The following is a 115,114-nucleotide window of genomic DNA, read 5'->3' as shown; positions in this document are numbered from 1 at the left end:
GTCCCCGGCCTTCCCCACCCTCTGACAGGGGTCACAGGATCGGCAATACTGCCGGACCGTGGTAAAGACCCCGGGCCAGTAACAGTTCTGTAGCAACCTCTGCCGGGTGCGCCGGATTCCCTGGTGCCCTGCGAGGGGGATGTCATGGGCCAGGGACAGGAGCTTGCGACGATACTTCTGGGGGGCCACCAGCTGCCTCCTGAACCCACAGGACTCCACTTCCCCTGGGGGAGCCCATTCTCGGTACAGGAACCCCTTCTCCCACAGGAACCTCTCCTGGCAGCCTCTCCTCATGGTCCGTCCCACCCTGAGGTCGGCCAGGTCCCTGAGCTTCCGCAAGGAGGGATCTTTCCTCAACTCGGCCTGGAACTCAGCAGCTGGGGAAGGGATGGGGCCCGGTTCCCCCTCAGTGGCCGGGTCTGAGGCCACAGCCTCTCTGAGCTGTGACCCGCGACGCTCCCTCCCCACCAGAGTAGGGTCCTGCACCTCCGGTGTGGTACCCACCCCAAGGTCGGGGCGCAGTGCCCCTCGCAGGCTCTGGCTATGGGTCACAACCAGGGCGGTCTGGGGCTTGCTTGGCCAGTCCTCTAGGTCTCCCCCCATCAAAACCTCAGTGGGCAAATGGTGGTGTACCCCCACATCTTTGGAGCCCTCCTTGGCCCCCCATTTCCAGTGTACCCTTGCCACGGGCACCTTAAATGGCGTCCCGCCCACCCCTGTCAGGGTCAGATAAGTGTTGGACACCACCCGATCTGGGGCCACCACCTCCGGCCAGGCCAGCGTCACCTCTGCACCCATATCCCAGTATCCATTGACCTTCCTCCCATCCACCTCCAGGGGAACAAGGCACTTTCTCCAGAGGGACAGCCCCGCGCCCACCCTGTAAACCGAGCACCCTGAGTCCAGAGCCTCCAGCCCTGTGGCGGGGCTGGCCGGGGGTACTCCTCCCTCCTGAGCAGGGGATAAGCTGCCAGCCCCCCTTGTCTGGGAAGCCTGCCCCTCATCTGGATGGGTCCCTACTCAGTTAACCCTGTGTGGGTTCAGTCTGCTCAGTCTGTCCCTGAGCCTGGGGCACTGGGTCCGTACGTGGCCTCTCTGGCCACAGTGATAGCAGCTCAGGTCACGTTGGTCCCCTCAAGCGGGTCGGAGAGGCCCGACGCCAGGCGTTCCCCTTTGAAGGGGGTTCTCCCTATTTCCCCGCTGGGAGGCCCCCTGGTGACTCTCTCTCTGCATCGGGGGGGGCTGTTCTTTTGGGACTCCTCCCGGCTACCCCCTGACCGACTGTTCACAGACTCATCGGCCAGCTACCCTGCGTGCTGGGGGTTCTCGAGCTTTTTGTCCACCAACCACAGCCTCAGGTCGGATGGGCACTGTTCATACAGTTGCTCCAGTATGATTAGGTCAAGCAGGTCCTCTTTAGCTTGGGCCCCAGCTGTCCACTTGTGGGCATATCCCTGCATCCGGTTGACCAGTTGTAGGTAGGTGACCTCAGGCGTTTTACGCTGACTCTGGAACCTTCTCCGGTACATCTTGGGGTACAAACTCACAGAGCAGGGCCTGTTTGAACAGTTCATAGTCCCCTGCCTCCGGCCCTTTCATTCGGCTGTACACCTCCACGGCTTTGGGGTCCAGTAACGGGGTGAGAAACTGGAGCCTGTCTGCAGGGTCAACCCTATGCAGCTTGCAGGCATTCTCAAAGGCCGTCAGGAAGCTATCTATGTCCTCCCCCTCCTTACGCTGGGCCAGGAAGCACTTATCCAAGCTCCTTGCAGTCTTGGGTCCCCCCTCACTCAGCGCAGCCAGGGCCCCACTGCTCCTTAGCCTGGCCAGCTCCAGCGCATGCTGTCTCTGCTTCTCTTCATGCTGCCTCTGTTTCTCCTTCTCCTCCAGCTCATGCTGACATTGCTTTTTGTGATCCTCCAGCTCCATCATTTTCATCTCCCTCTCCCATTCCAGCCGCCTCCGCTCCAGGGATGGGGAGCTCCGCTGGGAGGATCCCCTGCTGGCTGCTGGGGTCAGGGTGCCCTCGGTATTCGCTGGGCTTCCCCCAACCCCTCCCCCAGGCATAGGTAGGAAGGGTCTCGGGATGTCCTCGGCAGCAGTCTGACCCCTCCCAGCCCGGTCAGGACCCAGGACCCACACTGCGTGCGCCGAGCAGCTTCCCTCAGGGGCAGGGATCGGGTCATCCAAGCGATCCCTCTCCTCCAACTGGGCAATCAGCTGTTTCTTGGTGGACCTCCCAATGCACAGCCCCCTCTGCCTGCACAGCTCCACCAGGTCGCTCTTAAGGCGTTTAGCGTACATCTCCTGCTGGCCACTCGCAGGCCTGGGCAGCTTTCTACGGTTTCCAGGAAAAACCCCTAGTGTGCCAGTCCTTCTTGAGGTCACCACCTCTTTGCCAGGGTCGAGCTGCAGACTCCTCCACCCCTGGGACCGCTCGCTGCAATCCCCCGGGGGACCCTGTTACTGCAAAAGTCCTTCTCTCTGGTCACACACTCCCAGGGGTTAACCATCCCCTCAAACCATCTCTCTCTGAATCTTCAGCACGCCTGGTCCCTGTCAATCCCCCTTTGTTTTACTGCTCCCCAGTCACTTACTGCTGGAAGCACCGTCTACAGGGTGCAGTAGATCTCACTGCTACCACCAGTTGTCACAGAGTGCGGGGGAGTCTGGGGCCTGCACCCCTCTTCCTGGGATTCACAGTGACTCTCAGCCAGTCAGTAAAACAGAAGGTTTATTGGACAACAGGAACACAGTCTAAAACAGAGCTTGTGGGTACAACCAGGACCCCTCAGTCAACTCCTTCTGGGGGCAGGGAGCTTAGACCCCAGCCTTGAGGTTCCCTGCATTTCACCACCCAGCCCAAAACTGAAACCAAAACCCTCCCAGCAGGGTTCCTCCTGCAGCCTTTGTCCAGTTTCCCAGGCAGAGGTGTTACCTACCCCTCCCCCTCCTGGCTCAGGTGACAGGCTCTCAGGTCTCCCATCCCCAGTGAAACTCCCCTGCCACATTCCCAGGTCAACACTCCCCACTCCCTGCTGCGTCACACCAGGCAGAGGAAAAGACAGGCTAGTGAAGGAGAAACAGAGCTCCAGAACAGGTTTGCAGAGTTGGAAAATGAAGAAGGGGTACGGCAGGTGGACACTGAAGGTGAGAAGGGCAAGGAAGAAGAGAAGAGTGGCTAGTCCTATAGGAAAAGGGGAAGAGTCAATGGAGACAACACCAAATATGAGCCCCAGGAGGATACAGGATGGGTTGAAGAGGATTACAAGAAATAGGAATCGAGAGGACTTGCAGCCAGAGGGAACAGGGGATAGACTGGAGAATAGCATCATCACCAGGGAAAGGCAGGGCTACGTGATCCGGGGACTCCTTACTGAGAAGAATAGACAGGCCTGTAACATCCAGAGAACAGAACGGTGTGCTGTATGCCGGGTGCTAAGATACAGGATGTGGACCTGAGGCTGAATAAGATCCTAAGGGGAGCAGGAAAGAATCCATTGATTATCCTTCATGTGGGAACAAATGATACGGCTAGATTCTCACTGGAACGTATCAAGGGCGACTATGCCAGGCTGGGGAAGACGCTTAAGGAAGTCGAGGCTCAGGTGACCTTCAATGGATTTTGCCTGTTCCTAGAGAAGGGCAACAAAGGTGTGACAAGATTATGATGCTCAACGGATGGCTCAGGCAGTGGTGCTAGAAGGAGGGCTTTGGGATGTGTGGCCACTGGGAGGCATTCCTGGACAGAGGACTGTCCTCTCCGGACGGACTTCACCTGAGTGAGGAGGGAAATAGACTTCTAGGATGGAGGCTGGCACAACTGATTAAAAGAGCTTTAAACTAGGAATCTGGGGGAGACGGCTGGGAGACGTCCAGGTAATCTCCTTGTTAGATTTTAACATTGAGAGGAAAGAAAACGAAATAAGAAAGGATACAGCCGTAGGTAGGAGAATGGACATAAGGAGGAAGGGCAGTGAGGATACCAGTCAAATAGGTGATACTGGCTGTAGAATGGCAGTGCCGAATCAGGTACAGAACGTGAGTGAAGCCAAACAGCAAAAATGAAGATGTTTGTACACCAATGCGAGGAGCCGAGGTAACAAAATGGAGGAACCAGAGCTACTGGTGCAGGAAGTGAAACCAGATATTCTAGGGAGAACAGAAACAGGGTGGAATAGTCGTCATGACTGGACTACGGGTATTGAAGGGTATGTGCTGTTTAGGAAAGACCGAAATAAAGGCAAAGGGGGTGGAGTAGCACTGTAGATCAATGAGGAGGTCGACTGTAAAGAAATAAGAAGTGATGGAATGGATAAGACAGAGTCTGTCTGGGCAAAAATCACATTGGGGAAGAAAACTACTAGAGCCTGCCCTGGGATAGTGCTTGGGGTGTGCTATAGACCGCCGGGAACCGATGTGGATATGGATCGAGCCCTCTTTAATGTTTTTAATAAAGTAAATACTAATGGAAACTGCGTGATCATGGGAGACTTTAACTTCCCAGATATAGACTGGAGGACAAGTGCTAGTAATAACAATAGGGCTCAGATTTTCCTGGCTGCGATAGCTGATGGATTCCTTCATCAAGTAGTTACTGAACCGACTAGAGGGGATGACATTTTAGATTTGGTTTTGGTGAGTAGTGAGGACCTCCTAAAAGAAATGGTTGTAGGGGACAACCTTGGTTCGAGTGATCATGAGCTAATTCAGTTCAAACTGAATGGAAGGATAAACAAAAATAAATCTGGGACTAGGGTTTTTGATTTCAAAAGGGCTAACTTTCAAAAATTAAGGACATTAGTTAGGGAAGTGGATTGGACTGAAGAATTTATGGATCTAAAGGTAGAGGAGGCCTGGGATTACTTTAAATCAAAGCTGCAGAAGCTATCGGAAGCCTGCATCCCAAGAAAGGGGAAAAATTCATAGGCAGGAGTTGTAGACCAAGCTGGATGAGCAAGCATCTCAGAGAGGTGATTAAGAAAAAGCAGAAAGCCTACAGGGAGTGGAAGATGGGAGGGATCAGCAAGGAAAGCTGCCTTATGGAGGTCAGAACATGTAGGGATAAAGTGAGACAGGCTAAAAGTCATGTAGAGTTGGACCTTGCAAAGGGAATTAAAACCAATAGTAAAAGGTTCTATAGCCATATAAATAAGAAAAAAAGGAAAGAAGAAGTGGGACCGCTAAACACTGAGGATGGAGTGGAGGTCAAGGATAATCTAGGCATGGCCCAATATCTAAACAAATACTTTGCCTCAGTCTTTAATAAGGCTAATGAGGATCTTAGGGATAATGGTAGCATGACAAATGGGAATGAGGATCTGGAGGTAGATATTACCATATCTGAGGTGGAAGCCAAACTCGAACAGCTTAATGGGACTAAATCAGGGGGCCCAGATCATCTTCATCCAAGAATATTAAAGGAATTGGCACATGAAATTGCAAGCCCATGAGCAAGAATTTTTAATGAATCTGTAAACTCAGGGGTTGTACCGTATGATTGGAGAATTGCTGACATAGTTCCTATTTTTAAGAAAGGTGGTTAGGGACTATTTAGAAAAGCTGGACGTGCACAAGTCCATGGGGCTGGACGAGTTGCATCCGAGAGTGCTAAAGGAACTGGTGGCTGTGATTGCAGAGCCATTGGCCATTATCTTTGAAAACTCGTGGCGAACGGGGGAAGTCCCGGATGACTGGAAAAAGGCTAATGTAGTGCCAATCTTTAAAAAAGGGAAGAAGGAGGATCCTGGGAACTACAGGCCAGTCAGCCTCACCTCAGTCCCCGGAAAAATCATGGAGCAGGTCCTCAAAGAATCAATCCTGAAGCACTTACATGAGAGGAAAGTGATCAGGAAGAGTCAGCATGGATTCACCAAGGGAAGGTCATGCCTGACTAATCTAATCGCCTTCTATGATGAGATTACTGGTTCTGTGGATGAAGGGAAAGCAGTGGATGTATTGTTTCTTGACTTTAGCAAAGCTTTTGACACTGTCTCCCACAGTAGTCTTGTCAGCAAGTTAAAGAAGTATGGGCTGGATGAATGCACTATAAGGTGGGTAGAAAGTTGGCTAGATTGTCGGGCTCAACGGGTAGTGATCAATGGCTCCATGTCTAGTTGGCAGCCGGTGTCAAGTGGAGTGCCCCAGGGGTCGGTCCTGGGGCCGGTTTTGTTCAATATCTTCATAAATGATCTGGAGGATGGTGTGGATTGCACTCTCAGCAAATTTGCGGATGATACTAAACTGGGAGGAGTGGTAGATACGCTGGAGGGGAGGGATAGGATACAGAAGGACCTAGACAAATTGGAGGATTGGGCCAAAAGAAATCTGATGAGGTTCAATAAGGATAAGTGCAGGGTCCTGCACTTAGGACGGAAGAACCCAATGCACCGCTACAGACTAGGGACCGAATGGCTAGGCAGCAGTTCTGCAGAAAAGGACCTAGGGGTGACAGTGGACGAGAAGCTGGATATGAGTCAGCAGTGTGCCCTTGTTGCCAAGAAGGCCAATGGCATTTTGGGATGTATAAGTAGGGGAATTGCCAGCAGATCGAGGGACGTGATCGTCCCCCTCTATTCGACATTGGTGAGGCCTCATCTGGAGTACTGTGTCCAGTTTTGGGCCCCACACTACAAGAAGGATGTGGATAAATTGGAAAGAGTCCAGCGGAGGGCAACAAAAATGATTAGGGGTCTGGAACACATGACTTATGAGGAGAGGCTGAGGGAACTGGGATTGTTTAGTCTGCGGAAGAGAAGAATGAGGGGGGATTTGATAGCTGCTTTCAACTACCTGAGGGGTGGTTCCAGAGAGGATGGTTCTAGACTATTCTCAGTGGTGGATGAGGACAGGACAAGGAGTAATGGTCTCAAGTTGCAGTGGGGGAGGTTTAGGTTGGATATTAGGAAAAACTTTTTCACTAGGAGAGTGGTGAAACACTGGAATGCGTTGCCTAGGGAGGTGGTGGAATCTCCTTCCTTAGAAGTTTTTAAGGTCAGGCTTGACAAAGCCCTGGCTGGGATGATTTAGTTGGGGATGGGTCCTGCTTTTGAGCAGGGGGTTGGACTAGATGACCTACTGAGGTCCCTTCCAACCCTGATATTCTATGATTCTATGCTTCTAAGGGAAAAAAAGTGATCCAGGTAACTACAGGCCTGTTAGTTCAACATCTGTAGTATGCAAGGTCTTGGAAAAAATTTTGAAGGAGAAAGTAGTTAAGGACATTGAGGTCAATGGTAAATGGGACAAAATACAACATGGTTTTACAAAAGGTAGATCATGCCAAACCAACCTGATCTCCTTCTTCAAGAAAGTAACAGATTTTTTAGACAAAGGAAACACAGTGGATCTAATTTACCTCGATTTCAGTAAGGCATTTGATACGGTGCCACATGGGGAATTAGCTAAATTGGAAAAGATGGGGCTCAATACGAAAATTGAAAGGTGGATAAGGAACTGGTTAAAGGGGAGACTACAGTGGGTCACACTGAAAGGTGAACTGTCAGGCTGGAGGGAGGTTACCAGTGGAGTTCCCCAGGGATCAGTTTTGGGACCAATCTTATTTAATCTTTTTATTATTGACCTCGGCACAAAAAGTGGGAGTTTGCGGATGATACAAAGCTGGGAGGTATTGCCAATTTAGAGAAGGACCGGGATATCATACAGGAAGATCTGGATGACCTTGTAAACTGGAGTAATAGCAATAGGATGAAATTTAACAGTGAGAAGTGTAAGGTTATGCATTTAGGGATTAATAACAAGAATTTTAGCTATAAGCAGGGGACGCATCAATTGGAAGTAACAGAGGAGGAGAAGGACCTTGGAGTATTGGTTGATCACGGGATGACTATGAGCCGTCAATGTGAAATGACCGTGAAAAAAGTTAATGCGGTCTTGGGATGCATCAGGCGAGGTATTTCCGGTAGAGATAAGGAGGTGTTAGTGCCGTTATACAAGGCACTGGTGAGACCTCACCTGGAATACTGTGTGCAGTTCTGGTCTCCCATGTTTAAGAAGGATGAATTCAAACTGGAACAGGTATAGAGAAGGGCTACTAGGATGATCCGAGGAATGGAAAACCTGTCTCATGAAAGGAGACTCAAGGAGCTTGGCTTGTTTAGCCTAACCAAAAGAAGGCTATGGGGAGATAGAATTGCTCTCTATAAATATATCAGAGGGATAAATACCACAGAGGGAGAAGAATTATTTAAGCTCAATACCAATGTGGACACAAGAACAAATGGATATAAATTGGCCATCGGGAAGTTTAGACTTGAAATTAGACGAAGGTTTCTAACCATCAGAGGAGTGAAGTTCTGGAGCAGCCTTCCAAGGGAAGCAGTGGGGGCAAAAGACCTATCTGGCTTCAAGATTACGCTTGATAAATTCATGGAGGAGATGATATGATGGGATAACATGATTTTGGCAATTAATTGATCTTGGACTATTAGTGGTAAATAGGTCCAATGGCCTGTGATGGGATGTTAGATGGGGTGGGATCTGAGTTACTACAGAGAATTCTTTCCTGGGTGTCTGGCTATTGAGTCTTGCCCACATGCTCAGGGTTCAGCTGATCACCATATTTGGGGTCGGGAAGGAATTTATCTCCAGGGAAGATTGGCAGAGGCCCTCGGGGTTTTTCGCCTTTCCCTGCCGCGTGGGGCATGGGTCACTTGCTGGAGGAGTCTCTGCACCTTGAAGTCTTTAAACCATGATTTGTGGACTTCAATAGCTCAGACATAGGTGAGAGGTTTTTCGCAGGAGTGGGTGGGTGAGATTCTGTGGCCTGCGTTGTGCAGGAGGTCAGACTAGATGATCATAATGGTCCTTTCTGACCTTAAAGTCTATGAGAACATACTCCACCACTGACTCCCCATCGGGAGTGGCCTTCCCCTCCTATTTGTCTCTCATCAGGTCCAGGGGGCCCTTCACCCTCTTTCCATATAACAGTTCGAAAGGTGAAAATCGGGTAGACTCCTGGGGCACCTCCCTGTACGCGAACAACAGGTGAGGCAAGTACTTGTCCCAATCCTGCGGGTGCTGGTTCATAAAGGTTTTCAGCATCATCTTTAGCGTCCCATTGAACCTCTCCACCAGCCCATTGGACTGGGGGTGATAAGCTGAGGCCCAGTTGTGCCGGACCCCACATTTCTCCCACAAGCACCGGAGCAGGGCCGACATGCAGTTGGATCCTTGGTCTGTCAAGACTTCCTTGGGGAACCCCACTCGGCTGAAAATGGTCAGGAGCGCATCGGCCACGGTGTCTGCTTCAATGGAAGCTAAGGGCACTGCCTCGGGGTAGCAGGTGGCAAAATCTAGCACCACCAGAATGTATTTCTTCCCCGACTGGGTCGTCTTGCTGAGAGGCCCCACGATGTCCATGGCCACCTTCTGGAAAGGCTCCTCTATGATGGGCAAAGGTCTCAAAGCCGCTTTCCCCTTGTCCCGGGCCTTCCCCACCCTCTGACAGGGGTCACAGGATCGGCAATACTGCCGGACCGTGGTAAAGACCCCGGGCCAGTAAAAGTTCTGTAGCAACCTCTGCCGGGTGCGCCGGATTCCCTGGTGCCCTGCGAGGGGGATGTCATGGGCCAGGGACAGGAGCTTGCGGCGATACTTCTGGGGGACCACCAGCTGCCTCCGGATCCCACAGGACTCTACTTCCCTTGTGGGAGCCCATTCTCGGTCCAGGAACCCCTTCTCCCACAGGAACCTCTCCTGGCAGCCTCTCCTCATGGTCCGTACCACACTGAGGTCGGCCAGGTCCCTGAGCTTCCGCAAGGAGGGATCGGGGGGAGGGATAGCTCAGTGGTTTGAGCATTGGCCTGCTAAATGCAGGGTTGTGAGTTCAATCCTTGAGGGGGCCATTTAGGGATCTGGGGCAAAAATTGGGGTTTGGTCCTGCTTTGAGCAAGGGGTTGGACTAGATTATCTCCTTAGGTCCCTTCCAACCCTGATATTCTATGATTTCTGGAACTCAGCAGCTGGGGAAGGGATGGGGGCCTGCTCCTTCTCGCTGGCCGGGTCTGAGGCCGCAGCCTCTCTGAGCCTTGTCCCTGGGCGCTCCCTCCCCACTGAGGTGGGGTCCTGCACCTCTGGTAAGGTATCCTTCCCGAGGTCAGGGCGCAGTACCCCTTGGTAGCTCTGGCTACGGGTCACAACCAGGGCACCCTGGAGGTTGCTTTGCGAGTCCTCCAGGGTCACTCCCCATCAACACCTCAGTGGACAAATGGTGGTGCACCCCCATGTCCTTGGGGCCCTCCTTGGCCCCCCATTTCAGATGTACCCTCACCACAGGTTCTGCCATCAGGGTCAGGTAGGTGTCGGGCACCACCCGATCTGGGCCACCACCTCAGGCCGGGCCAGTGTCACCTCAGCGCCTGTGTCCCAGTGTCCCTGGACCTTCCTCCCATCCACCTCCAGGGGAACAAGGCACTCTCTCCGGAGGGAGAGCCCCGCGCCCACCCTGTAAACCGAGCACCCTGAGTCTGGAGCATCCAGCCCTCCAGAGGAGCTGGTCTGGGGCGCTCCTCCCTCCTGAGCAGGGGATAAGCTGCCAGCCCCCCTTGTCTGGGAAGCCTGCCCCTCATCTGGACTGGTCCCTACCCAGTTAACCCTGTGCAGGTTCAGTCTGCTCAGTCTGTCCCTGAGCCTGGGGCACTGGGTCCGTACGTGGCCTCTCTGGCCACAGTGATAGCAGCTCAGGTCACTTTGCTCCCCTCGAGCGGGTCGGATGGTCCTGATGCCAGATGTTCCCCTTGGGAAGGGGTTCTCCATATTCCCCCTTTGGGAGGCCCCATGGTGACTCTCTCTTTGCATCGTGGGGGGCCTGTTCTTTTGGGACTTCTGCCGGCTACCCCCTGACCGACTGTTCACAAACTCGTCGGCCAGCTGCCCTGCGTGCTGGGGGTTCTCTAGCTTTTTGTCCACCAACCACAGCCTCAGGTCGGAAGGGCACTGTTCATACAGTTGCTCCAGTATGATTAGGTCAAGCAGGTCCTCCTTCATCTGGGCCCCATCTGCTCACTTGAGGGCATATCCCTCCATGCGGGTGGCCAGTTGCAGATACGTGACCTCAGGGGTTTTATACTGACTCTGGAACCTTTCCCGGTACATCTCGGGAGTCAGCCCAAACTCGTGTAGCAGGGCCTTTTTGAATAGTTCATAGTCCCTTTTCTCTGCCCCTTCCATTTGGTTGTACATCGACACTGCTTGGGGTGCAGTAGGGGGGTGAGAAACCAGAGCCTGTCAGCAGGGGCAACCTGTGCAGCTTGCAGGCATTCTCAAAGGCCGTCAGGAAGTCATCTATGTCAGCGCTACTCAAAGTGGTGGTCTGCGGACCGGTGCCGGTCTGCGAGCCATCGGCTGCCAGTCTGTGCGCACATTGGGGAAAAAATGCCAGTCCCCCACATCAGATAGCTTGAGAAGCACTGATCTGTGTCCTCCTCCTCCTTACGCTGGGCCAGGACGCACTTATCAAAGCTCGGTGCAGTCTTGGTCCCCCCTCACTCACTGCAGCCGGAGGCTCGCTGCTCCTCAGCCTGGCCAGCTCCAGCTCTAGCTCATGCTGTTGCTGCTTTCGTGATCCTCTAGCTCTCTCAGTTTTATCTCCCTCTCCCATTCCAGCCCCCTCTGCTCCAAGGATGGGGAGCTCTGCTGGGAGGATCCCTGGCTGGCTGCCAGGATCTGGGTGCCCTCGGTATTCAGTGGGCTCCTCCCCAGGCATAGTTAGGAGGGGTCTCGGGTTGCCCTCGGCAGCCGTTTGACCCCTCCCAGCCAGGTCAGGCAGCGGGGCCCACGCTGCCTCTGCTGGGCTGCTTCTCTCAGAGACAGGGATCGGGTCATCCAAGCGATCCTCCTCCTCCAGCTGGGCAACCAGCTGCTCTTTGGTGAGCCTCCCAGTGTGCAGCCCCCTCCACCAGGTGGCTCATAAGGCACTTAGCGTACATCTCCCTGCTGGCCACTCGCAGGCCTGGGTGCTCTCAGCTCCCCACGGCTTCCAGGACCCCCCAGTGTGCCAGCCCTTCTCCAGGTCACCACTCCCTGGGGTTAACCGTAGCTCCTCCACCCCCCGAAACCGCTTCTCTCTGAAGCTTCAGCATGCCTGGTCCCTGTCAATCCCCCTTCGTTTACTGCTCCCCAGTCACTTACTGCAGGCAGCGCCGTAGATCCCACAGCTACCACCAGTTGTCATGGTGTGAGGGGGAGTCAGGGCCCTGCACCCCCACTTCCTGCGATTCACCGTGACTCTCAGCCAGCCAGGAGAACAGAAGGTTTATTAGAGACGACAGGAACACAATCCAACCCAGAGCTTGCAGGCATAAACAGGATCCCTTAGTCAGGCCCTTCTGGGGGGCAGGGAGATTAGACCCCAGCCTTGGGGCTCCCTCCTCTTCCCCAGCCAACTCCCCAAAACTGGAAACCCCTCCAGTCATCTCCCCCAGCCTCCCCCCAGCTTCTCCTCCTGCCTTTGTCCAGTTTCCTGGGCAGGTGTCACCTGGCCCCAACCCCCCTCCTGGCTCAGGTGTCTTCCCCCAACGGAAGGCTCCCCTCCCCAATGAAACTCCCCTGCAACATCCCCAGGTCAATCTGCCCCACTCCCTGCTGTGTCACAGGCCCTCACATAGCTGCACCCCCCCACTGCAAGGGCTGAGCCTGGCCCCCGCTGGGCTGGGGCCCTACAGTCACTCCACAGACAAGGGGTCACTGGCTGTGCCCCACAGAGCGGAAGGGGACTGTCCCACTGGGAGACATTGGCTCAGGTCTGCCCCAGGCCAGCCGAGCAGGGAGGGAAGCCAGACTGCCGCTGGGAACAAACCCCGGGAACCAACTGCCTCCCCCGGCAGTGGGAGCAGGGCTGGGGATGGTCGCTGCTGAGGCTGAAGCAGAGCTGGCCCAAGCTGGGACCCACAGCATCCCCCAGAGCCGGCTCCAGGAGGCGACAGCCCTGGGGAAAGGCCCGTGCTGGCCTTTCAGACTCCGAGCCCCTCCAGGCCCTGGGCATGGCTCTGGTTCCTGGCCTGGCCAGGGATTGGCTGGGCAGTGGCCCAGGCCCGGTGAGATTAATGAGCTGGGGGCACTACCCAGCCATGTGGGCCTGCCCCCTGGGGGTGTGTGGGGTGAGTCAGGGAAGGGGGTGTATCCCTGGCCCTTGGCAGCCATCGCAGCCAGTGACGGATTAGCCACTGGGCCATCAGGGCCCATGCCCAGGGGCCCCAGCCAATTGGGTGCCCCCACGCCCCGGCCCAGCCCCTGGCAGGAGTGCTGGGATGGGGGGCAGGAGGAGGACAGGGAGAACTGTAAGTGGAAGGGGTGGGGTGGGACCCCCACTTGCTCTGCCTAGGGCCCCACAAACGCCTAATCGGCTTCTGGTCACAGCAGAGGATGGATGAGACCAGGAGGCTGAGCTCCCCTCCCTGGCCAGCTGAGACGCGGAGAGCCAGCCCGATGCTGCCCCTACTCCAGAGCCAATTGCAGCAGCTGGTGTGGGGGGTGACTCCCCCCGGGCTTAACACGCTATAATCTGCCCTTTTCCATTGCCCAGACACTGGGGAGCAGTGCCACCGGCCCCCGACACTGCCTGGGGAGGCAGGGAGAGACCATGTGCTAGGACTGGGACACCAGATCCATGGGATTGGTGCCAGGGGCAGGCACACTGGCTGCCTCCAGGTCCCACATGCTCCATCCTCCCGCAGCGTGCTCCCGGGTCCAGGACTCCAGAGCCACTGCCAGGGACCCCATTAGCTGGGGCCCAGGGACTAGATGTGGTGTCACCCCCTAATGGAACCAGGGGGCACTGGGCAGGGACAGAGAACCCCCACCCCTGCTCCAGCAGCTCAGAGGCCTCAGCCAGCAACAGTGGGGGGCTGGGCTGCCGCGGGTGGAGAACCCTGAGGAAGAGCTCTGGCCCGGGCTTGGGGGGGCTCTGGCATGGCCCCAGGCCAAAGCTGGGCCCTGGCTACCATGCGTACACTGCCTGGGGCCACCCGTGCCAGCAGCTGCGGCTCTTGCCAGAAACCTGAAAGCCCGGGTGAGGGGCAGCAGCCGTCCTGGGGCAGAAGCCAGCACGGCCAAGAGCTGACAACAGCCTCACAGGGACCACGTTCTGCTCCACGCCCCAGCCTTGCTGCCACTGCGCAGAGTGCCTGCCGGGGGGGGGGGGGAGGGGGGGGCGGAGGGGGGTTGGGACTTCCCCCAGCCCGCCCCCCTCTGTGCTTGCTGCAAGCACTTGAAAAGGGGAGAGAAAGCACCAGCTTTGCCCAGGCTCCCAGCCATGTTTCCCAGTGGCTGTCACGGCAGTCTGGCTTTTGCTCCCCGGCCTTGAGGGGCTGCCGGGATGGGGTGGGTGCATGGCCCATGGGCCCTGCCTTCCAGTCAGTCCCATTCCCCCCAGCCAGCCCCCTTCCACACATTGCAATGGAGCCTGGAGCTCGAGCTCCCTGCCCAGCCTGATGGTGCCTCCCCTGGGGCATGGGCCTTGTGCCACTCACAGGGCAGGCAAGACATGGCAGTGGCTTCCCCACAGTCCGGGGAGAGGCTGGGGGTGGAGATGTGGGCATGGCAGAGGGGAGTTGTGGGGGAAACCAACAGCAGAGTCAGAAGGTGGCATCTGTCAAGGGCACCAGGGGACCAGCTGCTCCCCAGCACTGGGCCCAAAGCCACATGCTCAACCTGGCCAGCCAGGTGATGGGCAGGGCTGGGCTGGGCTGGCTGCCTGCATTGGCTCTGCAGGGAGGGCAGGGCAGCTGGCCTGGGGTACAGCAGAAAGCTCAGCCACCTCGGGAAGAGCACACACCCTGGGGAATTGGCAGCATCCCTCGGGCCAGCCATTCAGGGCAAACCCCAGCTCCAGCTTTTGGGGCAGGACAAACCCAGCTCACTTCAGTTGGATTCTCCCCTACAGAGGGCCCCGAATCGCTCCCTCTCCCTTGCCCACTGGTCATGCAGCCGGGCGGCTCCTGCCCTCTGCCCAGCAGTTCATTCCCTTTAGCCCTTGGTAAGGCCAGCATGGGCCACGCCTTCCTCCGGGTCACTTCCTGAGCACGGCTGGGCCTCGGGGCGAGGAGCCCCAGGGGCTGGGGCAGCAGTTCATTGGCCCAGCCCACACCTCTGAGCTTGGCAGGCTCCGCTGAATGTAGGGCGGGGAGCAGAGGTGTGCCTGCTGGCTGCTGTGCCAGTCTGTGCCCATCGGCTGCCATGCCAGTCAGTGTCTGTAAACCAGCAGAGTTCTCAGCACACACCTGATTCCCAGACAGCAGCCACTCCTGGGGCCATGCCTGTCCCAACCAGCACCCAGCTCCCTGGCTTACTGCCTCCGTACAGGATGCCTGAGCAGATGCCATGGGACTCGGGAGGGCTGGGCCAGCCACATCACACACCCTGCATTTCTGAAGCTCTGGCATTTCCTGGGCTTGGAGGGGCTCTCCCAGCTCCCCGCAGTCCCCACGGAGCCTGCAGGGCCTCCAGGAAGCACGCTGGGCTTTGGAGCAGGAGAGGATCAAAGGGCACCAGAGCCTCATGTAACAAGCAACTGGGTGCACAGCTAATGCCAGCGCCCCGGCACCCCCACCCCCGCCTCTGGAAACCCTCCTGCTTTCAGGAGAACCCAAAGCCATTGCTGGGATCCTCTGCTGGCCCCGTGCACAGCCCAGCCCCACGCTCGGCCAGGGTAGGGACAGCACTGTGTCCTGCGGGGCTGCTGTGTACAAGAGCCTTTGGGGTGGCCCCAGGCCAGCGCTGGGCACCAAGATTTCTAGTCACTGGGGCATCCCACGCTGCTCCTCCCTGCCCTGGCCCCAAAGAAAGACACCGAATGCTCCTCCGGGTCGCTGCCATTCCATAAACACACCCATAAATGTGTGTCAGTGTCTGGCTGGAGAGCGCCCCACAGCAAGTCTCCGCCCCACGGCTCCCAGTCTGGCCCACAAGCACGTCACACTGCCTGGCCGCAGGCAGGGGCTCTGCCCGGGGCTCTCACTGCACAAGGCCAGCAGAGGCTACGGCCCTGCTGCCCCTTCGCTGTGGGTCTCCCGAGGTCCCTTCTCCATGGCTCAAGCCTCAGAATTTCCTCCTCCTCCTCCGGCTGCCCTTGTTCTGCTGCTGGCTGCAGGCCACCTGCTGCTGGAAGCCCCCCGCGTAGCCTGCGGCTTCGGGAGCGGACACATAGGGTGGAATGGGCAAGTCACTGAAAGCCAGGTGTGGAAGGGGGCTCTCCCGGGCCAGGCTGCACCCAGCTTCCTCCTCAGCCCCCGACGGGGTGTGCCTGATGGAGATGAGGAGGGAATGAAGAGATAAATGCCAAGCCAGGCAAGAAGCCACCACCACTGAGCCGCATCTAGGCCCGGCCGCCAAGCCTCCCATTCACGCCGCAAGCTGCTCTGCCCGCCTCCTTTCCAGGCCCGAACACTGGCTGGTGTTGCTCCTGTCAGCAGCTGGAAAGGAGGAGCTGCCCGATGCGCCCCTGCACAGCTGGCCTGGGTGCTCACTGAAGGGCCCGGGATGAGCCCCAGAAGTGGGCTGGGCAGTCCTCTAGTCTAGCAGCCCAGGATATCCCCAAACCAAGCTCCCCCACCCCTGAACCAGCCACCACCTGCCCTTCCCCAAGTGGAGAACGACCCCTCTTCCTTGCAGGATTTGCCTGCCCAGCCTCCTGCCTGCTACACCCCGTCCCCAGCCCCACTCTGCCAGCTGGGCCGCCCTGCCCTCAAAGGGGCCAGGGAGCAGCTGCTCTGCAGCAAAGCCTCCAAACAGGTCAGCTGGCCACAGGCTCCAGCCAGCTTGTCCTCGGCCAGCACCGAGCCTGGCCAGCTGCAAGGGGCCCTGAGCATGACTCCCCAGGAGCCCCAGCTAAACTGCTGACAGCAGGAGATGACAAGCCTGGGCAAGGAGCTCTCAAGGGAGAGAAGCAAAGACCCCGGCTCCCACAGCAGCCTGGCATCCAGGAAGGAAGGGACAAGGTCTGGGGAATGAAGTGGGAAGCTGGCACTGATGCTGAGCCAGAGGCAAAGTGGCCTGTCCCAGTGGCTCATGAGGGGCTGGTGGAAGCAGGGCACCAAGAGGAGCCGCGAGAAGGGGGCTCAGGGCCCCAGCTCTGCTCTCTCTGCCCTGCTCATTCCGCGGGCTCTGCATTAACAGCACACAGTCACAGCCAGTGCCGGGCACCGCTGCCCAGAACGGCCAGCAACACCACGCTGCCAGGGCGGGGCAGAGCAGGGAGAAGAAAACCTGCAGTTCACAAAGCCCCGGCTGACCTCGGGTCTCCTCCTGCTGCCAGCATGGCCCCAGCATCAGCATCTGCAATGAGAACACAGCAGAGCCTCACATAGACGCAGCAGCTCTGTCTCTGGGGGCCAGCAGCACTGCTGACCGCGGCAACATGCCTGCATGTGGGGCAGGGGACCCTGACACCAGCCGACTGCACTTCGCTAGCAGGAGCAGCCCGGGCTGCAGGCAGGCTGCATCCCAGGGCATGCTTGGGAGACACACAGCCCTAGTGAATCTCACTCCCAGACGCCTGGTTGCGCCGTCCCCTGCACTGAGCAGCGATCCCGGGTTGCAGCGGGGCTGACTCTCGGAGCACAATGCTCACTAGCATGCCTAGGGACTGGGCCACGTCTGTTCTGGGGATCGGCCCCAGAGCCCAACATGGGGACAAGCCAGGAGCATGGAGCCCCCGCTTCACATCAGCAGCAGGGCTGGGGAGGCTTTTCCCACCCCAAGCGCTCCATCTGCTTAGGGATGAGCCTGGCCACTGCACCCCACAGACCCTAGGCTGGCTAGACAGCCTGCCCCCACCTCCAGCTGCCAGCTCTCTTCCACTCCAGGCCAGGAGCACGTTTCGGGTGACATGGGGCATGGGCGTACTGCAGGGCACAGCCAGCTCCAACAGAGCCTGCACACGGGTCCCTGGGAGCCTGCGCAGCAGGTGAAATCAGCCACTGCCCACTGGGTCAGGCTGAGGGGCCGAGACCTCTTGTTACCGATGGGCTCAGAGCTCCAGTAAGCACTTGGGTTGGGGACCCTCTGCCCCGCCTGCTCTGGTCCGTGGCCCCAGGCTCTGTCCGTGCTAAGAGAGGTGATGGGCTGTATGGGTCAGCAACTGCCTAGCAGAGGGGAGCCCCCTGCAGGAGCACTTGCCCTGAGATCAGTGGGGTTCCCAGAGCATATGGGGAGAGATACAGGCCCAGGCCTTTCCCCCATGGCTTGCCAACAGCCAGCTCCCCTTGGGGGGGATCAGAGCCAGCTGATACTGGGGCAGCGACGGGTTACTCCCCCGTGGCTAGCAACGCTGTGTCGAACAGCCCGGGCCCCACAGTGTGAGTGGGGGTGAGGGTGCGTGTGCTTTGGAGATGTGGTGGCCCCACCTGCAGACTTGCACTCGGACATCTCCAGCATGCTGAGGAGTCTGCCTTCACTCCGCCCAACGTCCTGTGACAAAGAAGAACACAGAGCCATCATGGGGCTGCCAGGGAGGGCCCCCCTCCGTTCCCAGCCTGCCCTGCCCAGCCTCTCCCAGGGACCGTGGCAGATGGCCTGGGCTCCCTTTCACAGTCCTGTCCCCCTGCCTATGCCTCCCTCCCAGCAATTCCACCTGTGGTCACCCAGGAACTGGCCTGATTGGGGTGCAGCAGGACAGGCCCAGCCCTCCCCCCACACTTGGAGTGCGCTGATGCTCTTGTAACAAGGCAATAGGTGACCCCGCCATGGGCAAAGCCAGATCCACCCAGCCAATCACATGCTCGCTCACGCTGGAGGCCAAGCAGCAAAGCCGATGCAGAACAAATCCCCCCGGGCCTTGGAATGAGGCTGGACTCCACCCTCACCTTGGCACTGCGCAGCCTCCGGTTTCCCTGAGCGTCCCTCGCAGTCTGCAGGCAGCTGTCCACATGCCTCGGATACTCTGCCAGCGGCACCCGGGCCTTACAAAGGTAGCACTTCTCACACCTGCCAGGCAAGGGAAGCAGAGCAGTGCATTACGATTCACTCTGCAGCTGGGCTGTCACTTACGCCCACCGTGGCGTTTTACTTCTCCAGGCCATTCCACTGATGAGGCACGTCTGTGGAGCAGCACTGGCTCAGTGGGATCGCCCATAAAGCCAGCCCGATGCCAGTCAAAACAACAGAGTGATCAGCCGTTTCCCCTGTCTGTTTCTCTGTCCCCTGCGGCTGCAGCAGTGGGATGGTAATGAAATCAGCTCAGCTGATGGCTCAGCCATAAAACACCCTGTCAAACTGCAGAAATGAAGAGTTCAGGGCATGCACAAGGGAGTTACATGTTGCTGGAGAAGCAAACCCAGCGTGTTAAAGCAGAGAGCCATGTTCCTCGGGCTGGCTGATCTTGTCTGATTAGCAGCCCAAGTCTCTCTTCCCTCTCCCTACTTCACAGTCCGCAGGACTGAGCACGCACTACTCTGGAGGCCTGTGCCAGTCAGCGGCCGTGCCCATCTGGGCTGGCAGGGGATAACTGGGGACAGAGCAGTGGAAACAGCAATCGCTGTTCAGCAGAGGTGTCTCGGTTACCCGAGGGAAGTGAGGGGCCCCACGCTCTCCAGTACGTGCAAGGAGAGCCCCCAGCACACTCTACGCAGTGGGTTCTTCTCTGATGCTTTCTTTCCAGGCAGTGCTGATTACCAGATGATGTGTCTAAACAGAAGCTGTCCTCTCTGTAATTAGCCTAATTCCATTCGTGATGTTGCCATCCACTGTTTGTAACGGTGGAATGGCTTCCCCGGCAGGGACGGCACTGTCAGACCCTCTCTTCGGAGTCTCTGTGTGGGAGGGAGGAGGTGGAGCTGCACAGGGAGAGATTCAGCAAAACCACTGCGACTCTGGAAGTCTAAGTGAATTAAGCTCATCAGTCCAGGTGCCATCCTGTCAGCCTTCCCATCTACCCTCTCCCTTCCACGGGGCTCCTGCACTCAGCACACTGCCTGCACTGGCCCACCTGATACCCCTCCACGCTTCCAAACGGCACAGCGAGCTGGCTGAAATCAACTGAATGGAATTGAGAGTATGAAAAGAAACAGATTTCTTTTGTGCTTGTCTGAGGACACCCAGATACCATCGAGGGGCTTAGATACCACAGTGATGAGCCCCAAGGGAAGAACACAGATTATGGGGAAGTTGCTGCAAGGAAACAGGCAGGAATAGAGACATGGGCTGGGGGACGGGCTGCACAGAAACAAGCTCTAAGAAGTCAGCATACCAACTTACTTGTCAACGTCTATGGGGGTCGGGACATCTCTGCCTCTGCCAGCTCTACTTCTTGTTTCTCTCTGTCGCTGAGTGAGCGCTTAAGACACAAACAGAAAGAGTTACCCAGTTGCTGGGTGGCTTCTCCCTTCCTGACAGCATTCAAGGGCTTGGAAAGCACCTGGGGTGGGACGTGTTTCAAACTCCAGTGCCGCCCGGCAGCAGCGGGATGGGAAAGACAAAAGGGGCACTGGGATGCCAATGGGCAGAGTCTTCCCTTCTGCAAAATCGGCAACTGGACAACTCAGACTGGTCCTGCCAGGGTCCTGGGAGTTTGCTACCCTTCCTGAACCCAACCAGTGGCCCCGTCAGGAGGCTTCCACCAGCCCCCTGGGAAGGGGCTTCGGGTCAAGTTTGTGGTTTAACTGAAGTTCCTGTGAAATGGAACAACGGCCTACGACCTGATAAAGCCAGCTGCTGCACTGCTCCCCTGTTTACCCACATCAAGGACCGGGTAGACAGAAGAGCTGACTGGTCAGAGGGTGGGTCCGGTGAGCCCCTCCCACCAGGGCTGTGACTCGCTTCCAAGAAAGTTCCAGTTCCCTCCCCTGGGTAAGAGCTGGGATGGCTGGGTCAGACTCCCTGACACACACAGTAAATCTCAAGTCACTGCCTCGCTCTGTGCCTCAGTTTCCCCATGTGTGAAATGTGGGAGGGGTACCGACCCCCACTGTCATATGCTGTGAGATCTCAGGGGAAAGCACTCTGTAGGCGCTGGGCAAAGGAAAGGGCTTCCCCCACCAGATTGCCAGTAGCTGCTGCAGTCATTCCAGACTAGCGTTCTGATGAGTGGAGCCAACAAGCAGCGCCGCAGACCTGCTCTCCAGGCATCTGTAGGAAGAATTTCGACAGGTTTGTCTCTGTTGGTTGAATTGCTCTCAGCAGATTCCTGCTGACATGCCACCCGCTAAGCTCCTCAGGGAGTGTTTCGATATCTCATCTGGCTCCGGTAGGGATGTTTGAGTTTCCAGCTCACAAACAGATGTTGCTGTAAGTACACCCGGGCAACCTGGCTACAGGACAAAGTGCATGAGAGCTGTTTAACAGCCTGGCATCGGAGCTTCTGGGATTAGCGAGGCTCCTGAGGAGAAAGGCCTGACTCCGGGATACAGGTACCGTCCACCTGTTACTGTTTGCTAATGTCTGTTATCACAGAGCTCCGTGCTTGTGCAGAATGGAGAGAACCCGCAGAATTGGTGGCTGGCCCAGGAGGCCAGTCAGTGACTAGAGCTAGCCACTGCCTTTCGCATCGCACAACATGCAGCCCGGCAGCCTCCTGGGAGTGGTGGAGAAATGAACCACTGGGCAACAGCCCACGAGCAGCCCCCAGCAGGGACTCCTTTGTTCACCCTTAGCCTGGACTGGGTGTGAACCAGTGGCCTAGCCGTGTCCTGGCACCGATTCCTGAGGCCTCCCAGAGACCTCCTGACTCAGGGGTGTTTGCAGCATGGCGAGAGCCGCTCTCTCCATGGGGGTGGTGCTGTTAATATTCCTTTAACGCCGTCTCAGGACGCCGTGTGCACTCGCTCAGGTGTTAATCAGTTCTATTTTTTCCAAAAGCAGAGAGCCCATCTGGCGCGACAGGCCTGTTAGAAATCTTTGGGCTCACACGGGAAGACCCAGCTGTGCTGCCGAGAGCAGCAGGAGTAATGGAGAAACATGGCCAGCATTGCTGATCGACTCCATCACACGCACACGAGCCCGCTTGCTAGCTACGGTTTCAAACGCTGAACAAGAGCGCCATTGCTCACCCCCTCCACCTCGATCCCTAGAGAGGCCTTTCAGAAGAGACCCTCAAGAAAGAGAGCACCTCTGGGGAACTGGGCTCACCCCAAAGACGGAGCCCTGCCCCAGCACACTAGGAGCCTCGTAATCTCTCCCAGGCCATGCCACTCTCTTGTGAAATCGGAAATGTTCTGCAATGCAGAGCACGCCTGAGAATGGACTTGTCTCCATCAGCTCCGTGTCAGGACAGCCGGGTACGGGTGTCTCCTGCCTGCGCGAGGCTCCAGTGCTCCCCTGGGAAACGATTCCACATTTGTCCTTTGTCCCCGTCCCCACTGGCATGGCTGTTGGCCCACCAGCCAAGGCAGGTCTTGCAGTCAGTGCACGGGAATGGGAGCCAGGACTTGCTGAGTGGCTTGGGGCAGGTCCCTTGCATGTTTGCCTGAGGGTCTATCTCACCATAGCATAGAGAGGCTCAATAACCGTACGCCGGACACTCGGCAGGTGCAAAGTGCCATCCGTGCATTACGACGCTGCCTGCCTTTCGCACGGGTCTGTTCAGGCTGCGTCTCCCCACCCCGAGCTGTCTAGTCCCATTACTAGCAGGCTGGTTTTGTGCAGATCCTATTAATGGAAAGATTCTCTAGCACGTTGGCCCCTCTGGGAAGTGATGAAGCTCTTCCCTGCCCCAGTTGTGTTCCTCTTTTTGCTGCATCAGTGCCACTTCTCTTGGCGTTGGGAGCTTTGCGCAGCATCAGCGCTCCGGCGGGTGCTCTGGGAACTGATGGCAGGGTGTCAGTTGCACGTGAAGTGAGGGAGGGGGTATGGCGTCTCCTGTCACTCACTGTGGAACAGGAAGGCTGGGACAGTGTGGACAGAATGGAATGGGCGGTTAGTCAACAGCCAGGGTATTTGGTAAAATACAAGGCTTTCTTCCCGAATACTGAGCTGGGTGTTTGTGGTAAGAGCAGCAAAGCACAGCAGAGGGCAGAGACCCAAGGCAGAACATGGGAACTGCTTTCGAGTCCTTCAGTTCTCATTCCAGACTCACGGGCCCTTTAGAGCTTGTGTCTGGGGGTGGAGGGCACAGACATTCACTAGGGATGAGCAGCCACCCCACGGGGGTCAGGAACGTTCATCACATCAGCAGCGAGGAGCCCACCTCTCCCCATCCTGGCACAATGTCTAGGGCTTAGAACAAACTCTTCAAGCCCTACTGAATTTACTCAGAAACAAGCCCCCAGGAAAGCAGAAGCAGGACTTTGGGAGCAGAGTCGGCATTCTGGAATACAGTCTCCTTTCGTCTGGAACAGAGTCCACACAGGGAACTGTTTCAGTCAACTGCCCCATGTAGACAAGCTCTAATGGGCTGTCTACACTGCAGTGTAAGCCCAGGGTTTGTAGAACCTGAGTTAGCAGACGCTGGGTTTGTTAACCTAGGGCTTGAGCGTCTACACTCATTTGTAACCTCAGGTCAGGAATTGTTGAACCCTGGGTCCCAACCTGGGACTCCAGCATCTACATTGCATGATGTGAGCCCAAGTCCAACCACCAGACTTCCTTGCGCCCTTCCAAAACGTGGCCACTCTAGCCCTTAGTTTGAGGTGCAATGTGGGAGAACGTGACAGTCCACCTAGCCTGACTGTCCACAAGACAAAAGAAGTTAGCCTGTGGGATTGTGGGATACTTTTGGCCAACTCACAGGGCACAAGGCCAGTGTGGCTGCATCTCCACCGCAAAGCAATAGGGCTTGAACGCAGGTCCCAGCTTGATTCAGGCTTGGACCCTCCACACCCATGGGTTTCTGGGACCCTGGGTCTGAACCCTGGGCTAGTGCGACTTGTGTGGAGATGGACGGCGGGTTAGGCTTACACTAAGGGTGAGTCTACACTGGAGTAAAAGCCCTGCGTCCCGGCCACAGCTGACCCAAGTCAGCTGACTGGAGCTCACAGGGCTTGGGCTGCAGGGCTAAAAATGGACGGACAGATGTTCAGGGTCTCAGAGCCTGGGCTCTAGCCTGAGCCCGAATGTCTACACTGGGAAGCAGTGACTCTGGCAAAGAATTGGGAGTCATGGTGGCTAATCAGACGGGCATGAGCTCCCAGTGTGACACGGTAGCCAAAAGACCTAATGCGATGTTGGGATCACAAGTAGGCGCAGAGAGGTGATTTTCCCTCTGTATTCAGCACTGACACACCCGCTTCTGGAATCCAGTGCCCAGTTCTGGTGCCCACAGTTCAAGAAGGATATTGGAAAAGTGGGGAGAGGTCAGAGAAGAGCCACAAAAATGACAGAAGGATTAGAAAACCTGCCTGATAGTGACAACCTTGAGGAGCTCCATCTATTTAACTTAGAGAGAAAGTTGCGGGGTGAGTTGATCCCAGTGATCTATCCATAGCTACATGGGGAACAAATACTTAATAATCATAGAATCATAGAATATCAGGGTTGGAAGGGACCTCAGGAGGTCATCTAGTCCAACCCCCTGCTCAAAGCAGGACCAATCCCCAATTAAATCATCCCAGCCAGGGCTTTGTCAAGCCTGACCTTAAAAACTTCTAATGGGCCCTTCCATCCCACAAAGAAAGGTCTGACCCGACCCAGTGGCTGGAAGCTGAAGCCAGATGAATTCAGACTGGAAATAAGACAAAAAAATTTGATAGTGAGGGAAACTAACCACTGGAACAACTTACCAGGGTGGTGGTGGATTCTCCATCCCTGGCAATTCTTAACTCCAGACGGACTGTTTGTCTAACAGCTCTGCCCTAGGGATTATTGTTGGGCAGGTCTCTAGCCTGTGTTACGCAGGAGGTCAGACTAGATGATGACAATGGTCTTGCCTGGCCTTGGGATCTATGAATAGTCCCTCTCGCTGAGTCAATCCTTTCTGCACAGCACTTGGCTCAGCAGCTCACTACGTGTTGGACTTGTCATGTGCTCAGTGCAGGCTGTGTGCTCCGTGCTGTGCCGCACACACACAATCCTGGCTCCCTCCTTCTCCCTGCTCCGTGGGCCTGGGATTTTCCTAGCTGAGGTGCATGGTATGGTCCTAGAGGGGTCCTGCACTGTGGGATTGCAGGAGACAGCCAGGGCTGGCCCCTGGAGCCATGTTCACAGTGGACTGCTAAGTAACATACTGACTACAAGGAAATTCTAAGACTTGGCAGTGCAATGAGTGCTGCAAAGCCACCAGGGTTCAGAGTGCCCTCCGGGGCAGGCGGGACCAGGCAGAGGGGAGGAGGCCTCTCTCACACACCTCTCAGTGGGCCTCAGCAAGAGAGTTGGAGAAGCGTTTGTGATTGCTACACTCTCTGTACCCAAGAGTCTGAGGCTTGCTGAGACTCTCAGCACACATGGCTGCTGGGGCAGGAGAGGGAACTCGCACACACTCACAGGACCAAGGTATGAGACCAAGTGCTTAGCAGACCTGGAACATCTTCATTTGCATCCTGCGCCACGATGCCGTTACAGTACATGGCGTGCAGCTCAATCTCAGTGGCTGGAAAGCCTCGATCACACAGCGGGCATGACACACTGTCATCAGCGGACGGGCTGCATTCAGATGCCGTGTTCCCAGCTTCTTCATCTCCAGCAGCCTGAGGAAGGGGACAAGAAATCAGCCAAACAGCTCTTGCTGTTCCATTCTTCACGCCTACCCGAAAGCGCCTTGCTGTCTTGCCGCTACTTACCCTCCCACAGCCACTGCATTTCTCGGGCATATTCATCCCACGACCCCCCCCAAGTCAGATCTAGTAACTGCACTGACTAGCGCCCTGCCTGAGCCAACACCACAGCACAGCTATCAAGCACGTCCTGCCGAGTCACCACGAGGCGTCCCCGGATCGCCGGCCAGTCCATTTAGGGCAAGGATCACCGGTGCTGCTGCCACGCATCGCTGGGTAACATGTAAAGCCTCCCTGCCCGAGACCCCGAGAGTGCCGGAAGCAAACCCAGCGAGACGCATGAAACACTCACGTAGCAAAGCAAGAGTTCACCACGAAACATGGACTCATCAGTCCCCAGCCATGGCCCAGCACAGCACAAGCCGCATGTCTGGGACACTGATGAAGGGGGGCTCCCACCCTCTTAGTGGGTGAGCTCAGAGCAATGGCCAGGTTCCTCCAGTCCGGGTCATGGGGGGCAGGGACAGAGGCAAAGGGGGAAAGATAAAGGTGATATGATTGACAATCTGTTACTAGAAGTTACCAATTGTGGCTTTTCTCTGGTACTGTGTGATCTAAAACCATCAGGCCGTCTGCGCGTCTGGCCTCACCTTCCCCAGCCTCTCAGCTCAGTGCTAGCAACTGTCGGGAATGCACACCGAGCCGTAACCGAGCAGAGCTTGGCAGAGGCGCCCGTGCTGCCTACAAAAGCTCTACCCACAGGCGGCCTCCTGAACCTTTGAGAAAAGGACAGAACCTGTTTTCCCCAGCCAGGACCAGTGTGTGTAAATATTAACTAGCTAGAAGGAACTTGCAGGAACAGAAGTGGCTCTAGCAAGCCAGCCAGTGACCCACACAGACAGCTGAGGAACCGATGTTACTTCCTTCTAAGGACACAATTCCAGGAAAACCGTAATTAGGGTCAGGCTGGCTGCTCAACCCCTGCTGCGCGTTCTGTCTTATGACTCAGTCTGTCGCTGAGTAAGAATCTGCACTGCCAGGAGCGAGCCCCATCCTGGACTCCCTTCCTGTGCTTACCGCACGAGCCCACCCACATCAGCGGAGCCGCCGTGTGCGTGCAAGTCTGCAGGACTGGGTTGTATCTCACAAGGCACCTCAGGAAACACCCTGGGATTGCTGGCTGACAGGCTCTCAGCAGAGAACGCTAGGGCAGTCAACCCTCGCAGGCAAACTCCACACAAAGCATCTTTCCAAGGAACCTGACTCCCAAGCGGGAGAGCTGGAGTGAGCGTGTCTCAGTTCTACTGTGGGAAGTTCAGCAACTTCACAGTTACTGCACCACCACTTCCACGCCATTTTCCATTCTATGGCTCCCTGCATCCTGTTAAGCTCCGTTACACTTTAGTGTGTCATGAGGACATGCCAATACAAAATCAGACATGCCAAATATGAACACTCCGATCAGATCGGTGTTACCCTAATCAGACAACACATGCAGATGTGAGGAGACAGCAGCAGGCACTGCTCCTTCTCATTTCCACTTGAAAAGCAATCGTAAAGATCACATCTTTTGCAAATACCAGGTGTCCAAACACACCACTTACACTCTCGCTGTAAATAACTCATTTTAAATGTAAATACAACAGCGTATAACAAAACCTGTCAGCCGGCTCCCGAAACAGCTTGTGCCGCACCTTACGAGAATGGCTTTTGGAACCCGTAACTGCACGCCGGCTGAGCCAGGCCTGGCCTGCTCTCGGGTAGGAGAGCGCCCAGCGCCAAGCAGCCCCACATGGAGGTCTCAAGTTCCAGGGCAGGCCCAGGCCAGGACACCAGCTGGGAGTAGGGTCTGGCTGTTCCACAGCTCATATGCTAACCCCTGAGCCAAGCGACAGGCATTTCTGCCTCTGGCCTAGAAGGCGGAAAGCTCAAAGCCTCCCCTGGTGTGGGCCTATGGCAGAGCAGTGCCCATGCCCAGGGAGGACCCCGCTCTAGCACTCGGTGCTCTGTCACTGACATCTGAGCCACTAGCTGTCGACACAGAAGCAGGAGACTCCCTGGGCACCATCTAAACGTTGTAAGGGACGAGCCCAGCGTCCTCGCCATGATCCCCTGACTCTGCCAAAGGCTCCATGAGCTCTGGTGTCCCGTGCACAGCACCCCTGAGATTACCAAAGTGCAAGTTCGGTCATAGCAGGGAGTCACAGATAGCCAGCAGGACTTTTCCTGCAGCACTGATACCCCTTGGCCTCTTCCCTCAGGGCTAGCAATTGGCTCTGCCCAACAGCTGGTTGACATCCTGCAGCCCAACAATGGGGATTAGCAGCAACCACTTCAACTGATCCTGGTGCTCCAAAGGCATGGGACCAGAGGCTGGGATTGGGGAATCAGGGCGGGGTGTTAGGGCCCTAGTGTCAGAGATGTACACCCTCCTCTGCTCTTGGGGAACCCACTAGAGTTTTCTGGTGGAGCATGAGGATTTCCAGTTTGATAGAGGCCTGGAGCCTGGTCTACACTTAAACTGAAGTCAACATAGGACGGCGCTCAAGGGGGTGAAAGGTGCCACCCCACCCCACCCCCCGAGTGTTGTAACTATGCCGACCTAACCTTTGGTCTAGACACAGCTCGGTGGATGGAAGAAAGCTTCCATGGACTTAGCTAGTGTTGCTCACGGAGGTGGAGAAAACCCTCTGTCTCTGCCGTCTGCATGTGCGCTAGGGGCTTACAGCGGCCTAGCCACGGCCCCGGAGCTGCATTGCTATAGCTCCCACTAGCGTAAACGTGGTCTGGAGCGGGGACACGTCTCTGGCTTTTCCCCTTCGGGGACTCTCTTACCTGCATAGGTGCGTCTTTGCTGGCTGAATGGAGCTCTTCTCTCTCCGGCTCAATGGCTTCCGATGGATTTGGCTGGGTCTCTGAAACAGAAGTCTGCCATGTCAGCGCAGGCTGCAGCCCCTAGAGCCTTTGCTATCTCTGGGAGCTTAGCCCATTCTCTTGACAGGGTTTTCACCGTTTCCAACCATGTCTCACAGATGCTGGCAGATGTGTAACACCACAGCTGGATGAGAGGTTACAAGTCAAAGCACAGGGTGGAAGGCCAAAGCTGCCGCAGCTTTACAGCTTCACGGGACGCACAGAGCACGTGCAGGGCGTCTGCTGGTGAACTGTGCAGTGCGAGAATGGAGTTCTCCAACCCAGCAGAGAGAGTCCCAGAATTCCCTCCTCTCCTCAGTCTCATCTGCCATCCCATGGTTTCAATATCACCAAAAGTCACATCCAGCCAGCTGCAAGGAACCTCTCGACCTCCCCAGGGAATGAGAACTGCTCCTACCACAGATTTCAGAGTGAAAAGCCAGAATCAGGACATCAGTGGCAGGACCAACGAGGAGAGACAGTCCTGGAGAAAGCAAACGATTCGGTTCCAATCAAGTTTGCTAATGAAATGTGAGATGAAAATTCCTTTTACCTCGATCCACTGGCGGTCGATTTAGCGGGTCTAGTGAAGATCCGCCATATCGACAGCAAATCGCTCTCCAGTCGACCTCTGTACTCTACCCCCGACGAGAAGAGTAAGGTAAGTCGACCCCGCAGTAACTCAACCTAAGGCGCGTCGACTCCAGCTACGTTATTGACGAACTGGAGCTGCGTAGTGTAGGTCAACTTACCGCGGTAGTGTAGACATAGCCATAGAGATGCAGGGCTGGGAGGGAGCTCCAGACGTCACCTAACCCGCCCTCTGCACTGAGGCAGGACCAAGTAACCCTAGACCAGCCCTGACAGAGATTTGTCCAACTGGTTCTGAAAAACCTCCAAGGACGGAGATTCCACAGCCCCCCATGGGAGCCTGTTCCAGAGATGAACCACCCTGAGAGTTAGAAAGATTTTCCTAATATCTAACCTCAATTTCCCTGGCTGCAGACGAAGCCCATTGCTTCTTGTCCTGCCTTCAGTGACATGGAGAACAACTCACCAGTGCCCTTTATACGAGCCCTTAATCTATTTGAAGACTTATCAGGTCCCCTCTTATTTTCCAGGACTAAACTTGGCCACTTTTTTTAACCTTTCCTCATAGGCCAGGGTTTTAAAACTTTTTATCGCTTTTGTTGCTCTCCACTGGACTCTCTCCAGTTGATCCACATCTGTCATGAAGGGTGGATCCAGCACCTCAGCTGGGGCATCCCCAGTGCTGAGTGGAGGGGGACGGTTACCTCCCATGTCTGACATACCACACCTCAGAATGATATTCGTGTGTTTCACAACCGCAGTCACTGTCATGGAGTCACACGCTCAGTGCTCTGGAACTGCTCTGAGTGACGTCAGGCAAGACTCTAGCATAGGGTTGCCAGATGTCCGGTTTTCGACCTGACGCCCTGTTGAAAAGGGACCCTGGCAGCTCTGGTTCGCACCGGTGACAGGGCCGGTAAAAGTCTGGTTGGCTCCCTACCTGGCTCTGCGTGGCTCCCCGGAAGCAGAGACATGTCCCTCGGCTCCTAGGTGGAGGGACGGCCCAGGAGCTCCAAGCACCAGCTCCGCAGCTCCCACTGACAAGGAACTGCAGCCAATGGGAGCTGCGGGGGTGGCACCTGCAGGTGGAGGCAGTGAGGGCGCACTGCGGAGAGCCGCCAGGCTGTGCCCCCGCCTAAGAGCTGGAGAGACATGTCGCCGCCTCCAAGAAGCCCCCTGAGGTAAGCACCACCTGGAGCCCATGCCCCCTCCTGCATGCCAACCCCCTGCCCGAGCCCCCTCCTGAACCCTAAGCCCCTCATCCCTGGTCCCATATCAGAGCCTGCATCCCCAGGCAGAGTCCGCACCCCCTCCCGCACCCCAATCCCCTGCCCCAGCCTGGAGCCCCCTCCCACACCAAAACTCCCTCTCGGAGCCCACACCCCCTACTGTACCCCAACTCCTTGCCCCAGGCCCAAGCCCCCGCTTGAACCCCAAACTCCTCATCCCTGGTCCCACTCTAGAGCCCACATCCTCTCCCGCACCCCTGCTCCAGCCCTGAGCTCCCTCCCACACCCAAACTCCCTACTGGAGCCCACACCCCTCCTGCACCCCAACCCCCTGCCTCAGCCCGGAGCCCCTCCCACACTCTGAACCCCTCGGCTCCACCCCCCAGCCTGGAGCCCCCTTCTGCACCCCAAGCCCTCATCCCTAGCCCCACCCAACCCCCCTGCACCCTAACCCCCTGTCCCAGCCCAGAGCCCCCTCCCGCACCCTGAAACCCTCATTTCTGGCCCCACCCCAGAACCTGCACCCCCAGCCAGAGCCCTTACTCCCTCCTGCACCCCAACCCCCTGTCCCGGCCTGGAGCCCCTTCCCGCACCCTGAAAGCCTCATTTCTGGCCCCACCCTGAAGCCCTCACCCCCTCCTGCAACCCAAAACCCTGCCCCAGTCTGGTGAAAATGAGCAAGTGAGTGAGAGTGGGGGAGAGCCAGTGACAGAGGGAGGGGGGATGGAGTGAGTGGGGGTGGGGCCTCAGAGATGGGGCAGGGCAGGGGTGTTCGGTTTTGTGTGATTAGAAAGTTGGCATCCTTCCTCTAGCACAGTCTCTGCCCCGCAGGGCCACTCTCACAAGGGCAAGGAGCCTGCTCAGCTTCAGTGCTTCCTGGGTCTGACCTTGGAGCATCCAGCCCCCTGTTTACCCCGTGAGCTCCCTGCAGCGAATCCCCCTGGACGGGACCCCTGGGGGAGCCTCACACTGCTCCAAAGCGGCCCTGCCCCCACTCCATAGTTAGCAGCGAGTCTCAGCCAGTGTGTGACACAGAAGATTTATTAGTCAACAGGAACACAGCGTAGAACAGAGCTTGTTAGCACAGAAATCAGGAACTTTCAGCAAAGTCCATCTGGGGGGAGGAATCCAGACCTTGGGGTCCTGGCCCTCCCCGAGTCCCAAACCAGGAGACTGTCTCTCTTCCAGGGGCCCAGCCTCAGACACACCCACTGCCCCTCCTCCATCCTTTGTCTTGTTTCTGGGCAAAAGGGTCACCTCGTTGCCACCTCTTGCCTGGTTCCAACTTGTTGCAGCTGGTGGGCTCCTAGGGAGAGGGCCCCCGGCCATCAGTTGCCAGGTTCAGAGTGTTTTAGTCATTATCTGCGTTCAGGCAGCTAGAGGCAGCCCCACCTGCCCATTCGGGTCTCAGTAAAAATCACACACCCTTGTCCCACCACCTAGGTATTTGTTTAATACACAGGGGAAATGGAGGCACACACAGTATTCATGCAAAACATTAAAAAACACACCTCCTACTTTGTCACAATCACATTGCTGATTCTCACTCAGTTTGTGACCAACTGTACCCCAGATCCTCTTCACCAGTACTGCCACCTGCCCACTTATTCTGTACTGTGTAGCTTGGCATTTGATTTTTCCATCCTAAGCCAAGTACTCTGCACTTGTCTTTACTGAATTTTCATCTTGTTGATTTCAGACCAATTTTCCAATTTGTCAAAGTTGTTTTGAATTCTAATCCTGTCCTCCAAAGTGCTCGTAACCCCTCCCAGCTTGGTGTCAGCTGCAAAGTTTACAAACATAATCTCCACTCCACTGTCCAAGTAATTAATGAAAATAGTGAATAGTACAGGACCCAGGACAGGCCTCTCTCTCCTGCCATCCATCTCCACCCCCTGAAAAACAGAGGCTAGGGACACCATTCCTTACCCATCCTGGCTCATAGCCATTAATGGACTTAACCTCCATGAATTTATCCAGTTCTCTTTTAAAACCCTGTTATAATCCTAGGATTCCCACTAGATGCACCTCCCAGTTTGACAGGAAACCATTAATAACTACTCTGCATACAGTCTTTCAACCAGTTTTGCACGCATCTTACAGCAATTTCATCTAGCCCACATTTCCCCAGTTTTCTTATGAGAATATCACGTGGGACTATGTTCAAAAGCCTTACTAAAAATCAAGATATATCCCATCTATTGCTTCCCCATATCTGCTAGGCCAATTACCCTGTCAAAGGAGGAAATTAGATTGGTTTGGCATGATTTTGTTCTTGACAAATCCACACTGGCTGTTCCTTATAACCTGTTATCCTCTAGGTGCTCACAAATGGATTGTGTCATAGTTTGTTCCAGTATCTTTCCAGGTATTGAAGTTGGGCTGACTGGTCTGTAATTCCCTGGGTCCCCTTTGTTCCCCTTCCCCCGTCTGACCTTCTCCGGTCCTCTGGGACCTCACCCCTCCTCCATGAGCTGTTAAAGATATTCGTTAGCAGTTCTGAGATTGCTTCAGCTAGTTCACCCTAGGGTTCAGACAGATAGATTGGAAAGGTTTCAGAGTAACAGCTGTGTTAGTCTGTATCCGCAAAAAGAAAAGGAGTACTTGTGGCACCTTAGAGACTAACCAATTTATTTGAGCATAAGGGTTAGTCTCTAAGGTGCCACAAGTACTCCTTTTCTTTTTATAGATTGGAAAGTTTCTCTGCTTTAAATCAAGAGGCAAACGCAGTTTGCACAACCAAGGAAGGAAACCAACCAGCCACATGAATTTCAGCGCTGTGAAGACACAGCGGGAGGAGAACTCTTGGGCCTCTCAAGGAATAAAACCAGAGAGAAAAATGCTGGACTCCCTTTTTTTGGAGGGGAGGGCGGGGCGGGATTTAGAGCACGGATGGCGTGTCCTTTCCAGAGCCCAGTTCAGCACATTTCAATACGGCTCTTACCAGGGCAAACAGGGATCTCTTCTTCAGCAGCAGGGCTCTCCACGGCCACCTCTGGGCTCCTCTTACTGCCAAATGGGGTCAAGGCAGAAATGCTATCAAAGCAAACACATACACGTCACATCAAATCAATCAGTGTGACAGCATGCCGCTGGGTCAGACACACGCTCAAGGATCTTCAGCTAATTACTGTCTGACCGCCAGAAAGGACCCGGAGAACTAACAAACATACAGGTTTAAAATGCCATGCAACGCCACATAGCTGAAAGGAACTTCCCGCTCCTAGAAGCCCATGATAAAAAGATCTGGAAGGTCATTGTGTCATGCAAGAGGAGTAAAAATATCGGCTCAGAACTAAAAGATGCCTTTGATCCTTTCTGTTCTCAGTTCTAGGAGTTCTGTGGGTAGCAGTGTTTCCTTACCTATATCAAGGAACTCGTTGGAGACAAAAGAGGAGGAGGTTTGTTTGACACTGTACTCCTCTTTCTCCTCATCCTTACCACAAATTCTTCTTTCTATCCCTGTATGCGGCTTTCTAACCCAGCGGGAATGTGATACTACTCAAAGCTTCCCTACAGCAAAGTCCTGCCAACGCTAGCTTAGTGGCACTTTTGTGTAGTGTTTAACCATGTCTGGCTCCTCTGTTTGACCTTCCAGTTCCTCCATTTTCTCACTGGAGTGCAATCTCTTTATGAAACAAGAAGCTGTTGCTGAGTAAGTGTGTTCCTCATGCTGATCACCTCAGCCCTCGGTGTGGCTTTCTGATTAATCTGAGCGAGTATGCAAGAACACACTTTAAAAGCATGAATCCCTACCCCAGCAGATCCAAGATTTATTTAATTTAACCACACGCCTAGCTAGAGAGGAGGAAACAGACACCATCTATTTATGACAAATAATCTAATTCTGAGAGGAAACCGCAAGTGATTTCTCTTTCTAAAGAACCCATCTCAAAGCATGTGTATGAGTCCAAGCTGAGCATGTTTTACTGAGTGTGTAACACCGGGGTCACTTCCAAAAGACTCTCACAAAACAACTTACTGTGACAGTTATAAAATGGGCTAATCAATTTACAGTCAAACCACAGTGCTGGCTACATCACCTGTCCCTCAGTACCAAAGCACAGAACCATTTCTTCACATTCTGATCTGCTGCACTCTGCACCAAGCATGGGGGCACAAACTGCTGTGTGACTTCTGCTACTGCTGCTTCTACGAGCGCCCCACATCTGAGCAGGGTTTCTCCTGTAGCTGCCCCAGCAGCTGGCTGACCAGCATGCCCAGACATTGTCCAATGGAGGGCTGCGCTGGCACATTGCCAGCAGCCAGAGAGCTCGCCACCGTTATCTGCACACACCGGGGCTGTCTGCTGAAATGAGAAGTCACAGCAGGCAATGGTGAAGCTTGATCCCAAAGAGGGCAGCCATTGGCTGCACTGTAGCACTCACAGGGCCACATTTTGGCACGTCAGCTGCCCCTGGGTCAGATTGAACAGAGGATTAAACCTGCTACCTGGACACAAAGGGTGACGCACGAGCCCTCTGGAACCCCTGATGTTGGGAAGCCAGCATCCAGCCCAGCTGCTCTTACCAGGGTGCTGCCCTGGACCCTGCTAGGGAGCCCCACCTTCTGAAACAGGCTCTGGCTACTGGGTACCTGAAACATTACACCCTCCTGTCCCCCTTCACAACTGGGGGATAGGAGCTGCCTCTTCCTTCATGTCCCAACCACAGGGCCTCCTGCTGCTCCGAAGGGAGAGAAGGCTCAGCCTCTTTCAAGGGACCATTGTCAGCATCAAGCAGCAACAGATCGAAACTGACAGGACTGGTAGTAGCCTAACAGGGCATACTCCCCCTGCACATTTCAGCAGCCATGAAACTTACCAGAGTCTGGTTTATTTCACGGTCTCTGCTGCCTGGGAAAGCTGAGCCTGGCAACAGAGGCCAGCATTGCATCAGTTCACACCTGAAGAGTTTCTTCACTGCCACAGGGCTAGACACTTTCTGAGTTTTTTAAAGACTGCTAAAGTTCTGCCAAAGCCAGGCAGCATAGGTCCCCTTGCTCCGCAGGGCGAGCTTCCCACTGGCCTGAGGTAAGCAATCAGCTGGCATTTCAAGCCCTGTCCCTAATCTCAGGTGTTCAGCCCGAATACTGCCATATCAGTGAGGGGGAGAAGAGAGTGGAGAGCAGGCAGGGAAAAGGCAGCAGCTTTATGCCAAAAGCATTTTGAACTATAAAAGTAGTTTAAAGTACCATGAGAATCAAGCAGTTTCCCACAGCTGGGCTTGCAACACCTGCAAATATTGAAACCTCCCTAGTAAATTGCTCCCCAAGTGCTCCCCATATGCCTGCCACTCAGAGCTTATCTAGTCTGAAAGAACAATTGCAAACCACCCCAGTCAATGTCTCCTAGCCCTGCAGTGAGAGATGGCAGCCAGAAGCCAACTCTCCTAGGGTCCCATTCAGAACCTGGTTTTACCAGACAAAGGGGCAGAGGTAAAATCAGAGGAGAATTGTGCTGCCATGGCCCATTCCTGCCACCGGCTGAGGACCAGACTGGCTGTTTCCGTCTGGGGCACACAGGGGCACTGTCTCTGGCATGACACATTTTCTTTGCTTTCCCCCTGTTCTTGCCTCTTCAAAGGCCTCTCCTTTCAACAGACCTGCTGAAAACTTGCCTTCCTGGAGAGACCATGCGATCCTACCACCAGGTCTTACCCTTCCCGCCCCAGCCCCGTCCTATTGCGGTTACACCTGTCAGATCAGACTGCTGCTCCGCAAGGCACGGATCACGTCCTCTCAGCTGCAGTGCAGTGCCCCTCGCACATGTCGGGGTGAGCGTTCTCCCCCCATTGTCCCTGAGCTGAACACCACAGCGACACCTCACAGCAGCCATGCAGCTAGCTGCAGCACGCCCTGAGCACTCTCCTGTCCGGGACACCAGGCCGGGGGGAGGGCTGTGTGTCCAGGAACCAGTGCTCTGAAATGACCCCTCCTCCTCACCTCTGTGTAATCTGCATTGGTTCCCCATCTTCAGGCATGTCCTCTGCAAATAGCGCCTGGGAGGCCTGGAAAGGAAATAATGTGGATCCCAAATAAAACACAGGCCAACAGCAGCCAGTTCCTCATTCTCCAGAGCTGGCTGAGATTTTTCAAGCTACCTTCCCACCGTTCACTTACAGAGGGAGCTCTCTGTGTAAACCTTTCAGAGACCAGAAATCTGCCTGCCTGTGTGAAAGACTTTGAAAAATAGGATGGAATCTATTCAATTCACTCTGAAATTTGTTCACAAGAGCCTGAAAATGGTGAGTTTTTATGACAACACTGATTAGTCAAATGTAACGGGGCTCACTGGCAATTAGTGGACAATCAAGGGAACTGTAATGAAATGAACCAACATGGGAGGTCTCTCACCTGGTTTGGGTCACAGGGCAGTGTACAGAAGGGCTACCATACACTGTTACTCTCACTCTGTTCATTGGCACAGCACCGGGGAGAGGGGTTGATCACGGAGGAACTGGCAGAAAAGCAGTTACACTCCAAGTGGGTGTGGTGGGACGACCCAGCAGCTCCCCCCATGACACAAACCGACCACAATGAGCAGCCTGACCTGGGGGTGGAGAACCTCCAGGTGGGGTGACCACACAGCAAGTGTGAAAAATCAGGCCACTTTTTTTTCAGGGGGAGGGAGGGATTGTTACCTATATAAGACAAAGCCCCTAATATCGGGACATCTGTCACATACACACCGCCCCTCCGGGCTGTGATGACACCAGGAGTTTTGGCCTAGAATTTCCCACCACTGCTGTCAGCTCCACCCCGGTTACTACCGTGGGAAGGCACCAGCAGCCGACTCTAACCAGGTTAAGAACTCCACTGGCCTGGGGTTCCCATCACCATCACCGGCAGTGAAGTAAAATCTGTGGCAGCAGCAGTGGGAAATTTGACAGGAAAACTGGTGTAGAGAAGGCTCAGGTGAGCCGTAAATCTACTGAACCTGGCAGCAGATCACCGACAGTGGCTCGAGGTGCTGCTACGCAACAGGAGGTGAATGGGAGGGGAGATCGACTCTTCGGTTAGCATAGGGAAAGGGGACCAGAAAGCACAGTGTAAAATGAACTGCACGTGCTTTTTTTTTCTTTTGGCGTCTTTGTGGCAGATAAAGACCTGCAGGGTTTTGTGCTCTGGGTTTCATAGAAAAGTTTTCAGGCTTTGCCCCCTTAGAAATATCAGCAAGGTCAAATCTGCTCTTCCCTGGCTTTGCAGGAGGCCCTTGGTGGTTCAGAAGACATGCACTGTGAGCTCCTGGCTTGCATCTCTAAGACATCTTGTCTTCCAAGAGTTCATTAGGCACTAGGGTTAAATATGTATTAACAACCCCTGTGATGTTACTGACATAAGCTGGGACCGTATAGATCATTGGTGCAACCAAGGTCCTGTAGTGGCACCAAATCTTGTATAAAGGGGGTCAAATAAGGTGTCTAAGACAAGGTTATGGTTTGCTGGTTATGATGATGCTGTCTGTGTGCATGTATCATTTTTGTATTTGAAGTTATAAGTATTGGCTCTATCCTGTCTGTATTTTAAACTTACGCTGTGCTTCTGGGTGACAGCCCAGACAAGTTAGTGTCAGCTCTGCCTAGCATGCTTGGTGGCCCATTAAGGACCATCAGCTACACAACTGACCCACTGAGAGAAGGCAGACACGCCTTGGGACTCAGCAAGTATGCAGGGACCTGCCTATGGACAAGACTCTGAGGTTTTTCCAGGCCAAGTGATAGAATTCTTGTCTTTGGAATAAAGAAAGACAGGCCACATGGCAAGAGACTATACAAAGCTGCTGCAGCTCCTCCATCTTGTCTTCAGTCCTGCTTCTTGCCTCTGGAGGGACTTGGCTACAAACAGAAGCTCTAAACAAAGGACTGAATGACCCATCCCAGCTGGGGATGTTCTCCAGAGACTGGATTTGAACCTGCAGTTTATTCTATCACTGCTACAAGCCTGAACTAAGAACTTTGCCATCCCTGTATGTCATTGATTCCATTTAACCAATTCTTGCTCTCATCTCTATCTTTTTCCTTTTACGAATAAACCTTTAGATTTTAGATTCTAAAGGATTGGCAACAGCGTGATTGGTGGGTAAGATCTGATTTGTACATTGACCTGGGTCTGGGGCTTGGTCCTTTGGGATCGAGGGAACCTTTGTTCTTTTACTGCGGTTTTGGTTTTCATAACCATTTCCCCCCCATAACGAGTGGCACTGGTGGTGATCCTGGGAAACTGGAGTGTCTAAGGGAATTGCTGTGTGACTCATGGTTAGCCAGTGGGGTAAAACCAAAGTCTTCTCTGTCTGTCTGGTTGGGTTTGCCTTGGTGTGCAAAGGAACCCCAGCCTTGGGCTGTAACTGCCCTGCTTGAAGCCATTTGTCCTGTCCTGAATTGGCACTCTCAGTTGGGTCCCACCAGAACCAGCATCGTTACAACCCTCCCCCAAAGTTTTAAACAATCGGATTAAAAGTCCCTGCTTCCTCTCTCAACTGCTGCAGTTTCCAGTGTCTTTTGATCCCATAATTTCATTAGTTCTCCAGTCACCACAGAGCCTTCCAAGTTAAACAAGACCTGAATTTCTAATGGAAAAGATGAGGAGAAAAAAATGCTTGTGACACAAATCTCTTGGGTCTGTTGTATCCAATATAAAGAAGCCAAAAAAGGGCACAAGGCCAATGTCTCCCCTCTGCAGGTTACCTTTAAGGCTTGTTTAAATGTAGCCTCCAAATCCAAGCCCAAGAAAGAAAGAAAGAAAGGCTGAGCACGGACTGCACGGCACTTCTACTTTCTACAAAATGCAGACGTGATGCTTTCCCTGAGAGTGTCCAGCGTTACCAGACAGAATATAAATATCACAGAACAAGGTAAGCATCTTTCTATCAACTGGGGTCAATGAACAAATACACTTGGAAATAGGAACAACAGAGTGGAGGCTTCCGTCACAGAGAAACTACAATTGTACAACGATCTGGGAGTAAGTCATTATGAAAAATGAGGGTTGGAAAAGGCTGACACAACCCTAACATACAGCACTAATAAATACTTCATCTGACGTGCAATCTGTTTAAACTTAGCAGTGACGGAAAGCTGTCTTCAGCACAGCCAACAGAGCCCTGAACAGAGACAAACACTGACCCCTAGTGTGCATCAGGCAGAACAACTCAGGCCAGGCAGGATAACGCTGCAAACTCCCCCATCCAGGACAGCACCTGCTATCACAGAAACCCCTTGGGCAACCCGCACTCACACACCTAACTACAGGTTTCAGGGTAGCAGCCGTGTTAGTCTGTATCCGCAAAAAGAACAGGAGGACTTGTGGCACTTAGAGACTAACCAATTTATTTGAGCAGAAGCTTTCGTGAGCTACAGCTCACTTCATCAGTTGCATGCAGTGAAGGCATCCGATGCAGTGAGCTGTAGCTCACGAAAGCTTCTGCTCAGATAAATTGGTTAGTCTCTAAGGTGCCACAAGCGCACATAACTATGGAGCAGCTCACTCTGGTCTGCAGCAGAAAGGACGTAAGAGAAAAAGTTAAGTACAACTGTATAAGCGCCCCACCCACAAACCGGCCTGTCACTGCAAGAGGAAAAGGGCAGGCTTCTGCCGGGAAAGCTTGTGCAGCTATTAAGCTTTGGTGCCACAGGTCACTGGGCCCCGCTCACATGCGCTTTGCCAGCCTCTAAGGCTCTGCTCTCTCAGCAGCTCTGTGTCCCGAGGGAGGAAGCTCTTGAAAGAGCGGGTGCTGTTCTCGAGCTCTGCCAGGCATGGGGCTGTACATGTGGGAGTACCCTGTGGTGCTCGGCATAGCCTGGGAGCTGCCTGCAGCAGCAAAGGGGCCCTCTCCTCTCCTGAGGCTGAGCTGGGTGATTGGGGAAGGGAGCCACAGGGGCACAAACATAGAAACAAAAGGCACTGACCTTTGCTGGCGGCTGGTGTGTTGCACAGGTTGGCCCCTAGGCAGAAGTCAAGAGCATTAGCACCCACGGCTTGTAGAATACGTACAATACGTACAAGCCGACTCCGTTACCTGGCAATAGCTGGTGGTTGGTTCATCCTCGGACATAGAGTTCTTTTCCTCTTCCAAGTTCTGCCCTGGATTCTGCTCGAGCTCCCTGTTCTTTGTGGAGAGAAGCCAGGCAGTACTCTCTGGCTCCTTCCTGCCATCTTCTGTGTCGTCAGGAACACCATTTTCCCTGTTTATTCGCTCCCCTTTCCCATGCTCATTCTGGCTCAGGGGAGAAGAGCAGGGCACAACTGGATCACCAAACTCCTTCTTCTGCAAAAGCTGCCTCTGAGCCTGCTTCAGGCTCTTCTGATACACCTCCAGCTGGCACAGGATGACTTGGGTATACTGGTTTGGATCCACCCCTTTAGGGCAGAATGGAATACCCCAATAATAGTGCACTGTGTCTCTAGCATCTTCCTGCTTGCACTTTTCATCGGCCATGCTCAGTGTACAAAGCTCAGGTGCCTTGTCGGGTCCCGCCGTACGTTCCACGTGCTCAGCACAAACAGAGCCTTGCCCGCTGTGCCCACGTTGTGGTGCACACTCGGGGCCTCCTGCTCCACAGTTCTTCCTTGGAATGCTGCCCAGCTCCAGGGCCCGGCTCTTCCGGAGCACTGCTGAGCTGCCAGCAGTAGGCTCCCCTGCAGAACTTCCAGTACCAGCAGGAGGCTGCTTGTCTTGTTCCCCTCCCATTGCTTTTGAAGTGCTGCACGAGCCTGAAAACAATCTCCGAGGTGTCAGCTGCCAAGTGCCCGGAGTAAACCGGGCAAAGGTGGGACTCAGGGAGATCAGCCTCTCCCCAGAAGGGCTGGGTAACGTGTCCCTGGAATTGCTTCTTGCTGGTGAGGAAGGCTTTTCATTTGACTTTGTTAAAGGCTGGCTCTTCCCTGGAGGTACGATTATGCTGGATAGTAGTGAGCTTTCAACTATTTCCTGGCTTAACCTCGTCAGCACTACGAGGGGGCTCTTGGCAACATCTGCCTGTCCATTCCCATCAGCTTTTGTGCTCCGGGAGTGGGAGCTGCAGTCCGACCGTGGGGAGTCAGGGCCAGGTGGCACAGCTCCATGGATCTCAGCCTTTCCTCGCTCAGTCGGGTGGCTCTGCGCTCGCACGCACGTTGTCTGTGCAGGAGGTGGTGCAGAGGTCTCAGCAGGGGAATCTAAAGGCTGGTAGCTCTGAAAAACAAAAGATTTGCTTTCCAAGAGATAAATTCTTTGGTACAAAAAACAAACGCCAAGGATATGCTTGGCCATGCGTGCTCTGCCGTCACCCAGAGCGCAGGACACACGCAGGTACTGCACAACAACACAAGGAACAACCGAGGTTAGTCCCCACGTGCCTTACAAGTCACCCATACTGCTACAGTCCTCCCGTCAGTCCACACGAAATAGCCCCCGTAAAGACTCCTTTTCTGCATGGAGAACTAAGGAAATATGTGAAGCAATATTTCTGTAAGCCTCTGCACAAAGGCACACCTACATTAAGGCTCTCGGCGATGGCCTTCCTCACAAGCTCCTCTTCTTCCTCTTCCCGGCAGTTCACTTGTCTGGCTTCCTGCTCACTCATTTTCAGAGCCAATTCAAACTGCTCATCTTCAGTCATCTCTACAGAAAGGAGACAGGATAACACCACCTGGTGGTATAAAGCTACAGGCCTGTGAATATGAGGACATTCAGGAACATTGATCCAAATTAACTAAAGGAGCGAATTTGAAGTGGATTAGTTAACCCACATTAACCACTGTGTGGATGCTGTTAATTCAGAATTAAAGTGGCCTTAATTCAGTATCTTAATTCACTTCAGAAGTTAAACAAACTAATCTGAATTAACCCACTTCAATTGTGAGACGGGAGGTTCAAACAAGGATTTAATGTGATTTAACTAATCCACTTCAAATATACACTTTAATTAATTCAGATTAACATTCCTGGATGTCCCGACATAGACTAGCCCATGTGAACACCCAGCACGTATGTGGCACCTGGAGGAAGGTATCCAGGGACTCTCACATTCCTAGGACAAAAACTTACACCAGACCAAAGCTGTTAAATCTCAGCTTTCCTTAAGAGGTTCTTTTGATACGGGCACAGATAGTACTAAATGCAAAAGAATACACTTGTGCAATGCTGAATCACTGACCCGAAGTCTGGAAATTCAGTTAAGGTTTCCATAGCAATCTTAGCTCTGACTCCTTTGGTGTATTCACTACAGAAGGACTTTTCATCCCCTCAGCGTGCAACTGAGGTAGCATTTGGCATTGCTGCGGACTGTACGTGCACCTAAGGACACAGGGGGAAGTGCGACTTTGATCACAGAGCTCTACACGAATGAATGTATTTATAAGGTTCAGTCTCACTGGCAGAGCGGCATGGCAGAGAAGCAGTTCCTTTGTATTATACTTTATTACTGGCCACATAGCACGTCACATTGCCCTGTGGCGTGATATCCTGGGAGGCCCTACTGAAGATCAGGGCAAAGGTGCTGAGCCGGGCTCACCCCATGAAGCAGGTGAAAGCTGTATCTGCTGGACAGTGTCCAGAAAGATCTGCCATGTGCAAATGACCCCTTGCCCCACTCCCATCACTGCTTTGAGGGATCACTGTGCCAGGTCTGACGCATTCAGAACTGCTGGTTCAGCTGCACATTTCTTTCCAAAAGGATTCTTCAGTCACCGCGACCGAGAAGCAAGGCTGCCTTTTTCAGCCAAAGCAGGTACTTGGGAGAAGACCTATTCATTCAGATTTTGACCCTACACTTCACTATGCTTAAAATACACCACACCTGCAGAATGGAGAATGTGGAAAAGCCACTCAGCAGCTCTTTTAGGAGCTGAAAAACACATTGTCACATTCAGAATGCAAACACAACCGGCAGATGTCCTTCAACCCCTCAGGCATGTGCACACCTGCCCCTGTGGGTAAAACAAAGCCTGAGCCCTCTTAGCCCAAAAGGGCACTTTCGGAAAGCTGAGAAGCAACTAAACATTGGGGTTTTGAACAGAAGGGCCCCCTCAGCCACAACTATATCATCTCAAACACAGCCCACTTTACAGGAGAAATGTCCCCCAGTAAAGCCACACCCAGGGATTCCTGGCCTCTGCTTTCAAAACCATCCGCTTCCCCGCAGCTGCAAGTGGGATCCAGCAGCACTGTTTCAGTTGAGAAAAAACGGAGGAATGTGTTGGCTTTCGTAATGACACCACGTTACAGCACAACTGCATTCAGCCAGCCACAGGACCTCACATTTTGGTGACGTTCTCCCATTCTGTGCTGACATAAAGTGATTTACTCCACTGAAGTGAGGATGGACCATTCTTTCAACTATTCTGACTACAACTGCTGCATTCACTTGTGTGCCATCTCAGTGCAGTGTACTGCTTTGTTTCTGTATTTTTCTTTACAAATTAATCAAGAAAAAAGAAAGAGCAACAGGGTGAAGTGAAGGCAGACTGCAGTGCCCTCAGGACCCAGGGGAATCTTTGTCCTTGGACAAAGTCATGCTGTAATTTTCCAGCTAGAAGGAACCATGAAAAGAGAATTTTCTCGTCGGTGTAAACACTGGACAATTCTCCATATATCAGAGAAGGGTCCTGTCACCAAACACACCAATACTCTGCACTCAGTCAGCACCTTTCCTGTTCAAACCCCAAGCCCTGTAAGGCAGGCAAGGCTATGACCCACCTCTGCAAACATTTACACATGCAAGTACATTTATGCATATAAATAACCCCCACTGCAGTCACTGAGGCTCCCCATGTGCTTAAAGTTACCCAGGTGCACAAGTATTTGCAGAACGTGGCTATCGACATACAGACAGTTCAGTGAATGAACCAATTTCTCAGTAAATTCCTCTCGTACCTTTGTTGCCAGTTTCACACAAGTAGATGAGTGCTGCCTCTGGCAAGCCAACAAGAAAAAAGGGAAATGTGTTTGTTTCCCTCCCAGATGTGTAGGTGCTCTGAGGAGTGGGGCAGTCCCAGGCCTAGATCCACCAGGAAATACGCAACTGCTGGGAGAGTGGATGGAGCTGCTCAGATCACATAAAATCCAAAGGGGCTGATCTGTTTCAGCTGAGCTGTCTGTACACTGACTAGTCTGCAAGACCCAGAATAGTACATCTGATCGTATCAGAGCACTGCAGGCAGACACTCACAAAGTGTGTGCGCTTGATGTTGATTATACTGGCCATAATTTATGGTGATTAGAAATTCTAAGTATTGTGTTAGCCTCCTACTGATGTGTGCAAACAGACTATTTCAGAACTCTGAGGCACGAAAATAGATGCCGTGCTTTAGGAGGCAAGATGCATCTCAAGGGTGTCCCAAATGAGACAGCAGATTCTCAGGGTCTCAGAGAAATAAACCACCATCCAGCAAGTAAGGGGCACATGTGAGCCCATGCCCACGCCCACCCTGAATCTTCCCACAAGAATGCCTCTGCTTTGTATTTTTTAAGGAGTAGTAGCTCCATTATTCCAAAGCTGAGCTTCCTACATACCACACTCCAAGAGACACTGAAGATGTTCATCATGACAAGGCATGAAATCCAATAGCCCATACCCACTAGGACCAAGCCCCACCAAGAAACATGGTGGCAGGGGAGAGAGACAGACAGACAGACAGACAGTTTTTAAGACATCACAGCTCTGAACAAATTAAAACATTTCAGAGTCTTTTAAAATGCTAATATGGCAATTTACTATGCAAGTTATGTTTCCTTTTAACATTTCCAAAGCAAATTAGATGCCAACCCCACTAATTCTAGTTCTAACGCTTACAAATGGAAATGCAGGATTGCAGGATTTCTACATATCCAGAGTGCAATTACAATAAAGATGTTCCAATGGCTTTAAAGCACCAACTGCAGCCAGAAAAGACAGAGGGCAATTTCTGTGGGGTTTGCTCTTCCCATTTATCCTCTCTGAATCAAACATCACAGATCTACTATATTTATGGCTTAGGCTAAAATGAGGAACACGGCAACAAAGCAAAAACGGCAGGCTACGTTTTATAAACCAGAGCCTGGAGAGAGTGGAGACTTCCCAGCACGGGGAATGGATTGGGGAGGAAGCTCCCATGCTGCCCGTAAACAGAGTGCCTTTACGGAACCAATTCAAGGAACAAGTTTAAATACACAGAGAAAAAAGATTGTTACTTCAAAGCTTAATTTGCCTAAAAATAAACACCAAAAACCTAATTCTAGTTTATAATAAATAAAAAAGCAGCCCTGAAAGTGAAAGCGCCTAATTAATTATTGTTAGCTGACCCCTTTCCCCTAGAGAATACGAGACCTGCATCCAAATCACATGGAAACCTTCCTCCCCCGAGGTCAGGACAGAACTGCTCACACAAGGCGTGATGCCCCAAGTCCTGCAGCAGGCCTCTGTCTGAGCAGCTGGCTGTGTGCGGGGAGCTGAATGGACAGGACACCTATCCCCCTGCACACACACCAGCTGTGGAGTGGCAGAGGAGTCATCCCAGTCAAGACTCGGGACTGGAGACACCTCTGTGCCAGCTGGGCCACCCCTATGCTAAGGAATGGCCAATGGATATGTCAAATGGCAGCTCAACCTGCCCCACTCCTAGCTCCAAATCCAGCGGGACAGCAAGGCACAAAGACCCCAGGGAGCTGAACTCACAGTGCGGGTTAGCACTCCCGCCTTTGTGCAGGTTCCCCATTCCAGCTACTTCACGCAGAGGGCTTGACCCTCTGCCTCCACAGACAAAGGAGCAGAATTTGCCCCATTTGGCCCAGATTCTCGGTGTACAGAAATCCAGCAAAACTGCAGAGGTCCCGACCCATTATAGAGTAGCTGGAGAGCCAGAAGGGTCAGTCCTTCTTGTTACACATGGAGCACAGCTTCCTGAACCACAGGCACGAGGGACACAGTCTATGAGTCAGCCACATTTTAATAAAAAGAAAAGGAGTACTTGTGGCACCTTAGAGACTAACCAATTTATTTGAGCATGAGCTTTCGTGAGCTACAGCTCACTTCATCAGATGTATACCGTGGAAACTGCAGCGGTATACATCTGATGAAGTGAGCTGTAGCTCACGAAAGCTCATGCTCAAATAAATTGGTTAGTCTCTAAGGTGCCACAAGTACTCCTTTTCTTTTTGCGAATACAGACTAACACGGCTGTTCCTCTGAAACCACATTTTAATGCAATTCCTACGCCGGCCGTTTCAAAAAAATCTCCTCCCTCTCCCCTCCCCCCACCGCCCTATTCTGTTATCTCCTTTGTTTTCTGCCCTGGGGCAAGTGCCAGGGCGTCTACCCCTGCAAAGCGCCAGGCAGTGACAGACGATGGCACCATGCAAACAGAGAGCACAGGTCACTGAAAGCAGCGCTCCCCGCAGCGTCAGAGATGCACTCCACACTGCACCTGCTGCCGTTGTTGCACTGAAACATTTCACTCCTTGTGTTGTTTTGAACTGGATACGCTGTTTGGAGGGCTGCCTTCCAGAGCCCCAAGGCTGCAAAGACAGAATCCCAACCAGCGGCTCTAGTGGGGACGTAGCCTGACCCCTGCGCCGCTGGACACATTTATTTCCATGTCAGCTCCACACCTAACCTAGATACCGGCTGCGATATGCGCTTGCTCGGCCACACACCTAGGAAGTGCACTAGTGCGTCACTCTCATCCTGGGGAATGCACAAGTGACAGTCTATTCAGGAAGGGCGACATTCATCATTGTGCAGGGGGTCAGCCTGAAATCCCACACATCCTTTAACTCACCACCCCACCCCCAAAAAATACTGACCACGGTTCAGTTGCCCTCTACCCAGCTCATGTGAGACCTACGTGCAATTTTTCTTTTAGCAGCAAACTTCACTCTGTCCAGCTGCTGCTTGGTTCTTTTCTTCTGTAATCCATTCTCCTCCTTTGACTCCTGCTGCAAAGAAAAAAACAAAGCACATAAACGACGCAAGGCACGCAGACAAAACCCCCTTCCCCAAGGCACGCAGACAAAACACTGGCTCTAAGGAACCATCCTCCATTTGTGTGACACTTGAATTGCAAACGTTAATTGAAGAACATTCTGTAACCATTACAAGAGCAACCAAAGATACGGACTGACATGCAAACAGGAGCAGACAGAGACAATCGACTTCATGCCAGCCACTGCAATGCAGTGCACCTGTTGTACCTGTCTGGCCTTGGTAAAATCTTGATATTCATAAGCAAATTCCTAACATCCAGCACCCTGGCAAGTGAGGACTGTTCCCTTCAGCACAGCTTCTAGCGTTCCATCCTGGACAGTTCTAAGTCCCCCAAGAGGCAGGGCTTTCAACCTTTCAGCCTCATACCCCTCCCAGTCAGCACAGCCAGCCTACTTGGCCCCTAATTCCATCCTCGTACTTTAGACCTCCACATGTTCCAGTCAGCCATTCCTTTTTGATTGTCAAACCTTCAAACACTTGTAGTTTTGTGGCTTCCTGCAACAGGCCTCTATTCAGCAAACTGCATAAGCACCTGTATCACTTCAAGCTCATTGACTCAATGGGACTATTCACACGTTAAAACGACACGTGTGCGTACATACATTGCCCTATTAGGCCTTAGTCAAGCCACACACGTTTCCACATAAATCAGTCAGTTGCTGAAGATCCCTGGTTATTTACATTGCTTGCCACTGAATTCCTTCCAGTCTGCATCATTTAGTAAAGCAGGGCCCAGCAATGAACACAGTTCTCCAGGGAGAGATCCCAATGTTGTCTGGAGAGGCACTAACATCTCCCTGCTCCCTGACACTAGGCCTCTTACTTTGCAGCCCCCAGAAGGCATTTAGTGTCAGCCACATTCGGAATTTGCTGTCTGCTCTCACCCTCCATCTCGTGCCGCTGTTCCTGTCCCAGACTGCTCCTTCCCATATGGTGTGCACACTTCAGGTTATTTTACCCTGGATAGATACGCTACATCCTTCCAAACTGAATCTACATGTTTCCTGCCCATAGTTCTTATCCTGCAAGGTCCCTCTGGATTGTGTCTCTGTACTGATGTGTGTCAGGACCTCCTCCCAATTTAGTATCATCAGTGGATTTTTCAAGCATCCTAACACCAGCCTCTGTGGCCTCTGCTCCACACCTCCCCAGAATTAGAGTCATGGCTATTTATCATTACCCTTTGCTGATACCCTTGTAGCAGGTTTTCAGTCCAGGAATGTCCCCACCCAAACCAAGCTGAATTATTTAGCCAAGTAAGATTTTGCAAGACACGGTATTAAGTGGTTTCCTGGAACCCTAATACATTATGCCTATGCAGTCCCTTCCTCCACGGATTGCAGAACTGGATCAAAACGAGCAAGCATGCAATATCTCCATACTCCTGCTCCCACCAGAGGGTTAGTTCTGACTATTCCTTTCCCTTCTCCAATCACACCCAGGCTCTGACTTCGCTCTCAGTATCATTTCTAAGATCTGCCCCTTTTGCTCTGCCCCCAAAGCGAAAACTTTGTTTCATACCGTGATTTGCTCTAGCTAGGATTACAGTAACTTTCCCCTGTCCAGCTCCCCATCTACCCACTCCTCAGTCTACCCAAGGTTCAGCAGTTCAACTAATATTCCACTCCCAGTCCCCTGCCCATGTCACCCTCCCCTCAACCTCCTTAGGCCCCTTCACTGATTCTCTATTTCCTTCCCCCTGGCTCTACCCACACCGACTCGCCCTATGCTGTTTGCCATACCCCACCATTGAGGTGACATGCGCCTCTGCAATCGCCTAGGAAGAGAAGCCCTGTGCTAACGTTCGGACAGGCCCTTGTGCTTAGGAGCTGGGAGTGAAGTCCATAAAGCCATGTGGCAATCTGGCCTTTCCTTTGTATGTGAGAAGCACACACCCCGATGGAGTGACATGAAAGCTCTCGTTTCCCACTCCATCCCTAGTTTAAAGGTCTGCCAGTTCCAGACCTCAGAGGATCTATCCCCCTCCTGTCTAATCCAGGCAGGCTCTGTAAATCCTCAGCCCACCTCTCGATGCACTGGGCTGCATCAGTCTTCTCCTTCCTTCTTGCAATTGCCAAAATGATCTCCAAGACCACTCGCAATACTCCTGTCTTCAGTGCTCATCCCAGATCCCTGACGTGATTTAGGAACGTACCAGACTTTCCTTTGCTGACGCTGTTTGTTCCCTTGCATGGAACAAACACTTTTAAAACCTGCTACAGGGAAATGGACCCAAAATGACTGGAAAGGGATCCAGCTCAACATGCCGGGACATCAGAATCCTTTGAGGTGTCTCTAGTCTCATACGCTCAGTCACCTAGTGCAGTAGGCCCCTCTGTTTTACCATTTGTGGGTACACAAGGTCTAGACATTTAACAATTTCAGGACTAAAATTATATGCAGAGAAATGTTTAATTTGCTTCACAATGTTCCACCAAAGAATTGCTGGAGTGAATCCAGCTAAGCCTGATGGGCCCAAACACACACAGAGCATCTCCGCTCCAGAAAGTCTTAAATCTTCCTTATTGACTGAACCAAAGAACCGGCACTCACCATTTAATTAGGCTTTACTTCTGCGGGTGGGAGGCTGCACCTCCAGGGACAGAGAAACCCTTTGCCCAGAAGCACTCTGCATGTAGGCAATGACAGCCTTGAGATCCCTGCAGTGGACAGAGGGGCCCGCTCTAGGCTGGCTCAACCTTTTAACAATGCTCATCTGCCGACAAGGGTGGTACAAACTCAAGGGGCCACTCAACCACATGCTTCTTTAATAAGATCACAAGTCCAAAAAACCCTTAATCAATTAAATATCTCCCAGCTGCAGCCCGCGCTTTTTGTTACAAGGTCATCTCTCATAGGCAGTGTACAAGGAGAAACGAATAGCTACGGCGGGTGCGATGCGCCCAGTGCACACTTCTGCTCTCAGTGACAGCCTGGGGTAAAGCCTCTTCTCCAGGCTACAGCTTTCAAATGCAGCAACCTGAAGGAATCCAAACTTCCTCCGCCTTGTAGGCGTCGGTACTGGAACCAGAGGTGCTGGCTTGAAGTGCTTTGCATCATATGCAGGGTTCACAGTTTACTTCCATGACTCTCAGCCCCCGCTCCCTCCCCCCCGATACAAATTGTTCCAGCACCCGTTTGTAGGAATCTGCTCTTTAATTTATGGTTCACCCTCATGAGCAATTTCACTATAAGCATTGTCCAAAAAGTGAGAAAACAGTTGGCTTCCAAAGCTCTCTGCGTGTTTAACATCTGTTTTTCATGATAGGCTCAAACAGGCAATAGAAAAATAAACGACCTTTCTCAAACTCACTTTGCACAGACTCAGAGGAGCAAATCCAGCCATAATGCAGGCAGGTGCAACTCCACCTGCCTCTAAAGAGTCTGCTTGTTTGACTCCCCCTCCTTCTCCCCTGGACACAGCGAGTGCCCTCATGCCTGACAGGGAGCTTGCTTCAAGCATCTTCATGAAAAGAAATGGCCACTGGAAGCCAGAAGAGATCACCAAAGGGAAAGGGCAGGTCAACAGCACAGCACAACTGTGCTACCAAGCATGCAACAAGAGGGCAGAGCCAAAATCACAGGAGCCCTGCATAATTTAACGGTTAAAAGTCAATTTGATGTTGGAAGTACCACTCCTGCCACTAGACAAGGCTGCTGTTGAAATCAAAGTCACACTCTGCTCTGTTAGTCTCAGACTTCAGTTCACATGCCACTGCCGCTCTGCTCCCACTTTCAGTTCATCAGCATAAACCTGCTGAAAGCAGAGACTTCAACAACAAGATGCAACTGGGCTCGTGCCAGACTTGCAGCTTCCAATAGGTGAGAGAGAGCCCTGTGCAAAGAGAAGGGGCTGTCCCTGGCACCAGATCTAGGCTCGCTTTTATTGCCAGTGATAGCAAGTTCTGGAGCCAAGGGTCCTCCCTGAGAATGTCCTTCTCCTCCTCACGTTTCACCTGTGGACCTCAGGCCTCAACTTCGCTGTTGGCACAGCCAATCTTAGAAATGGCAAGGCCTTGCCCATTGGAGAGATGGACCAGGACTTTGGAATGGATCTGGAAGTGGACAGGGGGCCAGCAGACCATGGAACACTATGGAAATGTGCTCTCATGGCTCTGTCTGACCCAGAATGTTGGCCACTATGTGATGAACTACCTGAAGCTACTGCGTGGCCTTCACAGTTAGCCCCAGGTAGAGGGCCCTGTAGTAGCCCACTGTGGAAGTGTCAAAAAGCCATCTCTCACCACGGCTAGGCCTGCATCCAAGAAGAAAGCCACAAGACCACTCCCTAACCCAAGATGAACTACATGCTACCTTGACTACCAGAGGGTAAGTTACAGAAGCCAGGTATTTATTAGAGGTTGAGCTTATTGCTCCTGCCAGTCCCTCAAACCCTTCCCTCTCCTTCTACCAAGATCATCTTGGTCAATGGATTGAAAATAAACCTGCTTCTATTTATCCAGGTGCCAGGTACCTTCAAATGAGGGACACTGGGGTAACAGTGGTGTTTGTGGCAGATGAGGAGATGTGGAGCTGGGTACCATCAGAACAGAGATGGCATTGCAACCCATTGCATCTTGCAACCTCTCCCAGGGGCTTGGTGTAGATGTTGAGTCTCTGTGGGACTTCACACAAGCTCTGTGAATAGAAGCAGCTACCCACTAGGGCCCTGTGGGCTCTATCCAGGATGACTGAGTGAAACCACTTTCAAGTGACTCCATCCTCCCCTTGAAAGGTCTCACTGGCAAACCAGCAGCACTTTACAATCACTTTATAAGGCTGCTGATCTGTTACCAGTATTAGCATAGCTACCTGGGCTCTGCCCATAGCTCGTCGGCTTGGCTGGCAACGCGGCCATATTACAGCGAGATTTCACCTCCAGCTGACAAGGGTCTATCAGCATCAAGCCAAATTGTACAGCATGTTTTTTCTCAGGAGACAGAGCAGTAACTGGCGAGGATGCTAGTGTCAGCTGGTTTCTCACGCGCCGGCTGAAATAGTGCAGATCTGAGGATAGACAGAAGATTGTCCTTCAAGGAAGCACCAACAATCTCTGTCGACAGATGGCCTGGTGTTTCCCAGAGACTTTCACCAACCAGAAAGGATCAGAACCATTTTGTATGTGGTGACACAGACTTCCCACAGCATTTCCTGTTTGTGCAGGGAATGCTGTATGGTCATCTCCCCCTGTTTCCAGAGTTGGGAAAAGAGTTTCAAATTTGCTTGACTCTTTCCAAGAAGGAGGACCAGAGCTCCTTGGTTCCAGGATAAGACACAGGCAGTCAGTGTGGATTACACAACCCACTATCCAGAAAAGTTCCTGCAGATAAGACTTTTCAAATGCCACTGAAAAGTCCTGAGCAAATAGAGGAAACTTGGCAAAATAGCAGTGATGAGCTTGGCAATATAGCATGACTGAGAAATTCCTGAGAGTCAGTTCACCAGAGATCATCAACAGTAAGAAGCCAGAGGCTTTCCAGGTGCTTCTGCTACAAGATCTGCTGGTCTAGGAGGAGAATTGGGGACTACAGATATCTTCCAGGAGATTGCCAAGGAAAAAGGCCACTGACACTGTGCTGTCCAAGACTCTCCTTGTTGTCTTTGAATCCTGAACCATGTCCTAACAACTGCAAGATGAACTGAGAATTTATTGTTCTTTAAAATAGCTATTTATCTGGAGTATTACACACCTCTTATAGACAGGTAACAAGGTCTTGCTGGAGCAAAATCAACAGTTACAGGGCTCAGGACTAAAATTCAACTTGATGTACATTGCAAGGCTGAGGGTAAGTTACAGAAGCCGGGCATTTATTATTCAGAACCCATAGGAAGCAGAGATCCTTCCCAGGAGACAAAACTGGAGGGCACTGCTATGACTCCAGATCTGGAAGCCAAGGATTGAGAGGTAGAAACAGACCAGACTGAATAAACCCACTTATCCAGCTGACTGTGAGGTGCTGTCACTTAAACAGAACCTAACTGGCTCATTAATGGCTTCTCTGGGCATCCCTTTCTGTCATATGGCCAGTTATGCCATCAGAATTTATTAAAAACATAAGAATGATCATATTGGGTCATCCCAATGGCCCATCTAGCCCAGTATTCTGTCTTCCGACAGTGGCCAGTGCCAGGTGTCCCAGAGGAGATGAACAGAACAGGACAATTATCAAGTGGTCCGTCCCCTGTCGTCCAGTCCCAGCTTCTGGCAGTCAGAGGTTTAGGGACACCCAGAGCAGGAGTTTGTGAATCTGCCCATCTTGGCTAATAGCCACTGATGGACCTATCCTCCAGGAACTGATCTAGTTCTTTTTTGAACCTAGTTATACTTTTCGCCTTCACAACATTTCCTGACCAGTTCCACAGGCTGACTGTGCGTTCCATAAAGAAGTCCTTCCTTGTGTTTGTTTTAAACCTGCTGCTTATTAATTTCATCCGATGACCCCAGCTCTTGTGCTATGGGAAGCGGTAAATAACACGTCCCAAGTCTCTTTCTCCGCATCAGTCACGATTTTCTAGACCTCAATCATCTCCCCCTTGTCTCTTCTCTAAACTGCACAGTCCCAGTCACTTTAAGCTCTCCTCACACGGAAGCTATTCCACACCCCTCATCATTTCTGTTGCCCTTCTCTGTACTTTTTCCAATTCTACTGTATCTTTTTTGAGATAGGGCAACAAGAACTACATTCTATATAGAAGACGTGGGCATACTGTGGATTTATATAGTGGCCTCAAGATATTTTCTGTCTTATTATCTATCCCTTTCCTTATGGTTCCGAACATGCTGTTCGCTGCACATTGAGTGGATGTTTTCAGAGAACCATCCACAATGACTCCAAGGTCTCTTTCTTGTGTGCTAACTGAACATTTAGACCTCATCATTTTATAGTGTGACAGGGTCGGGCCAGATGGCTACAGGAGAGTAATAGAAGATAGATATATTAGCCCCAGGCTAAGTAGGTCCCTTTTCCCTGGGTAAGGTAACAGGGAAGGTTTGTTTTTTTTTTTTTTTCCAAATAACTATGTTTACTAACTATATACAACATGCAAGGACTACATACTGTGACAGGGTTGGGCCAGATGGCTACAGGAGAGTGGTAGAAGGCAGATATATTAGCCCCAGGTTAAGTAGGTCCCATTTCCCTGGGTAAGGTAACAGGGAAGGTTTCAGAACAATCAGGAACCTTCTGGAGACAATTAAGACAGGCTGATTAGAATACCTGCAGCCAATCAAGAAGCTGCTAGAATCAATTAAGGCAGGCTAATCAGGGCACCTGGGTTTTAAAAAGGAGCTCACTTCAGTTTGTGGTGTGAGTGTGAGGAGCTGGGAGCAAGAGGCACTAGGAGCTGAGAGTGAGAACGCGAACTGTTGGAGGACTGAGGAGTACAAGCATTATCAGACACCAGGAGGAAGGTCCTATGGTGAGGATAAAGAAGGTGTTGGGAGGAGGCCATGGGGAAGTAGCCCAGGGAGTTGTAGCTGTCGCCCAGCTGTTCCAGAAGGCACTCTAGAGAGCTGCATTCCACAGGGCCCTGGGCTGGAACCCGGAGTAGAGGGCGGGCCTGGGTTGGGTTCCCCCCAAATCCTCACAACTCCTGGTCAGACACAGGAGGAGTTGACCTGGACTGTGGGCTCAGAAAAACGGCCAAGCTAAGAGCTGCCGTGAAGCTCCAAGGCGAGCAAATCCGCCAATAAGCGCAAGACCCACCAAGGTAGAGCAGGAACTTTGTCACAATAGGTACAGTTGGGATTGTATTTTTCAATGTGCATTTCTTTGCACTTATCAACATTGAATTTCATCTGCCATTTTCTTGTCCAGTCACCCAATTTTGTGAAATTCCTTCGTAACTCTTCACAGTTAGTTTTGGACTTCACTATCTTGAATAACTTTGTATCATCTGCAAATTTCGCCACCTCACTGTTTACCCATTTTTCCAGATCATTTATGAATATTTTGAACAGCACTTGTCCCAGTAGAGATCCTTGGGACACCCCCCTATTTACCTCCCTCCACTGTGAAAACTGACCATTTATTCCTATCCTTTGTTTTCTGCCTTTCAACCAGTTACTGATCTATGAGAGAACCTTCCTCCTTATCCCATGACTACTATGCTTAAGAGTCTTTGGTGAGAGACCTTGTCAAAGCTTTCTGAATGTCCAAGTACAATATATCCACTGGATCCCCTTTGTCCACATGTATGTTGACCCCCTCTCAAAGAATTCTAATAGACTGGTGAGGCATGATTTCCCTTTTTTGTTTATAGACTTGATCATACAGTATAGTCAGGGAGACTAATCTTTTCCTAGTCATGTTTTAAAAGATGATTGAAAATGAGGAGACAAATCACATGCATGTTAAGAGGAATAATTGTGGACAATGAGAGGTCCTGATCTTTCATGTACATCAACATCTCTTACAGCTGTTGGTTTCTTCTTTCCTTATCAGTTTCACAGTAAAGGCCAGTGATACAGCAGACATCTGAAGTTAACTTAGCTTATTGCAGAGCTTGAGGGTTTAGCCCCAGTGACCTATTACTGCCAGACAATCTAGATCTGTCTAGTTAACGGAATTTCCCAATGGGGAAGAGCTCAGATAATGTGCAAAAACAACAGCATGTGCCCTGCAGCTTGTTTTTCCTGCTTCCTGCTAGTGCTTTTCCACTCCTCATATGTTAATTGCCTTATTGTCAAGACTGATGCTCTTGGTGTGGGCACTAAGGGCACTTGATTTAAGACCCATAGCTTGCAAGTGAACAGAAATGCTTGTTAAAATTGTATTATTCTAAAAGCGTCTTAGGCTCCCAAATCACTGACAGAGCAAAGCAAAGCCAAGACTTAACAATTACAAATGAAAATATTGTTTCAAATCTGGTCCTGTCTCACATACCTTCCGTGTTGTGAGTTCAGGCCTCCAGGCTCTGGAGCTCCCCTGAACCAATGACACTATCAGTCACCTCCAGACTACCATAAGCAATGCAGTTACCTCTGACGGCTTAGTGGTTAAGGATGAGAGTGGATTACACTCAAACCTCCATAATTCAGTCTCATGATCTGACACTAGCTATACTTTGAACAGTTACTTACATGTAACATAACCACGTTTCTGTGATTTAGTTAAACAGCAATAAAATAAAAAGTTTGATAAAGATTTGCAAGGCGATTGAGGAAACATGATTTAAATTAGATTTCAGATTGTGTTTGGACAGGTTTTGGTTATCAAATCTCAGAGACAGGACTCAGCACCAGCCAATCAGACGGCTCATTTCCTAGCCAAATGGGACATGATTAATCTGAAATACACCTTAAAAAGAAACAGAGCAAAACACTAATGGCAAAGTGCAGCAGGCTGCCCCAAGATGCATAGTAGGTACCACTCAGGACAGTCTCTTGGCAGGAACGCACTGGTAGGTAAACATGACCCAGTCAGGATTTTGGGTTCCGTTTTTTTTAACCACTGACCTCTCCATCGCTGTCAGATATAACAATAAAGGCATCCACAAAACTACGCTTCTTCTTGGTGTCGACCAGGCCCCTCGGCTCTTCCTCCTCCCCGTCCGGGCCCTGAAAGTCAGGGCTTTCTGCATGCTTCTTCTTCCTCGGCATCCTGCACTCTGAAAAAAATAAAGAGGTTAAAAGCAGCCATTTGCTTCCATCTGGTTCAGTTTTCCTTTAACAGCCATCCAGTTTTACTATTTTAAGCAAAATACTCCAGGAATTAGATCTTATTGCAAAGCAGGGTGGATTTAGTGCTGTTGGGAGCCACATGCATAAGTCCCCACTCATCAAGTCATGAATACTTCACAGAGGATTTGCTCAGAAGGGGCTTCGGAGGAGCAGCAGCACCCACAAGAACTGCCCTCCATTCTTGTTCTCCAATGCAATGAGTAAATTCCCACCCAACTCCTCTTGTTAACGCTCATCTGCAAATGTGTCCAATTATTAATTTTACAGCAGGAAATCGCCAGCCCTCCATCAAGGACCCTTGCCGTCCCCTATTAGCACCACCCTTCACTACCACTGCTGTAGAACAAACCAAGATGTTGCGGTGAATCATGCTGACAACCTGGCGGCCTTGGCACTCCAGAATAGGAAACCACAGCAGCAAAACCAGTTGTCAGCTTTCATATTCAATTAGATGTGGGGCAAAAGCCATAGTTTTCCAATAATATAGTTCTGGTCACAGAACAGTAGCGCCAAGAAAATCTGCACAAGCTCTGCAAGGTAGAAGAGTGGAAAAGAGATCGAAAGCAAGAAGTCGTGTACAATGCACATCACATGACCTGCCTTCCCAATGAACTGCGAATTCAAGCTGTCCTCTGCTGAAATACTCTCCCTAAAGGGTCATCTCAAGCCTTTAGTACAAGCAAGGGCACTCGAGATGCTGGGAGAGCAGAGCATTATCACTGCAACCTTGTGAGGGTTATGTGCAACACCAGAGAGGGCAGGTGCATGTGTTATTCCTGGGGGAATTCTGCACCAAAAAGTTTAAAATTCGGTGCCAACAAATTAAAAATTCTGCGCACAATATTTTAAAATTCTGCAAAATTCTGTATATTTTATTTGTCAAAATAAGACAAAATAATCACACCAGTTTCAATTATTTTGGTAAGTTATTTCAAAATACCTGTCAGTAAGTATGTCTGTAACAATATAGACAAAAAAAAGATTCAGGAATTTTTTTTTTGATGGATAGGTTTCTTCCTAGACATATTAATACAATAACTTTGACTAATTCATTTAAACTACAATACAGAAACATATTCCCCGCACCCGTCAGAAGCAGTGCAAAGGCTTGGGGGAGTCAGGGGTAACAGAGGAGCTGAGGGAGAGGGAAGGAGTCTGGGAGCAAACCTGGAAGGCTACTGGGTGTGGATGGGAGAAGTATGGAATGGTTTCTTTGGGGGGAAGGGGGAAAGAGTAATTGTTAGGGAGTTGGGGACTCCCCCTTACACACCCTGGTTGATCCCTAGCCCCTCCCATTCAGTCAGGCACATCTGCCCCATCCCTGTGTGGCCCTGGAGCCCTCCTCCCATTCAGGGATCAGTTCTGGGTCCGGTTCTGTTCAATATCTTCATCAGTGAGTTAGGTAATGGTACAGAGAGTACACTTATAAAGTTTGTGGACCATACCAAGCTGGGAGGGGTTGCAAGTGCTTTGGAAGTTAGGATTAAAATTCAAAATGATCTGGACAGACTGGAGAAAAGGTCTGAAGTAAATAGGATGAAATTAAATAAGGACAAATGCAAAGTACTTCATTTAGGAAGGAACAATCAGTTGCACACATACAGAATGGGAAATTGCATCTGATGAAGTAAGCTGTAGCTCACGAAAGCTTATGCTCAAATAAATTTGTTAGTCCTCTAAGGTGCCACAAGTCCTCCTTTTCTTTTTGAGAATGGGAAATGACTGCCTAGGAAGGAGTACTGCAAAAAGGGATCTGGGGGTCATAGTAGATCACAACCTTAATATGAGTCAACAGTGTAATACTGTTGCAAAAAAAAGCAAATTTCATTCTGGGATGTATTAGCAGGAGTGTTGTAAGCAAGACACGAGAAGTAATTCTTCTGCTCTACTCAACACTGATTAGGCCTCAGCTGGACTATTGTGTCAAGTTCCAGGTGCCACATTTCAGGAAAGATGTGGACAAATTGGAGAACGTCCAGAGAAGAGCAACAAAAATGATGAAAGGTCTAGAAAACATGACCTATGAGGGAAGATTGAAAAAACTGCGTTTGTTTTCTCTGGAGAAGAGAAGACTGAGAGGGGGTGTGATAACAGTTTTCAAGCATGTAAAAGGTTGTTACAAGGAGGAGGGAGAAGAATTGTTCTCCTTAACCTCTGAGGACAGGACAAGACGCTACGGGCTTCAATTGCAGCAAAGGAGGTTTAGACTGGACATTGGGAAAAGCTTCCTGTCAGGGTGGTTAAACACTGGAATAAATTACCCAGGGAGATGGTGGAATCTCCATCACTGGGGATGTTTACGAGCAGGTTGGACACACTGTTAGGAATGGCCAGCAGTGCAGGGGGCTGGACTAGGTGACCCCTCGAAGTCCCTTCCAGTCCCTGTGCGTCTATGAAAATAGGCTCAACTCCTTTTCCTAGATGGGGCCACGGACGCACACACGGGTCACACTGTGCGCCCACAGTCACCCTGCCAGAGAGCAGTTGAGCTGGGATAGAGCCCCCAGGTTCCTCGACTCCTAGCCCAGGGCCTTATCCACCGGTCCATACTTCCTCCATTAAAATGGTTGAAATCTCTTGAATCTACTGGCTTCGGCCTAATATGGAAACACAAGAAAATATACGACAGTGACCCTTGGCTGTTTCCCCCATTACCCAGTACAGAACAGCGCATTCCCTCTCAAACACCAGAGGAGTCCAAGCATGCAGTGGCTTCAACAGACGTGAAGGACAGGAACATGCTCAGAACTCGTGCTGGCTGAAGAACAAGAGTGTAGCACATTGCTCCAGCTGCATGCAGGCCTGGTCTCTGCTACAAAGTTACGTTGACCCAAGTCAAATTGTGTCGACCTTGTTGTGCATGTGTCTATACCAAAATTTATCTCCTGCCGACATAAGCACCCTGTTACCGCGACACAATAACACCACATTTCTGAGCAATGCAGAGCCACAACTGACCTATTTAGGTCGACAATGTGTGAGTACAGACACTGCATGAGTTGTGTCAACCATAACAGTCCTCCAGCAGCTGTCCCACAGTGCCCCTGTCCCCACAACAGTGGCCATTCTCATCATGGTTTTGAATTCCACTGCCCAGGCGTCACAGAGACTGGAAGCTCACCTTCTCCCTTACAAACCTCCGCATGCTTTTTAAATGCAGTCTCCTGGTTGCCCACCTTGACGAGCACAGCTACCACCTCCCCTTTGTTGTGTGGAGCCAACCATGCCGGCTCCACGCATAAAGACAAGTACTAGACCAGGGGCGGGCAAACTTTTTGGCCTGAGGGCCACATCGGGTTTCCAAAATTGTATGGAGGGCCTGTTAGGGGAGGCTGTGCCTCCCCAAACAGCCAGTTGTGGTCCAGCCCCCGGCCCCTATCTATCCCCCCCTGCTTCTCGCCCTCTGATGGCCCCCCCCAGGACTCCTGCCCCATCCAACCCCCCCGCTCCCTGACTATCCCCTGACTCCCCGCCCCTGACTGCCCCCTGCCGCCCCATCCAACCCCTCCTCTCATTCCTGACTGCCCCCCCCAGGACCCCTGCCCCATCCAACCACCCATTCTCCCTGTCCCCTGACTGTCCACGGAATTCCTGCCCCTGACTGCCTCCCGCTGCCCCATCCAACCCCCCCTTCCTGACTGCCCCTCAGGACTCCTGCCCCCATTCAACCCCCCTGTGCCCTGCCCTCTAAATGACCCGCCCCCTATCCACACCCCCACCCCCTGACCACCCCCTGGAACTCTCCTGCCCTCTATTCAACCCCCCTGCTTCCTGCCCCCTTACCGCGCTGCCTGGAGCACCCGTGGCTGGCAGCGCTACACCCGCGCCTCCTGGCTGGAGCCAGCCACGCACCGCGCAGCACCGGGCCAGGCCGGGCTCTGCAGCTGGGCTGCCCAGGAGCTCGCAGCCCCCGCCTAGAGCAGCGCGCCGGTGATGCAGTGAGCTGAGGCTGCAGGGGAGGGGGAGAACAGCAGGGGAGGGGCCAGGGGCAAGCCTCCTGGGCCAGGAGCTCAGGGGCCGGGCAGGACAGTCCCACGGGCCACATGTGGACCGTGGGCCATAGTTTGCCCACCTCTGTACTAGACCTACTCCTGTCTTGAGCAGGCTAGAAGTCTTAGATCTTCTTGGCCTGTAGGGAAAGATGCTCTGCCACAGAAATATAGACATCTATGGGCCCTGACAGGGATGAGCAGCAGTGCCATGGGAAAGCAAAGGAACTTTGCTAGGCATACCAGAAGGCGATGGAGGACAACAACTGGTGCTTCCCCCTTGCGTGTTGCTGTGAACGCTGGCCTTGGAAGGGCCATATGACCATGACCATAGAGAAGGACTGAGAATGGAGACAGTGGTTGCTGCAGGAGAGGAAAAGGGACTGAGAAGTGCATCAGGAAATGCACCAAGACATCATGGGTTTGCTCAAGCAACAAACTCTGATGTTGCAGAGTATTTCTGACCTACATGCCCAAAGACGCTGGACTCAGCAGCCTTTCCAGGGCTTAGAGAGCTCCAGTGCTTCCGACTCTCCTCTGTAGGTGAAGGGAGGCAACTTGGTGTGCACCCGCAAACCTATCACTCCATTCCAGACAGCATGGAGAACCAGTTCCACATCCATGGCCCTGTCAAAACCACACATCAGCCACAATGCACTACACCACAAAAGATTTACATACCTGAACGTAAACTATCACTGTTTGCTTGCGTTCTGAGGTGGGATTTTAAAGTATGGCTCACCAAGTTAGTGGTGCTAAAATGTTTTACCTTCTGTGTTTGCACTTTAATTTTGTTTCCTGCTTCTTTGCTCACGATGACGTTTTATTTTTGGAGACTGAGAGTATATTTATCAGTTTACACCAACATTATAGCTGCATTAAAGAATTCTTAATTCATACACACGAGACACACTATTTCATAAAAGCATCTCACAACACTACTGTGGGCTGACTATAAAAATGGTCTTTTAAAGCCTCCTTCAGCTATATAGGTCCACAGTTGGCTCTTCTAACAGCCCTTGTGTCTGGTTGTTCAAATTCAGCAGACAGATGGTCCACCTCACCTCTCCGCCCTGGCAGTAGCCTGTCCCCCTTTGCCCCGTAGATATTATGCAGTACAGAACATGCAGTATAACAATGGAGATGTTTGCCTCCTGAAATCCAGTCTAGTGAGTAAAGAATGCCAGCGACTCTTCAATCTACCAAAAGCACATTAAACAGTCATTTTGCTATTTGCTGATAGCTGAATCTTTCTTTGGCGATGTCGAGGTGGCCAGTGTATGTCTTCATGAGCCAGGAGCAGGCTAGGTTCCCCAGAATCACAACTGGCATTTCACATTGTCAATGGTAATGTGTCAGTCAAGGAAAAATGTCCCTGCTTGCAGCTTTTTCAAAAGTCCTGTGTTCTTAAAGATGCTTCCCTGACCAGCCCACACTGATATCAGTGATGCACCACCAGTGATCCACAAATGCTTGTATAACCATGGAAAGTATCTCTTTCTGTTTATGCACCTAGTGGCAAGGTGGGACAGTCCCAGAATAGGATGTGCGTGCCATCTATCACCTCACTGTAGTTCAGGAACGCTATGGCTGCAAATCTATGCACTACTTCCTGCATATTACCAAGACTAACAGTCCTGTGTCGCAGGATATACTTACTGGCCTTGTACGCTTGGAAAAAAATGGACCCCACTGTAGATTTTCTAACTTTAAACTGATTGGCCACTGACGAATAGCAATCCAGCGTTGCAAGCTTCCAGAGCATGATAGCCATTCGCTTCACCACAGTCATTGCAGCTGATTTTGACCTCCCTGCACTGGAGATCTGAGGCGAGCTCGGCACACAGATCCAGGAATGTGGCCATTCGCATCCAAATGTTCTGCAAGCTCTATTTGTCATCCCAAACCTGCATTTCAATGCAATCCCACCAATCAGTGCTTGTTTCTCCGGCCCAGAAGCCAACATGCACTGGGTGGAGCTGCTCCATGAATGTCAGAAACAACTTGGAATTTCTGTTTGTTGTGTCCATCGGCACACAGTTATTACACGGGAATACCTCTGCAGCTTCCTCACTGCATGGTCAATTATAGTCGTACTACTGAGTTCTGCAAATACAGGAGAATCGTGCACCCTGTATCAGCAATAGTCATTAGAATGACCCTGAGCTCTGCAGGCTGCATGCTTCTGCAAATACGGTGCACACTGAAAAGTGACGAGTGGGACTGGGGGAGATTTTAAAAATGGCGTGAAAATTATCAGATGGAGCAAGCACCATGGAATAGAGAAAGTTGCATGGTGGGAACTTGACTCTCAGTTCTCAGAAATCCTTGGGAAAATCGTTAGTATCCCACAAAGCACTCAGACATGTCCCACAAGGCACTGTGTCAGACAGTGGCACGTGCCACGCTGGGGTACCTACCCAGAGTGCACTGCAGTTTACACTGACGCAACCACTCGCAGTGTGCGTGCACCACGCCGAAGCAAGCAACGATGCAGGCGCACACGCCAGCAATATACAAAAGTCGCCAACTGGATACTGACGTAATTTGCATCGACCAAACTTTGTAGCGTAGACATGGCCTTAGATACAGTGACAGAAGACTGGGAGGCAGGAATAAACAACTTCCCATCCCCTCCTTCTGCAGCCTTGTGCAAGTCACTTAGTAGATTTCCCTCGCTTACCCCCATCTGTAAATCTGGGATGACCATCCTTGTTGTGTGGGTCAATTGATAATGAAGGGCAATAAGGAGGAGTTTTAAAGTATATTAGGAAGAAAAACAATTCTAACAGGGATGTTGGTCCATGACTAGATGGAAAAAGTGGAATTATCAATAATAATGCAGAAAAGGCAGAGCATTCAATAAACGTTTCTGTTCTGTGTTTGGGGACAAGACAGATGATGTGGTAATACCGTATGAGGATGATGAAATACTGTCCATTCCAATAGTATCTTGGGAGGATGTTAAACAGGAACTATAAAAATCAGACATTTTAAAAACAGCAGGTCCAGATAACTTGCACCCAAGAGTTCCAAAAGTGCTGGCTGAGGAGCTGGTGGACCATTAATGTTGATTTTCAATAAGTCTTGGAATACTGGGGCAATTCCAGAAGCCTGGAAGCTAATGTTGTACCAATATTTAAAAAGCGTAAATGGGAGGACCCGGCTTGTCAGTCTGACATTGATCTGGGGCAAGATAATGGAGCAGCTGATATGGCACTTGATTAGTAAAGAATTAAAGGAGGGTAATATAATTAATGTCAATCAACATGGGTTTATGGAAAAGAGATCCTGTCTAACTAACTAGATATATTTTTTTATGAGATTGCAAGTTTGGATGATAAAGTTAACATTGTTGATGTAATAGACTCAGACTTCTGAATGGCATTTGACTTGGTACCACGTGACATTTTGATTAAAAAATTGGAACAATATAAATCAACATGGCCCACAGTACATGGATTGAAAGCTGGCTAACTGAGGGGTCTCAGAATGTAACTAGAAATTGGGAAACATTAGCAAGCAGTGTGTTTCTAATGGGGTCTTGCAGGGACCTGTTCCAATTTAACATTTTTATCAAGGACCCGCAAGAAAACACAAAATCATCTCTGATAAAGTTTGCGCATGACACACAAATTGGGGGAGTGGGAAATAATGAAGAAGACAGGTCACTGGTACAGAGTGCTCTGGATCCCTGGGTAAGCTGGGTACAAGCAAAAAATAAGTTTTAATAATGCTAAATGTAAACGTGTACATCTAGGACCAAAGAACATCAGCCATTGTGACATGACGGAGGGCTCCACCCTGGGAAGCAGTGACTCTGAAACAGATTGGGGGACTGTGGTGGGTAATCAGCTGACCGTGCGGTACCTGTGCAACCCCGTGGCTGAAAAGGCTAATGCGACCCTTGGATGCACCAACAGGGGATCTCGAGCAGGAGCAGGGTGATTTTCCCTCTGTATCTGGCACTGGTGCTACATACAGCTGCTGCAGTCCAGTGCCCAGTTCTGGTGCCTAGAGTTCAAGAAGGATGCTGACACATTGCAGAAGGTTTAGAGAAGTGCCATGAGCGTGATTAAAGGGTTAGAAAACCTGCCCTACAGTATTTGACAATGGGCTCTTCAAATTGGCACTGAAAGCTATAACATGACCCAATGGCTGGAGGGGGAAACTACATAAATTCATATTAGAAATAAAGTGTACGTTTTTAACAGGGAGGGTAATTAACCATTGGAACAGTTTACACAGGGTCATGGTGGATTCTTCATCACTAACAATTTTTAAATCAAGATTGGATGTTTTCCCACAAGATTTGCTCTAGAATTATTTGGGGCAGTTCTAGAGCCTCTATTATACAGGAGGAGGTCACACTAAAGAAGAGAAGACTGAGGGGGGAACATGAGTGTTAACAGTTTTCAAGTGCATAAAAAGTTGTTACAAGGAGGAGGGAGAAAAATTGTTTTTGTTAACCTCTGAGGACAGGACAAGCAGCAATGGGCTTCAATTGCAGCAAGGGCAGTTTAGATTGGATATTAGGAAAAACTTCCTAACTGTCAGGGTGGTTACGCACTGGAATAAATTGCCTAGGGAGGTTGTGGAATCTCCATCTTTGGAGATTTTTGAGAGCAGTTCAGACAAACACCTGTCAGGGATGGTCTAGACCAGTGTTTTTCAAAGTTCGGATCATGACCCAGTACTGGGTCGCGGCATGAAAGGCATTGGGTTGCCTTGCTCAGCTCCCAGGGACCCTAGCAGCTCTGGTCAGCACCACCGACCGGGCCAGCTTCTAGGCAGAGGAGCCACGGGGCTCTGCACGCTGCCCCCACCCCGAGCACCGGCTCCACACTGGGGGGCGGTGCCTGCGGGCAAGAGCCATGTGGAGCCAATTGCGCGCCTCTGCCTGGGAGCCAGACCTGCTGCTGGATGCTTCTGGGGCGCAGCATGGTCCATGGTGCCAGGACAGGTGGGAAGCCTGTCTCTGCATCTCAGCTGTGCCACTGACCAGGAGCCACGGGAGGTATGCCCGCGCCCCAACCCCACACCGCAATCCCCTGCCCCAGCCCTGGGCCCCCGCCAACCCGGAACCCTTTCCTGAACCCCCAACCCCACGGTTGGGTCGCGGGCATCAACAATTTTCTTCAACTGGGTCCCCAGAAAAAAGTTTGAAAACCACTGCTCTAGACTAGGGGTTCTTACAACAAAATTTTTGGTGGCCTCAGACTGTGGCCACCAACTGTTGCTGATGGCCGTGCTGACAATTTTTCCTAAAATACTTGATTAACTTTAAGAAAAACAAATAAATATGCACAAAAACATGTCCAAACCACCGTAATTTATTTATGTAGGGTTTTTTTAGACTCAGTAGTAAAAATAATTTACAGTTGACTCTATTCTTTACTGGACCAAAACAGAACAGAAACAGAAATAAGGCGCTTTGCATGTTCTTGTCTTTTTGTTGTTGTTTCTTTTGCTTTTCTGGTTGCACTTTTTTCCTTCTAAAACTTGCTAGCTGGTAAGTCTTCTGCTGTGAAAAGTGATATCTGTATGTTTGCTAATATCACTTTTCACAGCAGATTTACTCAGCCCTTGCAAGCACTGGGACAAATTAAGCCCTGGATGGGGAGGTGGGCAGGGAGGCAGCGGGACACAGGGAAAATGGCAGGGGTGGCGAGCCTGAGGCTGGAGCCTGGAACCAGAGCCTGCCACTGTGTGGATGGAGCCCGAAGCCCTGTAGCTAAAGCCTGTCTCCCCTGCCCCTGGGAAAGTGGGGAATCCACCAGCTGTCTGCACCGCCAGTGTTTGTGTCTCTGGAGGGGGGCAGGGTCCAACCGCTGCTGGCGGCCCTGGGAGAGGGGACACTGCTTTGCGCCCCCCGCCCAGGAGGCTGTGGCTGCAAGAAAATGGCCTAGTGGCTGCATTTGAGAAACACTGGTAGACAATACTTGGTCCTGCCATGAGTACAGGGGACTGGACCCGATGGCCTCTTGAGGTCCCTTCCAGTCCTTCGATTCTACAGTTCTATGAAATGATCGCAATGGTCCCTCCTGGCCTTCCAATCTAGGAATAAGGTTTGGGAGGCCCTTCGAAGATGAAAAGTGCCGTATCGATTCTATGCATTGATTTTAAAAGTGACTGCAACTGTCAAGGCACAATCAATAAATTCCTGTTTGTCTGCTACTGAGAAATAAAACAGGGCTCCCAACAAGATCCTGCAGCATGTGGAAGGGTGTTAGCTCTTGAAAGACAAAGCTGTCCTGCTCCAGCTGAGCTACATGTGGGCATGGCTGGAGATTCCTTCTTATCCTTTCCCTTCTTTCTGCTCTTCTGTTCCCTCCCCTGCACCAGACACACACCTCGTGAATGCAGGCAACTACCCTCATACAGAACTTCTGAGATTCCATTATAGTGGGGGAGGAGCCTTATCAGAGGAAAGACATGCACAGAGCAAGCCCTTTGGGATGATGGACAGAAGCAGCACCAAACAGACCTTTGGTCACTGTTGTCTGAATCCTTTCAACTGTGTATTTGGGGAATCTGATTGTAAACCTAGATTTACCAGGGAAACAAGGCAAACGTCCACACTGGTCCCTAACTCCCTTCCGATTGTGTAAGGCACCTTCTGCATGCTGCACCACATTAGATAAGGGATCACTTAGAAGCATCAGCTGGCGGTCCGACAATTTACTTATCCCTGACATTCGCCAAAATAGATGCACAGAGCTTTACCCACACAACTCCCACCACAGGGCTGAAAATAAAGGGGCTGAGGGGGCAGAGAGAGCGTCTGTACAAAACACACTAAGTGAACAAGGCAAAAAAGGAAGCATGTATCAGTGATCTCTCAGAGGGGACAACTGCTGGTAACTGAGGTACTGCTATTTGCTTGAATGAATTACTTACTAGGACTTGTGCAAAGTGGCTCGCATCTAGCTTTCCAGTCACCCACTTGTTTATCTTTGGATGCTAAGAACATCTTCTTCTAAATGTTCCAACAGCAAAGGTTACCCAGTAATGAGATAACTCACACATGCTTCTTTCCACCCATAACATTTTTAGGGGAACCCTTGAAGATCCTCAACTGGTGACTATTTGTCACTCTCTCTCTCCCCATCTATCATTTTGATGAATCAGAAAACAATTAATGACAGGATAATTCTAAATCTTGATACTGCAGCTACAGACCTGCCAAGTTGTGACAGCTTAAAAATGCTTGAAAAATGAGGCCAAAAATGAATGACTCCCATCCACAGATAAGTTTCTGAGAGGTCTGAGACACGGGCTGCTGCTTTATAAACGCTCCCTTCCTTCAGGAATGATACACGTTGCTCACAATCAGCACCATGGACTAACCACCACATGGGCTAATTCCACATGAGGCCCTTCTCTAGCCTCTTCTGCCTAGAGGTCTTGGGGCTCTTTCCAGCCATTATTTAATTCCACCGCTTGATGAGTCCCAGAGAGAGGCCTGATTTCCTGCAGTGCTGAGCACACACCGGTTCCACTGAAGCCAGTGGGAGCTGCCCACGGCATCTCGGGAGATGGGGCCAAGAAGGCCAGCATCGCCCGCAGCAGGTCAGTCACAGAGGCAGGACTAGAACCCAGGAGCCCGGAGTCCCAGGCCTGTCACTTACCCACTAGACAGCACTTCTTTAAGGCCCTGATCCTGCCAGGAGCTCTCTGTGGGGAGGACCCTGTGCTCTGGTAGAGACTCGCTGGCCCAGGCTCTCCTGCAGGACAGGGGCCTAAGTGTTCACATAAAACCAACCAGGTTCCCAGAGGGCTGGGCTAGGGGTATTGGACAAGGCTGGCCCGGAGACCCAGCTAACCCCGAAGAGCTCCATCCCCGAACAGGGTCTTACAGTCTCTTGCTATGACCCTTCCTCCCCCTGGTAATGTGGAGGGAGTGGTTTGGGGCACCCTCCGGGGCACGCTGGGGGGGGCACGCATTCTAGGAGGGGGAGGGGCACCCAGCGGGGCAGGGGCGGTCAGGCGGGGAGGGGGAAAGGCAGTGGCACCCAGCGGGGAGGGGCGGTCAGGCCTGGAGGGGCAGGGGCACCCAGCAGAGTGTGGGGGGGTCAGGCGGGGAGGGGCACCCAGCGGGGTGCGGGTGGTCAGGCCTGGAGGGGGAGGGGAGAGGCACCCAGCAGAGTGTGGGGGGGTCAGGCGGGGAGGGGCACCCAGCGGGGTGGGGGCGGTCAGGCCTGGAGGGGGAGGGGAGAGGCACCCAGCAGAGTGTGGGGGGGTCAGGCGGGGAGCGGAGAGGAGGGGCACTCAGCGGAGTGGGGGGATCAGGGGCACCCAGAGGGGCGGGGGTGGTCAGGCCGGGAGGGGGAGGGCCAGGGGCACCCAGCAGAGTGGGGGGGGTCAGGCGGGGAGGGGGAGGGGCACCCAGCGGGGCGGGGGGGGGTCAGGCGGGGAGGGGGAGGGGAGAGGCACCCAGCAGAGTGTGGGGGGGGTCAGGCGGGGAGGGGCACCCAGCGGAGTGGGGGGGGTCAGGCGGGGAGGGGCAGGGGCACCCAGCAGGGCGGGCGGGGGCCAGACCGGGAGGGGGAGGGGTCAGGCGAGGAGGGGCACCCAGGGGCGGGGGGGGTCAGGCGGGGAGGGGCAGGGGCACCCAGCGGGGCGGGGGGGGGCTCAGGCCTGGAGGGGGAGGGGCAGGGGCACCCAGCGGAGTGGGGGGGTCAGGCGGGGAGGGGCACCCAGCGGGGTGGGGGCGGTCAGGCCTGGAGGGGGAGGGCCAGGGGCACCCAGCAGAGTGGGGGGGGTCAGGCGGGGAGGGGCAGGGGCACCCAGCAGGGCGGGCGGGGGCCAGACCGGGAGGGGGAGGGGTCAGGCGGGGAGGGGCACCCAGCGGGGCGGGGGGGGGGTCAGGCGGGGAGGGGGAGGGGCAGGGGCACCCAGCGGGGCGGGGAGGGGCACCCAGCGGGGCGGGGGCACGTTACTCACCGGGCCCAGTGGCTCCCGCAGGCCGGAGCCCCTCCCACTCCCGGCCCGCTTGGCAGCGCGAGGGCGGCGTCTCCTCTCCCTCCCGCGGCCCGAAGCGACTCGCCCGCCGCGATCAGCGGGCCCGCTGCCCACACTCAAGCTGGCGGCGGCGGCCTCACTGCCCTCTGCCCTCCTTCAACATGGCGGTGGCGTCCTCCCGTTGGGATCACGCGGTGGCCCTTTCCCATGTGACCCCGGGTGAGGCCTGTGCCGCCATCTTGCCTCCGGGCAGAGAGGAGCCGTTTGCCAGGAGTTGGCCCTTTCCCTCCTGCCCGGTTCGTGGGTTGGTTTCCCAGCACCGCCCCTCGCCCCAGACAGGGTCCTGGGAGATGGCCGCGCCCACTGTCCGGACCCACCGTGGCTATGGCTTGGCAGCACTGCGGCCCGGGGCAAGCCCGTCACAGCCTTACGAGGGGCACCGTGGGTCAGGCCCAGGGCCCGTCTAGCCCGGGGCCGCTGCCAGGTGCGGGTGAGGGGATGAGCAGGAGAGGGCGATTTATGGTGTGATCCATCCCTGGTCGTCCAGTCCCAGCTTCTGGCCGCCCGAGGCTCAGGACACCCAGAGCAGGGGGGCTGCCTCCCTGACCATCGGGGCGAGCACCATTGGTGGACCTGTCCTCCAGGAACTTGTCTGGTTCTTTTTTGAACCCAGTTATACTTTTGGCTGTCACAACATCCTGTGGCAAGGAGTTCCACAGGTTCACTGTGTGTTGGGTGAAGCAATGCTTCCTTAGGTTTGTTTTAAACCTGCTGCCTCTTAATATCCTAGGATGATCCCTGGTTCTCGTGTTATGTGAAGAGGTAAATAATACTTCCCTAGTCACTTTCTCCACACCAGCCATGATATTGTAGACCTCTGTCATCATATCCCCCCTTAGTCATCTCTTTTTTTACATATTGAACAGTCCCAGTGTTTTCAAACTTTCCTTGTATGGATGCTATTCCAGACTCCTGCTCATTTTTGTTGCCCTTCTCTGTACTTTCTCCAATGCCAATATATCTTTTTTGAGATGGAGTGATGAGAACTGCACACGGAACACCCCCAGTCTCTTAATGTGTCCATACAAAGAGAGATCAATTTGGTTCTGAGTAAACTAGTTTGTCTGGCTCTTGCAGTCCATATTACTGAGGGCTGGGAGTGCAGCTAGTGCTTTATAACAGATAGAGTGTGTTGCTTTAATTGAGATGATTCTAGAAAGTGAGTGGCTTTTTGTTGTACAATAATTAACAGAGAAAACTGCCCAAGTTCTGTTTTGCAGGCATTGCTGGGTAAGTTCCTGCATATAAACAGGACTCATTTGCAGAATGCCAGGTTCTGAATTTCTGGTGGGTTTTACCCCAGTTGGTATAACCTGCCATTATGGTTGGCCCCAGACTACTCCCGTCTAGTACAGTAAGTTGAATTACATTGTCAGGTAGTGTTGTTAATGAGTTGTGTGACACAGAGATCCCTTAGTGCCCATTGGCAGGGGGCACAGAGGGGTGCCTGGGGGTTTACAGGGATCCACTGGGTCAGATATCTACATAAAAGTTCACCAAAGGGTAGCATATGAACTAACTGTCTCCATCTGGCTGTTTGTATGCCTCACCATGTATGCCTGTTTTACTCCTGACAGAATTCTGCGCCCATGCGGAGGCACAGAAGTCATATGGCCCGAATATTTCTGTGCCCCCCGCACAGAAAAACGCAAAAGAAATCTGCAGGGGGCCACGTGTCTCTTCTCCGGCAGCCCAGGCAGTGTGTCTGTTCCAGTGTGCTTGGAGCAGCTTCAGAGACGCAAATCACTGCCGGGGGAGGGGGGCTCAGCGTGCGTGCTTGTGGGGGAGACGTTGATCGCCGTCAGGGGGCCGCGGCTGACCAACAAGCGAGAGAGACTCTGGGTATGTCTACACTGCCCACGTTACAGCACGGCCGCAGCAGCCCTGTGAGGTGGGCAGTGTAGACACACGTTATCGCATGGGGAGAGCTCTCCTGGCGATAAAAAAACCCACCCCAAACAAGCGGTGGTAGCTTTATTACTGGGAGCGCGCTATACTGATGCTTTTTAATGCTCAAACTTTTGTCACTCGGGTGGTGTTTTTTCACACCCCGGAACAACTACAGTTTTAGTGCTGAAAGTGGCAATGTAGACACAGCCTCTGTCCCTCTCTCTTGATACTGCGGTTGCAGGGGAGTGGAGGAGGGTAGGTCTTTTTGTTATGCAGGAGGAAGGCTCTGTCCCCGAGGCAGAAGTGTAGCAGCCTTCCTGCCTAGTAAACTGTAACTTCTTGAAAACTGAAAAAAGAGTTAATTAAATATTGGTATCATGTGACTGAAAATTGTTTGTTTTTAAGTTAAAGAAAATAGCATTTGTAAAAAAAACCAGACACATTTTGTTAATGTTGCTGTTGATGGTTAATTGATCTCATTCTCTGAGGCAGAAATGTAGCAACCTGTCTGCATAGTAACATTGTTAATTATTCTATTGTTAGTTAACTGTTCCCATTCTCAGTCAATTAATTCCCCCAGGAGCATAAAAACCTATAAAAGTTTTAAGGCCTCCACATTGCCAGAGTGATGTAAAGCCTTATAAATGACAGTAAGGGAATCAGCTAGGAAGATCTATGTGCTTTCTCACTTTTTTCCTGTGCCAAAGTGGCACAATGGGGTTAGATTTTTACTTACCCATTTAAAAAAAAAAAAGACTTTTGAGGGCAAATAAAACATTTACCCAGCAATCAATAAACTATCAGGATAATCAGAACCAAGCACTTCCCAAAGTACCCAGCTAGGTATAGGACAATGATTAGCAAAACTGTATGACTTCCATGTATGAAAGTCTGAGCAATTTAAAATGACATTCTACTTTTTGTTTTCTGTTCGGTGTTCTGTTAATGCTGCTGTAACGAGGCTGGCTTTGTGGGACCCAACGTAGAGTGCCAATTCAGGACGAATTGCTTCAAGCAGGGCAGTTATAGCCCAAGGCTGGGGTCCTTTGCATACCAAGGCAAACCCAACCAGAGAGACAGAGAGGACTTCGGTCTCCCCCCACTGGCTAACCACAAGTCACACAAGCAATTCCCTTAGACACTCCAGTTTCCCATTATCACCACCAGTGCCACTCATTATGGGGACGAATGGGGATGACTGGTTATGAAAACTAATACCCCAGTAAAAGAAAAAAGGTTCTCTAGATCCCAAAGGACCAAGCCCCAGACCCAGATCAATGTACAAGTTAGATCTTACCTACCAATCACGCTGTTGCCAATCCTTTAGAATCTAAAATCTAAAGGTTCATTTATAAAAGGAAAAAGAGACAGATGAGAGCTAGAATTGGTTACATGGAATCAATTACATACAGGGATGGCAAAGTTCTTGGTTCAGGCTTGTATCAGAGATGGAATAAACTGCAAGTTCAAATCAAGTCTCTGGAGAACATCCACAGCTGGGATGGGTCACTCAGACCTTTGTTCAGAGCTTCAGATTGTAGCAAAGTCCCTCCAGAGGCAAGAAGCAGGATTGAAGACAAGATGGAGAAGCCTCAGCAGCCTTTTATAGTCTCTTGCCCTGTGGTCTTTCTTTCTTTGTTCCAAAGAACAAGCATTCCAGCACATGGCATGAAAGAACCTTAGAGTTCTGTCCATAGGCATGTCCCTGCATACCTTGCTGAGTTGCAAGGCATGTCTGCCTTCTCTCAGTGGGTCAGTTGTATAGCTGATGGTCCTTAATGGGCCATCAAGCAGGCTAGGCAGTGCTGACGCCAAATTGTCTGGGGTGTCACCCAGAAGCATAGCACAAGTTTGAAAACAGACAGGATAGAGCCAATACTTATAACTTTAAATACAAATATGATACATGCACACAGACAGCATCATCATAACCAGCAAACCATAACCTTGTCTTAGACACCTTATTTGACCCCCTTTATACAAGATTTCGTGCCACTATAGGACCTTGGTTGCACCAATGATCTATATCGTCCCAGTTCATGTCAATAATGTTACACCTTGCCTCAGGGGTTTTATGACAATGACTTTTAGCACTCATGCTGCCTCTAATAACAGCTTCTAAGTTAGGCCTAGTCTACACTAAAAAATTAGGTGGGCTTAGTTACGTCACTTAGGGTTGTGAAAAGTCCACAGCCTGAGCATTGTAGTTAAGCTGACCTAACCCCGACTGTAGACAGTGTCACAGAGTGTGGGGGAGTCCAGGCCCTGCCCCCCTCTTCCTGGGATTCACTGAGACTCTCAGCCAGCCAGTAAAACAGAAGGTTTATTGGACAACAGGAACACAGTCCAAAACAGAGCTTGTGGGTACAAGCAGGACCCCTCAGTCAAGTCCTTCTGGGGGAGCAGGGAGCTTAGACCCCAGCCCTGGGGTTCCCTGCGTTCCTCCACCCAGCCCCAAACTGAAAATAAACCCCCCCAGCAGGCTCTCTCCTGTAGCCTCTGTTCACATTCCTGGGCAGAGGTGTTACCTCCCCCTCCCGGCTCAGGTGACAGGCTCTCAGGTCTCCCATCCCCAGGGCACATTCCCAGGTCAACACTCCCCCCTCCCTGCTGAGTCACATGGTCACAGACAAAAAGAAAAGGAGGACTTGTGGCACCTTAGCGACTAACCAATTTATTTGAGCATGAGCTTTCGTGAGCTACAGCTCACTTCATCGGACGCATACTGTGGAAATGGTCACAGACAGTTACTAGTTACTGCCTCTCAGGGAGATGGATTACCTAGTTACTGCCTCTCAGGGAGATGGATTACCTACACTGATGGGAGTACCCCTCCCAATGGCATAGGTAGTGTCTGCATTAAAGCATGACAATAGCACAGCTGAAGCTGTCTTTATCGGTGTAGCTAGACTTAAGGTTGTCTTCAACTGTAGCTGCTGTGAAAGATTTTTGTGTTTCACAATTTCCAAAATCGTAGTTTTCAGCCAATGTAGGCAAAGCTCTTATAAAACATTCAACATTTTCCCCTCATTCTTGGATTCTCTGCTGAAAACATGCTCCTTTCATAAACCACATTTCTCTGGGGTATAAAGTAGGCATCAAACATAGCCAGAGCCCTTTCATAGTCCTCTTTGTGACTGTCTTCAGAAAAGTCAAAGAATTTAAAAAGAAAAGGAGTACTTGTGGCACCTTAGAGACTAACCAATTTATTTGAGCATGAGCTTTCGTGAGCTACAGCTCACTTCATCAGATGTTTACCGTGGAAACTGCAGCAGACTTTATATACACACAGAAATCATGAAACAATACCTCCTCCCACCCCACTGTCCTGCTGGTAATAGCTTATTAGATAATAGATAAGCTATTACCAGCAGGACAGTGGGGTGGGAGGAGGTATTGTTTCATGATTTCTGTGTGTATATAAAGTCTGCTGCAGTTTCCACGGTAAACATCTGATGAAGTGAGCTGTAGCTCACGAAAGCTCATGCTCAAATAAATTGGTTAGTCTCTAAGGTGCCACAAGTACTCCTTTTCTTTTTGCGAATACAGACTAACACGGCTGTTCCTCTGAAAAGAATTTAAAGATATCCTCTGCCTGCTTCCCCATAGCATAAATTAAGGATGATACCTGTATATCTCAGGTGTCTTTGTAAAGCTTGTTTGCCAGTTGAAATCTTGCAAAATCCTGCTTCCAGGCTGTCCACTGTGAAGGTTTCTCAAAGCTGAAGTTCTCTGGGGCATTGAAGAGTGGCATATCGTTAAGATCCTGCAACCTTTGATGCTGTTTTCCTTCTGTTTCTGTTCTCCTGTGGCACTAGATCAGTGGTTCCCAAACTTTAACAAGCCGCGAACCCCTTTCACTCAAATGTGAAGTCTTGTGAACCCCTTCCTAAAAATGAATATTTCCAGGGATTTTCTCCCTTACCTCAGCATAAATTATAAAAGCAGTGATCTTGGAAAAATAAAATTTGTTTTTATGAGATGCTTATTACACGCTATTTATTATTATTTATCATTACAGTATTTTTATTACATTACGAAAACAGCAACATTCTTCCAAGATCTCACTTTTGATTAAGCCTGTTATAAGACAAGGCTCCTATCAGTGGCACCAGTAGAAAAAAAGGGTGCGGGGGCAAAGCCCCTGCGCACCCTGGGGGCTGGGGGGGGCACCTCCAGAAAAGTGGGGGGGGCATCGGGGCTGCCTTAAAAAAAGGGGAGTGACCCACGGTGGGGCATGCCAACACGGGGGCAACACGTGACCCTCGTTGCCCCCTGGTATTGGCGCCTCTGGCTCCTACGTTTCATCAGGGAGTATCAGATGTGAAACAGCAGGAAGGGATTTAAGAAGCCAACTCAGAGTTCCTCCTACACAAGCAGTCAGGTCTTGAGCAGTCCAGGCAAACAGCGCACGTTACAACGAAGCTTAAACTTGTTCTTCATCATAATTTAAAAACAACACTAGCTGCCTATTTAATTTTAAAAACAGCAAAAAATATCCACCTCCCTGTCTATTTCATATAAGGAGTCTTGAAGTTTAAATCTCCTCAGTGTGATAGATATGCTTGCTTTGATCTGCTTAGCTCTTGGAAGTCCCCCAGGCTCCGGGCCCCATGCTGCCCAGGGTCCCTATGGAGAGCTCTGTCCTCCATTAGGGATTTTTTTTCCGAGAACCCCCTGTAACATTTTGTGAACCCCCAGGGGTTCTCGAACCCCAGTTTGGGAACCACTGCACTAGATGGAAAATAAAGCAAGAGAAGCTGAGGAGGTGTACAAGAGAAGGGATTCTAAAAAGGTTATTCTTGTATCTAAACAAAGGATATTACAATTCTTGAACTGTTGTGGCATTGTGAATATTCAAACTGCACAGAAGCACAAGGTACATGTTAGATTGGATATCACTTGCAGGGAGAACACGTGGAGGACAAAGACTAACCTATCTCAGTACAATCAACAGATGCAACCATCATGGAGACAACTTACGATGGAGTCAAACATCTTGCTCTGGACAGACAACAGTGAGAGAAATAGGTTCCCTTATGTTCCACTAGGCACAAGAGTTTAAAACTAAAGCTTTGCAAAACAACCAAACATACATGAAATATTATCCAGGCCTCAAGATTTCTTCCTCTAGAGTTTTGTGTTTATATTGTAGTGGGAGAGTCTGTGGGGTCTGATAGATTTAATGGCATCTCCTCCTTCGTAGATTTTGGTCATACAAATGTTTTTGTCAGAGTGAATTTTTCTGGATGAGGTCCTTTGTATGGGTCTTGGAAGAGTTCTGTCCAGATTTTACCACCTTGGATTGCTGAATGTTCTTTCTTTTTGTGGATTTAAATTAATTCCTGGTACAGCAGAAGGAACTGGAGTCTACTGTGGGCTGGCATATGGGAGATCATCACTTTCTCCTGTTGGATGATTCCTGCAGACCACAATCCAAATTTTAATTTAAAAAAAAGGCAGTAGACTGTCTAGTAGTAAAGCTAATTTTCAAAATGACAGGTTTCAGAGTAACAGCCGTGTTAGTCTTGTATTCGCAAAAAGAAAAGGAGTACTTGTGGCACCTTAGAGACTAACCAATTTATTTGAGCATAAGCTTTCATGAGCTACAGCTCACTTCATCGGATGCATACTGTGGAAACTGCAGAAGACATTATATACACAGAGACCATGAAACAATACCTCCTCCCACCCCACTCTCCTGCTGGTAATAGCTTATCTAAAGTGATCACTCTCCTTACAATGTGTATGATAATCAAGTTGGGCCATTTCCAGCACAAATCCAGGCCCTCTCACCCTCCGCCCTCCCCCACACAAACTCACTCTCCTGCTGGTAATAGCCCATCCAAAGTGACCACTCTCTTTACAATGTGTATGATAATCAAGGTGGGCCATTTCCAGCACAAATCCAGGCCCTCTCACCCTCCGCCCTCCCCCACACAAACTCACTCTCCTGCTGGTAATAGCCCATCCAAAGTGACCACTCTCTTTACAATAAGAAAAGGAGTACTTGTGGCACCTTAGAGACTAGTCTCTAAGGTGCCACAAGTACTCCTTTTCTTTTTGCGAATACAGACTAACATGGCTGTTCCTCTGAAACCTCTCTTTACAATGTGTATGATAATCAAGGTGGGCCATTTCCAGCACAAATCCAGGTTTTCTCACCCCCCCCCCTTTTTTTCCAAAAACCTGCAGGAGAGTGAGTTTGTGTGTGTGTTTTTTGGAGGGGGTGGTGGTGAGAAAACATAATAGAAAATATAATGTCTTCTGCAGTTTTCACAGTATGCATTCGATGAAGTGAGCTGTAGCTCACGAAAGCTTATGCTCAAATAAATTGGTTTGTCTCTAAGGTGCCACAAGTACTCCTTTTCAATTTTGAAAATGTGACCCAAACAAAAACTAATGCAGTAAGGTCTGCCTGAGGCTACAGCCAGCCTGAAGTAATAGCTCTGAGGTGTGAATTACAACTCCTAATCCCAATGTAGTGTTAACTCTGAAGCCTAATGATGCTCTAAATTTCAACAGTTAACTTTTCCACTGTTAATCAAAGCAGATTAGAAAAAGAGGGACAGTCATATAAAGGGCTGCACGATCTACACAAGCCTCATCTCCCCTAGGTTGCTGTGGTATAAGTAACTTTTTCTTTAGTTTATGGAAGTTTGTATCATAGCCTTTCTCTTGCCTTCTCTTTCTTTATGTTATAGCCTTTCCCGCTGGGTGACCGATTCTCTCTTGAGGATTCTGTGTGAGTTTTATTTGGCATTACCCCTTGTGCTGGGGAATTTCAGTGTTGCCAACTTTCAGAGTTTTATCACAAGTCCCGTGATATTTGACATCTGTCTCAAAGCTCCAGCTCCTGGAGGCAGGCTGCCAGTGACCCCCAGCTCTATCCCGGTGATCTTCGGTCCCTCCTGCTTGCAGAGAGAAGTGGATGCGGCCGAGAGGTTCAGGACCCACACAAAGGCCCCCCTGCAATGCATCCGGGCCCTCACATTCCGTTTTGAAGCCCGGGGGGTGATTTGGGGGCCGACGGGCGACCTGCGAACGCTGGAGGATGCCAGCCCTGGGGGTGGGGGGTCATTAGCCCTGGGCGGCGGGATTCCCGCCCCGCGCGGTTCCAGCCAAGCGGAGCCCAGCTCCGGGGTGCCGGCGGGCCAGGCCCAGGCCCAGGCCTGCGGGATGGGTTGGGCACACGGGCCTGGGTACCGTGGGCCGGGGCCTGGCGGCCGGGCTGAGCCTCGGCTCCCTGCTGGGGCCAGCGGACGCCGCCGCCCTTCGCAGGCTCGAGCTGGGCCCTCCGACAGGCCGCCCCGTCGCCATGGGAACCCGGCCCGGGCCGCCTCTGCCCGCAACCAACATGGAGGCCCCGCCCTGCCTCCTGTGTCACGTGCCCTCCGCCGGCGCTGGAGAGCAGAGCGGAGCTCGCGGCAACAGCGGCCCCCTCCCCGCGAGGAAGGAGCTCTCGCGATAGCTCCGTGCTGGGGGCGGGGCCGGCCGGGGCGCCAGTAGAAGATGGCGGACGGGGCGGGTAGCAACGGGGACGCCGCGGCCTTGCCGGTGGGGAAGGAGGCAGGTGGGTCCGGGCCCCGCGGGAGCTCCCAGGCCTCTCCCAGAGCCGGGGGGGGGCAGCAGCGGGGCGGTGCCCGGGCTCCGCTGCGCCCGCCAAGGGGCTGCCCCCGGACCAGCGGCCGCCCGCCAGTGGCTTGAGCGCGGCCCGTGTGGACGGGCCGGGGGTCTCCGCTCGTCCCGGGAGCGGGCAGGGCGTTCGGGGCGGCCTTTCCTCCTCGGTTCGTGAGCGCCCGCGCCCCGACCGGCCCCGGGGGGGTTACTCCGCTTCCGCAGCACGGGAGATGCGCGTTTGGGTGTGCTGAGACTTATTATTTACTCCTAAAGATTGAAAATCCAAGACACGAGGCCCCCTAACCACATTCACGTGAGAGCTATTTGAAGACGGTAGCCGTGGCCCAGTGTTATTTCAGGGTCCAGAGTCTCGTACTAGGCGCTACCTTGTTTGAAAGTAAACTGCAACACGTTTCCACGTCTTGTTCTTCACAGTGGATCGTATGATCAGAGAGAACAGCCACATTTTCACAGACGCTCAGTGTAAAGTGTGCAGCGCAGTGCTCATCTCAGAGTCCCAGAAGCTTGCTCATTACCAGGTACTGCAGGCAGCAAGATGTTGCTGGGTTTCTTATTTTGGATGTAATTGAATAGAATAGTTGTTGACCATTAACCCGATTTTCTTCCTCCCTCCCTCCCTGCTAGAGCAAAAAGCACGCAAACAAAGTGCGGCGGTACATGTCGATTCACGGCGAGGAGGAGTTCAGTCAGGGGAAGAAGATAAAGCTGGAGACCAAGCAGGTGATGTAGAAAACTACAGGGCCTCAGAGCTCTAGAAGAGGACTAGCATCCTGTAAGCACTGAGGAGTGCTTCGTTGACAGGGACTTAGCCAGTGCAGTGGAATATGGAATAATACATCAGAGAGAGGATTGTTGAAATTGGGTAACTTAGGGCTTGTCTACGCTACCTGCTTGGTCGGTGAGCAGCGATCTATCCATTGGGGATCGATTTATCATGTCTAGTCTCCACTCAAAAAGAAAAGGAGTACTTGTGGCACCTTAGAGACTAACCAATTTATTTGAGCATGAGCTTTCGTGAGCTACAGCTCACTTCATCAGATGTATACCGTGGAAACTGCAGCAAAAGTCTGCTGCAGTTTCCACAGTATACATCTGATGAAGTGAGCTGTAGCTCACGAAAGCTCATGCTCAAATAAATTGGTTAGTCTCTAAGGTGCCACAAGTACTCCTTTTCTTTTTGCGAATACAGACTAACACGGCTGTTACTCTGAAACCAGTCTCCACTCAATAAATCAACCACTGAGCGCTCTCCCCTCGACTCCAGTACTCCACCAGACCGAAGAGCACAAGCGGAGTTGATGGGAGAGCATCAGCTGTTGACTTACTGCAGTGAGGACGCCGCGGTAAGTAGGTCTGAGTACGTCGACTTCACCTACGCTAGTCACATAGCTGACGTTCCGTATCTTAGATCAACCCCGCGCAGTAGTGTAGACCAGCCGTTAGTGAGGACAGCTGAGCCCTTGAGTTGCTACACATTGCTGCAGTGAGCACACCTCTTAGCCAGTGTGTGGCAACACCTGCAATCTAAATAAATGTGTCACCCCACCCCGATAGAAGTACTGCTATGAAGCAACATTTGGAAGGACAGGTGAGGGTGAAAGGTGATTAAGAGCAGTCACAAATGTAATTGCTATGTAACTTACTGTCAGTGAGCATGTCCTGTGGAATTAATTATATTGCTGGAGTTTACTTTTTTGGATGATCTCTTGTTACTCAAAGTTCCCATTGCTGGTGGTTGTGGTGCCTTTAAGGCATTTCCAGCCATCTGCCTGCAGGATGATTATGCAGTTTGAGTAACAGATGCAAGTTTTATCACTACTTCAGCTTTAATTCCAAATCTTCTCCAGTCCAGCCTCTTGCATATGCCCACAAGGAATACACAGTTCAGGGATGGTATAAAAGGAGGATCTCTGTGTGTGGTGGTAGGGTCAGAATAAAATAGACACTGTTAACCTAGTCAGGTAGCTTTGAATTATAGCTGACAGAGTTGGCTGCAATGCTTTGTATTGCGTGGTCCATATCTTGTAGTGAATAGGCTGGGAACCTACACCAGTTCAGCCACCTACTTTGTCCTCAACTCCTCTGGGTCATAATAGCCTGCCAAAATGTGCCACTACCTAATGAAAGTGAGACTAGTCAGAAATGAGAACACGGTTCTTCAAAGGAAGGAATGAAGCTGTACCAAATTCCTCGGCCTTGACAGCTGAATAAGTCTGGTTGCTTCAGATTCTCAAACATCAATGACAGGTTTCAGAGGAACAGCCGTGTTAGTCTGTATTCGCAAAAAGAAAAGGAGTACTTGTGGCACCTTAGAGACTAACCAATTTATTAGAGCATGAGCTTTCGTGAGCTACAGCTCACTTCATCAGATGTTTACCGTGGAAACTGCAGCAGACTTTATATACACACAGAGAATATGAAACAATACCTCCTCCCACCCCACTGTCCTGCTGGTAATAGCTTATCTAAAGTCATCAACAGGTGGGCCATTTCCAGCACAAATCCAGGTTTTGTGCTGGAAATCCACAAAACCTGGATTTGTGCTGGAAATGGCCCACCTGTTGATGACTTTAGATAAGCTATTACCAGCAGGACAGTGGGGTGGGAGGAGGTATTGTTTCATATTCTCTGTGTGTATATAAAGTCTGCTGCAGTTTCCACGGTAAACATCTGATGAAGTGAGCTGTAGCTCACGAAAGCTCATGCTCAAATAAATTGGTTAGTCTCTAAGGTGCCACAAGTACTCCTTTTCAAACATCAATGTTCCTTCTTGTGAACAGGAGAGCAGCAGTGGAGAAGACCGGAACAAATGCTGCCCCATCTGTAACATGACCTTTTCCTCTCCCGTTGTGGCCATGTCTCACTACTTAGGCAAGACTCATGCCAAGAACCTGAAGCTGAAGCAGCAGTCCCCCAAAATGGAAGGTATGGCCGTCTGCAGTACTTGTACGGGTGCCCTGTGAGGGAGCAGCACAAGTAGGTAATCTTCCCACTCATGTCACATCATGATTTCTAGATGAGTGTGGCTGAGTACCTTGCTACAGCTCTGGCATAAGGGTGCTAATGCTTTCCCAGTGAGATGAGTGCTGTTAGAAATCAGAAGCATGTGGCAGCCTGGTGAAACACATGCCAACAACTCTGTTTCCCCTTTTGATAGTCTGTTTTGTAGACTTGCATTGCCCTGAAGCTTGCTTTAAGAAAAGTAATTATAATTTGGAGTGACTGGAGTGCCTAGTTCTCCATGTACAGTGCATGCAGAGAGAGTAGACTTCTGCATCCCGTCTGGCATTCTTACCCTTTGGAGCCTCTGCGTTGGGTCAGATAAGGAGACTTTATAAAAAGAGGTGCTCATGAGGAGACCAGGTCACTTGCTCACTGCGGGAGCGTGCTCATATATTTTGAAGGTGCCTATCACTGTGGCATAAGAGTATGTTGCAAGTGTTTTCATCATACAGCAATGGAACTGTGTGCATTTGTCAATTAACTTAATCAGGCTCAGTCCTGTTCCAATGAAGTTGGTGGCAAGGCTACTATTGACTAATGGTGCAGGATCAGGTCCTCCACACACAATTTAAATATCATACCATTGAAAGAAAATTACTCTGAAAGTACAGTTGTGACGCAGCAGGGCGGGGGGAGTGTTTGTCCTTGGAATGTGGCAGGGGAGTTTCACTGGGGATGAAGAAAAGGAGTACTTGTGGCACCTTAGAGACTAACCAATTTATTTGAGCATAAGCTTTCGTGAGCTACAGCTCGCTTCATCGGATGCATACTGTGGAAAGTGTAGAAGCTCTTATTATATACACACACAGCATGAAAAAATACCTCCTCCCACCCCACTCTCCTGCTGGTAATAGCTTATCTAAAGTGATCACTTGAGCTGTAGCTCACGAAAGCTCATGCTCAAATAAATTGGTTAGTCTCTAAGGTGCCACAAGTCCTCCTTTTCTTTTTGCGAATACAGACTAACAGGGCTGTTACTCTGAAACCTGTCACTGGGGATGGGAGACCTGAGAGCCTGTAACCTGAGCCGGGAGGGGGAGGGGGAGGTAACACCTCTGCCCGGGAAACTGGACAAAGGCTGCAGGAGGGAGCCTGCTGGGGGGGGTTTCGGTTTCAGTTTGGTGCTGGGTGGTGGATGCAGGGAACCCAAGGGCTGGGATCTAAGCTCCCTGCCCCCCAGAAGGACTTGACTGAGGGGTCCTGGTTGTACCCACAAGCTCTGTTTTAGACTGTGTTCCTATTGTCCAATAAACCTTCTGTTTTACTGGCTGGCTGAGAGTCACCGTGAATCCCAGGAAGAGGGGTGCAGGCCCCAGACTCCCCCACGCTCCATGATAACATTATGGGAGGGTTTTGCTCTGTTCTTTATCTTTTCTTTCCCTTTTTCCATTTGCTGGAAGTGAGCGACATCCTTGTGGGTGGGAGGTGATTTGTTTCCAGTTTCTTTAAATATGTCACTGTTGGCCTGCTGTGCTCTAAGATATGGCCAAGGAGGATCTGCAGTTCTGATTTAACTTGGAAACTCTGACTTGTCTTACCATTTGATGTTTGTTTATGGGATATGAAAGGAAAAGATGTGTACAGATCCAAATGAAAAGCCTCCAGCAAATCTTGTGTCAAAAGCCCTTCTCTGTAGAAACAAACTGAAAATTCCAAAGACTGACTCTGGCTGCTTAGTTTGTACATCTCTAAATATTGGTAATTGGTGTTCTGTTTCGTTTTACAGTAACGATGCCTCCACAGAAATCCCCGGCTGACCTCCCTCCCTCTGCTGTATCTTCCAACGAGGAGAACCAGAACACTTCTGACCCTGACAAGTTCTGCAGCCTGTGCCATGCCACTTTCAACAATCCGCTCATGGCAAAACAGCATTATGTAGGGAAGAAACACAGAAAGCAAGAGACCAAACTCAAGCTGATGGCACACTATGGTCGTACCTCTGACACACCTGCATCCTCCTCCATGGGTGAGTCCTGGGCAGCCAAGCTTACCAAAGTAGCTGACAGATGGGGTGGGAGGGTCTCACGGCGGCAGTGGGGGTGTGAAAGCTTTGGGATTGATAGCCTTTTGAAGGGAACAGAATCAACAAATTGCACAATTTTTGTTTTTTAAGGTAGGATTGGTTAGTGTTTCCATTATAAACCCCTGTTATTGCTTGGGGTATTACCTTAGCTTTTGGTAATTATATTGTCTGTCTAGATGTAAAGTTTCAAGACATAAAGATTCCGAGGGATCTTAGGAGCAAGTTGAATTTCTAGCAAGTGGATTGCTCCCAAACTGGAGCTACAGAGGTGGCAATCAGTGCGCCAAAGGGACCTTTCAGGGTGCCCTGCCATGGGAGAAAATGCTGAGCTTGCACCAATCTTACTGCTCTATGATGTATACATAGGGACTGCAAGGGGTTCTGCCTGTTTTGACAGTAGTCTTTCCAGTCCTATCTGATGAGGTTGTGTGCTTGCTGTATCCCAGCACATACTGGAGGGAAAGCTGAGCTATTGAGAGGGATTTGTGGACTGTTTAAAATTATGTTCTCTTTTGGTAACTGCTGTTTATAAACAGTGTTGTGTATAGAGTCTCTGTTAAGATGCAGTGAAGGTTTTTAAAAGCTCACAATAAACTCCTCTGTACCTCCCACTGCACCTCCTCACACGAGAGAAACCAGACTTCACATTCCTGATATTTTGAAAATAAAAAATAACAGCCAGAAGGAAATCCTTTTCAATAGACCTCCCTTTCGGGCCCTGTTTCGCTAGTCTAAAGAGACGTAAAAGGGCACAAGCCCAGATTTTAACCCTTTGCATGTCGCCTTTCAGGCACTGATGGCACTAACAAGTAATGGGTATCGATACTAAGCAGTCTTCCCTGCCCCTTGAGCAGTAAAACTGAAGATGCCAACGGCACATAATATCCAGCTTTAGACTAGAAATGGTCAGGCAATGGAGTGATCTGATGGTCTAAAAATCTGCTCCTTCCCTAATCAGTAGAGCCCTGGTTTAGTGTCAGTCTTCTGTTGTGACTCAAATAAAGACAACACTAAGTCATTTAAATTCTGACCCTGTCAGGTGCAGGTGGATGCTGTGACCCCTGGGATCTTTGTAGTAGACAGACTGTACTGTTGCTAGAGTAACTGTACTCTTCCATGGGATGTTCGAGGCACCTGAATGCCTGTCACATCTCGTGTTACATTTAACCTATCACAAACAAGATTTCAGAGTCTGGACTGCAATCAGGAGCCACTCTGATATGCAGCACAAAGAGCATTGGTCTGAACTACTTGTCTATTTTTGTCCAACTCCTTCAGCTGTCAGATCTTTGTACAGTTGCTATCTAGCTCTTTCAGATGTCATACACCCACACTCCCCTCCATGAAACCTGGGGTCCAAGTCAAATCTGTGCTTTCCTGGAGGCTCTGGCATCTTCTCTAGCATGGTCCTTCCGGTTATCTCCCTGGACTGCCTATCTTGGGGCTGTACCTATCTTGATTAGCCCGCAGTCACATCTAAATTCTTCTCTTTTATATAAGTAACTTTAGGTACCTCACAATTTAAAAAGCTCCTTTTAAACACAACCAGCATAGGGTGGCAGGGATGCAGTTTAAATCGCTTTAACTTGAGTGTCTTCCCATAAGGAAGTATGGTGGACTTAAATTTTCTGGCCTGGGTTATGCAGCAATGCAGACTAGGTGGTCATAAGTCCCTTCTGGCTCTTAAAATCTGACTCTAGATCACTGTTCTCAAAGTTAAATGGCCTAACAGTCCAAAATCTTGACAATACATCAGCATTGTAAGGAGTGTTTGCTGCATTGCCCTTCGCGCTGTTAGTTGTTGTACTGTTGTTTTTTCCCCCTAAGTTATGTTGTCTGAAGTGTGTGTTCTTGGCCTCTTAGTTGTTTCTTAAGATGCCTGTTTTTAGTATTTTTGTGTATGGCACGTTAGCAAACAGACTGAGCCCCTGCCCCAAGGAGCTTGCAGCCTGAGGGTCTGAGCTGGGAATGTACACAGCAATTCTCATCTTAGAAAAAATTCTGTGTAGTTGTCCCCTGAACTAGCCTCCTACGCTGTGGCATGTTTTCCACTCCTGATCCCACTTCCTTGTGCTCAGCATCTCTGACCTCCAGTAGAAGTTCCAGAAATCTCACTCCAGCTGGAGTTTGACATCGTACCCAAGAGCACTGATATATCGGAGACAGCAACCAACAGGAAAGAGTTCTGCAGTTTTGTGTATCATTCAAACATATCCGATGCTTCAGGACAGAGCTTAATGTGTGACTGAGGGATGGCATACAGAATCTCATGCTGTATCTTAAAATTTGATGTTGTGTATATAATCTTGTGGGGTGCTGTTTCCCTTGTACTTCAAGTTGAAAAATTCCCTCTCTGAAAGTTCGCTGTCTGAAACTGAGATGTACAGATCAAGAGGGAAGTGGAGATGCAGAGGCATTGCTGTGTCTGGACTGAGAACTCTCAAACCCTACCCCAGGCCACTGAAAGAGCATGAACTACCTCAGAAACATTACAGTGCATTTTGTAATGAAGAAACCTGCACTCTGATTGGAGACGTTGTTTTTGGCTTGGCACACTGTTCCCCAAGTGGCTGTGGCCTCTGTTAAGAATCCATTGGTGGGGGCAGATAGAGAGCTTGCTATCTCCTCAGCCAGTCAAAATGCTGGATTTTACATGCCATTTATTTCTGTTTAGCAACTGTTTCACTGGTGTGTCCAGTTGATTGATTTATCTTGCTTATTTCTACCTCAGGCACCAAATGATTGGATAGCTGTTTGTTAACATTGATGTCTGTTTCAGCTGGGAAGGGGTACCCCTGCAACACTTGTAATGTAGTACTGAATTCCATAGAGCAGTACCAAGCTCACATCAGCGGCTTCAAACACAAGAATCAGTAAGTGACCTTTGGTTTAAATGCATTTACAATGGCAGTAGTTAAAGTGTATCGTTCCGTTTCATGCCATTGAATTGGGGGCACTATTTCAGTATGACTCTCAATCAAAATGATGCACTTTGAAAATTTGTGCACCTCCTTTTATGACCGAGATCCACTAGTGTCTGCTTACACAGAGACGTGGTGAGGGAGGTAATCTCTTTTATGGGAGGTTTCAGAGTAACAGCTGTGTTAGTCTGTATTCGCAAAAAGAAAAGGAGTACTTGTGGCACCTTAGAGACTAACCAATTTATTTGAGCATAAGCTTTCGTGAGCTACAGCTCACTTCATCAGATGCAAATTGGTTAGTCTCTAAGGTGCCACAAGTACTCCTTTTCTTCTTTTATGGGACTAATTTCTGTTGGTGAGAGAGGTTTTTGAGCCACCCAGAGCTGCTCTTCTGGTCTGGAAAAGGTACTCCCAGGGTCACAGCTAAATGCAAGGTGGAACAGATTGTTTAGCATCAGTAGTTAGCACCTATTGTAAGGGGCCATTCAAGGGAAAGTGGTGTGGGTTGAAGGCTTGTGGCTGTCTCTCTGGGCATGGCTACACTGGAAATTTCAAAGCACTGAAGTGTGCGTTTGGAGCTCTCCCAGCGCTCCTGGTATCCACCTCCATGGGAGGGGGGATTAGCTGGGAGTGTGGCTCGCACTAGCATTTTAAAGCACTCTGACTCGCTGCGCTTGGGCGGGGGGTTCACCCCCCCCAGAGCCAGCAAGTTAGAGCGCTATGTAATGTAAAAAGAAAAGGAGGACTTGTGGCACCTTAGAGACTAACCAATTTATTTGAGCATGAGCTTTCGTGAGCTACAGCTCACTTCATCCAGGATGAAGTGAGCTGTAGCTCACGAAAGCTCATGCTCAAATAAATTGGTTAGTCTCTAAGGTGCCACAAGTCCTCCTTTTCTTTTTGCGAATACAGACTAACACGGCTGTTACTCTGAAATATGTAATGTAAGTGTAGCCAAGCCCTCTGTCTGTCTCTGTCTCTCTCTCTCTCTCCCTCTCCAGCAGAAATTAATCCAGTAAAAGATTACCTTACCCACCTTGTCTCTCATCCTACGACTGACACAGCTATGACTACACTGCAGTTTACACTCTGGTCAGTTTTGCTTAGACAGCTCCCTCTACAGGCCGATCCATGGTGCCACACTAGCATATTATTAGGGCCCTACCAAATTCCTGGCCATGAAAAATGCATCATAGACCGTGAAACCTGGTCTCGTGTGTGTTTTATCCTGTGCGTATACCGATATGACAGGGGAGACCAGCGTTTCTCCACTTGGGACTCCTGACTCAAAAGTGAGTGGCAGGGGGGTCGCAAGGTTATTTTAGGAGGGATCATGGTATTGCCACCCTAACTTCTGCACTGCCTTCAGAGCTGGGTGGTTGGAACCCAGGCGCCCAGCTCTGAAGGCAGCACCCTGCCAACAGCAGCACAGAAGTACGGGTGGCAACACCATATCAGGCAACACCACCATTCTGCGCTCCTGCCTTCAGAGCTGGGTGCCCAGAGAATGGCAGCTGATGACTGAGGGCCCAGCTCTGCAGACAGCAGTGCAGAAGTAAGGGTGGCAATCCCATACCATGCCACCCTTATTTCTCTGCTGCAGCTGGCGGGGCTCTGCCTTCAGAGCTGGGCTCCCGGCCAGCAGCTGCCGCTCTCTAGCTGCCCAGCTCTGAAGGCAGTGCCAGCAGCAGCACAAACGTAAGGGTAGCAGAGTGGCCACCCTCTTCCCCCGCCCCCCCCCCCCCCAGTAACCTTGCAACATCCCCCCTACAACTCCTTTTTCCGTCAGGACCCCTACAGTTACAACACAGTGAAATTTCAGATTTAAATAGCTGAAATCATGATATTTACTATATTTAAAATCCTATGACCGTGAAATTGACCAAAATGGACCATGAATTTAGTAGGGCCCTACATATAAGAGCTGTTTGCTAGTTGTGAACCAAAAACACCAACCAGCTGCTAAGCAGTAAATAAGCCATATAACATCAGGCATATGTCCCATATGCATGGACATCTCAGGTCAAGTTGTCTAGCCTTCCTTCTGCCAAGCAACATTTCTGGAGCAATAAAGCTTTTGATCTGAAAATAGCCTAGCCGGAGAGCTGTTTGCAGCTCCAGCATTTTCTGCTGCCCTGTCTGAAGTTGGCGCACTCAATCATAGACAGTATCACTCAGGTCTGGTCTACACTTGGGGGGGATCAAGCTCAGATACGTCGACTTCAGCTACGCTATTCTCGTAGTTGAAGTTGTGTATCTTAGATTGACTTAGAATCACTTACTTTGCGTCCTTGCGACGCGGGATCGACGGCCGCCACTCCCCCATCGACTGCGCTTCCACCTCTCTCCATGGTGGAGTTCCGGAGTCGACGGCAGAGCGATTGGGGATTGATTTGTCGCGTCTACACTAGACGCAATAAATCGAACACTACCCGCCGATCCGGCAGGTAGTGTAGGCATGGCCTAAGTGTACTGTAACCTGAGACAGTGTGCCCCTAAGAACCATGCACACCAAATTACCTGCTCTACTTGGTGTATTACTGGCCTGAGAACTAGTTCCAGAAGCGTAGGCTGCTAGGCAAAGATCTGATCCATTATACCACAAACATTTGTACTAGACTCTTCCAGTTGGGAGCCCTGATTCTGAGCTTTAAATTAGAGGGTTCTCGTAACGAAGCCAAACTGGTAGGGTGAAGTGTTCCTTAGAAAGGGAGGGGAGCTCAGTAGCAGGAAATCTCCATGGTGAAAACCTACTTTCCAGCCACATGTTCCAGAGATGCTCAGAAAAATCTGGGAATGGGGAGAGGCAGAAGGAAGGTGCTTCACTACCCTTCTGTACCATGGGGAATAGCAGCCCCTCCTTGGGTTTTGTAACGGTGGGACTATTCCGGCACAGGCAAACTCCCCTGTCAGAAGGGTTTGACAGTGTCCCAAGCCAGGACACTGCGCTGGGGAGGGCCCAGCCTTTGCAGCACAAGGTGCTGAGGGCTCCGCCTGCCCAGAACTTTGGCCTTTGTTCTGACCTTGTTTGCATTTGTACAAGCTCAGGACACTTCGGGGTGGCAGGAGGCTGTTAGTGTCCGCCTCCAATTGTAGGTGCTTGTGGGCTCGCACGCATCATTCACTAGTGCTTGTGTTCCATATGTACCTGGTGAGCTGGCTTCTTGCAGTGGGGCATTGCACCTCCAGGCAGAGGCGTGGCATGTGCACAGTGAATGAGCTCCTCAGCCTCTAGTGCTGAAATAGGACTAACGCCTGCTGGCATTTTTAGTGACCTCTTAAGTGTTGTTAGCCATTCTGTAGAGCCTTCAAATCCGCTATGCTCTTCGCAGAAAACACAAGTGGGACCCTACCCCAGCTCCTTACACTGCACACATCTACCTTTCTGTAGCTGAGAACACCCACAAAGACGCTTGTCTACCACACAGGGTCCTTCAATGCTAGTCCAAAGAACAATGTCATGAAACGTGGCCAGAAAAACTCCGATCTCCCTCTAGTGAGGAAGAGCAATAATTCTCCCAATTACAGAAAAAACCCTCAACAGTGGAGTTTCAGCAGGAAGCTGCTTTTAGCTCCCAGGAGCACAAATTCCGGGGTTGCCAGTCTTTGGCGCCATTGTAATTGGTTTGTTCTAAGCTGCGATTGGTCTAAGCCCTTGTCTGCTGGCTGCCAGCTCCAAGGTGGATTCTACAACCTTACTGAGAAGAAATTGAGGAAACTTGGTTTATAATGGAAACACTTGACAGACATTAGAGTGGCGCTGTCAAGCATTGGGTGCTGACATTTGTGCTTAGTTCTGTAAATAGGTCACTTGAAAGCACGTTGCCTTGATGTAAGTGTGCTGCCCAGCTGCAATAGGGTTGTTGCTGATGATAGCAGTGTTTGTTTTTGCAATGATAACTGACAGACTCCAGAGTGGTTCTGACTATGTCTACTCTCCCTTTCTTCCCCTCCCCCCTCCATTCACTGTGCAGGATGCCAGGAGCAGTGCCCACCGTAGGACGGTTCCCAAGGCAGCAGTATGTTCGGGAAGAGTCAACTGCCCCTGGGGGCTACAGTTACTTCAGCCAGGACTTCTAGAGCAATCTGCAGCCCTTTTCTTGGAGCTGTCAGAGGCCCAAGAACAAGCATTCTTTGCCAGCCCACAGTGGCTTCATTATCCCTCTGGATAAGCAAAGCCGTTCCCTCCTAGGTGCGCCTGTAGATCAGCCCTAGGGCTGGATGTCTCTCTTTGATGAAGGATCCAGCAGAAGCAGACATTAGCCAGCAGGACCTCGCTCCCCAAGAACGGTTCTCATTGTGCAGTTTCTTCCTGTGTGGCTGGTGGGGTGAGGATGTGTCTGGTACAGGCAGGGTCCAGCCACTGCAAACGGTCTGTCTCAAGGCCACCTCCTCCCTCACCTAGAACAAACAGCCTGGAATTCCTGCATCTGATGAGCCAACACCCTGTGCCAGGGGTATCTGTCACCGAAGGAAGGCTCCTGGCTCTTATAGGGCAATGGCTAGGAGGTGAGGTGTGGATTGGACGCTTCGCTACACCAACAAATTAGCCTTGCCCAGGCTTAGACTGGGAAATCCTAGCGCTGTGTTTCTTCCTGCCCCCTCCCCCAGTTGGGTTTGTGCACAAAGTTTCTTGGTCCACTGACTGCCATTAGGGCTTTTCTGTAGCTCTGCACGTGTTGGTTCTGGAGCATCTGTTAGGGTGGTCTCTTTACATAGTTACTGTGTATGGCATACAAAACCTGCTGCTAAAACAGGGAGCAGACAGGGCCCTCAGAAGTAGAGAATACAAGCTGCTGGGTCTCCAGAGAACTCTCAGGACCCCATAGGCCTCCACTTATGGCGCTTTTCACTTGAAAGGAAGGAAACTTTCAAACCCTCCTTGCAAAGGTTTCTTTTTACGTCAAACATTCGTGTCAGTCTGTTAGAGGAAATGGTTGAATCAGGTGTCCTTCATGCAAAACCTAAAGATGTTAGCAAATCTTGATGTGGTGCTAGCAAGGCTGAGCTCCTTGGGAGAATGCTCCCAGACTCGTTAGAGGAGACCCCCGAAGGAAAGGCTAAGGTGGCTTTGAATCTCAGATCACATTTGTGTGGTATTTTTTTTCCCTTCAGTTGAGGTATTTTCCTTTTAGTCTCTACTAAGCTTCTGCACAGAGCTGCACTCTTCCAGCTGGCCTGTCCATGGGTTCTTTCTGACAGGCTGACACCCCTTCCCTGTACCAGGCCTTGGCAAGCCCCCATTTGGCTGTCCTCCCTATCTCGTCCCTCATGAGGCTTGTCTTGGGTCCTGGGGTTTCCCACACCTTGTGCAGGTCTGTTGTGCTGCTTTTATCCCCCAGGAGTGACATCCATCCCTCGAAAGGGGGAGACGTGCCCACTCTGCAACACATGTGGACAGTGATCTCCTGGGGCCGATAGGAGGGAGTGTTACAGCTGTGGATGCTGCATGTCTGCCAAGGCTGGGGGGAGTGGTGGTTGGGCATTACCGCTTTGTGGCTGGGATTCCGAATCAAGGCCATTGACTTTCTCCCTGAGCTCTGTGTGAAGCAGCTAACGTTGGAGTAAGACTGGGAGCTGGCCTGGGCTCCAAGGCGTAACCAAGATGACAGGCACGGGGGAAGTGAACACACAAAGCAAGGGAACCAAGTTGGACGCTAATCTCTGAGCTAACATCTCTATGGAGTGAACTCCTTCCCCTCCACAGTCCAGGCTGCAGCTCTCCTCTACAGACTGTCCTGCATTATCACACTAGAAGAGGCTGCTGCTGGTCTGCCTAGTGCTTTCCAGTCTTGCCATACTGCAAGACCCATAGGCTGACTCTGCCCTGCTGAAGAGCCCTTCCCAACATCAGACTGACTAATGAGCAGTAAATTCTAACAAACTGAAGGGAACACCATGTGCATTATGCACACTCCCATACTGTGCTGCTTTCTAGCTAGCTAGAGTCTCAGTGTGCCGGTCTCCAGAGTTCCTGGTGGCAGGCGCTGTGTGTTAACACCAGGAGCTCTCCACTTCCAGCATCACAGGAGCAGTGTGCAGGTCTGCTCCACTGCCGGGGCTGCCTCCTCTGCTACCCAGTGTCCGTGTACCTGCTGTTCCCCTAGGATAAGGTCTCTGAATAGAGGGTTACTGTGCGTGTGTATTGGCTGTTGCTGTTTCTGTTCATGCTCATGGCAGAAAAGCAGGGTGGGGTGAGCGACACTGGTGGACCAAAGTGCGTCTTTGTCAGCCTGCCGTCTTGGGGTGCGGCAGCCCAGGGCATATTGGGGCTGAAACCCAATCAGTGATGGGTTTTCTCATGCTGCTGCTGTGAGATGGTGACCGGTAGCTGGTTTCCAGCGAGGGCAACCACTGGGTCAGTACGGGAGAGTCCAAATCTGGACGCTTCTTCCCCTTTCACTGTTCCAAAACTTGTGCCAAACATGTTTCCCAGCTGGGTTGGCCTGGGCAGTTGTAAGAGAATATATCCTATTCCTCGCAGGCCTGAGCTGGGGTGTGGTGGGACAGACAGCACAGCTCTGCTGGTGTTCAGCATGCATACGTCCCACTCACAGCGGGACAATGTTCTCATGCATCAAGGGAACAGACTTAGCCTAGTCCAGTCTTTCTCCTCATTCCTGCCTGGTTATGCCCAGGGCTCTGCACCGTATGTCCAGGTGTAGAGCTTACCAGCTGATCAAATGACAGATTGGCCCTGTGTTGAGGAGGCATTCCTCTGAGCTGCTGCAATGCTGAGAGATTCACTCAGCATATGCTCTGCAGTGTAAGGCAGCTAGTTTATCCATGACTGATGGGGCCGACAGGTTTCCTGATATGCCAACCTCTGGGTGTGTAAAGCCTTCCTTTAATTGGCCTCGATTCTTCAGGGCTTGGCACTGTGCTGAGGCCTTGTCCTGTATGCAAGGTGTATGTTCTAACCTCGACAGCATGGCACACAATGGGCATGTGCAGTATGAGAAAGCAGAGGGGGAATGCGGTGGCTTCCTTGCTTTGCTCTGAGAGTAGAATCTGCATTATCCTGCTCCGAATTGCATTTTATTTGTGGTGGCTAAGAGGCTATGTCTTGAAAAGAAAGTGTTTCATAGCTCGAAGGACAGAATACTATGATAACTTGATCTTCACAAAAAGAAAAAAGGAGTACTTGTGGCACCTTGGAGACTAACCAATTTATTTGAGCATGAGCTTTCGTGAGCTACATCTGAATGCATCCGATGTAGCTCACGAAAGCTTATGCTCAAATAAATTGGTTAGTCTCCAAGGTGCCATAAGTACTCCTTTTTTCTTTTTTTGAATACAGACTAACAAGGCTGCTACTCTGAAACTTGATCTTCACACTGGCTCAGCTGCAGAGAGGGCTGAGCTGTAACTTCCATGTGTTTCCATTTGCTTCATACCCATTTGAAAACCCTGCCCAGCCAGTGCCTTGTCTGAGAGTGTAAAGCAGGATTCTCCTTGTCAGTGACAACACAGTTCCATTATCTCCCCAGCCCGGACCTGCTGCCTGGGAGTCTGGCTAGAGCGAGTTGGTTCCCAGCTTGCTTTGTGTGCCACCTGAGGGCTGAGAATGCTGGAGGGCTTGAGGCGTAGTGAGTGCAGACACAGCACAGGGATATCCCCTAAGTCAGAGGTTGCTTGTTCTGATATGGACATGGTTGCAGGCATCTGGAGCTGCTCTGAGGGGTGGGAAGGACTCTGCCCTGTGGAAATGACCAGCTTGGCTGCTGTATTCCCTATTGCAGGATTGGAATGTGACTGCTCTGCCTATGCTGTAGACTTGGCCTGCCATTTGCCCTGCTATGGTACAGACACTCAACGTATGGGGAACTCGGGATCTTCTCAGCATCCTTGTTACAGCTCAGGGTCTGACTCATGCAAAGGGAGCCATGCAACTCCAGAATGCTACAGACCAGCAGGGGTGCCCGCAAGTCTAAGCCAAGCCCCTGACATCTACCTCCTGTTGGCATTGGACCCCTCCCATGGGAAAGCTGCCTTCCTCTCTCCTATTTAAACAGTGGGGGTCTGAGCTAGGGCCCCTGGTGAAAGGGAGAGCAGGTTAGCAGGGTCCCAAGCACCCTTCCCCCAGCTGGATTCCCAAGCACTGTATAAGTCTATAGGGTGAAACCTGCCTTAGTAGCTATCACCATGCAGTAACGGCCCGTCTTAACCAGTGTGCCGAACAGTCCCAGAGGTGCATTGGGAAGCTGTGAGGACACCGGTTCGATGAGGCTGGCACAGCAGAGTCCATGTCTCAACTCTTGCGGAGTACGTGGCACAGAGTGAGGCCCTTGCTCAACATGACTCAAACCCAGCACTGTCTAGCTCAGTTCATTGTTCAAAGCAGGCCTGGTCCCATCACCAGCCGCCATCATGTGGGACGCCTGGAAGCCAAGGAAAGCCTGGGCCCCCTAGTCATTCCCCCCAGGTGCCTTCACTGGTGTGTTGCGCTACCCTGGCAGGTGGAGGAGGAAGGGGACAAGGCTGAATTGCTTTAGCCCTTGTGCTGCTGCTGTTTGCTGCAGTCAGGCTCCAGGTCAACATCAAAATCCCATGTGAAGTCTGGCCATTTCGAGGAACAGCAGCCTCCAGACCCAAGTCAGCATCACCATGCTGCTCCACAGCACTTGCCTGTGAATGTCTGGCTGCAGGAGAGCTGGTGTTTTCCCTCAGCCCAGGCCTAGTGCTGACCTGGTTCTGCAGCTCTTCCACCTGGGGATCAGCACAGCCCAGGTATTCGGGTGTGCAGAGGCCATGACAAAGCCAGGTGTTGTGCTGCACTGAAGGGGCAGCTGGTGTCTTGCTCCTGTACGTTCCAGAACACAATCACCTTCAGCAGGGGCAGCTGAACACTACTGAGCTGGGAGTGTCTGCCCCAGCTGGCAGCCCCCTTCACCCCTAGGGCCAGGGGCATTCTTATGGCTGGTAACCCTAGTCCCTGAGGTGGGGCAGCAGGGCCCTGCTGCTGCCCTGCCTCCAGCTGACCACTGCACTTGGCCTGGAGCATGGGAGGGAAGTCTCCCATGTGCCCCACATCACCTGTTGGAGCCTAGATGGGCATGGGCCAGCTGCTCATGGCTAAGAGCTGCAGCAGGGGCTAGGCCCTGCCCCGTGGCAGGGGCTTCATGGGTGTGTATCGAGCTGGTGCAGAGTCCATACAAGGCTGACCTGTCTGTGCAAATCCCTGCTGGTGCAGGAGCTTGGGCAGCATGAGGGAACGTGGGGCTTCCCTGCTCAGTATCTGAGAACTTCCCCAGGGGATGGTTATCGCTGGCAGCTGCCTAGAGCCAGCCGCAGGTAGGCTGCCTCCTGGCCCGGTGCAGAACTGGGAATGGGTGTCCTTTAGCTAGCGTGTTTTCTTTCCGAGAGCTGCAGGGTGGGCGTACCAGCGTATCCACCGCGTACTTCACTGCTGCTGGGCCAGGCACCCTGGGGCTCCCCACGCTGCCTGTGAGGAGGAAAGCCTGCTCCATGGGGAAACACTGCTCTCCATCCTGGGCAGGAGGCTGGCATACCATCACCCCTGTGATGAGCTTATTAACGGCCTGACCTCAGAGCCAAGGCTTGCAGGGGGCTGCTGCCAGCTGGGTTTCCATCAGCCTTTCTTGCTGCAGCCAGCTGAGGTCCCTGCACTTGCTCTGCAGGGCTCTAGCTGAAAGCAGAGCAGCTGTCCCCAAAGCCAGCAGCCTGTGCTGGCCAGGGAGCGATCTGCTGTCACTAAGCCAGCTAAGGGCCTGCAGGGAGCAGAAAGCCTGCCTGAGGAGAAGCTCTCAGGGCACTGCTCAGAGGCAGGGCATAAACCCGAAAGGGGCTGAGAGTTCTCTGCTGAAGTCTCCGGAACCAACCCTGCAGCGTAAACTTCTCCGGCACTACCCCAGCCTGGCTCTGTTCTGGAGTCAGACAATGTTCAGGTTGCTCCCGCTCCCTGAGGGCCAGTCGCTTACCCCAGGGCCGTTGCCCCCTAGATCTCCTATCAAGGGCAAGGTTTGTAGCCAAGACTGTAATTATTTAATTTATTCTATAGGGAAAAGAAACAAGTTATTTACAAGATTGAAGCAGGGCAACTCTCACCAGTTAGTTCCCAGGTGAAGCTTCAGAAGGGAGTAGCTCCTGTCACAAGCAAGCTCTCTGTCCTTTCGGGCTGACCCAGGCTCCACACCAGGGTTTTTTGGTCAATGCCTTGTACTCCTTGCCCCCAGAGTCCAAGTTGCAATGAGAGCCATTTCCTCAGGCACTTCCCCCTCCTGCTTTGAGCTACAAGCCCAGCTGATGGGAGGAATTCACTTGCAAGACTCATGACGGGGAGGGGGGGAGAAAACAACCAAGTCTTGTTCTCTCTTGTTCCATTCTTGTCCCTCTGGTGTTGCTGGGCCTTCCTTGTGGGGTGGACTGGGCACCTGTGGGGAACCAGCCCTTCCCACCAGTTAAGGCCTCTCCTGTCTGGTGATTTTCATTGCGCCAACGCTCCAATATCCTCTTGGCCCATGAGCTGCAGCTGTTACAAGTGAGATTAACGCAGGCTGCAACACACACATACCTGAGCTGAAACACTCAACCTGCTCTGCTGTGTCCTACCAGCCAGGTGAGCCAGGTTGCTCCGCTTGTGTTCAGGGGAGACGCGGGGACCTTGGCATGAGCTGGCCGCTGGTCTGCCAGCATCATGCTCTGCAACTGTCCACATTTTGACTCGTTTCCTCAGCATCAGTCCTGGAGCCCAAGGCCTGCTCTTGGGAATGCCCTGCCCTGCCCTGTCTCTTGGGAACTTCCCCAAGCCAGTTGTAGGGCCCTTGGCCAGCTGGGGCTTTGGGTCGAGTCGTGAGTGGGGGGGCTTCGCAACCATGGCATACCGGGCTAACTGGACTTGCTATCTTCCCCTGCCAAAGCCAGGCAGTGACATTTGCCTCTGCTCTGCGTGGGGGCCAGTGCAACCAGGGAAGAGGGGGTGGATCTGCCGGGGCCCCGGCCTAGCAGCGTGATGGTGTGTCTCCTGGATGTTCAAGTCTCCTGCTGAGTGCTCGAGTCGGTGCTGTGCGTGTGACTGTGACGTGTTCGGCAGAGAGCAATGCTGCCCCGTGGGGCCTGCTGCCCGCAGCTGTGTGTGCTCACAAGCCCTGGGGCTAATCTGGACTAGGCCACAGCCACTGTGCGTCTGCTATTCTCTGTGCAATCCTGGCCCTGGGATCTGCCAGGCCACTAGCTGGAGGGACAAGCAAAGGACAGGGGCTGCAGGCCAGGAGCACACACTACTGCCCACGCTCTGCCTGCGCTGGGGGGGCAGCGCCTGGCTCGGACCCTGGCGCTGGGTGCTCACGGGGCGCAATCAGGACAGGGCTCTACCTCCTCTGCCCACAGGACGGTGGCCCGAGTCCATCAAATCCCTGTCCCCCAAGCGCCTCACGCCCCCTCTGCACAGGGGCCCTCCCCAGTAAAGGCACCTGCCACCCCCCCAAGCTGGCTCCCAGCCCATTTGAGCCGCCTGCCTTTCTCCAGCTCCCTATCCAGAGGGCGAGTGGGCTCTGCCCAGTCCATCACCGCTCCGTGGGCGCTCCCAGGCCAGAGGCTCGCTGTACCCCAGCCCTGCCTCTATTCCCCCGGGCCAGGAGCAAGGCTCCGTGGGGGCACCAGGCTTTGTTCAGTTCCATTCCTGAAATCTCAGCCCAAGTGTCTGTGCAGGGCCCCAGTGCTGCCAGGCTGGCTGGGGCTGAGCTGGGCAGGGCGCTTCCCCCAGGAGCAGGAACAGGGCTGGGGCAGGGTAGAACTGTCCCCGGGGCAGTAGAGCCTTGTTGGCTTGAATCTCCGCCCAGCACAGCAGGCAGAAAAACCCGTTCCTGGGGGCAAGGCTGGGCGGCAGAGGGCACACCAGGGCAGAGAACTTAGTCCTCTGGGGTTCAGCCCTGGGGCAAACACAGCAGCCCCCCCTTGAGGCTCTGGCCCGGGTGGCCTGGAGCTGCTGTGGCCCAGGCAGAGACAGGCACCCCCAGCTCCCCACAGAGCATCCCCGAGCTGCCTGGTGTCTGCCAGGGCCACCCTGCCAGCCATGGCTGGGACTGGAGGAACCCAGCTGCATTAGCCCCTGGGGTGGGAGCATGGGCAGTCCCGCGGGCGGGCTGTGACCCATCTGAACTCAGCTCCCATGGGCGAGCAGGACCTCGGGCCCCTCTCTGGGGGGGGCGACTGCCCCGCCCAGGCACCACGCATGAGCCTGGGGCATTGGCCCCATTTGGGGTTCAGCCTGCCAGTCGCAGCTTATGGGAGGGGGCTGCCCCAGTCTTCACAGGTGGGGGCCTCTTTTGTGCTGGGGGGGGCAGGGACACAGATACGCCGTCCCCCTCCTCCTGCTGAGTCCCGGGTTCCTGAGCTCATCCCTGCTAGAAGGGGTGTTGCAGGCTGGAGCTGCCCCTGGTGAGGGCTCGGCCAGCTAGGGCTGGCTGATCCTGGCTGGGCTATGGGGTGTTGAGGGGCCGGGGGGGGGGCTCAGGCCCCCAGCATTAGCCCCCTGCCACCCTCTCTGTTTTCACCTCAGCCTGCTTCTCCATTGGTCGTGGGCTTATGTGACAAAGTGGGACTGTTCTTTATGTTTCTTCTGAATAGTGTGGGGGTGCCTCAGTTTCCCCTAGGCAGTTCGTAAGTATCTAGGGGGTGGGGTAAGGGTGTATGATCATTGCAGAGTCCTAGAGGGCAGGTGTGTGCAGGGTTCTGGACACACAGAATGGCCGACACCCTGTTTCCTGGCCACTGATGGCCTGGGCCCTTCCCCCTGCAAGGTGAGAGCTAAAGGGTTGGAGAACAAAGGAATCTGGTGACCTCCTGGCCCAGGAAAGGGACAAAGCCCAGAGGAGGAGGGGCTGGAGGGAGTTTCAGTTTGGGGCTGGCTGGGATGAGGAGTGAAGGGCAGACGTGGTTGTCTGGCTCACGGCCCCCCCCCCCCCCCAATGGACCCAGCTGAGGGGTCCCGTTCTCTGCACCTACAAGCTCTGTGTTAGACCATGTTCCTGTCGTCTAATAAATCTTCTGTTTTACTGGCTGGCTGAGAGTCACGTCTGACTGCGGAGTTGGGGGGCAGGACCCTCTGGCTCCCCCAGGACCCCACCTGGGCGGACTCGCTGTGGGAAGTGCACGGAGGGGCAGAGGAGGCTGAATGCTCCGAGGTCAGGCCTGGGAAGGTGGAAGCCGGGTGAGCTGTGTGTCCTGCAGACAGGCTGTGCCCAGAGAGGAGACTGCCCCAGAGTCCTGCCTGGCTTCATGGGGAGCAGTTCCCGAGCATCCCCCGGGGACTCCGGGAGAGCTTGTCTGTCTGGGCAGGGTTGGGCTGGGGACTGGGGGGGTGTCTGAGCTGGGCCCAGGGCAGCTGCGCTCGGGCTGTGACTCAGCTGGAGCCATCCCTTGTGCTGCTGCCCCAGGAGGTCCCTGGCGTGGGGTGTGAAGCGTAGGTTTTGCTGAGTGCCTCTGTATCGAAGATGAAATGAGGGATTGTGGGGTGCCCTTCCCCCCAAAATGCTGCTCCCCCCTCAGGGATCAGAGCAATCCTGAAATCAGGTGGGGGGAGCCTGTGTTGGTGCCATTTCTCTTTGGATGTAGGGGGAGCCCAGGCCTGGGATACCAGGGGGCTGTGGGTCGGGAGTGAGGGGCACCAGCAGGGCTGGGGGGCCCAGGTCTAGGCTATCAGGGGCTGTGGGTCGGGAGTGAGGGGCACCGGCAGGGCTGGGGGGCCCAGGTCTGGGCTAGCGGGGGCTGCGGGTCGGGAGCGAGGGGCACCGGCAGGGCTGGGGGGCCCAGGTCTGGGCTAGCGGGGGCTGTGAATCGGGAGTGAGGGGCACCGGCAGGGCTGGGGGGCCCAGGTCTGGGCTAGCGGGGGCTGTGAATCGGGAGTGAGGGGCACCGGCAGGGCTGGGGGGCCCAGGTCTGGGCTAGCGGGGGCTGTGGGTCGGGAGTGAGGGGCACCGGCAGGGCTGGGGGGCCCAGGTCTGGGCTATCAGGGGCTGTGGGTCGGGAGTGAGGGGCACCGGCAGGGCTGGGGGGCCCAGGTCTGGGCTAGCGGGGGCTGCGGGTCGGGAGTGAGGGGCATCGGCGGGGCTGGGGGACCCAGGTCTGGGCTAGCGGGGGCTGTGAATCGGGAGTGAGGGGCACCGGCAGGACTGTGCTGGGGGGAGCTCCATACCCAGTGTCTGTTTAGTCCACGCCAGGGCCAGGGACCACGGAGGCTTTGGCTGGGCTCTTGCTCTTTCAAACACTGTAAATCCCCCAGCCCAGAGCCAGCTCCCAGTCCAGCGGCTTGGACTCTCCTCTCCTCTCCAGTCCGGGAATCTCCCTGCCCTTGGCCCTGCAGGAGGTGCTGGGGTCTGGCCAGGAGGGGGGCTCAGATCCCCCGGGGACGTCTCCCGCTTCCAGGGCACGGAGCAGCCACATCCCCCGAGGAAGTGCCCCCACCCAGCTCTTTGGAGCCTGCCCGTCTCGGCATCCAGCTCCCACATGCTGTGCCTCCTGCAAGGCAGTGGTGCTGTGCCGTGGGCCCGTTTCTCCGGCTCCAGGCAGCCTGAGAGGGGTGGGGACTGCAACGGGCCCGTGCTCCATAAACGCTCCCAGTCCTTGTGGCTTTGCCATCCCCAGAGTGTAAATCAGATGCAGATGGGGGAGGGGGAGCATGGAGCCTGCTTGTGATTATGGCTGTTAGTGGTAGGCCTGGTCCTAGTTCCTGCCCCAGGGCAGCCCCCCAGCCCAGGGGGGGCCAAGGCTACCCCTCCCGAGCCCTCACCCCAGGGTGTCCGAGGCTAGACCAAGCTGACAGGTGGGGCATGCGTCCTGGCAGAGCAGGCTGGCCCCCCAGGCCCAAACTGCTCCCTGGTCTGGCTGGCTCGTGGGCCAGGGCATAGGGCAGGCCCCCGGCAGGGCTAGGCATGGATCATGGCTCTGCCCCTCCCACGCAGCCAGCGGCTCTGGGGTGAAGGCCCCGCTCAAGGCCCAGGGCCAGTTGCTGGGACAGAGGGACTGGGACTCTCGTGCCTGTCGCTGAGGAGCAGCCATGCCGGGTGGGGCGTGAGGAGCAAGCAGACGCGAGCTCTGTGCACCCCCAGTTCCATGGGGCCCCAGTCCCTGCCCAAACTCCTGGCAATTCCCAGGGCCAGGGGGGCCTCTCCGTGAAGTGCACCAGGGCCAGGCCTCCCCTGGCCAGCAAAGGCAGCAAGGTGGGGAGCTGCTAAATGTAGGGCTCCAGCCTGGTGCCCCGGGCTGGCTCTGGGGAGAGGAGAGGGGCCTGGTCTGCAGCCCCAGGCCAGCCGAGCTCCATTCGCCCGGGGCAGACCAGAGCTGGGCTTGGCCCTCTCTGTCCCCGCCCCTGGCCTGCCTGGAGCTCCCCTGAGCCGCCTGCCTCCCCTCCCCCAGGGAGCCAGGCTGGACTCCCCTGGTTAAGCCTTAACGAGGAATCAATTATCCCAGCTACAGATAACAGTCCCTGGGGTGCCGGGCCTGGCTGCCGGGTGAGGAGACAGTGGCTGGAAGGCTCTGCCTGGGCACTGAGCCCGCCCGCAGCTTGTGTGCTGGGTGCTTGACCCACGGGGGGAGCCCGCAGGCACCGGTGCCCCCACCTACATCGGAAATGCAGCACCGCTGGGGGGGAGCACAGCCAGGCACGCGCCTTGAGTTGCTGCCCTGCAGCAAAGGGCCCCGGCTCCAACCAAGCAGGCCAGGCAGAGAGGGGGCAGAAGGGAATTCCCAGGCTGGACCCTTGGCTCCTGGGGATGGCGCCAGCCTTCTGCCTCTCCCCAAAGCTGCCGGCAGCTCCTCAGGGCACACGCTGCGGGCTGGGGTCTTGGCTCCCTCCGCTCCCTGCAGGATCCTCCTGCGCCCCTGCTGGTAACAGCGATTGTGGGAAGCGGCCAAAGGCCGTAAAGCTGTCGGCTTCTCAAGGCCAAACACCTGGAGGGAGCCAGGAGCCTTTGGACTGGGCTGGGCTGGTTCTCTCGGCGCTGGGCCCAGTGCAAACTGCCGGCCTGCCACCCGAGGCTGGTTCCCGGAGCCCGAGCCCTCATTGATACGGCGTTCGGGGCTGTGGGGACCAGGCCTGTTCGGTGCACCCATGGGTCATGGTGCTGCTGGCCTGGGTACGGTGTGGACAGGGGTGCTCTGGATGGCTGTGATCCCTGCCTCACGGGGGCCCAGGAGCCTTGCCCGTCCCTGTGCGCGGGCACGTCAGGCCTGGGGGCTCTGGGGCAAGGGGTGCTGGTCCCCCAGACAAGGAGTCAGGAGTGGCCAAGAGAAACTTCCCGAAGGAAGGGGCCCCGGAGCCAGCTTGGCCACGTGCTCGCCCCGCCCCCGGGTCTAAGTGGGCTGGGAGCGGCAGAGGGGAAGCAGCTGCTGCTCATGGCCTAGGCCAGGTGCAAGGGCTGCTGTGGTCCCTGCGGCCACGGCTGCCGCCCAAGAGAAATGTTGTTGGCACCCGGGTCTTTCGCACAGAGCAGCAGGGCCGAGGTGCGGCTGGGGCGGGCTCGGGGGAGCAAACCCTGGAGAAACCCGCTGGGCTGGACGCAGCCTCGGCCCCTGCGCCCCTCCCTGGGCACACGCGACATGCGAGACGCACGGGCGTGGGCATGTAGCTGTGCACAGGGAGACGCACGCTGCCCTGTCCTGTGCGTGCAGAGACACACATCGCACTCCCTGCACACCCGTGTACCCTCACCCCAGCACGTGCCCATCCGCACGTACATGCTTGCACGGTGACACCTCCGCCCATGCCGCCCCTGTGCACACGGACCACGTGCCGCCAATGGTCCCTTGCACACCCGGTAACGCCTGTGCAAAACAGTCTTTTCCACCAGCACGTCGCGGGGCCGCCCGGTCCCGTCCAGCCCGCAGAGAGCTCTGGGTGGGCCACAGCCGGGCTCTCCCCAACAGAAGCTATGACCTCACCTGCCTTGTCTCTCAGGCACACACTGTGCCTGCCCCTCGTGGGGGGAGGGTGGTTGGGGGCAGGGAGTGGTTGGGGAAGGGGCTGTTTGGGGGCAGGGAGTGGTGGGGGGCAGGGGGTGTTTGGGGAGGGGGAGGGTGGAGGCAGTGTCCCAATCCTCATTGGTCTCACTGGTGTGGGGCACAGGCCAGTGATGAGGCTCCTTGGGGCAATGTGTGGGGCTGGGGGCTGCAAAGCCCGGGACCATGAGGGGGCTCAGGCATTGCCAGGTGGGACCAGAGCTCAGGGCCGTCCAGCCCTAGCCCCAAGCAGAGGGGGCTCCTTGCCTGGGGGGGAGCTTTCCCACATGGGGGGCGAAGATGAGGTGCCCCAGCTCTGCCCCTGCAGGTGTGGGCTGGAACCGCCCCACTGCCTGTTTCCTGGCACATTCCTGCCTGCCCTGGGATCTCCGGCAGCTGCCTGGGGCAGGGAGACCCTGGGGCTGTGCTAAGGGCTGGCCAGGGCTGCGTTCCCCCCACTCAGCTCTCCCCTGGCTGGGGGGGCAAAGGCGCCTCCCCCTTCATTCTGGGCCCAGCGCGTCGGGGCTCACCTGGCCTCTGACTAGTAGGGCCCAGCGTGAGGGGTTGGTCGCCCCACCTGCCCTGTGGGGTCCTACACCTTCCTCGGACCCTGGGTGCTGGGACCCTGCCCGTGAGCCCATCCCCATGCCGCTTGGCCAGAGGTCCAGGGACCTGCTGGCAGGAGGCTGCCCCGCAGCGGGGGGAGGGGGCTCTCCCGGCCCCACTCCGTAGCTGGCTGCAGGGGTCCTGGGCGGGCGGCTGGGGCAGCAGGGCCCATGCGTCTCCCCGGGAAGCTGCTCTGCAGAAGGAGCCAGTCGCTAGCGAGCGGGAGGCAGGGCCAGGGGAAGCTGTGGGCCTGGCACAGTGCTGGGGGTGCAGCAAGCGGTGTGTGTGCAGAGCTCCGGGCTGCGTGTCTCCGGCCTCCTGCCGCAGCTCCAGAGCGTGGGAGGCTGGTTTCCCCCCACCACAGACGCCTGGCTCCAGCTCCAAACACACCATTCAAATCTGGTTGTAATTGGGGGGGGTGAGATCACCCTAGCGCCAATTGGATCCAGGCTTGCAAGAGACGGGGGCTGCTGCAGCTCCCTAGGCCAGGCTGGGCCGGCCCCGCAGGGCGCAGGGTGGGGCAGTTACATCTCCCCACCCAATGGGAGGGGCTGTGAGCTGCGGTGCTGCAGGGATTTTCCTACACCCCCCATATGGGGGTGTTTACCCCCCCTGAATTTTCCCCAACACCCCCCCTCCCAGTTTTGTGAACTAGTTACATGCAGTGTTGCCAATTTAATGATTGTTTGGAAATTTGAATTGAAATTGAAACATTAATACACAGTGCATTAAAAGCATACACCGTGTAGGATAAAAGGCGTGTACCTGAAAAAGTATCATAGATTTGAAAAGTATGAACATGGACTAGCTTCCTTGTACAGCTGTTGTTTTTTACGACAATGTCAGTGCCTTCATTTCGGTGGTGTTGGCCAACCTAATAATTTCAAATGATGATTTTTAAGCAAAGTTGAAAGGAGCTCTCCCTGACAGCAGGTGACGAGCTGGGGGCTGGGGCGAAAGGCTTCAGGACCAGATTGTATTTACATTCACACCTAATCTACCCAGGTATTCAGCAAACAGAGCTGTGTTGCCCAAGTGATAGATTTTGGCTGGGGTTGGGTTACAAATCACTTGAATGCGGGGTGGGGGGGTTGCGGGGGGGGTAATGAAATGTTGTTCTTATTGTCTGAGTAAAGGGCAGTAGAACTGTACCTAGCCTGTGCTGACTGAGGGCATCGAGAGGGAGGGTGGGGACAGGTGTTTTGCTTGATGGTCTGTCTGAGACACAAGTACGATTTGACCTGCCCCTCTCCACTGTCTAAAGACAGAGCTGATTAGGCTCCATAGAGAGTCTTTTGTTGTGTGAAGTGACCACTACAGCTGAAATCACCGAGAATCGGGTCTAAGTGCTCCGACCGGCTGGGGGACAGGGTTTCTGTGGCAGAGACGGCCCAGTCTGCACTCGCAGCGAGGTTCCCCCACTGACAGCTCAGCTGAAATCACCGAGAATCGGGTCTAAGTGCTCCGACCGGCTGGGGGACAGGGTTTCTGTGGCAGAGACGGCCCAGTCTGCACTCGCAGCGAGGTTCCCCCCGAGAGCTCGGCTGAAATCACCGAGAATCGGGTCTAAGTGCTCCGACCGGCTGGGGGACAGGGTTTCTGTGGCAGAGACGGCCCAGCCTGCACTCGCAGCGAGGTTCCCCCCGAGAGCTCGGCTGAAATCACGGAGAATCGGGTCTAAATGCTCCGACCGGCTGGGGGACAGGGTTTCTGTGGCAGAGATGGCCCAGCCTGCACTCGCAGCGAGGTTCCCCCCGAGAGCTCGGCTGAAATCACCGAGAATCGGGTCTAAGTGCTCCGACCGGCTGGGGGACAGGGTTTCTGTGGCAGAGACGGCCCAGCCTGCACTCGCAGCGAGGTTCCCCCCGAGAGCTCGGCTGAAATCACGGACAGCCGGTGGAACCTCAAGAGACCCGCTCGCAGAGGTCGCAGTGGAGGTGGCAGCCGCAGGTGACGGCGCAGGGCCATTGGCAACAGCGCAATGGAGTGAACGGGGGCACAACGAACAGCAGTGGCCAGAGCGAACCGTGAGCAGCTGGAGGAACGAGCAAGGCGCCTTCTTGCCCCCGCCTGGGAGGTGAACTCCTGTGAAAGCAGCTCTGAACGCTGAGTCCCCGCTGACCCAGGACAGCACCGGTGAGTGTTCATGAGGCTGGTAAGAATGCTGGAGACACAGCGCAGTTCATGCGAACAAACATGGCCGCGGCATCCTACTTATATGTAAGCAAAAGACACCGCACACTGCAAACTGGAGGCCAGTGTTAAGAGCTTTGTCACTTGTTCATCCTGGAGTTGAACACTGGTTCCGAACAAGACCAGCAAATGCTCACTGTCTTGCTGCAAGCAACTCAGCTGACGGGCTAGACACATGCGGGGCAACAGCGAAGGACTCAACAGTTGAAAAAGTGAAGACCTCTCTCACCACATTCAAAACATTTGCACACATGACTGATGAATGCACCGATGCAAATGGGCATCAAGTACTAAGTCACTGTGTACGTTATCTTGGTGTTAGGGGTAGGCCAGTAGACGCATTTCTAGATGTTCAAGTTATAGAAGACACGTCGGCTGCATCTGTGACAACCCACATCTTAGAAGAGTTAAATGCTTGTCAGTTGGACCCCAAACAGATGGCTGCTTGTGCATTTGATGGAGCTGCAAACTTCTCTGGAAGACATGGTGGAGCACAAGCTTTGCTCAGAGAAAAGTGTAACCCTAATCTCTCCTATGCACACCGCATGGGCCATCAACTCCAACTACTGCTAGTACGAGCTGCAGACTCTTCAAAAGACATTAAAAAAGCTATACATTTAATGTCTTCATTATATTCTTTTTTCAGCAAGAGTCCAAAAAGACTGAATATCTTGGAAGATACAGAAGATACACTGGGACTGAAGTTCAAATTAATCCAACCTGGGAAAACCTTGTGGCTTTCTCATGAGTGATCCTTTGCTGTTGTCTTAAAATTACTCCAGCCATTATTACTGGCTTTGGAAAGTATCTACCAAGATGGGATGGATCTAAGTAGTGAGGCTGGTGGATTACTTTTGCTACTATGTTCAGAGAAGACTATTGCCATTCTCTCTCGGGCCATTAAACAATGCCATCCAGGCATCTGCTACAACAGTAGTAGATCTTTGTCCAGCAATAGAAGCTACATTTGGATCGATCCAAGAGCTATCCATTGAAAAAATACTGGAAGAAGCAAAGACTTCAGTCCAGAAGTTGACTAATGAAGGCATTTATATTGAATCCTTAAGTGAAGAGGACAAGAAGTGTTTGTTAAGACAACTGAAAACGTACACAGACTTGGTTCTTAAAAATCAACAACAGCCACTTCTACATTCTACTCAACCTCCACGTAGCTTTTACAGATCCCTGTCCTATAAAACACCAACAGTTGAGTGGAGTGAGGCTCTACCAGCCATGGGGCTGCCATGTGCTCAGGAGAGAATAGAGAATTCGAACACAGCGTGGAATATCACATGACGAATGGATGAAGATTTGACTTCAGCTTCTTTTCTGTCATCGCTCGTGGCTCGACCCGATCGTTGTGCTCTGTTTCCTGGGCTGAGAGAAGTCGGAATTCCTCTCTTGCTCCTCCCAGTCACAGCAGCCACAGCCGAGGTTCTTTTGCCTCGTGGAATAGAATTTTGTGTTTTGAAAAACGTCGCCTCCTGCCTGATCCTGGGAATGAACTCATGAGCCTATCGGCTGAAGGACTGGAAGTCCCGGACACATGAGAAGCCGCCAAAGATGAACGCACGGCATTCAAGAAGTTCATTAACAGAGTTGTGCAAAATTGTAACAAGAAACCAAGGAGGATGCAGATGTCGTGCTGCATCGACGGCTCGAGTAGCTAACTTTAATTTGTGTGATGATTTTAAAATCTAATAAAATGGTCATGAAACATTTTTTAGTTTTTACTATGGTGCCATACAGCCCCCCTTCACCCTCACGGTCTCACCCCTCATCGGCCCTGACACACACACCCCTGTAAATTTGAACACCCCCCCCGCTAATTTGAATTCCTGGGGAAAACACTGGAGAGAGCCCCTCTGAGGAAGGGAGGGCTGGGGGCACAGGGACTGGGGGCACTGTCTGCAGCTGTCTAAGGGGCGCAGGTCTATGGGGGACGGGTAGTTTGGGGGAGGTTGGGGCGCAGTGGTCAGGAGCTGGGCAATGGAAACAGCCTGTGTAGCAGGAGCCCTTCCTGGCCACGGGCAGCCTGGGGCTGGCTCCAGAGGGGCTCCAGCGCTGGGATGTCTGAGATGGGGCCGGATGGTCCCGTGTGTTTGGGCGAGAAAGGGAGTGAGGCTGGCAGGGCTCTGACGGGGTTGTGCTGTAGTGAAAGGGGCCAGCGCTGAGCGAGGGGCCGGGCTGCTTGGCTTGGCACAGAGCCAGCCTGGAGACATGCAGTCCCTGGCCAGAGCTGGAGCCCAGCTGCTGGGCCCGCAGGCCTGTCCTAGGTCCTCGCGTGTGCCGGGCTGAGTACGCCTCAGACTCAGACGGGCGGGGGCCTCTGCCAGCAACTCTGAGACGCTGCCGACTCCACCTCTGAGCTCTGGTAAGTCCTGGCACAAGGCACCACGTCTCGTCCCAGCTGGGGGCACCTGCCCTTTCCTGTGGGGGGCATGGAACCAGGCTGTGCCCACCGAAAGTGTAGCTCTGGGACCTGCTGCCAGCCTGGGCACCCATCCCCTCCCAGGCAGGGGCACCCACCCTGTGTGCCCAGCCCAGCCTGGATCCCTAGGGCACCCTGCCTGCACCTCCCTCCTTGGGCCTCCTGCAGTGCCGCCTTGGGCGCAGGGGGTGCGGGTGGGGGCGTTACTTTCCGCCTCGGTTGCCTTTTCCCTGTGCGGATGGCTGGGGTGCCGGGCGCTAGGCTCAGTGCTTGCAGAGAGCAGTTACGGAGGGACCCCGCCCAGGGCCCGTGCTGCAGGGAGGGTCCGTAGGACAGTGACTAACGGCTGCGGCATTGACCCCCTGCTCCCATGAAGGAAGCCCCCGTTAGGAGTTTACTGACATGATCTCTGTCATGGGAACCAGCCCCTCGCCCAGCAGCCCCTGGGCCCCAGCTCCAGGGCCCACGGGGGGTCGGCCCGTGGCCTGCGCTCTGCAGCACAGCCGCCTACTCACAGGCTCTGCTGGCCTCGGGAGCTGGGAATCTAGGGGCCGCGAGGAAGCCCCTGGCAAAGTCCAGGCCTCAGGATCTTGGTGCCATGCCTGGCAGGGCCTGGCCTCGTCTGCACTGCGCCCCCACTTAGCGGCGTTAGGAGCGTGTCCCGCTGAGTCCTGCTATCAGCTGGAAGTCGCGAGGTGGGGGGCAGGGAGCAACACCGGGCAGCAAACACAGAACTCTGCTGTTCTGCAGCCTGTATGTGGAGGGGTGCCCAGGGAGCCCCCGCACCACCCTCACCTCCCCAGCCCTGCTGCAGCAGCCCCAAGAGAGAAAATACCCAGAAGAGCAAAGAAAGCTCCAAGGATCAGCAAAAATCTGCCCTCCTCCCCGCCCAGTGCCTGGGCTGAGCACATCCTCTCACAGGCTCGGGGGGCGAGTGAGGGCGCAGGGAGGGGCTGCCGTGGCTGGGCGCCGTGGCCTGTCTATACTAGGGAGATCCATAGGCAGGTTTCTCCCCTACAGGTTAGAGCTCCTGACCTGCCCCGCAGGAGGAGATCACGCCAAGGCTAGACAGGCAGCAGGGCAGTGCTGTGTCCTGGGGACACGAAGGGGAAGGGAGGGACCCCTGCTGATTCACTGCCCTGCCCCCACAAAGCTGGGCCCAGCGCCCCAGCCCCTGCGGCTGTGACAGGAAGCAGGCGTGCTTATTGGTGGGATTAGGGCTGTTTAAAGCCCGAGCTCCCTGCTCCAGAGTTTATGAGAGTCTCTAATGGGCTCCTAATGAGGGTCACAGCCACTTTATGGCATTGGCAGTGATAATGACTCAGCTAATTGACCAGCAATTAGCCACCCAGCTGCCTCTGCCATGTGGACACTGGGCTAGCGAGGGGGGCAGGAGGTAGCACCCGGAGAATACCCCGGCAGCCAGGCTCGCAGGCGGCATCCTTGGCAGGGCACTGCCCCTCCCGCTTGCCTGGGCCTGCAGCCAGGAGGAGGCATGAGCTGGGGCACGCAAGAGCTCGGTGAAGGGAGAGGGGCTGGGCCCCCTGGTGCCCTTGGCATTTGATTATTATCTCCCAGCACCTCAGTAAGGACGAGCCAATGTGGGCCAGGGGAGGAGTTTCCCAGGCACTCCGAGCCCAGCTGGTCTCAGATACTGATCAGCAGTGTCGGCTCACGCCCAGCCTCACGGGGATGCAGGCGTTATGAGTTTGGAGCAATCGACACAAGTACGAAACGGTGCCATGTCGCCTCGCCCGCTGGCGCCTGCTGGAACCTCCCTCCTCCCCCCCCTCCCGGCTTTGTGTCCACTTGTGTCTGGCTCCGGACGGTGAACGATCTGGGGCAGGGGCTGCATATTTGATTTGTCTGCCCAGGACCGAGCACTGCTGGGTGTATATCCACTATCTGGAGTAACACTCAGCACTGATACACCCACTCCTTGCGCCAGGAGCTGCACACACATTAACCGGGGGATTCATACTGTCGTTAAGGACCTGGATCATCCCTCTGCGTTGCTGCCTCGCGTGGAATCCAGCACTGTTACGTCCTGGCTCTTACAGTGAGTAATGGAGAAAATGGAAGTAAAATGAATGTTGTGAGTCGCCCAGCCGTAGGGGACGCAGCCCGGCCTGCCCATCACGCGGAGTCGCCCGGCCGTAGGGGACGCAGCCCGGCCTGCCCATCACGCGGAGTCGCCCGGCCGTAGGGGACGCAGCCCGGCCTGCCCATCACGCGGAGTCGCCCGGCCGTAGGGGACGCAGCCCGGCCTGCCCATCACGCGGAGTCGCCCGGCCGTAGGGGACGCAGCCCGGCCTCCCATCACGCGGAGTCGCCCGGCCGTAGGGGACGCAGCCCGGCCTGCCCATCACGCGGAGTCGCCCGGCCGTAGGGGACGCAGCCCGGCCTCCCATCACGCGGAGTCGCCCGGCCGTAGGGGACGCAGCCCGGCCTCCCATCACGCGGAGTCGCCCGGCTGTACGGACACAGCCCAAAGAGATGAGAAAAATCCAACGGGAAAGGACGCTTCTCAGCTGAGGCATGGGACTAAACCCGCCCAGCCAGCACTTTGGATTCCATACACATTTTAACTCTCATTTGTTTCTATTTTCCTGGGTTGAAAATACCTTGAACAGAAAAGCATGATGTCCTATTTCCCCGCCCACCTCCCCAGTATCCCAAAGAAGCAGCAGTCTGAAAAGGCCTCAGTGCAGAGCAGATATGTCGTCCTTTCTGCAGGGTCACACAAAGAGAGCTAAGTTCCCAGGCTGGGCCCAGTGAACGGGCAAATCAAACCGGCAGCTGAACCTGCTCCCCACGGATAGCACCAAGGTAGGCTCTGACGCTGGGTCCAAGGACAGGGCGCTGGGCCAGGAGTCAGGAGAGCTGGGGTCTGTTCCCGGCCCCATCCGGTGAGCTTGGGCAAATCACTTCCCCTTTCCGTGCCTCAGTAATAAATTAAAAGGAGGCCTTGCTCCTGTCGAGCCCTGTGCTCACGCCCAGCCAAGCACCAGCCTGGGCAGGGCTCCTTCCGGCTCGGGCTGCCAGCAGCGAGGCTATGGTATAGGGGTCCAATATGGCAAACAGCAGCTTGCTCATCCCTGCAAATTGTGTGTGTGGGGGGGTGTCTCTGTGTGTGTTTCTGTGTGTGTGTTTGTGTCTTTGTGTGTATCTCTGTGTGTGTGCAGTCTGTGCCTCTGTGTGTGTCCCTGGGTGTGTGTGCAGTGTGTGTGTGTCTCTGGGCATGTTCAGTGTGGGCAGTGTGTGTCTCTGGGTGTGTGTGCAGTGGGTGTGTGTCTCTGGGCGTGTGTGACCCGTAGGATGTCATGGGGGGGTCATAGCTGCAGGAGGGGCACAGGGCCCTGCCTATGCTACAGCAATAACTGCAGGTAACAGTGGTCAGGGAACTGGCTCGTGGGGGGCCTTTTGGAACAGAATAAGTCTGGTGCCCGTGTTGGGGAACCGCTGTGTGGCTGTGGCATGTGGCTGTGGCATGTGCCGTCAGGTCAGGGACCCGGGACTTAGCTGCCGTAAAGCTGTCGGGCTGGTACCTTTCAGCTCACTCCAGGGGAGGCTGGCGGGGGCTGGGGCGAGGGGGAGCTGACATCAAACTCCTCCCACAACTCCAGGACCTCGCCGGAGAGACTCCCTTGAAGGGTTAAACAGGCCTCCAGGGGCAGGCCCCTCATGGTTAACCAAGCCGCAGCTCTCCCGGCCCTGACATGGGGCTCCTTGCCGCGGCCCTGGGGGGTCGCCACACAAGGACCCCTCTAGAGAAGACAGGGCCGGGGGCCGGGGGGCCCCTCTCTCTGCCTAGAGCCTGCACTGGCAGGTTTCCCCGTGCAGCTGTACCGGTGTGGGCACGGCTGCGCGGGGAGACAAGGGCCGACGCCAATTTCTACGTGCCTGGATCGGGGTAACTGCAGCTGCCTCGGGTGCAGCTGGCGTCGCGGGGTCACTGTGACCCACACCGGCCACACAGCTGTGCCGCTTACTCTGGCCAGGGCAGGGCAGGCCAAGTGGCCACCCGGCTTGGTCCCAGAGGAGGAGCTAAACCCTGGTGCTCGGTGACTTTCCGTTCCCTGGGGCAGTGCAGGGGGCGTAAGGTGGGGGGGTGGAGCAGCACTGAGCCAGGCCAGCACAGAAACTGCAGCCGCCTTCCTATTCATGATCGGAGCCGGGAAAGGAGAAGGGACAAGGATACTGCAGCAGTTCCCCTCTTAGGCCCTCCGTCCCTGTGGAGCCCAGGGGCTGGGCTGGGGGCTGGGGCGGCCCTCAGGTGTCTGGTCCCCTAGTCCAGGCAAACTTCGAGACCGGTGGGGTTTGCATATCAAAAGGCCCAGCCGAGTCTGGCCTGTGGAGTAGCGGTTCTGCCCCATGCAGCAGGGAGGCCTCGGCCCCAGGCCCCACAGTCATTAATGTGTTGGGCTAACACAGATCAGACACAAAGGCCACAGACACCTGCGGGCCAGGAGCCAGCACACGGCCAGACTAAGGCCATTGATATGCAGCTGAAAGCAGGGCCAGGGCCCTGAGGCAGGAGGCAGAGCCCCGTTTGAAATGCCCAGTGGCGGGGGACGATAACATGCAGCTGGATGGGGGCGGGTCGCTGAGATCCCTTTGGAATGTGAGTTTGTTTGGGTCCTGGGAGATTTAATCAAGAGCTGGAATCCCCTGCTCAGCAGAGCCCGGTGGGGCGGGTCAGGAAAGGCACTGGGTGTTGCCCTCTGCATCAGCCTGCATGTGCCCTTATGCCTTCCCCCCCTCCCCTGCCGTGATATCTACAGAGCACATGGCAAGGGCTGGGCAGGCTGAGACCACCTGCATCAGCTCACTTCCTTGTGTCCTCCTGTCTGGCTCTTGTACCCACCTGGGGTCTCTTATTCATAGAGCTTAAGGGCAAAAGGAGCCATCCGACCACCATCGTTTGCACTCCTTCCTAGCACAGGCCGGGGGGATTCACTCCCTTTCCCCTGCTTTGAGCCCAGTCACTTGGGTTTGGCTAAAGCATCTTCCAGGAAGGCACCAACCTGGCTCTGATGCCACTGAGGGACAGAGACTCCTCGTGGCCCTGGGGAGTTTGTCCTAGTGGCTGGTGGCCTCCATTCATATTTAGAGCTTGTGCACGAGGGGAACTGTCCTGACCTCGCTGCGCTCGGGTGGGGATAGCACAGAGCGCTCCGGTGTGTCCCCGGGTGTGGAGCGCCCCAGTGTGTCCTCAGGTGTGGAGCGCCCCGGTGTGTCTCTGGGTGTGTCCCCAGGTGTGGAGCACTCTGGTGTGTCTCTGGGTGTGTCTCCGGGTATGGAGCACTCCGGTGTGTCTCCGGGTGTGTCTCCAGGTGTGTCGCACTCCGGTGTGTCTCTGGGTGTGTCTCCGGGTGTGGAGCGCCCCAGTGTGTCCCCAGGTGTGGAGCGCCCCGGTGTGTCTCTGGGTGTGTCCCCAGGTGTGGAGCACTCCGGTGTGTCTCCGGGTGTGTCTCTGGGTGT

At 53.0% G+C, this 115,114-nt stretch overlaps 2 protein-coding genes across 6 annotated transcripts; one reads left to right on the top strand and one right to left on the bottom strand.

Moving 5' to 3' along the window:
* Nucleotides 1-12,256: 12,256 nt before the first annotated feature.
* UIMC1 (ubiquitin interaction motif containing 1) lies at nucleotides 12,257-70,054 on the bottom strand. Of its 4 annotated transcripts, none has more exons than XM_075131207.1 (15): nucleotides 69,889-70,053; nucleotides 56,729-56,880; nucleotides 47,132-47,219; nucleotides 41,806-41,930; nucleotides 40,347-41,501; nucleotides 40,237-40,272; nucleotides 36,275-36,339; nucleotides 33,276-33,367; nucleotides 28,434-28,513; nucleotides 25,403-25,571; nucleotides 20,212-20,290; nucleotides 18,822-18,942; nucleotides 18,363-18,426; nucleotides 17,250-17,292; nucleotides 12,257-16,261 (listed from the first exon to the last, which is right to left on the bottom strand). In XM_075131207.1, the coding sequence occupies exons 2-15, from the start codon at nucleotides 56,870-56,872 to the stop codon at nucleotides 16,057-16,059; spliced, it is 2,466 nt and encodes an 821-aa protein (XP_074987308.1). In that variant the 5' UTR covers nucleotides 56,873-56,880; nucleotides 69,889-70,053; the 3' UTR covers nucleotides 12,257-16,056. The 4 variants fall into 4 exon arrangements, with proteins under 4 accessions (XP_074987308.1, XP_048716859.2, XP_074987309.1 ...); XM_048860902.2 differs by having other exon boundaries at nucleotides 47,132-47,222; nucleotides 69,889-70,052; XM_075131208.1 differs by lacking the exon at nucleotides 40,237-40,272 and having other exon boundaries at nucleotides 47,132-47,222.
* A 9,269-nt stretch (nucleotides 70,055-79,323) lies between these two features.
* ZNF346 (zinc finger protein 346) lies at nucleotides 79,324-93,589 on the top strand. 2 transcript variants are annotated; one of them, XM_048860958.2, is made up of 7 exons: nucleotides 79,324-79,429; nucleotides 79,912-80,015; nucleotides 80,122-80,217; nucleotides 82,278-82,422; nucleotides 84,227-84,466; nucleotides 87,303-87,396; nucleotides 91,419-93,589. In XM_048860958.2, the coding sequence occupies exons 1-7, from the start codon at nucleotides 79,369-79,371 to the stop codon at nucleotides 91,522-91,524; spliced, it is 846 nt and encodes a 281-aa protein (XP_048716915.1). In that variant the 5' UTR covers nucleotides 79,324-79,368; the 3' UTR covers nucleotides 91,525-93,589. The 2 variants fall into 2 exon arrangements, with proteins under 2 accessions (XP_048716915.1, XP_048716917.1); XM_048860960.2 differs by lacking the exons at nucleotides 87,303-87,396; nucleotides 91,419-93,589 and adding an exon at nucleotides 86,602-87,214.
* Nucleotides 93,590-115,114: the final 21,525 nt, after the last annotated feature.

The sequence above is a fragment of the Caretta caretta genome, chromosome 8 (genome assembly GCF_965140235.1).
Source record: "Caretta caretta isolate rCarCar2 chromosome 8, rCarCar1.hap1, whole genome shotgun sequence".
NCBI classification, from domain to species: Eukaryota; Metazoa; Chordata; order Testudines; family Cheloniidae; genus Caretta; species Caretta caretta.
The sequence above is the reverse complement of the archived record's forward strand: the minus strand, read 5'-3'. Positions and strand labels throughout refer to the sequence as shown.

What these genes read in the sequence shown, in the direction of transcription:
- UIMC1 (XM_048860902.2), bottom strand. Translation starts at nt 56,872, where the DNA reads ATGCCGAGGAAGAAGAAGCATGCAGAAAGCCCTGACTTTCAGGGCCCG. An exon ending in TGCTAAAAGAAAAATTGCAC is followed by an intron (nt 41,931 to 47,131) that starts GTAGGTCTCACA and finishes TCCTTTCTGTAG; the next exon opens with AGATGACTGAAGATGAGCAG. An exon ending in GGAGGCTGCGCAGTGCCAAG is followed by an intron (nt 18,427 to 18,821) that starts GTGAGGGTGGAG and finishes TCTTTGTCACAG; the next exon opens with GACGTTGGGCGGAGTGAAGG.
- ZNF346 (XM_048860958.2), top strand. Translation starts at nt 79,369, where the DNA reads ATGGCGGACGGGGCGGGTAGCAACGGGGACGCCGCGGCCTTGCCGGTG. An exon ending in GCAGTCCCCCAAAATGGAAG is followed by an intron (nt 82,423 to 84,226) that starts GTATGGCCGTCT and finishes TTCGTTTTACAG; the next exon opens with TAACGATGCCTCCACAGAAA. An exon ending in GGCTTCAAACACAAGAATCA is followed by an intron (nt 87,397 to 91,418) that starts GTAAGTGACCTT and finishes TTCACTGTGCAG; the next exon opens with GATGCCAGGAGCAGTGCCCA.